The sequence below is a fragment of the Sphaeramia orbicularis genome, chromosome 3 (assembly GCF_902148855.1).
Source record: "Sphaeramia orbicularis chromosome 3, fSphaOr1.1, whole genome shotgun sequence".
Lineage (NCBI taxonomy): Eukaryota > Metazoa > Chordata > Actinopteri > Kurtiformes > Apogonidae > Sphaeramia > Sphaeramia orbicularis.
The window spans coordinates 4,161,718-4,305,896 of NC_043959.1; the positions used below are offsets into that span (position 1 = coordinate 4,161,718).

A 144,179-nucleotide genomic window follows, 5' to 3' on the forward strand; every position below is an offset into this window, starting at 1 on the left:
GACCAAAATGGCAAGCATTTTTTTCCTCCCTTTGCATGCGTTAAGTGTTGTTAGTGGCAGACAAAAAAGTTACTGCATGAATTTATGTTTATTAATGTTTAAAGTCTTTGTCCTGGGAACAGAGGTACCACTAAATACTAACTTCTCTACAGAAGCTTTTCGATAACGTCTCTAACACTGAGGACAATGTAATGTTTTCTTGTTACATCTAAACAGACTGACAAATGCAACTCATTGCAACGCTGTGAAAACAGCAAAGCAATAGGTGACCTAAGGTACTCTTGACTGTAGAATAAGCTGTAAACTTGTAGAAAGGCTCATTTATTAAGCAGTAAACGCAATGAAAACTTCCAGGTGTTTAAAAAATATACAATTTTTACTGCCCAGCACTATGATGCTTATTTGGAAAGATGGAGCTCTGTCACATTTGTAACTGCACAAATTGTATTTCTCAGGGTGTGGTTTAAGTCGAATGCCACTCTTCATTCAGGGTGGACCCCCAGCCTCTCAAGCTGTATCTAAGCCAAAAGAATGGTATTTAATTTCTCAGCCAGAAACACCATCTTTTGAAGCGCCTTCATCTTGTCATTATCATTTGAGTGCCAGCAGCTGATTCATGCTGCATTGCTGCTGCAGCACTGCAGTACTATATATATATTTTTTTTTTAACCTCAAGAGTGAGATTTGCCAAGATTTAGGCTCAGCATAGTGCCTGCATCACTTCCTTGAAATTTTAATTTCCTTAAGTCTCAGTGTTACTGCAGTCAGATAAAGTTGTACTAGAAGGGTTTTGCTCAGCTCCACATAACCAGGGGCACAAAACAAACTGCAAAGTGAGTTGGTGATAGAGGAGTAAACTAGATCGAAATAAAAAACTGAGCTAAACTTGTGGCCTCGCTGCCCTGTACACCCCAGCTTGGTGTTGCTGAATCAGGGCTGGAAGCTTTCCAGGCCTGGGGAGGGAAGGGAGGAGCTGGTGGTGCAAATCGCTCAGTCCTCAACATCTGATCAGTCAGCTGCTTCTGATACAGCAAGGCACTGTCGCTCTCTCCACATGGCGTGTTTTTGTGTTTGTGTATATATATTTTTAAAAAAAGGAAATCAGAACAGAGTGCCTGAATTATTTAACTTTAATTCCCCATTGAGTTATTGAGCATCCTCTAGTTTGGAGTACTTTAGTTCAAGTCTGCTGAGTCATTCACTCAATTCTCCCATGCTGCCTCCCACCACTAGCTCTGCCCTGACTCCCCCCTCCTTCCCTGCCCGCCCCTCGCCTCTGTCGGCTCACTGAGGAAACAAGGCTAGACACAGTGTAAGCAGCAGCGGCAGGAGCAACGGCTGTCTTCCTCTAACTCAGACGTGCTGTGCCTACTAGAGAGGGAGTCCTTCTATCAACAAGCCAATAGCTCCGACAGGAATTTTTCATTACACAGTTGTTAGGCAAGAAGGCAGGGAGGTGGGGGAAAGCTGATGTCATTAGCAGGGGTGTGCGAGTGCATCAGCAGCCATGTCACATGCTGCTAGGTGGGTCAGTGATGCGGACGGAGATGCATGGCAGTTGCACCGGGCACAGAGGCAGCAGGTTAGCTCCATCAGCCAGGGCGAGGGGCGACACGATGACTAGTTTTTTAATGAAATTCTCTTTTCAGAAACTGTCTGACTCTCTTGTTATAGCTTAACATACTGTAACAACGGAGTTCACAGCAGACGTCTAATACTTCTCTCCTTTTTTTTTTTTGTCTCTACTTTGGATTTTGGGCCGAGCAGAGGCAGAGCTGGCTGCAGTGGGCAGCAGGAGGATGCTCTTCCCCAACTGTGGTGGCATGCCTGAGTCCCAGGATCTGCCATCATCCAGGGGCCAACAAAGTGTCACAGACCTGGGACTGGGCCTCCAGTCGCTTCGTTTGTCTGGCTGGGACAGACCCTGGAGCAACCAGGACACCGATTCACACTCTTCTCCATCCCAGGTCCAGACCAGCTCGCCCTCCAGTGAGTAACAGACCCACTTCATTTTAATAATTCTGTTTTGTTTTCAACCACATCATGCCCTGGTTTGAGTGGTGCTAGCAGTTTCCCAAGAGCAGCTCTCATAATTCTTATTCATACAGAGCAGCACACATTTGTGGCCTTTATCTAGGCAATGCTTATTTATCATGAAATGTGTGATAGTTGGATATTAACAGAGGTGACTGTGGGAACAGATTGTAACGTCACGAGGGAGGATGATGTGGCAGTTCTGCTTTGCTGCATCTCAAGGAGGCTGGCAGGCACACAAACACAATTTTAGCCAACTTTTCTTTTCCTCAGAGTGTGATGGGTTTCCAGATTTTCCAGGTTTTACATTTGCTTTATTAACTTAAGTTACTTTGATATTGAAGAGTGTTGCGTTGACCAAAGTGCTGAAACTCAAACATGGTTTAGATACAAAATGAAACGGTGGGGGTGCCAGCTAATGAACTCAAAATGTATCAGCTAAGATGAGGTAACATTTCAGCTGTCAGTTGTGTTTTTAAAGCTGGGCCACAACGGTGGTGATGCCCCATTTTGTCTTGACCCATTTGTACTGCTGTATGTCCAAACTGACCTGGCATAACTTCATTTTAGAGCTTTCTAAACTGGGCCTGAAACAAATTGGGACAGAGCTGTGAATGCGGCCTACAGCTGAATAATCCCCCTGGAGCCTTGTGTTCAGTACAGTTAAAGGCCATGCAGTAATACAGAAGTATCTTTCACATTGCCAGCTGACTCACTTGGTTATCAAAAGGCAGACTGTGCTAATACTTGAAGAATTGCTGTGTGGCAGTGACTTGACTCTGAAGAAATGAGTCCAACGCTTACTAATTGTTAAGGATTATAGCTTTTGTGACATGTACACAGTCATAATTTCATTTAACATTAAAGAATGTATCACCTGGATCCTGTCGTTGGCAGCCAGCTTGCATCAGGTGGAATGTTTCTGGATCTATACATTGAAAATACTACTACTACTAATACTAATACTAATACTACTACTACTACTACTAATACTACTACTAATACTACTACTACTACTACTACTACTACTACTACTACTAATAATAATAATAATAATAATAATAATAATAATAATAATAATAATAATAATAATAATATGTAGCGCTTCTCAATGAACGCATACTCAAAGTGCGTTGTGCAATATCCTTTCAGTCTGTACTATTCCAGTTGAAAAACAAATGCCCATAAATGAAAGGGGAAAAACATATTTTAAAGAGTTTAATTTGCAGGGTGTCTTTAGACAAATCGATGTTGTGCTGTAGATTCGGCACACATCCTATTTTCATCAGTCTGCTCATCTAGCAAAATGGATTACGTCAAACAAGCAAAGGGTTTATATCTCCGTGGCTGCTCGTTCAACCCCTGACATTGCCATGACTCATCTGAAAACCTGCAAATGCTGCAATTGTCCTTTTCTCAGTGCTAGGTATACTGAACAGCCCCTTCAGTAGCATCCTTGGGAAGCCCCCAGGCTACCTGCCCCCTGAGTCCATGAGCATGACTGCTGACTTCCTGGAGAAGTTCCCCCGCACAGCGACTAGACTGGACTCCCAGTCTTTCCTGGACTCGCGCTCCAGCAGTCCTGAAGACTCGGAAACCAGTGGCTTCAGCTCTGGCTCGGACCACATCTGTGACATGCTGGTAATGGTTACTTTTGATTATTTGGCCCCAGTCAGGTGGGGAAAATTTGTCTGAAACCTTCACATGAACCATCTCCTGCAAGTCCATTTGGTTCTATATTTTGTATTAAGCTGCTGTTAGAAATGTGACTTTGTTTCAAAAATCTGCAGAAAGCCTTTGACAGACAAATCTATAAATGTGAAAGCCCTAATAACTACTAATCCCCCAGGGGCCATTTAACTGCATTAAGAGTAAGTAGTTCTGTATTGTCACCAAATCAAAAATGCATTTTAAAGGCTCTGTTGTGTGTGTGTGTATATAGTGTAGTCCCTCTACAACAGGACTAGTAGGGTGTATACTGTAAGACTGCACAATGTGGTGAAAATTTATCTTTTAATGCCATTTCCAAATGCTTTAAAAATGGTAACTTTCATTTTGCATTATTGAAATGCTACCCCTCTGCAGGTTTGGGCTCTCTTGCATTGGGCAAATAATGGACCTTAAATTGCAGACACCTTTTTTTTATATAATTGCAATAGACTGACATCAAACCACACCTGAGATTTGATTAAATGTGGATCTCTAAACCGTATGCTCGTAGAACCTGTTCAAACATGATACATTCATTGCTTTTCTATCATTTGGACTCGTCACTAAACTGTATTCATTCGTTTCCAGTCCACTCTGCGGATCTCCCCTCCCCTGCCTTATCTCACGTCAAACATGCAGAAGGACATGTTCCGACTGGGCTCCCGTCTGGACCCTCAGGACACCACCTCTCCTCTGACGCCTCCACCCAGTGCCAGCCCTGCCTCTGCGATCACCCGTCGCTGGCGTTCTGGTTCTCCATGGCCCGGTGCAGATGTGCTCGACCAGTCGGATGCATTCAGCATTGAAAGAGAGGCCCGTCTGCACCGGCAGGCTGCAGGTAAATCTGAAACTCTGTCACCCAGTCTGCCTCTCACTACCACACATTAACCTTTAATTTTTTGTGTATCTTGTAAATGGGTAAGCCTGTTTAAGCCTTTCTTTTGAAATCATCAGCTGTGAATGAAGCCACATTCACCTGGAGTGGTCAGCTCCCCCCCAGGAACAACAAGGATCCCCTATACTCCTGCAAGGTGTTTCTTGGCGGCGTGCCCTGGGATATTACTGAGGGTAATTTCCTCAAATGATTTTAGCTGTATTTCCTACTAATGTATACAAGTGGTCAAGGAATAAGAAACTGTTATATTGTTCAGTACAGTGATATAATTTGTTCCTACTGTGAAATTCAGTTTTTGCTGACGAGCAAAATAAAAATATCATTTTTGGGAGGAAAAAAGTTTTCTTTATGCACAAAACGCATACAGAAACCGTGGCCCAAAAACCGAGATACGGACTGTACCGTGGGCTACCTGTACTGTTGCACCCCTAGTATTTATGTACTACTGAAAGCTGTTTGTTAGCTGAAACTCTAGCATGAACAAGGAGCTCCAGGTCATATTAACCACTTTAAAGGTGCTGGAGACTTTTGTCACCAATTTTTCATTAAATCTGTAAAACCTGTCACAGCCTAAGTATCATGAATCTAAGTCTTTCTGTGATTACTCACCTGAATCTCTTGCATTACGGTGAAAAATTTCAAAGTGCCATCCACTATAAACAAACCATGTGTTTACAAACCGACCCGGGAGGTCACTCGGGCATCTTCGGAATTTTGTTGCGATGTGCATTGTGGGAAACGGAGGTTCACGCAGCCACCTGGCAGTGCGACCATATGGTATTACGAGGGGCGATTGAGAAGTTTTGAGCCTAACATGGAAAGGATTAAGATATGAAGACCAAATTTGGTCCATGAAATCTTTCACATATCTTAATCCTATCCACTAAATTTCTTGGTCATAGCAATCTTTTTCCTTGTTTTACAGGTCCCTGAACTTTCTGTATCAAGTGTTTCCTGAAAAATGGACGTACCTGAGTATTGGGCTGATTTGTGACTATGGGTGAGACTTGGGTCCATCACTATCAGCCTGAGACCAAGGAACAGTCAAAACAATGGAAACATCCCATGTCACCAACCCCAAAGAAGGCAAAGGTCGTACATGTACTTGATGACAGCCCAATACTCAAGTTCGGCCATTTTTCAGGAAACACTTGATACAGAAAGTTCAGGGACCTGTAAAACAAGGACAAAGACTGATCTGACCAAGAAATTTAGTGGATAGGATTAAGATATGTGAAAGATTTCATGGACCAAATTTGGCCTTCATATCTTAATCCTTTCCATGTTAGGCTCAAAACTTTTCAATCGCCCCTCGTATATGGATGAAACAAACATGTGGAAACGGCTGGAGGAATATGCATAGAGGGAAGGGAATTCCTGCCCTTTCCGATCGTGTCTGTTCCAGCTGCCGCTGTAAGGCGGCTGCGCGAGCCTTCGCTTCCCACAATGCACGTTGCGACAAAATTCCGAAGATGCCAGAGTGACCTCCCGGCTCGTTTGTAAACACATGGTCTGTTTATGGTGGATGGCACTTCAAAATTGTTCACCGTGATGCAAGAGATTCAGGTGAGTAATCACAGAAAGACTTGCAGATTCATGATACTGAGGATATGACTGAGGTTTTACAGATTTGATGAAAAATTGGTCACGAAAGTCTCCCGCACCTTTAAGCAGGTCATGACTTTTATTAACTCGACCACTAATCTGCCAGGGGTCTTTGAGTCTAAACCTCTTTATCACAAATAAAACTATTTGCCTTTTTTAAGCTGTTTGTCATATAAAGTCAGATGGCTATTTTGATGCTTTTTTAGCATGAGAAATGCAGCTATATCTGATTTCAAGTGGCTTAATGCTTCCCACTTAGCTAATAGATTTGTCAAACTAATGTAATGTATAGGTATAACTATGTAGGAATGGTTATAGTTTCAGTGTTTTGTTAAGTTATATGGTGTGACATCTACATGCTGTTATTTTTTTTTTTTTTTTGGTCCAGGAATCTAAACTGATTGTGGACACTTGAACAAAGGCATGCTGTTTTTATAGAATGCAGAATTATTTGAAAAACTGGTGGTTCCATGTGGAAATGCATCAACTTTACCAGGCTCAGCAATATCAAATAGATATTGGGTTTTCAAGATAAATGTATTAAAGATAATAAAGATATTAAGTATTTTCGATATACAGTACCTGCTTATATTACATGCATTTCTCATGGATGGATGGACTAGTTGGCCTGTGACTAGTTAAACAGCAAATGGGACTCCTGTATGAAAGTAGTTCCTATTTTCAGGATGTAGAAATATACCACATGATGGAAGGGTAGGTTTTCAGACAGGGAGAGAAATGATTGACAGCCATAATTCTGTTTGCTGATCAGTTTCAGTGTCAGTCTACAGAATACAACAGTGAAGTAGTTCTCGTTTCTGCAACTGAAACTGTATTGAGTCATTTCTTTTAGATTTAGTCTTTTGACTTGGACGGAGAGGAAAGGACTGGATTTTCAAAGTTTATTGATTTTTGGTTCCTGCAGCTCTAAGAGGCTTTGATAAGATGTTTGTATCTGCAGATATTGGGCTTTAAACTGGAAATGCTGACTTGAAAGGGAAAATGAAGAATCTTTTTTTTTTTCCTCCTTTACCAACAACATATTTTTTTACTGTTATGCTGGTTTCAAATATGCATCATTTATTTTCAGAGTAAAAATATTTCGGCTCCTCCTCTCTCTCTCATTCATGTTATAAGACTGAGTCAGATGTAACCAATATTCAGTGCATCTAACGGAGCTTGGCTGTTTAAAAAGCCACATGAAACTGTAGTTGTAGTTTAACATGATTGTTTACTTAAAGTTGTCATCACTGATTTCAGCTGGTCTGATCAACACCTTCAGCGGTTATGGCCCTCTGACTGTGGAGTGGCCAGGTAAGGATGGAAAACACCCCCGCTGCCCCCCCAAAGGTAATGTGGCCAAAGGTAATGACAAGCTGGTAGGCTAATCTTTTTTTTTTTGTCTTGAATGGTGTCAGCACTGTGGTGAACTCATGGCATGATGGTGAGTTTTACTGTCAGCCATGATGGGTATAGGAAGTGTCTCTCACACTATTAACTCTGAGTTTAGACCAATTTGTGGAGGCTTGTAATGGTTGGGTTTATTGACTTTGGAGGTGATGAATATGGTTCTCACCATATTTGAGTGTAATTTACTCCCACAATCATTACTTTTCACTAATGTAGTTCTGTTTAAGAAATGTCTTTGATTTGAGACCTTCCTTTGTTTTGGACAGTGACAGTTGGCTCATTACCCAGTTACCTATAGGTGTTGCCTTGATAAATAACTGTAGTAATTTGATACACTCTTCAGGGTCTCGGGATGCACAAATAGAAATGTAGCTGATATAAGTTAATGAACTTACTCATCTCAAACCTTATTGAATCTGTTTTTTTGTACATGTGCTTTTAGAGGGTGTCTTGGCAATGTTCAGTTAGTGACTGCTTCAGATTAAACTCAGGCACATCCGCAGACTTCATACTGTTGCATGTCCTGAAATTTTCTGTAGGTTATGTTTACCTGGTGTTTGAGAATGAGAAGTCAGTGAGGGCGTTGCTCCGTGCCTGCTCTCAGGACCCCTTTCACCCAGAGGATAACCGAGAGTACTACTTCAAGATGTCCAGTCGCAGAATGCGATGCAAGGATGTGAGTAGAAACTACACCTGCATGGCCTGACACGTGAATTTACTAAAAACTGTTATGCGGAGTATATTGTGCTGTCCTTTTTTTTTTTTTGAACCCTCAATGACTTTAAACTTCTTGTAAATGTAACCCTTTTTTACTGGTTTAACCACACTGTGTAGACAGAACAAACCTGAACACAACAAATCATTTTGTATATCATTATATACAGGGTTCCTACGCAAGTATGGAATTTGATTTTAGAAATTTCCAGGTCTGGAAAAGTGTGGAAAATGGAAACAAATGTATGGAAAAATATTCATGTTTCCAAGACTGTTACCAGTGTTCTATTTTCTAAAACATAACATTTTGAATATCTAAAAAAGGAAAGGGATTGATCTGTTTTTTTATGTTAGTTTTTTTAAAGGGGTCATATTTTGCTAAACCCACTTTTATTAGTCTTTGGTACATTTATTTATGCATTTGTGGACCCAAATAGTTTGAATTTGAACCCTCTAGGTGCTGCAAAGCTTTCTTTGTTCATTTTGGCAAAAATCAAGTGGCGTTCTACAACCCGTTTTAATTCCAGCTTAGTTTATGTCTAACTATTTGCATCAAGACATTTGCACATATAAGGTCCAGACTTGTGATGAATATTTCTCAGAGTACACCATAATTGTTTGTTGGCAGCAGCAGTTTGTAGTCCATATTGCTAATATGTCCAAACTCCGAGCAGATTACCTAAAATGTTCAGTTGGTTGAACAGGACAGTGGCACAGCCAACAGCCTTGAGGGGGTGGGGAGTGAAGTGGCTCATGTGCATTTAAAGGGCCAGCGCTCAAAACAACCTTTCTGGTGTCATTATTCAGAAATAGGGGTTGAAGATGGACCTGTGGAGTTGAATTAATCAAGAGTTCAGACCCAAGCAGAGCATTTACAGTTTATGTAGACCACTGGGAAATGTTTGCAAATGTATATGTCCTTTTTTAAAAAAAAGGCAAAATATCACTCCTTTAAGGCACTTGCTAGTGCAGCTAAAATGTTTGTGTGAGAGCACATACACATCCCAGAAAGCATTTGGGCAGATTGAATGCCCAGCCTTCTGCCCTTATCGTTCTCCAACCCATTTTAGGTGTCAAGTTTACTGCTGCTTCAATGGACAGGTGATGTCCACACACTGTTCGTGAGTGAGCTATTCAACATGCCTTGTATGATTGTTGGCAGAACTCATAATGGGTAGATGTAAATTCTCTGACTCATAAATCCCAAATGTAAAGGCTGGTTGGAATTTTTTTACCAAGACATCTGGAAAGTATGGAATTTTGAAATTTCAAATGTGTAGGAACCCTGTATATAATAGTCAGTGATATGCGGCCTCCCCTATAATCATGAGAAGAGGAAAAAACATAAAAGAAATGTTAATTTGCCGCAGATCTGTACTATAAACATTTTCTGTGCGATTCTAATAATTCTGATAATTTTTCAGTTCAAAATTGCAAAATTTCCCATTCAAATATAGGGAAGAGATGCAGTGCAGCAGCCGGCTAAGCCTCCCTTTGGATCATGTAATCCTCACAAACTGCTGGCATCCTGTGCATTTAGTGTGTTGCTGTCTCTGTATCACCAATAAAATGGCTTCAAACACTTTGATTATATGCTCTGACTTTCGATAGTCTGGATAATGTGTAAAACGTATGTGTAACTTGTTCAGTCTACAGCGGTGTCCAAATCCAGTCCTTGAGGGCCGTTATGCTACATGTTTTAGATACTTACCTTTTCCAGCACACCTGGTTCAACTGATGATCAGCTCAAGTTCTGCAGAAGCCTGATAATGGTAAAATGGCTTCCAAGTGTGTTGGAAGAGGGAAATATCTAAAACATGCAGGATACCGGCCTCCTTGAATACACCTGGTCTAGCAGATCATCACAAAACCACATCATAAAAAGCTCTCGGTGAGGCAGCCAGTACTCCCACGTCATAGCAGAGGGTGCTCCTGAACACACAGGTTCCTTTTGCTACTGGATGAGTCAAGTGCAGCGATTCATTAATTTTTCCTTCTCATCCCCCGCATCAATATAAAAATGGAAGATTACATATCAACATAATTTGAAAATAAAACTTTGACCTTAGATGAAATGTGCATCTCGTATGCATGTGTAAAGAATGCTGATATCAAACATACATAGCCTGTTAACAGTTGCCAATCAAATGGTGAATGGCATACACTTTGGGGTTCATATATTTATAGATCTGACTCTAAAAGTCAGTGCCTCACCAGCCATGAAGCTCACTGCAGGCCCCTGATAGGTGAAATTTGGTGAGTGTATAGCATGAGGGGAAATTTGGTCGTATAGCCGAATAAAAGAAAGGAAAAGTCATATTTTTTGGTTTTCACATAACATGCCTAATTGACAACTTGGTGACAACTTGTTTGGAGTTGGGATTTAATTTTGTCGGTATCTGACACCACAGACACTTGTAGTGAGAAACTTGATGTTGAGTCGCCATTTTCCTAGTCTTGTGTCAAATTTCAACATTAAAGTAATTTTCAATTTTAAGTGTACAGGGGTGGGACAAAATAATGGAAACACCTTCACCTCAAGATGATAATGCCCCAGTCCATACAACTAGAATTGTTAAAGAATGGCATGAGGAACATTCTAATGAAGTTGAGCATCTCGTATGGCCGGCACAGTCCCCAGACCTCAACATTACTGAGCATTTATGGTCAGTTTTAGAGATTCAAGTAAGACGTCGATTTCCACCGCCATCGTCTCTACAAGAGTTGGAGGGTATTCTAACTGAAGAATGGCTTAAAATTCCTTTGGAAACAATTCACAAGTTGTATGAATCAATACGTCGGAGAATTGAGGCTATAATTGCCGCAAAAGGTGGGCCTACACCATATTAAATTATATTTTGTTGATGTTTTAAGGTGTTTCCATTATTTTGTCCAACCCCTGTAGAAAGCATACTGATGCATGCTTTTAGAGTCACAAGTCAAACTATGACTGAAATGCATCATCTTTCATGTTAAAACTTAAAATCAGTTCCTATGTTGAAACATGCAAAACCAGTGATGAGTGACTCATTTTCCTGGATAACTTTACCAAAACTACTTCACTATGGGGCAACTTTAGTGTCTTATCACAATTAAGGGTCAAACTGATATTCATGTTGTGGTTCTATTTGGTCTTTGGTGTCGTCCCCACCCCCCTTGTGCTTCAGTGTTTCAGGGCTGACAAGATGAAGTGGTGAGAGTATTCTAAATATAGTGTTTAGTTCTTAAGCTCTAATTTTTGACATGGGCTCTTTCGCTGCTGCTCCTGTTATTGCTCAGCATAGATGAGTTTCAGTTTTATTTTGTCTTGCCTGGCAATGCACCCCTCCCCACCCCCCTGTCGCCACCAATAATTGGCACTTCTCAAAATCCTCCAGTGGGTGATGTTTTTAGCAAACATGTTGTAGTTGCATCCTTATATTAATAAAAGTTAAAATGGATTCCTAGAAAAAGCGTAAACGGATAATGCTGTCAGAATGTATTGAGTGATATTCAATTGTTGAACGTGAGCTCAGTTGATTCTTGAGTTGTCTGTTGCTGTGACGACCGTCCCTCAGGTGCAGGTAATTCCATGGGTGATCTCTGACAGTAACTACGTTCGCTGCCCTGCCCAACGTCTGGACCCCAGCAAGACGGTGTTTGTGGGAGCGTTGCATGGCATGCTCAACGCTGAGGCTCTGGCTAGCATCATGAATGACCTGTTTGGAGGTGTTATGTATGCTGGCATTGACACCGACAAACACAAGTACCCCATAGGTAAGATGGAAACCAGGTGAACCACTTGGATCCTGCAGGGATTTTAAAGGTGAAACATAACCTTGTGCATAGTTTTTTACCCAGCTCTTGATTGCAACAGGCTCTGGACGTGTCACATTCAACAATCAGCACAGTTATTTGAAGGCTGTGTGTGCCGCGTTTGTGGAGATCAAAACCCCCAAGTTTACAAAAAAGGTAGGAAGACTGCTTTGTAAGATTGCAAAATGTATGAGGCAGTTAATAGTCTGGGACTTGGATTGTAATTTGTCTGAAAATGTTGTGAACTTTCTCCTTAGGTCCAGATCGACCCCTACCTGGAAGACTCAATGTGTCAAGTTTGCCTTCGCCAACCTGGACCTTTCTTCTGCAGAGACCAGGTCAGTGGAAATGTTCACCAACTCTTTTAGTAGATTTAAAGGACCACAGTGAAGAGGCATTCAGAGTACAAGAAAGAACAGATTATAAAATGCAATAAGAGTACTGTATTGTGGCAGCTGAGGTTCAATAAGGTGGTCACTAACAGAGTAGCGTGTAAGACCTGGTGATGTTTTGGGCAAGGACTGGTGTGTTAATGCACAGGCATTAACAAGAGCTTTCATGTTTCTATGGTGTTTTCAAAAGTATAAAATATGACATCTAGTCATATTAAACCTCTGCCATTTTCCTTTTTATGGTCAAGGTTTAATTCAAAGTGTTACAGCTTCAGTTGCAGGATTTTAGGAAATATTGACAAGCATTTTTTTATTTTTATTTTTTGTATGGGAAGGACAAAACTAACATGAGTCTGACATGTGATCAACATTTAAATGCACTGGTACATGTCAAGTATTGACTCATAGTTTACTTACAGAGAGGAGTTGACTTTTACCCACATTTACCTCTAGTCAAGACTTGGAGTACTAGTGCAGTACTAGCCTCAAGTCTGTCTGCATTAAACTGATCTGTGGGTCGGTTCAGTACAGTGGGGAAAATGCCCTTGTTGCTCTGTCCTCCACATGCAGGCCTGCTTCAAGTATTACTGCCGCTCCTGCTGGCACTGGCAACACTCCATGGACATCCTGAGCAACCACCGGCCCCTCATGCGCAACCAGAAGAACAGAGATTCGAGCTAGAGCTGAGGCATCCGGACCTGCAGAAGGGCCAGAGGAGGAGCCCCAGCGTACGGGGCCACGCTGCCCGCCAAGGAGAGCACGAGTGCCAGACGTCCCTCAGTCTGAGGGCACCATGGCACTGCACCAGGCACTGGGATATCACTGTAGAAAATGTTCACTTTTTGCACTTGCTACATTTTTGCTGTTCAGTGGCACTATGCACAGTGACCTTGTTGGGAGAGACAAGGGGCCCTTCACACTTATGCATTTTCCCAGACTTGTGGCCAGACAGAAAGATGGGAGTCAGCCTAAAGTTGAGTGGATGAAAATGCCTTTTCTTTTTTTTGTTTACATGTGTTGCATAGTGAAGAGCAATCACGCAAGTCTCATTGCCGTTCATTGGCAAATGCCATACAGTGCCTTTACATTTTTATTTTCCCCTTCCCCGCCTCAGTTGGCATCACTTAGGTTTTTTTTCTCCGTGCAAGCCAACTGGTGTTTCTTACTTTTGGGAGTTGAATGTTGGGCTTCATTTAACCAGTCGCATTTCAGACATTTTTACGCAGTTTTATACTAATTTGTACACAAACGGTTTTAAGTCATGACATGAAAATTTTGAACAGAATTCTACCAGGCGGCTGTTTATGGGAAAACCCCCTTTTAGTTTCCTTTGACTCATTCATTGGTTTTCTGTGGCCATTTACTTTTTAATTTGCCCTCTCAAACTTCAGCTGAATGGGCACAAAGTGTTGGAAGTACTACTTTAACTTTGTTGGTCCAGTTATATTAAGTGTGTAACAATAGTACTGGATACACTACAACTGGTTATCATCATTTTAAAATCAACTGTTGGATCTTGTTGAGACTAGAGTGAATCAATGTTTAGATTGTACATAGTTAGATTTTTTGCACTTTTTAATTTGCACTTGTGGAGAGGTGGCAGTGGTTTTTAATCACTTTTGTACATCAGCAGGGGGACATGCCTACGTTAGAACTGCTGCTTGTTTCCTGTTGAATGTAAGAACTTCCACTTTGCTGATAAATTAATCTATCCAGAGCTTGAGTAGACCCCACTACACGATTCCACGCTTTCTTACCCCGTTTTGCCTTCCTGTTCCGGTTGGACATTAATGCATAATATAATAAGCTGTGTGCCAAAGACAAAATGTCTTCTTTATCCATTTGGTTTGTCATGCTGAGCTTGTTGTCCCTTAGCCCAGCTGCTTTTTAGAGTTTTGAAAGTCTACCTCATCGTGGTCTGCCAAGTTTGCTGCTACTTACAGTTGTGGAGTATGTTCTGATTGGGCACAATAAAGGTGTTTAAGCATTACCTCCATGTCTGGACTTGAGTCTTATTGTTTCTGTGGTTTTCTTTACCAGGGCTGTTCTGAAATATGACTCTGATCTGCAGTTCAACCTGTGTCAAGGAGTGATGTTATGGTGACATTTCAGCAACTTTTTTTTTGCACTTAGGTCTATCTTTAAATAGTTTGGCTTGTCACATTTGAAAGCAATGAGATTTATACTTAACATATTACACTTAGATGCTCTTAAAAGGAAAGACAAACTTGCACTTTTCTACCAGCAACTTGAAGATCACAGTAACAAAATGGCCATGAACAAGTACCAAGAGTACAAATGACTGAATAATGCTTAAACTGTGGTCCTAAATACTTTGTGCCATTTAAAAATCTGCTCAAAAGCTTTTGAAATCTGTTTTGACAGGCACTTGAGTGATTTCATAAATGGGCTTGTGAAAAAAATCCTTATTTGTACAGTAATTTTTCACCCTTAACAATCTTATGTGGCTCAAGTATCTGCTCTTCTTGGAAATGAATTCAACTGTAATTCTGTGAATGCTAGATGCAGTAACCCAGAGGCCAGAGCTTGTGCTCTTGATAATTTGTAAAATCATTATTTCCTAAAATTAGGTTTGATGAAGGACTAGTTAACTGAAGCTGAAATACATTGGTCTTATCAAATTACCCCTAATGCAGGTCAGTTACCCATTCCGCCTGGTTAATGTGTAGCCTTATAAACATTAAATTTTCCTTTCTCAGACGTGACAAAGTTTTATTCCACATTTAACCAAGAACATCTGAAATGTACTGATTTGTAACCACAGAGGACAGGCCATTCTTTAAGATGATTTATTTGGAGGAATATTGTACATGATTTCAAAGTCCTCGTGGTGTCTTGAAGTTCATGCCGACAGTTGGCTGAGTCACCTGAAGGTTTGAGAGGCCTCCAAAATCCTGAAGGAAAAACACGTCAGAGTTAAGTCTGAAGAAAAGCTTCAGATCTACAAATTATCTACAGTTTATTCATGAACAAATCAAAGTTGCAGTGGACATGCAAGTGAAGTAACCGATTTGGCCTTAAACATTTTGGGTCAGTAGATGGTTGTGGGTGTTTGGGTCTGAGGGTTAAATACTTGTTGATCCACTAATCCTATCAATACATGTAAATAATTGGTGTAAAATGCAGTTTATCATGGTCATCAGATATGACCCATTTAGATGTTAAAATGCTCCATAGTGAATGTGAAAACTGTCATCTTCTGCAACACATTCACTGGTAAAACTCATGGCGTTTGCTAAATGACAGTGGAGACAGTTTTTTATGTTAAGTTGATATATTTTACTGAAAATGTTACTTTTTCTTTAGTTTTCTGTTTTTGACATAATCCTCAACTTTAATCTGAGCTTTAATGAACTACATGATCAATAAATTAAATATAGAAAAAATGCCTGATTTTCACTGAAAAATTCAAAAGACAATAATATAAATGGTCAAATCACTTCATGATTAAATGGAGCAAAAAATTCATTTGGGAGCTGCCACTAAAGTAGGGCTGAGTCTTTATGGGTTAACTAAGGAAATGCTCTTAAGTCAGTCTGAATGTAATAAGTGACGCTGTTGTGTGCAGAAATGAGAACATGTTTGGGTATACAGCAAATGATCCTTCACTCACCAGCATCTTGAGCATCTCCTTCGTGTCTGGATCCACCTCGATGAGCTCCTGGTCCAGAGCTGAGATCTGGGGAACGAGACAGTATGTTAGTGTTTTCTTCACCCTGTCAGACTGGAGTTTGATTTTCCAGAGTTAAAGCGGAGGACAGACCTCTGGGACGTAGTTGTCCCTCCTCTCTCTCTCCTCCTCCTGAAGTTTGATGGAGATTCCTCTGACTGGACCACGCTGGATCCGCTTCATCAGGTGGGTTACATACCTGAAAGACCAACGGTTCGAGGGTTTAGAGTGGATCCACAAGTTACAGCGCTGCTTTCATCCACATTTACCTGAATTTCAGAAAATCTCAAATGGTGAACTTGGATCTCCATGGTTTCTCCATTTGGTTGTTTTTCCACCATAATAGTTTGAAGTATTTCATATAATAACGTACTACTTAAGGTGCTGATTGGCAAACCATTAGAGTTTAGCTGACGCAGACAGATGAGGTTCAAGCTTTTATTTAAGGTACATCTTGAAAGGGAAATAAGACCGCAATATTAACAAAAATGTATCTGCAAAGTGGTGGCAAAATCATAACATGCAAACTGTTAAAAAAAAAGGACAAATATGTTTTAGTGTCTTATTTCAACTGTATCCTGCTGTTGTGTCCTTCTGCTTTGTCTGTCAAAGCACTTTGTAAACTCAGTTTTTAAAGGTGCTATATAAATAAAGTTATTACAATATTGTCACTCATGACATTTGCATCTTGCATGTGGTCCGTTAACAACAATTACACTGTGCGACAACAGCATTAACAGAATGACTAGAGATGTAACGATATGAAAATTTCATTAGTGCTGCCACTAACTACGAATCTTTCGACTAATCTAATCGACTAATAAAAAAAATCAAATGTTATTTTGTTGTGTCCATTTCATTTTGAATCCTAAGAGTGGGGGTGGAGGTGGAGAATGAATGAGGGACGCATGGATCCGAGGACCGGGGGATGAAATTTAAGACTCTTATAAGACGGGGGTTTCTCTTTCTCTCTCATACTGAGGTATGGTCGCACAGCTACAGGTGCCAATGCCGCAATGGATTGCCCATGTGCCGCGGCATACTTATAGCTTGTCTATGGCAGCAGTCGCAGGGAGATTCCATTCCTACCATGTTTGAGATGGGAGGGAGACAGTCAATCGTAAACAACACGTTGACTAAAAAAAAAATTGCCGTCGACTAATTTTCATGGTTGATTACATTGACAGCAGCACTAAATTTCATATCACGGTTACTGTGACCAAAATTATCACGGTTATCATTATTATCACGGTGTTGATGAAATGTGCTCAAAATGTTGAAAAAGTACTGAAAAAATTTAACCAAGTTGTATTTTTGAAAAAAACTAATAAAATAAAATGCACAATGCACTTTATGTTGGCAGAAATATTAACGTAAACATAAAAATGTGCATTAAAGATGGCACCTCATGGCCATAAGAGATAACTGCACTAGGGGTGGGAATGGATAGGGTTTCATTAAAATCAATGCCATTGTCGATTCTGCTTACCAATCCAATTCCTTATCAATTCTCCTCTCGATTCCTGAGTGGTATTTTGAGTGGGGGAAAAAAGTAGTTGGACAGGTCAGAGTGGTGCTTGTTTGACCATTTTCCATCTCAAATCATTTATAATGTCACAATGAGAGAGAGAGATGTATGGGATGGAGGTGCGCTCGGCCCTGGTCCATGTGGGAGCCCGCTATCCCTGGATCTCTGGAGCGCTGTCTGTACAGGTGCCTTCAGCCATGTTTTCAGAGGCCACACATTGCAAACTGCACATCCGCGCCTGGAGTGCTGCTGCTTCTTGAGGAAATGAGCAGTATCACTGTGAGTTTTCAAAGTGCGGTAATTGAACACCATTTTCATGATGACAATTTCAACAGTAATACTGACTGTCGGGAATTATACCACGGTTTATCATTATACCGGTAATCATTACATCCCTAAGAATGACTATGACTTACTGCATAACATTTTGGGATATCAAGACAAGGACACTTTTTAAATGCAACACAAAACCACCGATACCACAGAAATCTAATTATACAGCCTATGATGGAAAACCGTCATTGATGTCCACTCATGTCTGCAAAACACAAACCTGATCCAGATCTGTGAAAACACAACACTGAAGCTCAAACCACACGTATGAAGGTGATCAACTCTGGTGACTGAAACACACCCACAACAGCAGCACTGCAGAAACTGTCTCTACAGCTCAAACAGTGAGCCCGTTGACTTCCACACTAATTCTCTGATCACCATCCAATTCCTGGGGTTATCAGATTATTCAAGTGATCATGTAAACAGTAGAATCTGATATGTTTTACCAGTACCCCAATACTCTGTCTTCCTGCATGTTTACAGGTTAATCTGAGTTATGTAGTTATTTTATGTCTGCACATGTGTAAACAATTAAAATCGTCGAAAACGGAAGTGATGTAGTCAAACGTGAGTTTAAGACAACAAGAAGTTTGATTGTACCATCAATGTGAAAGAAATCTGATGATGGACAGGAGTGTCTAAACCAGGATTTATGATCATCGCATTTCATTAAGTGCATGTAAATGCCATCCATCCATCCATCCATCCGGTCAGGTCGCAGAGGCAACAGTCTAAGCAGGGATGCCCAGACTTCCCTCTCCGGGTCATTCCATATGAAATCAACAGATTCTAAGAAAATTTCCCACCTGACCCTCTCAGATTTTTCTAAATTTTTACATACTTCTATTACATTATATATGATGGAAAAATCCAAAATTTCAAGGCTTAATTGTAAATAGTTCCAAAGTTATGACCATTTGAAGTAGGTAGGGGGTACCCTAAAATTGCGACCAAAATTAAGACTTTAAATTTTTGGCTTTTTTCAGGCTTCTATAACTTCTGAACAAGAGCTAGAGGTCTGAAATTTTCAGAATCATTTCACAGGAATCTATAGTCCTGAGAAATGTGAAAATATTTACTTAAAATTTATAATTGCATGTTACAGAAAATGACAAATTTGAGATTTTATCCATTGCGAACTTCTAAAATGCTACATTTGGCCACTCATTACACAAAAACTAATCATCATATTCATTAGAAATGTTATGTGCTATATCTTGGCTACCTAGGGAATGGATCTGTGTAAAATGAAAGTGCTATGTTATGTTATATATGATATATGAACAGCTTAAAATCAAAAATACCTGTCCGACCTTCGGATTCCAAGGTCATTATCAGCATGTGGAATAGGTAGTATCACAAAATAAAAGACACCATGTGAAAGTACAGGAATTGCCCTAAATTTTGACACCAAGCACAACTTGCCTCTATAAATCCTTCTATGTTAAATGTTCAAATTAAATATGGACGTTTTCACCCTCATATTTTAGCATCTATATAACAATATAATGTATAATAGTGATAATAGTTCACAACATTGTTTTAACATTGTTTTACTGAAATACCCACATTATAACCACATTAGATCTTTATAACCACAAAGTTCTTGGAAAACCACACAATGCCAGCATCAGCATTCAGTAACATTTACATTTTTTAGTTCTTAGTCATAGACTGTCAGATAGAACAGCATGCATATTTACAGTTTGAATTTATACAATTCTTTAGTGCCACATATGTGCAGTATAATTAAAGTGTTAGCGCTGTTGAGAAATAAAGCCTAAATCTAACATGGCCAGCAAACTTGCATCATGTCCAGTTGGACAGCACATGTCTGATGAGTCAGAATGTCACAAGAAAACTTATTGCAGGAGTGATAATCTTAAAATATCTGAATTATTTCTAGAAGAAAAGAACCTGCTCTTTGCGAGATGTGGACTTATGGACACAACAGTAACCTCAAGTATGACTGTGTCTTCACCGCAAGAAACTTTATCTTGACAAATATGAACACTTGCAAAAATTATGCTGTTATCCTTTCTCCCTTCACACTAAGTCTGTGAAAGGGGCCTTGCATGTAGTGGATATTATAACAGCAAATAAGGCGAGTTCTAAAATGGGAAAGGACATAAAACCTGGTCAAAAGCTTTGTCCAAAATGTCTAGCCAGAGTTAAAGCCAGTGAAACTGATACTGAGAGTACTGAAGAAGATCCATCTTATGAACCAAGTGAAGATATATTTCCTGAACTAAATAAAAGAAACTTCTTGACTCTGCAATACATACATTTGAATCACTAAATTCTCTGTTATATGGCTAAAATATGGGGGCAAAACATCCACATTTAATTTGAAGATTTAAAATAGAAGGATTTATAGAAGCAAGTTGTGCTTGGTGTCAAAATTTAGGGCAATTCCTGTACTTTCACATTTATTTTGTGATACTACCTATCCCACATACGGATATTGACCTTTGAATCCGAAGATCGGACAGATATTTTTGATTTTCAGCTGTTCATATATCATATATAACATAACATAGGACCTTCATTTTACACAGATCCATTCCCTAAGTAGCCAAGATATAGCACATAAAATTTCTAATGAATATGATGATTAGTTTTTGTGTAATGAGTGGCCAAATGTAGCATTTTAGAAGTTCGCGATGGATAAAATCTCAACTTTGTCATTCTCTGTAACATGCAATTATAAATTTTAAGTAAATATTTTCACATTTCTTAGGACAACATATTCCTGTGAAATGATTCTGAAATTTCAGACCTCTAGCTCTTGTTGTTTAGAAGTTACAGAAGCGTGAAAATAGCTGAAAATTTCAAGTCTTATTTTTGGTCGCAGTTTTAGGGTACCCCCTACCTACTTCAAATGGTCATAAGTTTGGAACTATTTACAATTAAGCCTTGAAATTTTGGATTTTTCCATCATATATAATGTACTAGAAGTATATAAAAATTTAGAAAAATCTGAGAGGGTCAGGTGGGGACCACTTGATGAAATTATATGGAATGACCCCACCTCAGACACCTCCTCTAGCTCTTCCAGGAAGATCCCAAGGCGTTCCCAGGCCAGCCGAGAGACATAGTCTCTCCAGCGTGTCCTAGGTTCTCCCCAAGGTCTCCTCCCAGCGGGACATGCCCGGAACACCTCCCCAGGGAGGCGTCCAGGAGGCATCTGAAACAGATGCCCAAGCCACCTCAGCTGGCCCCTCTCAATGTGTCAGATCTAATTATAACAATTATCTAATTACTAACAGTTACCAGATTGTTATGGTCATGTAAATGGGCTCACTGTCTAAAGACAGAATCTGGACAAAAAGCCTCCAGTCGACCAGAATATCCAGAATGTTCGATGACAAACAATGTCCTTGAACAACAAGAGGTGGACACTGCCTTTGACTCAAGAATACGACCAAAGAAAGGTTCACATTCAGTTCACAAAATACAAGCAACAGCTGCTAAAATCTAAATACCCGCTTTATGGAAAAGCTGGCCTTTACAGATCCAATAACCTCTAGACGTGTTCTTTCATAATGTTTAAAACTAGGTGTGTTTCTCCTTATGGCCACATATGAGGTTTTCACAGAGGCGGAATTCCCCAGGCTTTGGTTATCTACACTGAATAATAATAATAAATAATAATAATTAGCTGAATGTGTGGAAGACCCTGGGGTTGTTACTTATGGCAACATCAGACTTGAGTGTTAACACTGCTTTCTATCTTTGTAAAATAAAATGTAACAAAAAAATAATTATGGACCATCTCTCTGATCAAAAACCATAGTTGCATATAGGGATGTAACAATTACCAGTATAACGATAAACTGCGGTAAAATTTCCTGATGGTTAGGATTACCGTTTAAATTCTAAATATCCTGATAACCGTGTTTAATTATTGCACTTTGAAAGACAAAGTGAGAGAGAGAGAGAGACTATCTATGAAAAAGAAACTAAAACAACTTAAACTTGATATGGAAAATGGTCAAACAATGGCCATAAGGTACCATCTCTAATGCACATTTGTATGTTTGATGTTTTCATATTAAAATTTGAATGTTTCTGCCAAGAGAGAGTACATTGTGCCTATTTTATTAGTTTTTTTTTTGTTTTTTTTTTTCAAAATACTATGTGGTTAAATTAATTCAGTGTGTGTGTAAGTACATTTTGAGCACATTTCAACAATACCATGATAATAATGATAACCATGATAATTTTAGTCACAATAACTGTGAAATGAAATTTTCATATTGTTCCATCCATAGTTGCATACATGGCCGTCTCTGTTGGAACATCACAGAAACCTGATCCACCTACTCGTGTTAGTTGAAGATGGATGTCAGATCACAGCATCCATCACTACCAGAGAGGATCTTTGTCTCTAGTCCAGCTGACCATCAGAAGCCGCAAGTAACATGCATATTCCACATATGTCCACAGAATGAATAAAAGCACATCCCACATATCTGACCAGGACAATGCTCCATTAGAAACAAGTGAAAAAGTAAGTGGAGCTTACTAATACCCTTGGCTGGTCGCACAACACTTTTGTATTAAAAAAAAAAAAAAAGCCTTATTCAGACACACAGTGCTGTTTACATGACGTCTGGCAAATTGGCAATGATGGAAATGTACACAGACAATGTACAGATCATGTCCAGTGAAATCTTTAACACCAGTGTAACAGCTGGGGCGGCTCAGTGCTCTCCAGCTGAACTGAATCCAGTCACTCACCCTGCGATTTTGTTGCGCAGTGGTTTGCTGGGGATGATGGCGATCTCCTCACACACCCTCTTGTTGGTGTGGAAGTCATTGCCCAGACGGGTGTAATACTTCTCGATGATGACCCTGGCGGCCTTCTTCACCGTCTTGGTCCTGACGCGTCCCTGAACACAAACAAAGACACAGACCATTTAGTATTCACACACTCAGAACCATCAGAAAACCATGACAAGCACAAGATCACAGCATCTGGAGTCTCATATGTCAGCCACATAATGACGAAACAAAGTGGATGTTTGGTTTCAGTATTATCATCAATTATTTCATGTAATAATTCACTGTAAAAAAAATGGAGACATTATCATTCGCAATTTTCCCATTTTAGACCTTTTCCCTTACAAACATTTTAAATATACCTTATTTATCAAAATTGTGCCTATTTTAATCACTTTACTATTCTGTAATTCTTATAATAACCACGTTTATATCTTTACAAAAAATTATCCATGCAGATCCATTTCATCCAGTAAGAAAATTTTAAAACCAGCTTTAAAACGGTCCCTTTACAAATTTCTCAGAAAAATGGTAATCATAAGCTTTTTTTTTTTTTTTACACTACACATTAAACCACAAAGTCTCATTAATTTACCTAAACATTTAATTATAATACTGATGACAAATTTACTTCCAATTTTATTTTTGAAATAAAGCAAAATGTTTGCATTTAGTATTTGTAACGATACCGTGAATCTGCCGCTCTTTACCTGGAATATAATGTATAAACTAGTGTACCTCTGAGGAGTAATTTCAGGAAGAAACAGCTGTTAAACATTGAGTCAACTTTAAAAATGGGTTAATATTAATTTCTGAAGAATGTAAACAGTATTCAGATGTATGGAGATGCACAACTTTCAGTTATCGTTGAGGACAAAGTTAACGCTGAGTCTGAGGGAATCATTAAAAATCCATAAATGAAGACAAATGTCTTCAGTAATTAGCTCCAGAACAGAGTGAGATTTACAAATAACAGAAGTGAACCAAAGTAAATGCATGTGTTAGACTGATATGGTCGCTGTGTTTTGAACGGAGGAGCTAACAGTCCGTTCGCATTTAACTGCTTTTCTTTACTGTATGTCATCACAACTACATGGACATAAGTCTTTGTGCCGTTTGGGATCAGACTGATGCTTGTTCACACCCGGCGGACAAACACACGGACAGGATTGGAACGGATAGTGAGGACTGTTGGAGCAGACACTCTCCAGATACCCACCATGTTAACTCGGACCGCTGGAAGAGAAGCAACGACCTTTCAACCCGGAAGATAATAGACTACGACCCGAGCCGGAGCAGAGGCCCGGACCACAGCGCCGACCAGCGGCGGGAGGAGCGAACTGCACAGCAGGACGGAGGAAGGGAGGAGGAAACCTCGCGAGAAGGGGAATGTAATATAGAAAGAGAAATAAACACAGAATTTCATCTGTGGGAAATTTACTAATTTCGTTCTGAAATTAATAATGATGTAGGATCATTTAAGAAAATGAAACAGAAGCCTGTCATTACATCAAATATTTGATGAAAACAGTAGCAACAGTAAGTCTTCCGGTAATTATGACTGCTCTACTAATATTAAGTCGCATGAAATAACTATGTCTTTATTCTCCCGATATTGAAACTTTCAATTTTATTAACAAAATTTTAAGAATTTATCTCAATATTATTTATATGATGCAATATATCTTTGTTATAGAAAAGCCACACTGAGGGGGAATAAATCTGAGGGTAAAACCCTTTTATAATGAGGGAAAAAAAAAATCCATATTACAAGAAAAACACTTAGGTAGAATTAAAGTAATGTGTAATACTCCATAATAACACGTCAGTGTCATATAATAATGTACACTTTTATAATTAACATTTCCACGTTTAACATTTTAAGGACGTTTTAATAAAACAAGTCCAGGTTGTGGTGTAAAAGACAACTGTCCCATCTTCCATTTATTAGTACCTAACAAGTGCATTTGCCTCTGGAAAACTACGGACATCTTTTAGATGCTATATACTTTAAGATGTATGATGCAGCTGTAAGGAAATGGAAAATCTTTTAATTACCAACCATAAAACCAATAGTGAAATGCCTAAATTTTGCCAAATAAATCCAATTGTAAGTATGATTTTAATGTCTAATATCTGACCCTCCTTTATAACTTTACTGTGTTTAGGTATTTTTTATTCATTGTTCTTTTCCTTTCATGCGATGCCAAGTCAGCGATGTCAGTTTTTCAATACAAATCAGTTCTGATGAGAAGATAAAGGAGTCGTACTCAAATCTAACAGGCATTAAAGTGAGAACAAAACCTTTTCTGGTTGAACTCAAGTGTTACCTCAACTGTATTTGCATATCGGTGTAGATCTACTGCATCATTTCCATGAACTGGCTCATTATGCATGTGCAACTCTAATCGACTCAAACAGAACAAAAGCATTCCACACAAACCATTCCTGCAAGGTGGAGAGTTCTTTTATTTTACATAAAAAAGGGTGCAAACTGGAGTTTCCCTTTAGGTGTGGAGGGAATAAAAAGTGATTTTATAAGGTTCATGTGTGACACTGTATTATATGAATCCAAAGAGGAAAAAAAACAGACATCTCAGATAAAAAGGACCTTTACCTTTCTGCAAATTAAAAATATGAAACCAGTAAAAGAGGAAATGTGGGTCCTTCATTCTTGAAGCCCTTGACTAACTCATTCAAATACATTTTTGAAGTGACATTCATATTTCAACACAATAATATTTATATACAGTTTAAGATTTCTCTTAATCATAGCTCTGGAAAAAAAAAACCAACGCTGAGGGGAGGATAAACTCTTGGAGCTGTACAAACTGATTTCTTCCACACTCTTGAGGGAAAAAGAAAATCAAAGAAAAAATCTTTTATATGAATGAATCCCAACAGAAAGAATAAAGACTACAATTGTGAACTCTGTACAATTTACAATTTTCAAATAATCATCACAATATTGCAGTAATATCACTAAACTTCTCCCCCCAAAGAAAAATATACAGTAAATCCAAGACAATTCTACAGTACAGCAACAAGGAAAAGTGCCAGAGAACCCAAAAAGACCTAAAGCCATTCAGTCACACTTGAACTGTCCTTTGCTTTGATTACACAGCTTTGACACAGGAATGACTCGCACACGATCCAACAGTCGACACGAAAAAGGCAAAGTCTGACAAGAACTTAGTCAGAAATGATGCGAACCCAAGTGGAATGTGCTGTGAGGAGATGTGGAAAAGTTTTTTTTTTTTTTTTTTTTTACATGAGGACCGGAAGCCAAAGCTTCTCTCCGACCTGAATGGGATGAGAAAATTCACCAGAGACGTGTGTCGTCTCCACAGAAGCCATGCAGATACAAAACCTACAGAGCACTCGTATGCAGCTCTGTACACGAGGCCTGGACAGTAAAAAAAAAAAAAAAAAAAAAAGAAATATTTCATAGTAATATATCTATTATCTACTAGTTCAGCCATGAGCTTAAAAGCCAGGCAACCCACAGTTTAAGGAAGAAGCAAAGCAGACTGCCCACACCTGTTATTGGTTGTTAAAAAAAAGATCTAATAAAACACTTTTTCCGACACTGGGACATCTCCAACACTTCCTGGTACTGAATTGAGCCATGCTGCTCCGTGTGTTTTTTTGTTTTTAAATGATGATGACACAGTTTATGTCAAGGACACAAGGTGGAATGGTTGAAACATTCATGTTCACATCTTCCTGGCACAGGTAAAGGCATGGGCTAGTAGTCTCAGGAATGGCACTGAGGGAGGGGGCTTCAGAGGGGATGTCCAAGGCTATATAGTCTTGATATCCATCTCACTACACTACACAATACTTTCAGATTTCTTTTCGGTAGTAATGGTCCGGGTGCTGCCGATGCTTTATGGGGAGACTCAAAAAGTAGATGTTTCAGGTTTTAGTGTGTGAAACCATTTTTATTTTTTTACCTCCAACTCAACAGGCCTGACTGCGTCCGGTCATTTACACTGGCCAGCATCGAACACCACAAGTGACGAACACACAAACCTCACAATGAAGAAGAGGCACTGAAATGAACATCTGTCATTCGAATAGCCTTTAGTCCCATTCACCCCCTCCAATCCTATGTGTGACTACGATCATGACTGAAATATCTAAAAAAACAAACAAACAAAAAAAACCAGAAAAGGTCCCATAGAATTTCATATTCAAGTACTTTCAATAACACAATAACTTAGACCCCGGAGTAACTGGCATGAGTAATGAGGACTAAGAAAACCAAAAGCTTTACAGTGTAAATACACGCAACGAGCAGGTTAAACATACGGATTCACTGAGAAAAGTCAGCAACATTTACAACATGGTACTGAGACGAACAACGGAGCAAGTCCACCACACGGTCAATCCCACTGTGTCTCAAATTAGATGCTTCTGTACATGTGTTCCCACTGTCCATTAACGCACATGTACCAGGATGTTGGACTCCAAAAGGTCAACAAGACATTTCATTTCTCAAAGAGGAATCACTGAAATTGTGAAAATAAAAACAGAGCAAACTAGTTCACTGTGAACTGGTCGAGGTAATGCTAAGTTACTGAACCCACTGACCCACACTCTTAGTGTTACGCCACCAAGTACTTCAGCTACTTAACACATTCAGTTGTGTTTGGTAACTGTAACGTCAACTTTGCTAACATATGAATATTAATTAGCTCACGGATCATAATGATGTGAATATGAGCTGTGCAACAGGCCAGGCTGTGATTTAGTATTGGCAATCTTTAAAGAAAAAACATCTGTAATAAAACCCTTTGGAATAATTTAGATTAAAATGTGAAAGACTGTTGTCATCAACATCTCCAGAAGGGGCATGAGGGCCGTGTTGATTTGAGATGACATATTTGTTAATCCTCAAGTAAAATAGTTTCCGCCGTAGACGTAGGGCAGCCATATTGGTCTGTAAATATATCAACATAAATGGGGAGTTTTTCTAGATGTAAAGGAATGATGTTTACATTTGTCAAAGATCAGAGTGACTTTCTAATCATCTGTGTGGGTGGAAAAAAAAGTAGCCCGTTTTGTTTCTGAAATGTTTTTACCTCACAAAGACAATGAAACAGAAACATGCACACAAGAACAGTTCACTGAAATTATACGGTTTAAATCCAGAAAAACTGCAGCTCTCATTTATAGATTTGTTTATACAGACCAGTTCAATATGACAGGTGTGACGTCTATATTTATGAGGTCAGGAGATGTCCTACAGATATTCTAAAGTCCTGGCCAAAAGGTTTGCGCGACAAATTTTTGCAAGTTCTGCTGCCTCAGTTTCTTTCCTGTGTGTTTCTGAGGTATACTGAAGAAAAATTATCAGCATTTTCTAAGTTTCAAAGACTATTATTGTCAATCACAATTATGCAAAAAGTCAATTGCATCACTGCTAAACCCTCTGGCCTCGAGTGTAGAGGGTGGGAACTGTATCCAAATGTTGGGATTATCGAATCTATCCGGTACAAAAAGGTCATGTTTGATTTGATACAACACTACCCTGTTGAAATTCACACAGTGGAAGTGGTCAGTGCCAAGGTACAAACGCAAGGATCTGATTTGAGACACAGTATGAGCCCATTCCCCCGGACTTGCATGTGTCTATGTATGTACAGAGAAAGCAGGAGGAAGCGTGTCATGGCACAAAAGAAAATAGAATTAAGAAATGGGCTGTGGTAAAAGTCAATTTAAAGTGTATTCCCTGCACCCTATAGGGAAGGCCTAGAACATGAGGCAGCTACAATTAAAGTAAGAGAAACACGTTTAAGTACAGTATCAAGAAGGCAGGGTCTCGTCAGGGAAAGCCGGGGTCAACAAATGTAGTGCAGTCATGGTCTCGAGCTTTTTTGTTACCCTCTCTTTCCCCATAAAACCATGGCTATTTGGAATGGAACACAAAAATTTGCATTCAAAAATTCACATTAGCAAGATTTAAAATAAAAAAATAAAACACCTATATGTAGTTCACTCTGTAAGGAGGATAGGCAAGGTGACCAGGATATTGTTTCAAGGCAGTCCTCCATGACATGAAGTTAAAATTTAAAAAAAAAAAAAAAAAAAGGAGAAAAAATGGTATGGACATGTTCATGTATCGCCCTCATGCTAACATCACTTTCAACAACAATGAACACTGCTGTGCAGCACGGGCTCCTTAGAGGGGCAGGGTTTAACGTTTAACACCTTTACAGATTATTACACCAAACCCAACATTTGGCATCTCTTTCTCGGGAATACATCTTCAGTGTTACAGTTGTATTTATACTTATACTAACGGGTAACACAACTTTGGGTTTTATTATTTCTACACATGACCCCAAAGCTGCGCTGCAAATTTCTCAACCATCATGCTTCCACTTTGCGACTGGTGACGTGATGTGGAGGACAGTCGGATTATTTGGGGTTAAGGCATTGGACAGTAGCAACGAGAGGCTGTGATTCAATCTCCAAAGCATCATCACGCCAGTTTCTCTCTTGTTGCTCCGTAGCAACATCCCCCAAAGTCCACGATTTACCATCACATTATTAGAACATATTCAAACATCCCCCACCCCCAAATCTGCTTTGATTTGGTCTCTCATTTCCTTTTTAAACATTGGTGTTGCTTTTTTAACTTCAATTTCCTTCCTGTGACAGAGTATATAAATGCTCCAGAGTCATTTACTTTTCTGTCCATACATTCAGTGTGTATGTTTTAGTAAGAAAACTGGTGCCAACAAAAGAGATAAATAGCATAAATAGCATTTTTTTTCTTTTTTCTTTTTTTGAACCCCACTTACATGTGTCAAGTTGCTGCTCATCACAAAGCCAAAAAACTGCATGAGTAAAGAAGTACTGTAGTGTGTTTTGACACCAGCGTGGGTAAAGTTAAGGGGAGTGCTTCGACCGAGCAGTGTGAGCAGAAATGATCGTCGGAGATCACACAGTGCAGGAGGCGTCTCTGGTCGTCTGCTCTCTCTCACACCTACTGGAATTGACCTCTTTGGGAGCAAAAAGTGCAGATCTTTGCTCTTCATGTTACACTCTGGGCTCCTCGTGTGTTCAGGTTTACATTCAGTTCGGAGTCAGGAATAACCAGAAGGGCTTTGTGTTGAGATGAATTAGCAACCTCACAAGGGGAAAAACCACTTGTCACGTGGGACTTGACACATGGGGAAACGGAAATATGATTTTGCGTCTAACAAAGAGCTGAAGAAATTGTCAACAGGTGAGTTTGAGGCTGTGAGTTTCCACAGGAGAATATGTCTCTTCCTTAGCACAGAAGAGAAAAAAAAACAGCCAAAAACGAGGAAAATATAAACACAGGGCAAATGTGTACTGGGAAAAAAAAAATCTTCTGAAAAATTCCAACTAAACAGTTCCCCGTTGGGCCTACTGGCCTGCAAAACATTCCCACACATGTTGAAAGAGGAAAAAAAGAACAAATTTAAAAAGGACTCCCATTAAAAGACACGAGCGTCTTGTACATTGTAACGACCGTTCTCACTGGCCCCTCCAGAGAACTATTTAATCAAGATCTTTCAGTTGTCTCCGTCTTTTACTCTGAATGGGACCTTATTGATTTCTGAAATCACAATTGACTGAGCCGGATCATTTCAGGCTGTTAGATGATCATTTGTGCCGCGGCGTGTTCTTCTTCCGTTTTCGCTTGAAGAAGCAGCAGCACCTGCAGATAGAGACCAACAGAAACCCGTAAGCAGATAGAAAAAACAGAAAGAACAAAAACAGACTGATTCACTACATTAGTGTGTTAAATATCACAAATGCTAATTGTAAGTCTTACAAATAAGGTATTTTTAATGATAAAATAGCCAGAATTACAGTTGGTTGAAGTTTAGAACTAAGATATTAATATCAAGTACAAGATGGATGTTCTGTAGTCCATCTAGTGTTGGCAGGCAGATACATGTCCCACCAGTTTTTTTTGTGTCATTACCTTGGTTATAACAAAATGACAGAGCTCAGCTACAGTGACTGAAAGCAATACTTGTCCTACGTGAAAAATGAAGCATGAGGAGCACAGGACACGGTGAGCCTGAATGGTCAGTAAAAACGGACAAAGATGAGAAAAACAGCTGTGGATCAAGACGTAGGACAGCAACTACAAACACTTAGATTAACTCAGTAATAACAGATCATGGTTCACCAGTATGCAATAGGTGTTTAAAGAATCCAAAGCCAAATGGTTCTCCAAAAAAGAAACGTTTGGTCATATGTGACTCAGGTTTTATAGATGTGTTGTGCCGATAGTGCACACAGCCTTTTTTCATTTTCTTGAATACTGCTGCTGTTAAGCCCAACGCTATGACACCCAGACTCACTGAACTCCACTTCTCAACAGCTTATACAGATGGTTATCGATGTATTCCAGTGATGATTGCAAGTATTACCAGTAAGTTCCTGCTTTTGGCATTTTGTCGTAACCAAAGGTGACCATATTTGGAGAAGAGGGTGGAGGAAAAGTAACAGGTGCACCTCTCTAACTGAAAACACCTACCACACTGATAATATAGAATGTTATATATAATAGTCTCATAACTTCAGCTATTTGTTAAATAGTGATGCATGAAGGTTATAACCATACTGCCAGTTTCACATGCTATACACAATTGCAGTTGCATTTAAGTTTAACTTCACTTTTGTGCAGTAAAACACTTTCAGAGTCTTAGCGTAACTTTTAACACAACCACAGGAAAGGGAATCAGGGTCAGGAAAGGGAATCAAAACTAAATTATTTTATTCAATAAACTGTGTGCTGTCATTTAAAGCCTTCCATTAGCTCATATTTTACCCAAGAACCTCCAATGCTCCCACTAGAGGGTCTGAAAAAAACAAATGACTGTTGGAAAGAATATTATTTCTCATGTGAGTCAACTGGAGTCGGTATCTAATTTCTGTTAGTGATTTTAAATTTTAATATACCTCTGCATTGGCTTTAGTTTTAAGGACTGGTTGTTGAATTTTAATGTCATACCTTGTTAATGTGGAATCAATTTCAGATACTTTGTATAGTATAGCCCTGAGTAGAGGTTGCTGAATGGATGATATAACAACAGTTTGAAGCAGGAAAAAGCAGACCGCATTTAACTGACCAATATCCTCCTCACCCCTCAGACAAAATATTATACATTGTGAGTTCTATCACTTAATTAGAAACTGTACAAATGCTGTTCTAAACATCTACCTCAAAACTATTCATCCATAAATGTGGAATTCAACAAATTATGAAAAAAAAATCTTGGTGGGAGGGAGTTTTTATATGTTCTTTTCTTTTTTTTTTTTTTAAGTTTATGACTTTCCCTATTTCCCAGTTTACAATAGTCACCATCAGACAGTATCAGAATCAGACAGAAAGTTGATAAAATGTGTTACCAACCAGCTAAACTAATTAATCACTGGGTCCAACTGGATAGATTAGTCATATGGTACTGCACAATATCATGTAACAACTGTCCAGTAAATGCAGTATATTTCCTTTGACACTGAATGTAGGACCAGTATTAGGCAAAATAAACTAGAAACACATTCAGTTACATTCCATTTGTGAATATAAATAAATTAACATCATACTGGGAGCTAGGTGGCTAACAATGTAATGCTGGTTTGTTTTTCATTTAAATGTTTTTCATTCCTGACTCAAAACAATACTGATATATAGATGTGCATCAGAGGGGCAGGAGTTAAAGTCATGGTCAGTAGGGTTTGTCTTCTCAATATGGACACAGTGTACGTTTTTATGTCTAACGCGGCAGGCACAGCACCGCGAGCACCTGCACATTCAGGGTAAAATCCTTCTCTGATCATAACTGAATATCTTAATAAAGGTCGGTATGTACTGGTGAGTGACAGAATCACTGAGTGTTGTACAGATCTGAAATGAATGAGTTAAATGCAGTCTGACAGTAGTATAAGGCTGTTTCAATCGCAGCAGGGTTTGTTCATGAATCAACACTTGACATCTGTTATTTTTCCACATCGGGTGACGGTGGAGAAACTTAATCGAAGGCCAGAGACTTGATGGTAAAGCTAAAGTAGCTCAGTTTCCTCAGAGGTATATGGTATTGAATATTGTACCAGTGAGAGTCTAGTTAAAACTGTATGACTATGCCAACTTCACTGGCCCCAGCCTAGGCCGGTCCACTCCCTGTCCCATGAGTCTGAGGTGGACTAGCAGAGAGGGACTCACCACAGGTTGAGCATTTTCACGCAGCTACAGAAGAAGAGGGGAAAGAGTGTAAAGAGAAAAGAAAGATAGATTAATACAGCAAGACCGACATGATGGGACTGCTGGCCACATGCCACACAAACATGCACACAAACACACACAACAGGAAACAGGTGGACACACATGGGGGGGGGGGGGTTGAGACAAATTACACAAATTTCTGTCCAGAATATTTAGTTTTTGCCACTTCCTGAAAAAACTTTATCAGCTTAATTTATAAAATTTCACTTTTGTAGTAATTGTTTTATATTTTCAAATGCTGAATGCCTTACCTTATATTAGTATAAGTAAAAAAACAAAAAAATTAAACAAGAAATTAAGTAAAGATATTTTTAAAATGTGTAAAAGATGCTTCAAAATAAATCAACCCAAAAAACATGAAACACACATGGTAGTACATTTTGTACTGAAAAATGTGCAAAAAAAAAAAAAATTGCAATCGTGTTACGATCAACAAAGAAGAGAGGCAGAAAATAGTAAATAATATAATTTAAAAAGTTGACATTTAAAAATTATAAATACATAAATTATAAATAACTATTAGGGCATCGTAGGATCAGTGGCAGAAAATCTTCAAAATCAGGCAATTATTAGTGCTATTGTTTGTCAGTCAGATGCTTATTTTGTTCCATGAATGCAAATAGAAAGATGAAAGGGTCAATTCACATAAAACGCACCAGTGAAATCTGATATTCCCTCAAAGGCAAAACATTATTTTAATAGCATTGGGGGCATGATTTGCATTAATTACTAAGGTTCTCCTATCAAACATCAACCTGTTAGACGGGCTATCAAGAGCCTGCCAAAAACATGGCAATCATCATATCAAACAATAGTGTTATTAGAGGACAGGAGGCCGGCCTGTCATCTGTGCAGAAAAGGAAATGGATTCAGGTGAATGAAGCTCAGGGACATTCAGAGATGACCACAAGCACAGATTCTCTATTGTTAAACTTTAATTCTAGTGGAAAATATAGGACAGCACAGCAATATGCATCACAATCAGAAGAGGCGGTTTGACCTGCAGCTGAAATCATGAATACATATTTACTATTATAGCATATGAGATGTCCTGGGCTACGCAGTGTAATGAAATATAATATAACCATGAACAATAGTCTCATTTCTGCTAGAGGACTGAAACATTTTAACACAACATCATTTAAAGTTAGTTGTTGACAAATAACTTGAAACATTAAAAAACACCTTTGTTGGTGTTGTATTTCAGTGTTGAAGGTGCTAATTTACATTTTAATGTTTGTTTTTTTTTTGTATTTTTGCTGCTGTAAACAGTGCAGTGATCTCCCTACGGTGGGATGAATAAAGTCATATCTTATCTTAGTCAAGTACAGAACAGCAACTCATCTGCATCGTAGGAAACCTGAACAATGTTAAATGTTATTCAAAAGGTTTAGGTGTCTTATACAAAGTTACTGTCACATAACGACTTGTAGAACGCTGAAAAAGTAAATGGGTAGGATTACAACCAGACCATAAATCAGCATCTCTCAATATCTGAACAACACAAATGGAGTTTGTTTGAGAACTTCTTTTAGAGGTAAACTTAATTCCTATACTTATGGACAAGTCTCCACGCAGAGAACAAATAACCTTCACACAGAGGAACCTTCTATTGTGAGTTGGAAGTGCAAACCACTACCCCACAGCGCCATCTCGATCCATAGATAATTGTATATTTGAGATGCTGACATTTAACAGTGTTTTTCTGAAGACTCTAAAGCTCAGCTATGCTGTGCCTTTATGCCAGATTCACTTCCAGTGCCACTTCACATAAAGGAATAACCAGCGCTGGTGTCAAATGTTGAGGTGCTTCCTAATCGCACCACTGACTGGATTCAAGTTTTTCTCAGGCAGTTGAAATGTTGCTTTAATACAGTAAATATGGTTTTGCAGATGACTTGAGACAAATGCTATTTTATGTTATGTTATTCCACATCCATACATTCAAACTGTGAAATGTTCATTATCTGTCCTAAGGTATCTTTTGTCTTTGAGTGCTGTCTCTCACAGTTCTTCACAGTCAGCTGAACATGTGATATTGAGCCAGCAGTGCAGTTTTCCTCTAGTGGGCGGTCAGCCATGCAGCATGGCATCGTTCCAGCCTTGGTGCTGAAGACTAGCTGACTACAACTGCTGCTGCTACAAGCACTGACAAACTGAGCAGAACCAGTGCCAATGACATCAGCTTCACAGGTTTTTCTCCAGGTTTGTCAGTGGGGGAGGAGGCAGGTGGGTGAAGTTATCATGTACGATGACATACGTGGGATGACGATTTAAACATGTGACTAACACCGTGGCGTAAATCGACCACAATAACTGACAATCTGCTGTTTATTGATTATTAGTGCACAGTGAAACAAATTAGGTTCTGACTGAGGCCGATAAAAATTCAACTGACATCTTTGGCTTTCAGTGTAGCATAGTTAATTTTACACCTGGGACACTGTGTGTTGTGTGTGTGTGTGTGTGTGTGTGTGTGTGTTCACACCAGCTGTATATTACTACTGCAGCGCTACTGCTGGCAGCCCTACTTTTACAAAGACTTTCACACTGACAATTGATATGCTACCAATATAAGTTAAATTCACCATTAATTTAAATAGTAAGAAAAGTGAAGACTTCAAGCTGTCAAATAATTGTAATTTAACCTTAGAGCAGCAGAGAGAGAAGAAAGGAGGCATGCCAATACATTAAATAAATCATGGTCTAGACACTGAAATGATGTCAATTAAAATATTAATAAACATTTTCTTTGTATTTTAGCAGCGAGTTGCTTGGCTCAAGCGTAAAAAATAGGCATCGCTTCTACTTTATAAATGATTTTCCTTTCAGCAACACCTGACATGTCCTTCATGCAGCTGGTGTGGCCACTCTTACTCTATTAACATAGATGTTGAGGTAATGTGATGGCGATATAAGGAAAACATCAACGGTGTGTTCTGGGCCTTTGTGGTAGTCAGCTGAAGTTGTGAGACATTAATCAATAACTATATTAAAAAATCTAAGAGGAAAACATGGAGACAGGCAGCAGTTCAGATAAAGATCTGATACAACACATTATTCTGTTATCCAGTCATTCTGGAAATGTCTTTTGCTGCTTCAAGAAAAGAACGTACTAGTTTATATTATAATACAATTCTAATACATAACTGTGTACTTTTGCAAACCCGTTTTGAGTACTTCCTAATATCATGAACTTAGTGCCTGAATCGATTTTTGTAAAAGTTAAAAAAAAAAGGGAAACTATAAAATTGGGATTTTGTTCTTTCCTTCCTTCCTTGACAAAATGTATTCTAGATTTCTAAATGTACCTTACACTGCTATAAAAAAATCAGTTCAAATCTAACTGTACAGCAAGATGTCAGGCATAAAATCTAAAACCATATCACAAAATATGCAAAAACCAACATAATTTACCATTGATGTATTACAGGATCTGACAGAAACTGTCTAACTCTGTCCAGTTTATTTGTGTGATTTATAATTATAATTGTCACAGTAAACAACATTAGGCTATGTTTTATGCTACTAAAAAATGAAGTCTTCTCAGTGTAGCCAAGATAGGATTATTGGTAGTTATAAAAAAGTTAATTTCTACCTACTCAAAAAATAAAACTGAGGAGACCAAGAAACAGACAGCAGTCTATAGCCACTTTTCCACCGCAGGAACTTATGGAAGAACACTGAAAAACCTAAGTTCGTTTCCACTGAAATTACATGGGTAAAAAAAACTCTCTTTCAACCACAAATTTTCGCTGAAAAAAAGTCCCGAGTAATGGGGTGGGACTTTACAGATTCCCCAGAATTCCTGGGGGTGGGGCTGCATGCTGAAAATCGCTGATTGGTGGAACGCACTTGCACAGTGCCACACTTATGTTCACCGACTTTAGCCAGTGTGCGACTGGAAATTTGGTTATTTAATTTCTACAAGAAAGAAGAGAAGCTGCGAAAATGCAGCCGGACATTGAGGCCCATTTGCCGAATGCATGCTTTTCAGTGTTCAAAGTTTCTATTTGAGCGTATTTGGTTTAAGCCAAGCGCACCTGCCTTGTTCCTATGAGTGCATTGCAGGAATCTGTCTGTCCACCTGAATATGATCTGAAAAATAAGGCTGAACTTGTCGAACGCATTTGCTCAAGACGATCTTTTTTTGCTCCATTTTCCAAATGAATACACTCTCAGCCTATAAGGCTGGAACCAAGCCGAGCCCACCGTATTCATCTCGCTCCTACAAGTGCATTGTAACCATCTGTCTGTTCATTCAAATATGCAAAAGAGTGTTTTCAGCAAATAGGCTCAAAACAGCCTGGACCTCATTGAATGCTCAAATGACTTAACTCGAAAACACGACTCAGAAAAGACTGAGCCTCGTTTGAAAAAATTTTAAGGAACTTTGCGAAGCGGTGGAAACATAGAGCACTCAGATTACCAAGAATTCTTTTACCAAGGTAAATAAGTTCCTGGTAATAAAAGTTCCAGGGAATCTGGTGGAAAAGGGGCTCATATGAAAGAGGTACACAATCAGACAGAAGATAAGAGGAGGATGCCAGCTGGGGTGGGGGCTGTCACACTTCCACAGCATAGCAAAAAGGTGATAGAGAGAGATAGAGAGCAGGAAAGGAGAGGAAGCGACAGATGGACATGGAGAGATGTGGCGGGTACATGGCACATACTTGGCCTCGTCGACCACTTCCACCTCTGCCTGAGCTGTAATGGGAGCGTTGGAATGAGCTGCCAGGGGGTCGTCTGCGTTCAGCTCCCCGTTGGTTGAGCTGACCACCTGTGGCACAGACGGATGTTATTCACAGACACTTTGATGTTTACATTCAGCTGTTTCATGTGAGCGTGTCACCCCAAATCAGTGCGAAAAACAGGCTTTGCTGTGACGAAAAGTTGTCTCTGGTGAGAAGCAACTGCACCTATCGGGTCCATAAGAGGAGTTGGTGGAATCAGTTTAGAGATGTTAACTTAAAGGCCTGTGTGATTTTAAAACAGCACTGTGCTGCCACATTGAATTCATCACAAACACCCCAGAGTGAACAGGCTTCATTTCTATATGCCTTACTCCAGGGGTCACCGACAGTGGTTCTCGAGATCTACTATCCTGCATGTTTTAGATGTATACCTCTTCCGGCACACCTGACGGTCATTGTCAAGCTTCCGCAGAGCTTGATGCTAGGCTTATCATTTGAATCAGGTGTGTTGGAAGAGGGATGCATCTAAACCATGCAGGATAGTAAATCTTGAGGACGAGGGTTGGTGAGCCCTGCCTTCGACTATATAAAGGGCTGTCCATACCATCATCAATAACTATAACTAAGTATTCTCCACACAGAATTATTACAACAGTGGTGAATGATATCACCAAGATCACTTTCAAAGTGAAGTGATGAACCTTACGAACACCACAAATATTGACAGCCAGTCAGTATATCTGAACTTAATGGATGTCATTTTAGCATTGCATATCCCTAACACAAAGGATTAAGTGCAGTCAGGAGCAGGGTCAGTTTTCAAATCCAGGTGTGGATCATTTTTTTTAAGTAACCAGCAACATTTTGTGTTGAAACATTGTCTATAACATGTTTAGTATTGTATAAGCCAAAGTAGAAGACCAACCCCTCCTTTTTTTGCATTTTCCACAGTGTGTACTTTGTGAATAACAAATACAAAGACATGCTGACTCTAAGTTTGCATCTGCACCTAGTTTGTATCCCACAACAGGATTTCATGTGTTTAGTGACACCGTTTATGCAGAGTTAATGTTAATCGATCTGCATGGATGCTACCAATGTTAACATTATTGCATAGTTACAGTCCTAGCTTTTGGTGTGGACAGCCCTCAACAGTCAAATACTTTGTGTCTTTCTTTGCATACACTACAGATCAAATGTTTTCGAACACCTCCAACGACAGACCTATACGTTTAAGGGGTATTAATGGAAGTCTGTGTTGGTTTGTTGCTTTCCTTTCTCCACACATTATAACTACAATATATTCTGTACTTTCAACAGTGACATTTGGTACAAGTAATGCTTCAGAGGGTTTAATAATAACACAGTGTCTGAACACAACTTTTACAGAGACAAAGGTCTTGTAAACACTCAAAAGTCAGGAGACCTTAAGGAACTGCTTGCATCACCTTTAAAGGCTTCATTTACTTCCTCTGCTGCAGAAAAGCTGTAAGTTGATGAGTCATTGCTTAATCTCTAACAGGGGCCATTTTTACTTGTAGAATTGTAATGTTTTAGTACATGTAACAACTTACCTTTGTTCCATTTCAGGCTATTCACTACTTTTAAGTGCTTACATTAAAAAAGGAGAAAAAAAGGGGGGGGGGAAGGGAAATCAGGAGGTAATCTAAACCTTTGGGCAGTAGTGCATCAACTTTTCTGGCACTTGGTGTCCATAACAGCTGACAAGGTGAAGGCCAAGGGGTACAACTGTAGATAAAACTTCAGGTGGACCTTATTTATAACTAATATTTTCAAGGTCAAGAATGAAGTAGTTGTTTGTTATCAGTGTGTATCACTGCATGCTGTCATTGTCTGGGTTATGATGATACCTCTGGGGTGTTATTGCAGCATTTAACTGCCACAAAACTTCATTTCCCTTTGCCTGTATAAAAAGTTTTAACCTATATTTTAAACAAATTGATTTTTATATGTGTAGGAAGTTGATTTTTACCATATACTGTATATAAAGATGGACAAACAGACAAACAGCTGGCCACTGGTGGTTAGCCGTGTGCTAAATGTTTTATACATATTCTGATTTCAGTCTTTTTTTTTTCTCCTAGATTTAAAGACTGATTTTTGTTCAACACGACTTATTTCTGATAAATTTTTTTTAAATGTTATTTGATAATGTAAAAAAACAGATTACAGCTCTGCACCAAAATGCATCATAGAGGTAGTATCGCTTCTAAAACCATGATAATTTGGCTTTGTATTTTCACAACACATTATCCATCTTTATATAAAGGTTATGATATTGACCCATTATTAGTCTTAAATCCATTTGCTTTTTCAGGTCACTTTGACAATAATACACCTGTATAGCGGAAACACCTGAAAAAGAACACACTCCAACAATCAGACACAGATGAGCCATCAAACATGAAGTCTGGAAACAAACAAAACCACAGTCTGTTGACAAACAGTTACAATATATAAAGAGCAGTTACTGATGGATGTCCGATACACCTGCAGAAGAAATGACAACTTTGTGTGCATGGGGAAGTGTACATTTTGAGACTCATGTAAAGTTCTTTCTCTACTAATAATGCTCAATCCTTTTGAAAAACCCCCCAATACATATGGTTAAAATTACTTTTGCTACGCAACCCACTCAAGTTTGCAAAAACATCACGTCTGCTTCGCTTTGGAAAATTTTACTTTCTAGCACCAGTTGTACTGCCGCTCATGTGGTCCTCATTAATTCTCCTCATTACCATCATAGACATGTTTTGGTCTACAGAAAAAGAAACAAGGATCTAATGTACAATACAAGACCAACGGCAGTAAATGGTATTTGCTCAAATCAACCACGAGCTTAAATGTTACACACCCATGCAAACAAAGCTTTCTAGAGACAAATATAATATTGGGTGAAGACTGGAGTACAAATTACACCAGGATGTTCCCTCCGCAACTCAAACCCACATGCACTGAGCCTGATAAGCCAGGTCACCCCGCCATGCAAGAAAGAGGCTTCTTCATCTTGCAAGGAATGCCAGAGCACTGTGAAGAGTACGACCTGGGATTGAAATGCCACGACACTGTTAATGTTTCTCAAGCAAAACCACATTTTCACCATCTGGGGTGGGTTGCACCAGATGACATGCATATGGTGGTGCAGAAAAAAAACATTTCCCAGCCAGGGGTAAAGGGGTGGGAGGGGAATGGTTGTAGATCTGTCTCATACACAAATATAAAAATCCAAACAAATCCAATGATTACAAAAATAAAATATAACATTCAACATTAAACTAACATCTTCTTAGTTACTGGAGTCACTAACCGTGTTTCTATAACATGTCAAGTGACTCTGACGTGAATGAAGGCAGCTGAGGGGTCAGAAGGTGGCAGTAAAGGGTACGTTACACATAGCTGTAATTACCAGTAGAAGAAACAGAATGTTCTGTTGCTGTTTTGCATCTAAAAAGTGCAATTTTTTTCCATGGATGGCACTGAATATTTTAGTTTCCTCATCAGCCCATGCTACCTGTTGCAGCCAGTGCAATCGATTCACTGATGAGTATTGTTAAATATTCCCTCATTTGAAAAAAGCTGATTCCATCTCTCAGTAAATTAAAAAAAGGTTCACTGTGGAAGATTTGTATACTCGCGCCTACATAGTGTCTGTGTTAGTCTGTATTGTGCAAGGAGCTTGTTGATGTCTGTTTACTGTTACTGTTTATATATCTTTTTACTTATACAGTATATTTTTTTGGTCATCATTTCAGCTGGTTCTGGAATAAAGGACAGGTTGTCATTTTCAGACATGTCTGTTTCACTTGTTTTTTATTTTCATCCAATCAAATAAACATTTAATTGAACTGAATTGAAGAAAATAATTGATAGATTAATAAACTACAAAAATAATCAACAGCTGTAGCTCTAGCTATTAGTACAACACAGACTCCCATATTAACATCGGATAAGCATACGAGTATGTACATAATGTGACACAGAGAAATTTTAAGTCTCACAAAAAACATCTCAAATGAAATCTGCTTTGAAATCTGTGCAGAAAGACTTTGGCTTAAAGCCATTTAATGTAATTCTTGTTGTTTTGTTGTCATTTGCAGGACATTTAGTGACATGAGTGTTATGAGACAGATCTGAGCCCATACAAACTCTGTGGGGACACTGATCGGGTGAGGGGTGTATACCTGCACTGAGCCCCCGTGCCTGTCCGCTGCCAGGTGGGAGGTCAGATAGGAGGAGTTTGCTTGGCGAGTAGGCTGCACCTCCCATGCTCCTCGTCGATCAGAGGCTGCTGTCTGCTTAGGAGTTGGGGGAGGGGCACGTCGGTGACAGTGGAATTGAGGGGGTGCAATGGGAAGGGGAGGGGGTGGAGGGTGATGGAATATTTGTGTTAGGAAAGATGGTGTGCGAGGCCAGGTACCATGCAAAGCAGCATGAGAAATAAAGAAAGAAAAAAGGTAATAAAATAAAAACGTAAATCAAAATTAAAGCAAGGCTTCAGCCAGAAAACTGAATCAAAAAGTAATGTGCCTGAAGCCAAATGAAGGTAAGCTCATACATATTAAACTTTGGCCTCAATCTCATTCAAATATGCATATAAATAGTCATTAAATATTGAACAGATTTTCACTTTTTTGTTACCAAAAAACTACACAGTACACTGCTCTGTAACAAAAATCCACAACATTGCACAGCTAAAGTGTTGGAACAAACAATATAGATTGAAGTCAGTGTGAACTCTGGAGGGTTGGGTTGTTCCACAGCTTTGAAAACAAAAAGGATTTAGCACATAGTTTGGCCACATTTTGGAGTCATTTGATCTGTTGTATTAAAAAAAGAGATGCATTGTTTTCCTGGACAACTCCAATGTTCACAATACAGCTGCAATGAGTACTCGAATAATTCGAGTACAAAAAAATCCTCAAATATTTTTTTTTTGCCTAGAGTATTCATTTAATTATTAATTTCATTTAAATAGTCACTTGCGTTCCGCCCTATGGATCATGTTCTACATGTACTGTTAACAGCAGGCCTGTAACGGTACACAAAATTTTCGGTTCGGTATGTTTTCACTTTTGAAAGCCACGGTTCGTTTTTTTTCGGTTCGGTACGGGAAGAAAGAAAACCCCTCAAAATGTCTTTAATGCATTTATGAATTTTTGAACATTCTTCCACCGATTTTTGGGGACAATAGAATATAGAAAAACAGGAATAATATAATTCTGCTGCTATAAATCAAATAGAAAATAAAATATTACTAAATGTATTTTAAACATTAGTACTGCACTTCTCCCTGAAAGGGAGTTTTGAACAAACAAAAATCTAATCACATTTCTGTCAGTTCACATTCTGCTTTAAAATAACCAAAAAAAAAAAAATTTCACATGAAGTGCAACATTAACAAGAGAGCAAACTGGTAGTCTGTTAAAACAAACTGAAGAGCAAAACTGACAAATAAATTAACCTAACTATTTATTTTAGGACAGATAAACTGTTTAGGCCACTTTGTGTACTTGTGTGTGTGTGTGCGCGATTTGTCAAAAACAGAAGGGGGGATTTCTTTTTTTTTTTTTGTCGGGGGCGTTATATGTGGGGGTTCGGTCCATAACTAATGTAATAACTAACGCTGGCGGGAAACGAAAGTGAAACTTTACATCCTTTCAACTCCTTTACAACTTCCAACTCCCGGGTTCTATTCCTCTATTATACAGCGTGTGTGTGTGTGTGTGTGTGTGTGTGTGTGAGTATTAGTGAGGGAGGAAGAGAGAGAGAGCAAGAGAGAGAGCGAGCTAGTATCAGTGTTTTAGAACTACCATAGTTCTTAGGGGCCAAACAACATCCGTCTTATTAACGTCTCTTTCCTTGCTGTTGTCTTTCACCTGAATCCGTACTGATCCCAAACAGGACTGTAATGATGGTGGAGGGTCTTCAGTCTCTTCCCTTCAGGTTGACATCATATTTGTTGTTTCTTTTAACCTTATGGAAGCAGCTATTTCATATTTCAAGTCATTGTGTGCTAGTTCCATATGTCCATGTGGAACTTGCGCGGATTTAAAGTTCCGCATTGAACGACGCCTTTCGTTCCTTTTTCTTTTTCTCAACATGCCGTGCTGTTTCGGTACAGCTGTGTACCAAACCGAACAGGTGTGTACCGAAACGGTTCGGTACGTGTACCATTACAGGCTTAGTTAACAGTGATGCACGCAACGAAGGGAGCAAGGCGACCGTCTGCAAAAGGCAAAAGATGTCCAAAGTTTGGGATCACTTCAAACTTAAAAGAAAACAGAGAATCTCATGCAATGTGTGTACTGGAAACTTGAACTGGCCCACCACAACAGCTCTACATTGAGGCTTCAACATCTGACCAGAAAGCATCCATTTATGAACAAGACCAGCTCATCATCTGAAGGCAGCACAAGGTAAATACCTGTTTTCCACTCAACAGTAGCCTAACATTAGCCTATTTAATGTGATTGCTAACTGAGAAACACAGCAGCACTGATTAGAACGTAGGTGATGCGTTTGTTGTAGTCTCTAATAATGAGTCTTGATGATGGCTCGATGCAATAAATGAAAAAAGAAAAAAAAAAAAATCTGACTACTCGATTAATCACTGAAATATTCAGCAGAATACTCCACTTCAAAAAGAACTGATAGCTGCAGCCCTAGTTCAAAGTCTGATCTAGTGCCTCACATTTTGGTTCAAATGTTTTTTCAGAAAGAAGTTACTGACAGCAGGTAAAGCCTTTTGTAACTATTCTTCGATGCAAAACTATCATATAACAATAAAACTAGACCAGGTTGTAAGATGTTCTCTGAGTCTCTCTGAGACTAATCTGAAAATTAAGTGTTCCTGCTTAATGGACAGATCCAGTTTTGTACAAATGAAATCCAATTAAAATGAAGTGCCGTGTCCACATTATTACCTCCTCCAAGGACGGAGGTAATGTCATCACTTAATTTTGGATATCAGTTCTCAGCAGGATTTCACTGGAATTACTGTGTTTCATTTTGTAGGATAGTGTAGGAAGTATACAGCATAGGCCGAGGATCACTGGGTAAATTTCTAGATCAAATTAAAAGAGGATAGCAGTAGCTGATGAGTGATTCCTCAGTTACTCTAAGTCTAGCTACCTGGCTCCACTACAGAAAACCCTCATTTTATTCTTTGTGTGAAGATCTTCGACGATGGGTTCGCATCTGAGTTGTTGTGACGTTACTGTCTGAGTTGCCTGTCTGTGGGTGCGTGCTGTGGGGACTCATGTGACATGAATCATCATGAGGTTCTTGCATGTAAATTTGACCGGCACAGAATCGTATCACACATCTGACACTGATCAAGCTGAAAACTGGGTGATCCAGTCAACACAATGGGTGCATCTCCAATGAAAAATAAAAAATAAATAAAAAAAGTTTAGTTTCTGATCAAGCATACCTGATAGAGGAGATCGATTAAGTATCAAATAAAATCAAATAATTTTCTCATCTCCTCATAAATAATGTGTGGATTCTGTGAAACATTAACTATACTTCAGTTAATGGTGGGATCTTGACAATTCAAAAATCCTGGGTTATTCTAGTTACTGTAAGACGCTTTCCCCATTACTTATAGGGATGGCTCTTATATAAATTTACATTTAGTTTTAACACATTTATTTCATCATATTAATTAAAATAAACAGTGACACCATTAAATAAACTGTCATACCTGATTTCTTATGGGTGCGTGCTGTGAGGGCCGGTCTCTGTGGGCATGGCTTTCCCGTGTAACTGCAGATGCTCCAGAGTCTATATGGACAGACCCCACTGGTGTGGGCTGTGGACGACAACAACAACCAGTTCAATGTTAAGCTGTGACCTAATAATGCATTTACAGTTTGCATTACTTACTATCTGCCTGCCGACCCAGTCATAGGTGTAGTCGAAGGTGTATCCTTTTCTTTCGAATAGTTCAGTGAACAGAGTCCTCAGATATTCGTAGTCTGGTTTCTCAAAGAAGTCCAGCCGTCTCACATATCGTAGGTAGGTCGCCATCTCCTCTGAATTAGGCAAAAATCATTTAATTTCGTCGCAAAAGATTGACTGTGATAAATGATTTATCTTTTAGTCAGGTACAAACAATCGCTGAGATTATAAATATGTGAATTGATCTGATATTTAACGAGTATCAAGTATCACAAGTATTACAATTACATCAGTACTTTTTCTTTTTGTTTTCAAGGTTATTTTTTGTTTTTTTTGGCAGTGATGCAAAAAAAGTCTAAACAATCGGAATTTTTGTTTTTATACAGAACATACACAAAAAAAGAACACAAAACAAGCCACCTATCCCCATGTACAAATGCAACAGAGTTTGTAAAGCACAAACTTAACTTAAACATAGGTACAAAACATCACAAAGAAGAAAAAAAAGGAGATATTATACACACATATACACATATATATATACATATATATATATATACATATATATATATATATATATACATATATACACACATACAGGGTGGGGAAGCAAAATTTACAATATTTTGAGGCAGGGATTGAAAGACAGTGTATGACCAATTAGTTTATTGAAAGTCATGAGAATTTATTTGCCACAAGAAAATTTACATAATAGAAAATGTTTTTATTCTATGTGTCCTCCTTCTTTCTCAATAAATGCCTTCACACGCTTCCTGAAACTTGCGCAAGTGTTCCTCAAATATTGGGGTGACAACTTCTCCCATTCTTCTTTAATAGTATCTTCCAGACTTTCTGGTAATAGTTTTGCTCATAGTCATTCTCTTCTTTCCATTATAAACAGTCTTTATGGACACTCCAACTATTTTTGAAATCTCCTTTGGTGTGACGAGTGCATTCAGCAAATCACACACTCTTTGACATTTGCTTTCCTGATTACTCATATGGGCAAAAGTTTCTGAAAAGGTATGGATAATAGTGTTAGGTATGATTATGACATCAATATATGTTTGGTTTCAAAACAATTGACGTAGTGCCTGCTGAGAAAAAACAACTAAATGTTCATTGTAAATTTTGCTTCCCCACCCTGTGTGTGTATGTGTGTATGTATATATATATTTTTTTTTTTATTTATTTTTTTTCCCTCCCCCTATGGATTTACACAGCACTTTTTCTTTAAATATTATTTGTTTTCCCTGTATTTTAATGCACTATTGCTGATGATCTACATTGGGAAAAGTACCATTAAAGACCAAAGTAAATTACTACTATTAAAATACCTGGGAAGTTCTCACAGAGGACCTCAATAGGAGTGTTTCGCTTTGTGTCTCCAATCTTTTGGTATCGTTCTTTCAGGGTGTCAGCCTGCAGAAGAAAAATACATACTGCACATAAGAATCCTCCATGGGGACAAAGGGGAGATGTTGAAAACGTCTTCAAATGTCTTGAGTGACTTAAAACAGTCATCACATAAAGATAGACAAAACCCAGTTATCAAACTACTATCATGAATTAAACGTAGTGGAAAATTAACATGAATTTCTGAATTCCAGCTCTTCCCTGAAAACCTTGGTCTTTATATCATCTGACACTGGTTTTATGTACATTCTAAAATAGTTAACCCGAGCTAATAGCGCAGCAAAACAATTCACTCTGTATGGGTATCCGACTTTGCACATACATCAAATACTACCCGTATTTACTGGTGTTTAGAGTGAGTGACAGCTCAGTGTGTTTAACATACTTTTAGTCCCTGCCAAGGCAGACTCCCACGAAGAAAGTACATGAACATGTGCCCTAAGGCCTCCAGGTCATCTCGCCGGCTTTGCTCTACAACAATAGATTTGTAAGTATTTCACTAGTGTTCCAAGTCACATTATGTAAAGAGTAGCATTTCAGAACAACACACAAAACATGCTGTGATCAGGTGTCATCCTACCTTTGCCCAAGTGTGTGTTAATGGACATGTATCGGGCAGTGCCAGTCAAGCTCTTATGCTCCCGGTATGGAATGTGTTTTTTGGTCTCTGGGTCGATGTATTCTTTGGCCAGGCCAAAGTCAATGATGTGAATAATGTGTTCCTTTTTATTCCCTTGCCGTCCGATAAGAAAGTTTTCAGGCTTTACATCCCTATAGATGAGGTTTTTAGAGTGCACATACTCCATTCGAGAAATCTGTGAAAAGAGAGCAGAGTCAGCAGAGAACATCAAATTACACAATTGACTTAGGAATCTAAAATCTCAGTAAATTAAGCATCACAAAAACACAACTACATTTTAGGTTTATATTTGTACAGCAGAATGTGACTGCTTTAATAGTACTTAATAGTATTTCCAGATCCATGATATTAAAGTTAGAGATGAATTGACGGACAAAAGACAGAAATCATATTAGAATATTTCTGCAATAGTACAGAACAAGATCTCCAACTATTTTTTCCTCTCTAAAAAAACTGTATTAGATGTCAAATGCACATATGAAACATCAGTTGTCTCACACACACACCAAAGCACTAGAGATTTTTATGTATACGGAAGCCAATACCCAACAAGAGCCTTGTAAAAAAAGAAAAAGTGTTTGTGAAAGACTTAAACCTGCTGGAGGGAAGAAACTTGAACTCATATCTCTGAGAATTTTAAATTAAATTCACAGTTTAGTCTGCATTGCACCACAATACATCAGTCACGTATTATGTACATAATACTAGGGATGGGTATTGTTAAGATTTTACCAATACTATTACTCTTACTGGTACAGCTCAATCTGGTTACTTTAACACTATTTTTAATTTGTTCTTTTCATTGACTATTTTTGTACTTGTTTTCAGTTTGGCCACTAGTTTTAAGATATCCATTAGTTCTTTGAGGTTAGATACACTATATTGCCAAAAGTATTCACTCACACAATGCTTCAGCATACCAAGAGATTTTGGACAATTCCATGCTCCCAACTTTGTGGGAACAGTTTGGGGATGGCCCCTTCCTGTTCCAACATGACTGTGCATCAGTGCATAAAGCAAGGTCCATAAAGGCATGGATGACAGAATTTGGTGTGGATGAACTGGACTGGCCGGCACAGCGTCCTGACCTCAACCTGATAGAACACCTTTGGGATGAATTAGAGTGGAGACTGAGAGCCAGGCTTTCTTGTCCAACATCAGTGTGTGATTTCACAAATGTGCCTCTGGAGGAATGGTCAAAAATTCCCATGAACACACTCCTAAACCTTGTGGAAAGCCTTCCCAGAAGAGTTGAAGCCGTTATAGCTGTAAAGGGTGGATCAATGTCATTTTAAACCCTATTGATTAAGAATGGGGTGTCACTTAAGTTCATATGCGAGTCAAGGCAGGTGAGCAAATACTTTTGGCAATATAGTGTATTTTTCACTTGCTTTTTAAAATCTTGGTAAGTAAAATTTACCTGTTTTCCTAACAGACATCTGCTGATTTTAAGTACTATTTCTTGTTTTTGAAAGTGTACGCAAGGGACTCTGACAGTGATTGACAACTGTTCCTTCTCTCCATTACTATGTTGTACTGTTTTGTAGGTTTCCTTTCAAATTCGCAAAGCTATCGGTATTACCAGAGCACTGCAAAATTTGTGCTGACAGATTGAAATGGTAGAAATTTTGAAATCTCTGAGACAGCTAAAAAGACTGGGTCTAACCACTTTTCTGGGCTGCTCAGACTTAGTGAGATTCAGTGATGGCTTTGCGCTTTTGACAGCTTACCTGACTGACCAACAGAATGTGTGTCCTGACAGACTGCTCCTTTGCAGACTGGGTAATAAGAATCTGTGCTGCTCACCTCATCTCTTGACTGCTCTACTGGCTGACAGAACGGCCAAGAGACTACAGTTGTTTCATTCATATATTTACAAACCCTGAGACACTTCACTGCTTAGACAATTCCAGTAATGAAACTAGGAAACTTATTTTGTTGCTTTTTGTTAACTTTTTCATGTTGCTATTTTTGCCTTTTCCCTCCACATTTAATGTTAAAAGACATGCAGTGATTGAGGCATCAAGATCAGTTAAAAGGTTTTTTTGTGCAATGTGGTCACTTTCATTAGATTAGCAGATTAGCACCATGAGAGAATGGTAAGAGTAAGATGTTTTTTATTCACTCAGAGTGTTGAGTACATGTGACCAGAGGTCGCATTAACTGAAAATATTCCGTCATTGACGGATTTTTTTTTTAAATGACGGAAAATTCTGAAGGCCATCCGTCATTTTACAGATTAAAATACTGAGGGTAATCTACCAAAGAAAGTTTTCACACAACACTGTGAACAGAACCTGCTCACAGGATCGCTGGTCTGTCTCTCTCTTAACAAGGCATCAAACATTCCGTAACAGCATCCTACCTGTACATAACCCAACAGTGCCACTGTTCACTACTACGCTGAATACAACACTGGTACTTCAGTCAAGTGACTCACCGTTAGTTCACCTGTAGTAGACCCCCTGTCCAGTTGATGGAGAGTGTGCATATTAATCAGTCATTGTCAAGTCTTGTGTCATCGTGTAGCTAACTTTAGCCAAAATTAAATGCTGCTTTGCTGGCGCAAAATGTGAAGACAGCCGAGTCTCCTTAGTTATTTTAAAAACCCCAGTAAATGTGATGACATTGATAAACGCAGTGAAAAAAGAGGGACTGATGAGGTGAAGGATGATGGACAAGCAAGGAATACGCCAGTTCTTATGGCATTTGGTGTGCTATATGTATGCATTTTCCACCTTTCATGTGTTATTTGATGGCATGTCAATTTGTGCCAAGATCTCTGGTTCACATAACCTGAACCCTGACCCTCAGTGCATGGTATTTGACACTGCGTGAACATACACAAGGAAAGCTTATAATGTCTACAGATAACACACCAATTAAAAGCAGCGTATATAATCATGCAAGTCGGGATATCACGTTGGTTTATCAGCCAGCAGCAACTACAGTTGCTGCATCATTGAGATGTTTTTGAACATTAAATACAACTAAATATATCTCATTATCATTAAAAAACAAAAATTTGAAATGACAGATAATAATGTTATGACGGAATTTTTAAGACCCTGTCTGTCAAAAATGACAGACACTAAAAATATCTAGTGCAACCTCTGCACGTGACCACATTTTATTGATATAAATAGTATTCGCTACAACTTTACTTAAATACTATAAAAAAAATTTTTTTTCATTTCAATTTTGGTTTCTTTTCTTTTCTTGACCTGATGGACACCTTTTTCCCATGGGGATTTATAAATTTTATCTGTAACTGTAAACCTACAAATAACATGATATTTTTCGAACCTGTCCTTGATTTGTTGAAAGAAAATATGCACCCAGCTATTCTGTTGAAGTTCACTCCTGGAAATCTTAGTTCTGACTAGGGATGGGAATCAAGAACTGGTTCTTTTTGAGAACTGGTTGCCTGTAGCTCGATTCCTTGTAATTGCTTGCCTGCCCGCTTAACGATTCTGCTTATCAAATCCGCCTTCATTGCGCATGTGCGATTACGTCACACGCACGCTGCATTGTTTTGGTCAGAACGTAGCCAACATGGCGCTGAGGCAGAAACGGTCTAAACAGACGACACCAGGTTCACTTGTAAGCCTTGCAAAGCTTCCATGTCTTCAAAAGGGTGGAATCCCTCCAACATGTTCAAACATTTGTCCACACAGCACGCGATTCATTTACAGGAATGTCACGTATTTGATACGCTACTTAGCGACGCTTGTGAATGTGGCGGCAGAGTGAATGCCGGGCCCAGTTCCGGTTGCGGTGCGGGCAACAAATGTTATGCCCCTCAAATACAAGTTTCTGAAGGTAAGGGAAAGGAAATGAGGTGAACAACAGCGGGAGATGAGCCGAGTCAAACCGGTTCCACGTAGCAGAAATGCGGCAATACAAGAATTAGTAAAGCGTCTTTAGTTTCACTTTCACTGCACCCCCCACCCCGAACCGGGCCCGGTGTCATCTGTTATTATTATTTGTACATACTGTATATGTTATATTTTCTGTGCAGAGATGGAAATATAAAAAGACAGTTAATGCAAACACATCTGTTTGTACTCTTTCATTCCCTCACTCAATGAGAATCGATAAGGAATTGGATTGATAAGCAAAATCGATAATGGAATTGGAATCGTTGAATTCTTAATGATTCCCATCCCTAGTTCTGACCAAAGATTCCTAATACATCATTACAGAAAAGTTTTAGTTGCAGAAAACTGGTCTACAGACACCAATGTTGACATATCCTTAAGTGGCCCTTAGGGGGATAGATTAAAAAATGTCTACCTCCTACTGATGTATACTAAAATCATCTTTTCAGCTACTAAGCAGGAGTCATTCTGGTCTCATTCACTTAATCTAAAATATATGTACCAGTAGCCCTTTTGTAAATTACTCTATCAGAAGTAAAAGTTTACGACTAATAGAAGCTATGGATGTTTTTCTGCTGATGGTATCAGCTGGTCTCACTTTGACCTGTCAAAACTTACTTAGCTTTGTGAGGACAGGGACTACCAGATATCATGAGATACGATTTACAGGTTCACCTTCACCAAGGTCCCAAGCAAGCAAAAGTTTTTATAGAAATTCTAATTTTTGAAATTAAATAACAGTTTTAAGTTTCATCCTTGTCTCTCTCAGTTGCAGTCATGAAGATGTGACTGCAGTTTGATGTGGACTTTTAGAGATTCCGTTTATTGGATAAGAGTTATTTTCCCCTTTACAAACAACTACTGTAGTTGTCACACTAACAAGGTTGTCAAATGATTTTGTTACACAAATGTTTCAATAAAAAGGTCTGGTATCTAGGTTTTAATGGAATTTATGAAGGTCTATTTGGAGAAATGGACCATGATATTCACAAACTGTTTTTATTGGCAAATAATCACCTGAAAAAGTTACCTTAGACTGAGGTGCTTACATCTACAGAGGGAGTGGATAACTGTTCACGTAGACCACCATGTTTTTTACATTAGCTCAGAATGTTCTTATAATTTTTTCCATTTTATAGCATGAGGCACCCAGTGTTAAGATGCACTGCCGTCTCCTACTATAAGCTCAGAATATAAAAAGAAACACACACTGTAACATGATTTCTGTTGCCACAATAGGTGAGAGTGGGAGGGGGGATGTTCACGATCACACACTAAACCTTTGAGTTTAGTGTTAGCTCACCCCCTCACCCATCTGTCTGATTCTAATGTAACGAAAACACAAAGGCTCTTATTGTCGTTGAAAACATAATCATGCTAGATTTAATTTACACTACAACAGATCCTCCCAAATCCAGCTAGATCTTACATAGTGGGCCAGGATAACACCCAGAATTACCTCCATCTACAGGGCCTGAAAGGTCACCAGTAAAAATGGAAGTCAAGGGGGATATTGCAATGGGAACAATACATGATCTCATCTAGTTGCACTGGTATGACTTTCAGATCAGTTTGTCTTGTTAATGTTTAGTCTGAACTGAGATTGTTCCGTTTGGCTGCTGAGCTGATTTTCAACTCACCAACTGAATGGCAATCATTAAGACAGTCTTCAGTGAAAAGGTCCTGTCGCAAAGGTCAAAGAGGTCCTCTAGGCTTGGCCCAAGCAGCTCCAGAACCATGGCATTGTACTTCCCACAGGGGCCAAAGTAGAACACCTGGGGCACTCCTTCTGCTACAAATACAAAGAGTGAAAAAAAAAAAAAAAAAAAAAATCAGGCACACAAATCACTGAAACACCACAGCTTCACATTTAATCCTTATTTTAACCTGGTTAACAACATGTCTCAAAGGAACACAAATTAACTGATAACCATGCAAGGGATTTCTGAGCAAGCTGGGAGGCCAAAGTGTTTATTATTCTTGACATCTCCGATTAATGACATTTCTAATTTGGGTCCAAGGTGAACCATTAGAGGCTTTGCTTTGGTCGACAGGAGGAGGAGCACCACAAGGTTACTGGGGGACAGAGCTGAGAAGGCAACTAGGTAAATATTAACCTAGAGGTAAAAAAAAACAAAAAACAAAAAACAAAAGAGTGCCTGCACATGCAACTATGTCACTCTGGTGCAGAATAATCCTTTCACTGACTCAAATCACAACCTCCCAACGGAATAACATCGTCTATGCTCCACTCACTCCAATTTTGACCAAATCCCTTCCATCTGTCACATTGACTTTTATTTCACTTCTTGTCATTAGAACTCAATGTTGTGAAATCTTCAAACAGTTATAATGGAAGGACTGCAGGCTCACCATCCTACATTTTCATGTGAGCTGCTCATGATGTTTGGGCTCAAGCTCATTTTATTCCTCAATATATACAAGTGTGAATCTAACATCTAAAATTGTAATGTAAATGACGGACAATGTTGTTTATGGATTTGTCTGGGCTAAAACTGATTACTGGCAATCAAGGAAACCAGTAACTGATTTTTGGAACTCCTGTACTTATTACAGTGATTGTACTAAAAATGTAATCTTTATTGAACAGGAAATCAGGTCAGACTGTTAACTGCCTTTGGCTAAGCATGATTCAAAGTTTGCCTGAGCTTACTGCTAGTCAGACTCTTATTAAAAAGGTCTCCTCAAGAAACTTCAAAGAAATGCTGGAGCTTCAATCATACAGACCTTCCTCTATCAGACCGCAAAAGCTCAGTCCTCTGTGCTCAGTCCTCGGGAATGCAGAAAAGTTAAAAACATAGGGATGGTCTGATTGTTTCTTCTGTCCTCATTCCTTAAGCCAGTTTTTTCATATTGACAATTTGATGATACAAACACTGTGGGGATCTTTGTGGCACTGTATTACACAGAGTTTTTTTTGTTTTTGTTTGTATGTTTAAGTAATGGATATTTTTGTATATCCTCCTAAGACCCAGGAAATATCAGCAAAGTACAAGCTTTTTTTGTTTTTTTATCAATAAGTGCCTATATTGGAAATATCATGATGCAACAGTTTTATCAGATGCAGTTTTTAAAATTTTTATGGAATGTCCTTTGTGGTGGACAGTTTTTATTCCTTTTTTTGTACAAAGTTGTGAAACTCTTGTCCACAAATGTGGACAGAAAATCTATAGCTGGGTCTTAGGAGGATATAGGTGCATTTATTTGGACATGACCGTTTGAATAGGCAGTGTAATTAGTATGTGCAGGATTAAAACTGAATTTGCTATCTTCATGAAGCTACCTGGCAGTACATAAAGTATTAAAATAAAGCAATAGATAAAGTCTGCTCTGTTCATTCATGCTTTGCATGCCATTAAGAAGAACATAGGTCTAAGAAATTAAGCGGTACAATAAGAGTAGTGAAGGCATCTGTCTTTCCGCTTGCTACAGCAAGTAAATATGGCAGAAATCTAAGAACATAAAACTGAATATTAATATCCCTCCTGATCCACCACTTAGGCATATTCACTGCAAATATGTTCCTGAGGACTTTTGACTTGCCAGATGGGTATGGGAAATACATTGCAGCTTGAAAGGTGGCATGAATGCTGTCAGCTAGCATATTTGCATGTGGGAGTCACACTGAGCTTCATCCTGTGTTTCTGGACACCATTATCCAGTTCTGTGGGTTGTTAATTGTACCAGAGGAATGAGTGCCTTAAAACCCTGGGAGCCTGTGGGAGGCCTAAAAATGTGTCAGATTAGAGATGTACCAGCTTTCAATTGAAAACCAGGCTGCTGAGGCCTTTTACTAGCAGAGGCTACTCGGGTGGCAAATCATTATAATTTTCAGCAAAACGGTACTCCCGAGTTATTAAATCTTTGCAAGGTATCCAGCACAGAGTCAATTAACTGCATGTCAACAGTCTGAATTCAGTGGAAGCTACTAATTTTGTAGGTACAATTTTTGGCTTATCTGGCCCATTTTTTGTAAAACAAATCAGTGCAATGCTGGGAAGTCCTCCTGACCTCTCCCTGAAGATTTTTTTTTGCAAGACAGAGGCATAAGGAAAGAAGTCAACCTCAACCAGGCATGTGCTCATAACAGATTATCTTTTAGGATTTTCTTCATGTTGGAAATTAGGGGAAGCTTCTAAAGCTCCCCAGAAAAACACTTGTGTCCCCACAGATATAAAAAATATTCTAAAGGAAATCAAATGCTTAATGTATACTATAAATCTGAATTATGTGGGAAAAATAGGAATAGAAGATCCAACAGGAGTTGGGTTAAATAGACTGGAGCTACAAACATTCAAATGCAGTTTTTCACAAGTCTAAATGTTTCCTTTCAATACACTGTACACCTCTGCTACTTAATTTCTTGATGTAAAATTTTAAAGCAATAAAAATGCTGGTTTTCAGCTTTTCTATTTATGTTGATTAAATTACCCACAGTTCACAACTATACAGACAAGTACAAGCACACTGTATCTTTAAACAGGCTGGACCCTTCTGAGAACTGATGTCATAACTTTAGAGACTCATCGAGAGTCAGTTGTTTATGTTGACACTTGGTGTCTATTTTATATTTTTAAAAAAATTTAAAAGATGGTGCTACATGAGTGGCCGCAAATTGCAGCAGCTCTGTCTTAAGATTTCCTCATGCTTGTACTCGTTATCTTCCGCTTAACTGGATCCGGGTCGCGGGGGCAGCAGCCTCAGCAGAGGAGCCTAGACAGCCCTCTCCCCAGCCACCTCCACAAGCTCTTCCAGGGAATTCTGAGACATTCCCTGGCCAGCCGAGAGATACAATCCCTCCAGCGTGTCCTGGGTCAGCCACGAGGTCTTCTCCCAGATGGACATACCCGAACCACATCCCTTGCTCAAAGCAAGCCATGCACCATTTTTTTGGCCATGCTTTTAGAAAATTAACTGTGCAAATTGGGGGTGCATGGCTCACTGCCGAATACACTGCCTCCACCACCTGGCTGCACCTAGAAATTCTGTCCATAAAAGTTATGAACAGAACTGGTGACAAAGGGCAGTCTTGGTGAAGTCCAACCCTCACTGGGAACAGGTCTTACTTCCTACCAGCTATGCAGACCAGGCTCGCACTCCTTTGCTACAGGGACTGAATGGCTGCTAACATATGGCCATCCACCCCATACTCCCAGAGCACCCCCCACAGGATGCCCCTTGGGACACGGTCGTAAGCCTTCTCCAAATCCACAAAGCACATTTGGATTGGATGGGAAAACTCCCATGCCCCCTCCAGCCCCCTAGCAAGGATAAAGAGTTGGTCCACAGTTCCATGTCCGGGATGAAAACCAAATTGGTCCCACTTGATCTGAGGTTCAACTTTTGAATGTCCCATCTTCTCCAGTATCCTGGTGTAGACCTTACTGGGGAGGCTGAGGAATGTGATCCCCTATAGTTGGAACACACCCTCTGGTCCTCCTTCTTACAGATGGGGACAACCACTCCAGTTTGCCACTCTGAAGGCACTGCCCCCCATGTCCACACAGTGTTGCAAAGTTGTGTCAGTCAAGACAGCCCTACAACATCCAGAGCCTTGAGATACCCAGGGCGGATCTAATCAACCCCCCCGGGGCTCTGCCACCACGGAATAGTTTCACTACCTCTGCAACTTCCACCCAGGAGATTGGACCATCCACCTCCTGGTCTCTCGGCTCCGTTTCCTCCATGGAATGCATGTTGATGGGACTGAGGAACTCCTCAAAGTATTTCTTCCACCAACTATATCCTGAGTTGACGTCCACAACTCCCTGTCCCCAGTGTACACAGTGTGGGTGAGTTGCTGCCCCCCCCCCCCGAGGTGCCAGACGGTTTGCCAGAATGTCTTTGTAGCTGATCAGTAGTCTTCCTCCAAGTCCTCACCTAACTTTTTTTTGCCTCAGTGACCACTACTACCACTTGGCCCGCCGGTAGCTTCTGGAGACCCACAAGCCAGCCATGCCCTGTAGGCCTCCTTCTTCACCCTGATGACTGCCGCTATGACTGGTCCCAGCTCTCTCTCTCTCTCTGTGTCTGTCTGTCTGTCTGTCTAATATACATAACAAGTAACAAACTGATTCTTTTTTATATTTCCTGTTCATTCTTTAATGTTTCTGCACTTTGTTTTCTGTATTTTTGGTGCTGTAAACATTGAAATTTCCTCAAGATAGAATCAATAAAGTAATTTTTTATCCTTAGATACTTCTTTGTAAATTTGGGGAGCTCTAAAGTAATCAGCTAAGACTTCAGCAAATTTATAGACTTCCCCAAGTCTGTTTCCAGAGGTCTAAACAGACTACATTATTCTGTAAAAACAGTAAAAAAAAAAAAAACAAAACAACAAATAAATACACCAAAGGACCACATAGCCATCAAGTCATGAATTGACTTGCAGAGATGAATGCATTTTGGTGTGACAGGTTCAAAAGGATCTCAAGGTCCCAGTGGTTCAAGAACTGGATATGACGCTGGAGGTCCAGAGTAGTCTCTGTCTGTGGTAAAGAGTGGTGTATGGATAAGACCTGGAAGGCTGTTCCCTTAGGAAAGAATCTACTCCTCAAATAGAACAGCAAGACCAAAGTGTACTGAGATCTGACCTTGCAGAGGTATATTCTTTGGAGGAAAAAAGTAGAACTGTTTGGCCATAAGGATCAATGTTGTCTATGAAGAGGGAAAGGTGAGGCTTGTAGCTCAAACATCACCATACTGGATGTTTTGCTGCAGAGATGATTGGTGTTGAATCATGGTGGAGGACAATTCTTTGAGTATTCTGAAACTTAATCTGAATAGCCAGAAAATTAAAGCTTTGGAACAAATGGATCTTTGAACAGGACTGTGATCCAAAGCATTGACAACAAAGTTTCTGAGTGACCACCACAAAGCCTTAATGTTAATCCAGGGGTCACCAACCCTGGGCCTTGAGAGCTACTATCCTGCATGATTTAGATGTATCCCTCTTCCAACTAGGGTTGTAACGATGTCATGGTGTTATGATTAATTGCGATTTTAAACGTCACGGTTAATTAATCGTCAAGGCTGCCAAAAACCGTCTCATAAAGTACAGTAGATTAAGAGCGTAACAAAAGACATGCCAATATGCACTTCCCACACCGAACGAAAGCAACGTTACAGAAGCACTGCATTCAACATTCCACCAGTGAAAATGACAAATAAGAACAAGGTGACTCTCTGTCTCAGGGGGTGGACGTATTTCTGAATTGTCTTGTCTGTAAATATATTTTTGATGCGGGCTCACTTTTATTTCCATAGAGTTTGCATTCGCTACCATCACATACGCAGTGTCGGGCTACCATCGCACAACCCATTCACAACTGTCTGGCTTACACAACCGACCTGCCTCCTCAAATGAAAGTTAACGAAGTTTCACAACAGCGGGAGACAGAGGCATTAGTAATGTGTGTTAAGTTGTAAAGACCCCTTAAGTCATTACCTGTATTAATGATGTCTTTGAATATACATCACTTTAAGACGTCCAGCAGGGATGAAATAACTTATTTTCCAAACCTTTTGTAAAACTGTGTCACAGTGTTGATGTATTGTTTGTTATATTCTTTAAAAAGAATTTATAAAATGTACGCATGTTGTCAACATAAAAAGCTGAGGATATGACACACGGAGGAGAGGGATGTCATAAGCCAAGGTGGGAGCCTGCCAGAGTTTGAGATGCTGCAGAGATAACTTTGTACATTTCATACTTTCTGGATTAAATTTTGCCCATTGTTCAGTGGGTTATTGTCCTCTGTGGAGCTACTGAACCAATGTGGGCCAATCCTGTGGTGGCATTTGCTGGTGCCGTGAGTAAAGCCTGTGGCTACACTGCAACTGATCAATGGCATCGACTATTTGCGATCGTAAAAATGGTGACTAAAAGAGGAAAGACATTGGGGGGGGGGGGGGGGGGGGGGGGGTTGAGCTGCTTTATGTTTAATGATTTGTATTAAATGAGTTAATATTTTTGGTTGGTTCTGCTATGTGGTTGGTTCGTGGTTTATTTGTGTAATTTTGGGGTTTGTTTTGTCGGGGATGCGCTCGAGTGTGGGGGGTGTGTGCGCTGGCTGTACCTGTGGAGATTAAAAGGACAATATAGAGCCAAACGCACACTAAAGATGGTGGATGCTGATGGTTAATCCATTTGTGACCCTAAAGTGCGTTGTAGCGGGTCACTTTGGGAAAAAATAAGTGGACTGTTACAGGTTTCACTTTCACTTCTGCATGCAGCCATTTTAAGATATGCATGGCACAGACTGCACCCCCAAGTATAAACCCCTGCAAAATAATCGTAGTAATTGTGAAACCACGATTACTTCCTTGAGGATACTTGTAGCACCAAAATCTCTAATTGTTACATCCCTACTTCCAACACACCTGATTCAAATGATAAGCCTATCATCAAGCTCTGTAGAAGCCTGATAACGACCGTTAGGTGTGCTGGAAGAGGGAAACATGTAAAACATGCAGCTAGTAGTTCTTGAGGACCAGGGTTGGTGACCCCTCCCTTAATCCAACAGGTAATTTGTGGGCTGAACTGGAAAAGCATTTGTAAGCCAGAAGGCCCATAAACCTGACTGCATGAGTTCTGCAAAAGGAGAGTCAAGTAAACCTTGTAGAAGGTGCAACAACATTTTGATTAAAGACAAAGTTTGAAGGCACTACTAACAAATATATGCATGTAAAACTTTGGCCTTTTGACAGTGTGATTATTATTACCTCCACCAAGGAGGTTATGTTTTTGCCGGCGTTGGTTTGTCTGTCTGTCTGTCTGTCCGTGTGCAAGATAACTCAAAAAGTTATGGACGGATTTGGATGAAAATTTCAGGAAATGTTGATCCTGGCACAAGGAACAAATGATTAAATTTTGGTGGTGATCAGGGGGCGGGGGCTGATCTGCCTTGGTGGAGGTCTGCACTCTCCGAGTGCTTTCCTAGGTAGGCCCGAGCCGAGTAGCACAGGTCCCATTGAGTCTGCAGTGGGCGCATGGGGACGAAATCACCAGTGACGCCACTGTTACCACTTTCACACTCACGGCAGTGAGACCGTTCCAAATATGTACATGACATGTACAAAAACTGCATATTTATGCCTGCTTGGAATGAATGGGAGTCAATGGGCCACGCCCAGTCGGGGTCAGTCATGTGTGTGTAAGTGCACGACACGTGACATCCGACCCCATGGAAACATGGGGGGCCTCGAGAGCTTTCAAATAAACTCAAATATGTGGTTGCCACGGAAACGGCTATATTGTTCTTGTGCTCAGACTATTTTTTTTTTTCCCCTTTCTCCTGCGCTTTGAGCTCAAGCTTGATCCCCCTAAACATTTACAAAAATTCTCCAAATTTTGCCCAAAATTCACAAATGTGCAAAATTGAATTTACATATAGGCTTCGTAGATGCTGGTAAAAAAATGCTGCGGCAGCACCCCCTTGAAAAGTGGAAATACATTACGCCAATGGGACCACATCCAATGTAAAGTTTGTCGTAGAGCCACGAAAATCGGTACATAGATTCATCGTCAGGAGACAAACAAAAAATATGATTATGGCCACGCCCCTAAACCAACCCTTAGTCGGCCATATTGGATTGAAATTTCCAAAATGCTGAGTTAGCGTTTTTGCTGACGTATTTTAACTATCTCCTCCTTGGCTGTTTGACCAAATGAGCTCAAAATTGGTGTACAGTATCTAGAGAAGTGGGGCATCAGATGTTAGCCAAATTTGTGGGATCGGTGCCACCCTTTTTTGTGTCACAACGTCGCAAACTTTCTTGCAAAGTTTCTTCAAAAATTTACCATTACAAAAATTGCTTCAGCTCAGACCTACAAACACCAATTTGGCTCAAATTTGAATCAGATGTCTATCTCCCAGGCCTACACCCATTTATTGAAAGAAATTGAAATGTTGCACTATAGCGCCCCCTACAAATGTACATTTACAAAAATGACATCAGTTCGGACATACGAACACTGATTTGGCTGAAATTTGACTCGGACGTCTATCTCTCAGGCCTACACCTATTTGTCAAAAGAAATTGAAATTTTGCACTATAGCGCCCCCTACAAGTTTATTTTTATGAAAATTGCTTCAGTTTGGACATAAGAACACCGATTTGGCTAAAATTTTACTCAGACATCAATCTCCCAGGCCTACGCCCATTTATCAGAAAAATTTGACATTTGGAGCTATAGTGCCCCTACAACTTTACCTTTAAGAAAATTGCTTCAGTTCAGACATACAAACACCGATTTGCCTCAAATCTGAATCAGTTGTCAATCTCCAAGGCCTACAACCATTTATCAAAAGAAATTGCCATTGTGCTCAATAGTGCCCCCTACAAATTTACCTTTACAAAAATTGCATCAGTTCGGACATATGAACACCAATTTGGCTCAAATTTGACTCAGTGGTACATCTCACAGGCCTACACCCATTCAATGGAAGAAATTGAATTTTGGCTCCATAGTGCCCCCTACAGAATTACTTATACAAAAATTTGTTCAGTTTGGACATACGAACACAGATTTGCCTCAAATTTGAGTCAATTGTCAATCTCACAGGCCTACACCCATTCATCAGGAGACATAAAATTTGGTGCTACACCGCCACCTGCTGAATGATGACATACTTTTACTGGACATGCCCATGGTGAGGGGCCTTTCAATGCTACTTGCGGCTTTAATTGTTGTTATTATTATTATTATTATCATTATCATTATTATTAACATCATCAAAGTGAAATGGCTGGTCTACCTGAATCAACAGAGTGAATATCTAAATGAAAATGTTCAGAATTATGAAAAACTGAGTCTGAATGTGTACTATATGGAGACTATTTTATAGAACACCAGGTTTGTGATAAGATTTTTATACCAATGTGTAATTTTTTTCTCAACTACAAATGGCTCGACACAGACTCACAAATATATAAGTTCTGTCAGCCTCTGAATCAAAGCTCTCCCTGTGTGGAGGCACAAAAGAATACATTTCCCTTTGCATTACTGTAATCTAATACAGGTGCTGGCTGCACTCCTTTACAACAGAAGGGAATCGAGATGAATGTGTGATGAATAACTGTTGTGGATGTAAGCCAAGCTGAAAGGCACACTCCTAAAGGTCCACCAATTGTTTGGATTGTTAACTCTCCAATCACAAACCCTATATTTTAATGGGGTTAGAAGGTTAATTTGGTCATCTGAAGACTGTTTTGCAATTGATCAATATAACAAAGTCAAAAGTCTCACATTCACATTTTTATCTGCTACATTTGATTAATTTTGTTTCTCAGAGCCTATTTTACATTCTGTAGTACAGCATGCTTAGTGAATTTAATGTTAGGTGAAGATTAAAAATTGTGCCTTCTGTATAATTTCTATTTTTTCCAAGACGAATAATAACTAGATTTTTTCCGTGTGGACTTTGCATGTTCTCCTCGTGACCATGTGGGTTTCCTCCCACTGTCCAAACACATGCAGGTTAGTGAAAATCGTGACTCTAAATTGACTGTAGGTGTGAATTTGTTTTTATTATATATAGTAGAGTGTACCCCACTGTGCAGTCCATCTCCCCAAAAAACTTTACAGGAGATGCCGTTCAGAGAATGGATAGCTGGATGGATTTCTACAATCACTCTTCAGTGTATGCTTTGTTTCTTATGCTCTAATCCAAATGAAGTTTGTGCATTCTGGCCATTTATTTTGATTGGCTGATCAGTTTAGATTTCAGGCAGAAATATTTACTGGCTCATTTCATTTCAGTGGCTGATCATGTGGCCTATCCAGAGGAAACCAATGCCGTGTTTCCACTACATGGTATCGGCTCAACTCGACTCAGCCTTTTTGCGTTTCCATTATGAAAAAGGGCCTGGAATCTGGTACCCGGTTCAGACATAAAAATTCAGCGTGAGCTTGACGAGACAACACACAACGAGCAAGTTTATCAGCAACTCTCTGAGCAGACAACATGGATATATGTATAATACATATGTATAATACATGACGGTGGTGGGTTTTTTTTGTATGAAATGTTTGGTGTGGTGGCATGGATAAACCTTACCAGCAGAAACGCTGTACTTATGGTCCCGGTTGCGAAGTGGCGTCAGCTGATCTGTGAAAGTTTGCAGTGCAAAAAAACTTCCCAGCTGGCACAATGGAACATTTCTAATATAAAATTTTTAGAGAGGGTGAGACTTTTGATTCTTGGTTAAAGGCCGAGTTATCCTCACTGGCAAAGAAAAGAAAAGGAGACTAAGAACAGCAGCGCAGGAGACAGAGAAGTGAAAATGAAAACACACTTGGATCTGGACGACAGAAAAGACAGAGATGAGATTAACACAGCCGAATGTGAACCTTAATTGGGCACGAGTTCAGGTGGGTGACTCTCACCACTACCACAAGGGTTTTCATCCATTTCACTGTCTTTACTGCAGATGTTCCTCTGCTGTAATTCACTCTTTCTTCACTCAACTGCAGCCGACAGCAGCAGGCTCATGTGTTGCAAAAACGCTTTACCATTGGTTGAGGGAAGAGGCGGCGGCAGTTCTGCATTTGTGGGCAGTTATTTGTAATGCAGCTGGGAAATAAAATGCTTAAAAATCATCTGTGTTTAGAAATGAGATTGCATACATGTGTGAATCGAGATCGCGATCTTTTAACGATTAATTGCACAGCCCTAGTTCCCAGTTGTTTATTAGCATAGGGAACATTTCCCATATACTATATAAGAAAGGTGTTGTACCATGTGCAAAAGATGCAGACATGCTGTTTAAAAAAAAAAAAAAAAGATTTCATACGTCTACTTATTATGGATCTCCTCCTCCAGTTGTTACCACGGAGCACTTGTCTTGAGCGATGCACTTTTTTTTCCCGGTCCATGCTCACGCCAAATCTCATCAAATTTCATTTTTCTTTTTACTATGTGCCCCTCTGCTGACATGACATTTATGGGATCAAACATTTTCCATTGCCGTTTTTTCCTGTAATATCAGTCATGACTTAATACCAGTTACTGAATCAACAGAAACACACACATGCAATATCATACAAACACTTTTATAGCCTGAATTGGCATCAGTGGACCAGTAGTAGTATTTAATAATCCAATCATTATGTTTACTCTAAAACATTATACACTAAATTTGATTAGAGGTGATATCTATGTTTTGTTTTTTTTTTTTATTTCTCCAAAGTAAAACAGATTTTTACTGTTCCAACAACTTGTGCTGTACGAAAATTTTTGTTTTTTCCCTTTATTTTGTAAGACTGCACTTGACCACTTCCAAATTTACTAAAGAGAGGAGCTGAGAGATTTAAACTGGAAAAATAGCAAGTTGAAAATTTAAAGAATAAAAAAGACAGAATTAGCTTGTATAGCATTTCTTGCAGGAGGCACAGTGTCTAGAATCTATGGGTGTAAATATCCTTGGTTCCTCTTCGGCTTGACTGAATAAAGTTGATCTATGTTTTGTGAAGTGACATCAGATATCCAGGACATAACATTCAGTCTTGGCTGAGTAAGTTTTTAAAATCTAGTACGTTAGGTCACAATGAGGCATGTTTACTCCTTGGGAGTGTAATGATTACTGTGCTGGTGTAGAGTTTCATGATGAGGTCTGTCTGCAAATACCTATAACAGCTCAATAGTGTCCACCCACCCTTGAACAAAATCTCTTGATCCTCAGAACTGTTTTGTCCTTGGCAAAGTAATGCTTCACAGTCTGCAGAGCTGAAACAGCAATGCTACTGTTATCGACTGAAGTGACAAGAAATCTTACTAAATGTCCGGAAGGAGATGTCCCATTCCTATTGGAAAAACTGCCGCTAATCTTCGCTGACAGCTGTTTATGCCTAGATAACCACACCTGATTAGGCAACTGAGTTAAACCACATTAATGCATAAAGAGCCCATCACACAGACACTATGACAACCATATTGGCGGAGAGGAATGTGGCACAGCACACAGCCAAGAAGAAATGAGGTCACGTTATCCCATCTGGAGGAGAGGACAGAGGCAGGTTAGTACTAAGAGAGGCAGACCCACTCTCTAAATATTTAATGAGTTTCCGCACAGTTGGCCTTTTCCAGCCCTTGCCTTGCAAAACATTGGCCATTAAACTCCTTGTCTGGTTATTATATACAGTTTGCACACAGAGCTCAAAAATGCACATCAAAGACCACACATCACATATTTTATTTTCAAAGACAAACTATGACTGACAATATGAAACGATTCCCATCATAAGATCATAAGGTTACTCATCAGCTCTCATTTAGGTGTATCCATCAGACTACTACCAGATGGAGGAAAACGATGTTCCTTTAGCTGCTTCATTAAAACACCTGCTGCTTTTAAGGGTTGTTCTATTGTTTTTAGTATTCCCAGCCATTTCGTCCGTTGTCTGTCTTTAATGTAATTCTCTCTAGTAGTCATTTAATTCTCACAAGATTGTCAGTGATGTGTCAGCAGACCTTGACTAATCTTCTGTGACAAATTGAGAAATTCCCAGAGAGCCAGAGGGGAAAAAATTCAAATTTCACAGTGTTTCATATTTAAAACCTGACAAATAAATTAATCTTAAATAGAAATGTAAAGCGATAAATCTCAGAACAATGATTATAATGACCATTTTATAGAAAATAGGATTCACAGACAGGCTGAACTGAGAGACAGAGACAGTATGACAATGTGTTAAAAGAAACCCCCTACTATGACCAAAGTCATATGAAACTTTGTCTTTTTCACTTCTGTTTTGAAGCATATCAACTCTTTCCCCGCCATTGACAAGATATTCCGTCAATGTTAAGGGGCAACACAGAGAAAATCACAGACAGGAGGAAGATATGACAGACATTTATAGTGGACATTCAAGGAGAAGCCAGACAACCAGACGTGGGCCAAGACAAAGGACACCTAATCTTCATCTTTTAGACAGTGTGAGTTCCGATTATGACTGTGGATACGGAGCAGATTCAGCACAGGTGTGGTTCAGCTCCATAATGTCAGTGGTGACACAGGTAAGACACTGTTTTATTTGGCTTTTGTATGAAATAAATAAATACATATATTCATAAACAGATAAATAACTAGATGTCTATATAATTATTTACAGATCAAACACAGCAGGTGGTCCAACAGGAGGATGTGGCGCAGCCAAGCAAAGCCCAGAAATCTACAGTACTTGGTGCATGTTTCTTTTTTTTTCTTGAAAATTAGGAATATGGAAGTGTTTATATCAAAAAGCTAAACTAATATGTGAAAGACTCATAACTGATGTATGTAAATGTGCAAAGTTTATAAGGAACCCGGTGCATTTTGTGGAATGTTGGGATATCTTAATAATAATAATGGATTAGATTTATATAGCGCTTTTCTATGAACGCATACTCAAAGCGCGTACAGAGGATCCATTATTCATTCGCTCTCACATTCCCCCTCTGGTGGTGGTAAACTACATTTGTATCCACAGCTGCCCTGGGGCAGACTGACGGAAGCGTGGCTGCCAATCTGCGCCTTCCGACCACCACCAAACATTCATACGCATTCATACACCAGTGTGAGTAGCAGCACTGGAGGCAAGGAGGGTGAAGTGTCTTGCCCAAGGACACAACAGCACATGGACAGAGCGGGATTCGAACTGCCAACCCTTCGGTTATTGGACGACCTGTTCTACCATCTGAGCCATTGCTTAGAGCTGTTTGTTATTACTATTGTTGTTTTTATTTTATTTTGTGATTTTGAATACAGTGTTATAAGTAAATAAGAAAGAGTCAAAAATGTCAATAGGAAATCAGTTTTATCTTGAAAATCAATAGCTTTGAAAAAAATGCAATTTTCTCAGTTTTTTGCTCAAAATTTAGTTTTTTCCTGAAACTTGCCAATATTCAAATGTTTATACCTCATGAACAAATGAAGATAGAATAAAATAGTTTTTTGTGTTTAAAAGTTGAAGTTCTGTTCTTTCTTTTGTATTCATGTATTCAATGTTCACATGGACCTAACATAACATTTTCAGTGGGCCTTCAAAGATTAGTGAATATGACCAAAAAGGCTGGCACTGGCTAGCAACTCACTGTAAAATGCTCTGGCGGGGAAAGAGTTAATTAGAGTATTAGTACTAATCACTGCAGTGAATGCAAATTAAACATTGCATGATTGCTAACGATCACAGAAATTGAAGATGTGCCTTTAATAAGTGATTTCACTTGCTTCAATGTTAAAGTCATCATTATACTCCAAATTAGTGATCAAACAATGTGGGTTAGAGACTGATACATGTACAATGATGATAGTTTACAACAGGAACAAGCAGAAAGCCAGTTAAATGACTGATATCATTTGCTTGTTAGGAATGAACTATTTTTCACTTACATGGAAACTAGATAGCTGCTACATTTACATCAAACTGATAAATACCTAAATCAATAAATTAATACAGTAAAATTGGGGCTGGACATCAAATTAACTGTAAAGAATAAGCAAGTCTACTTATCTTCATTTTTGAGCAATAATTTTCCCACAAAGTTAGTTATGCCTTTCAAGAATCCTGATATTTGTCGTTGGCCACTGTTGTGGCTAAATACCATTGTAACAATCCTATCTACACCAATTAATTAGTCAAACCATGATCTACCTCTATTCCAAATACAGCTCTGTGTGTTCGCAAATTAATGTTTTCTGGTCAAGCAAATGGGTTTGGTACGGCCAAACCACATGGCACATTTTCTTAAAAAGCAAGGATTGTTAAGACCATTAATTATTTATATTTGAAAAGCCACTTAGCTGTTTTACTATGTACATAGAAAAAAATGTTGTGTCTCCTTCAGACTGTTCCTCTCAGACAGTGAATGAGGTCTGCAACACCTCCTGCACACTGCCTTGATAACAACTGGAATGTGTTCAGTGGAGCAGAAAAGGGATAAGCTGCTTCATCTGGTTTGTATGTTTATAAGAGGACTTATATCAACTGCTTTCATCACATTAAACAGAACCCTTGTAAGTGTATTTTCAAGCAAGGTCACCATTCGATAAGCTCTCTGTGCACATAGGCATTCGAGCACACAAAACCCAAGAGATTAAAATAAGTTGCTGACCCAGCTTAATATCAATACGTAACCTGAATTAAATAATCACTTGTTTGGGAAATGATGCAATCTTTCACACTAATCTACCAAAACAGTCGAATCATTGTCATGCAGTCACACAAACACAGCAGACTGAGCAGCAGACTGATCTCTATCCTTACCTGTGGTTCCCAGTGTTTTGTAGAACCGGTACTCTAAATGCAGTTGTGGTGCCCTCGATTTTACCGGTTCCTACAAGGAAGACATTTAAATCAGTTAATGACAGAATAAATTATCTAAGAGGAAAAAAACACTTCAAACTGAAGAGTCAAAGAGCTAAAAAACTGATTTTTGGTTTCAACTCTTGTGAATTTTAAATTATAAACAGTTTTCGAAATGGAGATCACACCAAAACGGACCAAATGTAATAAGAGAAACCCTTACTTTTTTGTGAAACTAGAAGCTTTACCAAACTAAAAAAACTGCAGCAGTTCTGGCATGATCGCAAATTTGTTAGGTGTCAGTTTGAACCATTATCATCAGAAGCTCTTTCTATTACTGAAAAACTCTATCATAAAAGCTATATCTTGTCATCCCAAATCAAAAATATCATCTTCGTCCTCCCACTGTAACACTGTAAGTAGACATGAATGATTCTCATCTTGAAGAATGACATTTTTTGTTCCTTCTGAAATTTTTTTTCATGTATCTTTCTAGAGAATGTCTTAAGTTTTAAACACATTAGACTGAGATAAGGCTAAAACATATTTCTGTTGTTTTATTCTCAATCAAAATAACAAAAAGACACAGGTGTTGATTTGTGAAATTGCTTAAATTGCATGTTTACAGATGAGATGAGTTATATCCAGTTGGTGAATTATGACATGTATTCTCATTATGTCAATTCATTGTAATAAAATAGCTAATAAACAGTGGTGCAGAAATTGCTTGATTCTAGCATGCATTGTGATCTATATTTCTGCAGTGATGCAATAAATTGGTAATTGAGAGTGTGCATCTTAAAGGTGCGGATGACTTTCGTGACCAGTTTTTCATCAAATCTGTAAAACCTCAGTCATATCCTCAGTATCATGAATCTGTAAGTCTTTCTGAGATTACTCACCTGAATCTCTTGCATTACGGTGAATAATTTCGAAGTGCCATCCACCATAAACAAACTATGTGTTTACAAACAGAGCCGGGAGGTCACTCGGGCATCTTCGGAATTTTGTCGTGACGTGCATTATGGGAAAGGGAGGTTTGCGCAGCCACCTGGCAGCGGCAGCTGCTACAGACATGACGCGGAAACGGCAGGAGCTCCCTTCCCTCTATGCATATTCCTCCAGCGGTTTCCGTATCATGTTTGTGTCATCCATATAATATCATATGGTTGTGCTGCCGCTGTCAGGTGGCGGCACAAGCCTTCGCTTCCCACAATGCACATCGCGACAAAACTCCGAAGATGCCCGAGTGACCTCCTGGCTCTGTTTGTAAACACATGGTTTGTTTATGGTGGATGGCACTAAGAAATTGTTCACCGTAATGCAAGAGATTCAGGTGAGTAATCACAAAAAGACTTACAGATTCATGATACTTAGGCTTAGACTGAGGTTTTACAGATTTGATGAAAAATTGGTCACGAAAGTCTCCTGCACCTTTAAACAAAAATATACCATACTAATGCTCATTATTGGTTTTTCAGCCTCAGCGCAGACAATAAAGTTGTAAAACTATGGTAATCATGTTGTATTGTGGGTCAACTTGTGACATTATGAGCGAAATGGTAAAATTATTGTATTTTACTATTTGAGAATTTAGAATTTTGCACAGGCACAGTAAGTCACAGCGTCTCTGTTACCATGGTAATCAAGTTTCATTTCCACCTGCGCTGTTGTGAAGCTCTGCTTCATCTCATGGATGTATTCTGTTGAGTAATTGTTGACTTTTTGCTGTGCCAAGTTCTCAGCACTCAGAATATTTTACTACTCATGAGACAGATGTTCAGTGCAGAGTTACATTGCTGTAGTGAAAATCTGACCAGAGCAGACCAGTTTAGGTAACTTAGACATGCACAGAGCACTTGCAGGTTGCAGAACTTATGGCCATTAACATTTCTTGTCATCACTGAGTTGGGTTAATTTCTCAGTGCAGCAGCAACTCTCCCTGCTTCAGAGGCTGCTGGTTCTGGGTTTGGTTTGGTTGTGTGTTTTGTGCCGAGGGGTACACACGTGTGTTGAGTAAAATGGAGTTTGTGCTCCAAAATTCTTTTAGAGTGTTAGCAACATGGTTAAGTGAAATTTTTTTCACCACAATATTTTCATTTCATTGTAAGACCATAGTGGGACAAAATGAACGATGGTGGTGTGCCAAAGTCTGTATGATTAATGGGAAACATTGAGTAACAGAATGTAGTTTGTCATGTTTATTTCAGCAAGTGACATGGCCTTTGTTAGAGCAGAAATGTAAAAAACAAACTATTTTTGTAAATTCCATCTTATAATGCACTGTCTTCATATGAATTTGGGTTTTGTTCTGTCATTGCGACAGATTGAGGTTACTCACACAGACACTACTATGGGAAAATGAAGCTGTTTATATCACACACTGCTGTAGTCTGATTTCTTTTTTAAACCCATTGTTAATAAGGGGGAGTTAAGATTTACCTGTTTGAAGACTGTATAACTGAAGGAAAAGTAAATATGCAGTATTATAGAAAACTGAGGATGTGACCACGCATCAGGAAACCAAATGATATTTGCCATTATATTGAATAAATCTGAGGATTTCTCAGAAACCACTGGTTAACAATATACATATTTAATAGATCCCAAATCATTGTAATGTGAAAAATTCAGTGTCTGAAAACCATTCAGTAACACGAGCAGCCCGTCTGGTGAGCTAAATACTCTTAATACTGTGGCTATTTACTTCTCTCTAGTGAGCAATAATAGTCATGAGTCAGGAATGATGAGTTCTAGTCCAGTAGCTGCTGGAAAGGCACACAGAGCTAAATGACTACATCTTATTTGCACTTTTTTTTAAAGACCAGAAAAGCGCAATATAATAACCAGCCTCCTGTGACACATGTACTCCTTGGCTCCTTGATGTAATACTGTGATAGTGAACACTGCCACCTGCTCAGATCACACTTCTGGAGATCAACACTGTGTATACAGAAGGCTGTAAAAACACACAACCGGCTGAGGTTTACTCATACATTAATATACTGGTACATCTTCTCAAAAAAATTAGAATACCATGAAAAAGTTCAATATTTTTTGTCACTTATTTCAGAAAGTGAAACCCACATATTATTAGGGATATAACGATATGACAATTTCATATCACGGCTATTGTGACCAAAATTATCACAGTTATTATTATCGCAGTATTGTTGAAATGTGCTCAAAATGTTCAAAAAGTACTTATACACACAATGACATAATATAACGAAGTTGTATTTTGAAAAAAACTAATAAAGTAACATGCACAATGTACTTTCTGTTGCAGAAACATTCAAGTAGTAACATGTAAACAACAAACATACAAATGTGCATTAAAGTTGGCAACTTATGGACACAAGAGATATCTGCACCAGGGGTGGAACTGATAGGATTTGATCAATATTAATGCCATTATCAGTTCTGCTATCAATCCAATTCCTTATCAATTCTCCTATTGATTCCTGAGGTGTTTTTGAGTGTGAAAAAAGTAGTTGGACAGGTCATAGTGGAGTCTGTTTGAACATTTTCCAGATCAAATCATTCACAGTGTCACACATATACACTAGGCTTCTCACTGGTTTTAGCAGACAACATCATATCACTCCCATCCTCGCATCCCTCCACTGGCTCCCTGTTTGTTTTAGAATTGATTTTAAGATTTTACTGATCACTTTTAAAGCTTGAATGGGCCTGGCCCCAAGTTATATAGAAGAAATGCTAGTTGACTACGAGCGAGCACGCAGCCTTAGATCCTCGGGCAGAGGGCTCCTGGCTGTTCCAAAGTCGAGGCTTAAATCAAAAGGTGACCGGGCATTCTCCATCAGGGCCCCTCGACTTTGGAACGGCCTGCCCGAGGAGATAAGGCTTGCGGAATCAGTAACATCTTTTAAATCACTTCTTAAAACACATTTTTATAGACTTGCTTTTATGTGATGTCTGTCCCCTTTTTAACCTTAATTTTTAATTTTAATTTTTTAATTTGATCCTGTTTGATAATTAACTTGTTCATACATCTCTCTAATTGTGTTGCTTCTGTTTTAGTGTTTTTACTTGCTTCGTGTATCCTGCTGTTGTGCCCTCTGTCAAAGCACTTTGTAAACTTTGTTTTTAAAGGTGCTATACAAATAAAGTTATTATTATTATTATTATTATTATTATTATTATTATTATTATTATCATCATCATTATTATTGTACACACACAAACAGAAAGTGAAACATAGTCATATTTTCGTGATCTACTTAATGAACAAATGTAAATATTCTGAAAGAATGAGGATTTTAAAACATGTTAGGCTGATCTGATCCAGACTGGTCAGTGGTTCACTCCTGGTGAGAGACAGACCAACCAGAACAGTGTTATGTGGTCCAGTTACTTTGGAGGTCAGACACTGGATTTACTATTGAATGTCCTTCAGTTCATAAAGCCTCCTATCCTTTGGTTTTTACACACATCATTTGTCTTTGTACAGTTGAAGCTCACTCATTTGGGTTCATTTTAACTGACTTGAGTTTGTCCTGAGCATCTATATTCAGAAGGTTTCAATTAGGGCTGCACAATTTTGGCAAAAAAAAAAAAAAAAATCCCGATTTTTTCCTCTAAAAACTCGATTTTGATTTCGATTTTTGGGTAAAACTACAAAAGACAACAGAAGTCAGCATGTCGTTTTCGTGAGCAGCCAACAATGCAAGGCACTGCTCTGACCTCAAATCTGTGATGGTATCACGAGATGAACCCACAGAAGTTTTTTTCTTAATTAAATCTTTATTGAATGAAGTAGAGTATACAAACAATGTATACAACAAGAAAATAACATAAGTTTGCCAGGGGGAATACACTATAATACAATGTCCAAATCAGAGCAAATACTTATGTTTTTTATACCTTTTTTATACCTGGCTTTTTGTTTCCAGATTTATCTAACAGCTTTAAATAAAGTTCAACATCTTTCAAAAAATAAATAATATTTGGTTTTGTGTTACAGAACTTACATTTGTGAATGAAAAATTTAGCAAGTAAGAGGACTAAATTAATAATTTTATATATATATATATATATATATATATATATTTCTTTTTTTTTTCTCTGGGTATCTGGGCCCACAGAAGAGATACCAGTGTAAGTCAGTGACAGGCATCAGTCGTGCGTGCGTGCGTGGACCATGTTAATATGAGTGATCCACATGTGGTTCTATTTAAACTGGGGGATCCTTGTGTGGAACAGACCGACCCAGGACACGCTGGAGGGATTCTATCTGTGGAGCTGGTGGATGTGTGTGGGCACAGGGCTGTGTGGGCTCCTCTGCTGAGGCTGATGACCCGAGACCCGGACCCGGTTCGGAAGAAGACAGTACGGTACAGATCCGGGACAATGTAAGATGAGTGATCCGCATGCAGTTCTATTTCAGTTGCGGGATCCGTGCGTGAAGCCACGGCTTACATTGCTATAAGTACTGCGGGCTCATTAGCACATTTAAAGTCCGGTCATTACACGGACTTCTGTGACAGACCGCTGTCACTGATAGGAGGAGGAGCCCACGGGAGCCCGCAAGCGCGCGGCCCGGAGGCACGAGAGAGATGAAATCGATTTTACGATTTCCCTTTTTTAACAATCGTCCTAATTAAAAAATCCGATTTCGATTTAAAATCGATTAATCGTGCAGCCCTAGTTTCAATGTTGGGTGAGGATCAGTGGGGGCCAGGGAGGAGTTAACACTAGTGCGGACCAGGTCTGTGCGCTCGCTTGCTAGGACAGACCGAGTCTGTGCGCGTGCTTGTTTGGACCGACCCACAGTCGGATGGACTGGGTCCGTGCGCGCGCTCCGACAGACCAGGTCCGTGCGGGAGCCGCTATCCCCAAATCTCTGGAGCTCTGTCCGTGCAGGTGCCTTCCGCCATGTTTTCAGAGGCCAAACATTACAAACTGCGCATGCATGCCTGGAGTGCTGCTTCTTCTTCAGGAAATGAACAGTACCATGAGTTTTCTAGGTGTGGTAATCAAACAGTTATCATAATGATTAGAATTTAAACAGTAATACTAACCGTCGGAAATTTTACCACGGTTTATCATTATACCGGTTATCGTTACATCCCTACATATTATATAGACTTATTAGATATAGAGTGAAATATTTCAAGCCTCATTTCTTGAAATTCTGATGATTATGGCTTACAGAGAATGAAAACCCAAAATTCAGTGTCTCAGAAAATTTGAGTATTGCATAAAATCAATAAATAACAGATATTTGAAACACAAATGTCAGGCTTGTGTAAAGTATATTCATTTCTATGAACTCAATACTTGATTGGACCTCCTTTTACATGAATTACTGCATCAATGTGGTGTGTCATGGAGGTGATCAGCCTGTGGCACTGCTCAAGTAGGATGGAAGCCCAGGTTGGTGTGATAGTGTCCTTCAGTTCATCTGCATTGTTGGATCTGGTGTCTTTCATCTTCCTCTGGACAATACTCCATAGATTCTCTATGGGGTTCAAGTCAGGTGAGTTTTCTGGCCAATCAAGCACAAGAACAAAATGGCACTGACTGTGGAAACTTCATACTGGACCTCAAGCAATGTGGATTCTGTGCCTCTCTACTCTTCCTCCAGAATCTGGGACCTTGATTTCCAAATGACATGTAAAATTGACTTTCATCTGAAAAGAAGAGTTTGGACTTTCCACAGTCAGTGATGATTTGGGCTGCCATGGCATCTGTTGGTGTTGGTCCACTGTGTTTTCTGAAATCCACAGTCAATGCAGCCATCTACCAGGACATTTTAGAGCACCCGATGCTTCCTTCTGCTGACAAGCTTTATGGAGATGCTGATTTCATTTTCCAGCAGGACTTGACACCTGCCCACACTGCCAAAGGTACCAAAAGCTGGTTCAATGACCATGGCGTTACTGTGCTTGACTGGCCAGAAAACTCACCTGACTTGAACCCCATAGAGAAGCTATGGAGTATTATCAAGAGGAAGATGCGAGACACCGGATCCAACAATGCAGATGACTTGAAGGCTGCTATCAAACCAACCTGGGCTTCCAATCCACCTGAGCAGTGCCACAGGCTGATCACCTCGATGCCATGACACATTGATGCAGTAATTTGTGTAAAAGGGAGCCCAACCAAGTCTTGAGTTCATAGAAATGAACATACTTCTCAAAAACCTGACATTTCTGTTTAAAATATCCATTTTTTATTAATTTCATGCAATACTGTAATTTTCTGAAACACAGAATTTTGGGTTTTCATTCTCTGTAAGCCATAATCATCAAAATTTCAAGAAATAAGGCTTGAAATATTTCACTCTATGTCTAATGAGTCTGTATAATATATGGGTTTCACTTTCTGAAATGAGTGACAATAAATGTTGAACTTTTTCATGATATTCAAATTTTTTGAGATGTACCTGTACATAAATTGTGATTGTCATAAATTGTGTTTGTGATAAATAGTAATTTCCACATTCCCCACCATCACTACAGGGTGGGGAAGCAAAATTTACAATGAACATTTAGTTGTTTTTACTCAGCAGGCACTATGTCAATTGTTTTGAAACCAAACATATATTGATGTCATAATCATACCTAACACTATTATCCATACCTTTTCAGAAACTTTTGCCCATATGAGTAATCAGGAAAGCAAACGTCAAAGAGTGTGTGATTTGCTGAATGCACTCGTCACACCAAAGGAGATTTCAAAAATAGTTGGAGTGCCCATAAAGACTGTTTATAATAGAAAGAAGAGAATGACTATGAGCAAAACTATTACGAGAAAGTCTGGAAGATACTATTAAAGAAGAATGGGAGAAGTTGTCACCTGAATATTTGAGGAACACTTGCGCAAGTTTCAGGAAGCATGTGAAGGCAGTTATTGAGAAAGGAGGAGGACACATAGAATAAAAACATTTTCTATTATGTCAATTTTCTTGTGGCAAATAAATTCTCATGACTTTCAATAAACTAATTGGTCATACACTGTCTTTCAGTCCCTGCCTCAAAATATTGTAAATTTTGCTTCCCCACCCTGTATAAGTTTAGTATTTCCTGTCATTTTACATTTTGGAGTCATTTTTAATATCAATTTGCTTTCTTTTAGGTTTCCATTGGATTTTACATCATTTTGCTTTCTTTTAGGATTTCATCCAAAGTATGAAAACGTGCACTTACCAGTTTAATGGCTACATACTCATTGGTGTAGAGGTTTTTACCTGAAATAAAACAGAATCAAAACAGCAAGTGTTGAAATATATTAAATATTTTAAATTAATTGCAGCATGCAGAGTTTTGGAACAAAGGAGAAACATGGAACTTTACAGGAGACGACAATTTTTTTTAGCCATTGTACTGACTAGACCAGGGGTCAGCAACCCTTGTCCTAGAGAGCCACTATCCTGCATGTTTTAGATGTATCCCTCTTCCAGCACACCTGATTCAAATGATAAGCCTATCATCAAGCTCTGCAGAAGCCCAGTAACGACCATCAGGTGTGTTGGAAGAAGGAAACATCTAAAACATGCAGTATAGTGGCTCTCTAGGACCAGGGTTGCTGACCCCTGGACTAGACAGCGAGAATCCTTTGGACAGTATCTGTATTTTAATTATTGCCTCAACTATTAAACTTAAATAATTTGTCAAACTGTATTTCCTGAATTACTGTCAGTTTTAATTTATTGTTATGACCTATCTTTTGAACTTGTATTTATCATGGCGTGTGCTGCTGACCTCTTGGCCAGCTCACACTTGTAAAAGAGATCATCTAGTTTCCATCTTCCAAGGAAATTCCATGTAGACTACATAAACAGGATTTCTGACTGCTAGTGTAAGGCTGAAAACTGAGTCTCTAAGAATTACTGACTGGAAATGTTACTCATCCCACTGAGCCTTTAACCAGTTAACACAAAATTTAGACTTGACTCACCAAGCTTCAATTCACCAAAGTTCCCACAGCCGATTTTCTTGCCCACACGAAAATTAGGCCCAACCATGAGAACCCCAGAGGAGCTGGAGGAGCCTGACGGTCGGGATGGATGTCCGCTACGACTCCCCTGGGAAACCTTAGTGCTCCTGGCTGGCCGCTCCCCATATTTATCTCTCTGTTGATCCATGGTGTGGGCAGCGCAGGTCAGCGGGATGTTTGGAAAGGCCACCTGGGCCGGGCCCACCACAGCCCTGGTCACTGGGAGCGCCTGGACGGCACAGTCACGGAGCTCATGGGACAAAGGCTGCTACTGCTAATGGGTAGCACTTAGTATCGTCAATCTGGCACCTCTAATACAACTTGGACAGGCTGATCTGTGGCCTAAACATCTGTCACAGGAAAGAGGAAGGTGTAAGACCTAAAAAAACAAACAAAACAGACAACAGAACACAGAGATAAGACATTCACTCCATGTGGTGCCTCAAAAACTAGTCCACCATTTCAATCTTTAATTGCTGTTAATATCAAGTGAAATAAACTTTCTATGGGTACCATATGAAGCTGTAACATTTTTATCAGCTCTTTTTATACACCTGCAGGTCTTTACAGATCAAGGGTGAATAAATGACACAAACATACAAATGCTTGTGATGCCTGTGAATACTTCACATCAAACTGTTTCAGACACAACATAAACTGGGAACACTACTTCAATAAAAGTTCTGAATAGGTTCATGCCAGCTCATTCAAAATCAATGATGGATTCGACACCATCTGGAGCACTAATAAAGTCTACATGTGCACCAATATATCTGCTGTTACACTAACTCCTGCACCTGATTAGTTATATCTATCAGGTTAAAAATATTACGATATTTTAACCTTATAGTCTAGGCAGTTTGGTGATGCTACCCCAGACACTGTGATTCAATTTAGTGTTTTATGTTTTTTTGCCATATAATGCAGGAAACCTGAAAACTCCAGAGACATAAGAAAAATCCACTACTTCCAAAATTGTTCAATCAGCCCTATATTCCAAAAAAGGTAAAGAAATCCCTTTAAAGGTGCTGAACAGACTTTCTGCGTGATCTTGAAAAAGTCTCATTTTTATATATATGCCTGATCATAGTCTGCAATTTAAAATGAGATTATCAGCACCAAAATAGGTTATTTCCAAATGCTATTTCCAGTGTCCCTGGCCAGGTTGGACAAGACTGGACTGCTTTATGGCAGACTTACGTCACTATGACAATAACACAACGACCGGTAGAGTTGAGTAGTGAAAAGTAAGCTGAACGAGTGAGGAGTAAGATCTGTCCTTCTTCCTACAGAAAGGGATTTCTTGGATTTATTTTGTTGTAATGGTGGACACCAGAACTGGAGCTGGATTGGCAGAAAGAAAAAAGAAAAAAAAAGCTGAATGGGACAGTGATACAGCACCAACTAAAACAACTGTAAACCTCTTCATTGAACAGATGGAGAGAACTAAGGGAGTTAAAGGAATGAAAACAGACCCGGAGTTGGCCCTCTTCCTTCTACACAAGTATAGAATGTGTCTGTTCTTTACACATATGCATTGGAACATTGTATTTGACTATAGTGGCTGTTGGTAGCTCAGTCAAACACTTAGTAAACACTTCTGTGTTAGCAACAGCTCTGTGACTTGGGTAATCTGTTTTATTTGGAGCATTGTTTCAGTCCCAAACTAAAGGCTTTGGAAGGTGAGCCTGAAATGGTTCTGTCTGGAGTTTAATGTTCATGCCGGGGCCTGGATACTAAACTGTCCTTCAGGAACAAAACAATTATAAAAGTAATACTGTGAATGGAGAAGGCTGAAGCAGCTAGCGTTGAACTGCCAATGCAGAGTGATGAGGATGTTGAATGACTGAAGTCATTTATGAAAATGACTGAATACTTTGTGGAAAAGCTAGTGCAAATATATATTATTGGAACATGTCTTAAAACACCAGTCTGTGAGTAATACTCCGGAGCTGCAGAGGAAAAGAGACATAGAGGCAGGAGTCGGACTTCCAGTTTGGTTTCACTTTCGTTTTCACTCCAGTTACTAAACTACGCTACAAACAGACTTTATGAAGTTTGCTTGTTGTCTCATTTCAAACGTCACTTTGCACCTGCAAGTTACTGTCTGGAAGAAAGAAATGCAGAGTTGTAAAGAGGATCCGCTCCTCATTCATTAGCTTCAAACGCATGCCTTGGCCAGAGTTATGCCCTTACGACAATAGGTACTAGTGCTCATGGGAAGCGGAGTCGTTGTCCCTTAAAAACACCATAGAGTCCGGCCGAAAGTGTGGCTGCAGTCCACTTTAAACGAATTCTCTGTTTAGGAACTTTAAGTGAGAAGTCAAATTTTTATGAATGCTCATCAACATCTACATTATGCAATCACTACAACAGCTTTTCATAATAATAATAATTTATTTTTGCCGTTAAGAAAACACATTATAGTAAGTCATATTTGTTATAAAAAATATTTTTCAATGTTAGACTGTGCTGATTTGTCTGAGACTGGTTTACTGTCGGTACAGTGCACTGCTGAGTTTACTGATACTGATCACATCACCGTGGTCACAAAACACAGCAACAGTTTGAGCATCAACATTGACCTTAAGTCATAGTTTATGATCATGAAGGCATCTCTGAGGACTTTTCACCACCAACAGCTAAAGCCTTCCTGATAATGTCAGCAGGGAACATTATGTAAACAATTATATAAAGCTACATCTGCTCCCAAGGACACCAAAGCTTAACCTGATGGACAGGGGTCTGATTTTGGAAATCATTCATCAAACAAGTTTTGCACCAAAGTTCATCTTACTGTTTCTGTTTTAATTGCTTTAATGCAAATATTAAACTGTGATAATCTAAAATCTTGTCTGGTATGGGATTAAGCAACCACTGATACAAGACACATGATATTTATCAACTGCAGGCCTCTCCTGGGGCTTCCGACATCATCAACTAGTTGGGTGTAAATTTGGCAGATTATCCATTCTTCCGTTACCTGAAAAGAAGATTTTTTAAAAAATAAATAAATACACAAAACATGCTCAATGTTTAATTCCTTAAAGAAGAACTCTATTTGAGCCTTCAATAAAACAACTATTAGGCCTAATGATTTCATTTAAGAGATCATGACAATGCTGTAATTCCCGAGCAGGGAAAGGCTGCTGCTGAAAAATATTTGTGTGTGGGCTTCCGGATGACTCATGCTCAGTGTTGCCTGCACAGATCTCAGCATCAAAGACAGCGAGTTTGCTCTCAAGGGCAACTGTGTAGTGTTGCTATTACATAAAATGAGGAACAGAACAGGATGGCTATAAAACGGGTTTGCAGTAAAGATTCAAGTTGAGCCGTCATCGTTTCCATTGTGCAAATAATCATTTGTAGTCCACTCTAATCCAGTGTAACACATTGTAAAGATGCGCTCCTCTAGCTTTGTCTTCCACTTCCACACAAAACAATACTAAGCACAGGTTAATTTGAACTGTGCCGATCCGTATTGGGCCCAGTCATACCAGACTGCTGTCAATGACTATTCCCTGGTGGTCTCTGTTCACATGTGAACACAGATTGGAACTGGGGTTTTATACACACCATGAATAAACATCACATAACCCTGTAATACTGCTAAACAGAAGTGTCACTCTGAATTCATGAAATGCTTTTGTTGCAAAAAATGACTATAGGGTCCAGATAAAGCTGTTTATGTGTATAATTCTGTTCACCAAAATATGCATCAAATACATGTAGCCAACAAACACTGTAGACAGGATTCAAATGTTGTTATTCAGTGTTATTTGACACTGAATTTAATTTATATGATAATAGTAAGTCTATTACGCATGTCCATGCTTCTACTACTTACGCTGCACAAGACAATGCTTAGAAAGACATCATCAATTTAATTCGTACAATGTGTTTTTAGGGTATACACATAGGCAATTTGCCTAGTTTGAGTGTTTGGGTTTTTCCAGTTCTGCAATCACACAATAACAGCCACACTGTGTTTGTGACATGTTCAGACATGCCCGACATAAGGGCCAGGGCTGAAATAATACACATTACTAAAGGACAACAACTTCATAAACATAAAAAAACCAACTAAAGGTAAATATTTACAATAACAAGGCTTGGCCTACCATAGGCACAAATGTTCCTTCTATATCATTTTGGTGATGTTAGATATGTTCTTCACATAAGGGTGGACAATCTGAATATCTTATTATGATCAGACTCAGAGGTCCAGTGTCCACAATTTTTCTTCCAGTGAATCCTGCATACAGTGTCATTTGGTTGTCCTTTTGTTTCCAAAATTCTCTACTGACTACAGCTGTGTAGTCTAATACACACCTCTTCCCTCATGTTATGTTCATGTAAACAATGTAAAGTGAGCAGCAGTGTGGGGGATGAAGACCTGCTGCAAAACAGTCAAAGAGTGGAAGTAAAGCAGACAAAGAAAAGGCAGAGTAAGCAGGAGCGAGGTGACTGGAGTGGTCACATTTTATTGAAGACAAAGTGGTAGAGAATGTGGGGTTTGATGGGCTAATGTGACTGCAGACCTGTGATATGACACGCCGACATGCACATATTTCCAATCCTTTCCTTCCCCACCTTTATGCTGAGTGCTGACATAAAAAACTGCAGGACAAATGTCTGATAAAGTGCATGCTGGCCAGTCATTCTTAAATACTTCAATCTTTAATGGTTTATTTTAGATTTACTTTAATTATTCACCATCAGTTACAAGTTTTTAATCAACACCATGTTTTAATTATCCAGCAAACTCAGGTGACAATCCTACAGGGTGGGGAAGCAAAATTTACAATGAACATTTAGTTGTTTTTTCTCAGCAGGCACTACGTCAATTGTTTTGAAACCAAACATATATTGATGTCATAATCATACCTAACACTATTATCCATACCTTTTCAGAAACTTTTGCCCATATGAGTAATCAGGAAAGCAAACGTCAAAGAGTGTGTGATTTGCTGAATGCACTCGTCACACCAAAGGAGATTTCAAAAATAGTTGGAGTGTCCATAAAGACTGTTTATAATGGAAAGAAGAGAATGACTATGAGCAAAACTATTACGAGAAAGTCTGGAAGTGGAGGAAGCAACTAAAAACGTACCAAAGCTTTTATTAAAGCTCTCAAATCCAAAATCCTAAAGGATCCAACCAAATCCATGAGAAAAATGGCAACTGAACTTGAGGTAGACAACAAGACCGTTAGAAATGCAGTAAAATATGATTTGAAGTTAAAATCTTACACAAGAACACCAAAACACTTGTTGACAACAGCAACAAATCCAACTTTAGCAATTTTTGGGAATCATGTTTATGGCTGCCTTCTAGCCCAGATCTAAACCCTCTGGATTATGCTATTTGGGGCGTTTTAGAACATGCTACCAATAGAACATCACACAGCAATGTCGACTTTTTTAAAGATACTATTAAAGAAGAATGGGAGAAGTTGTCACCTGAATATTTGAGGAACACTTGCGCAAGTTTCAGGAAGCATGTGAAGGCAGTTATTGAGAAAGAAGGAGGACACATAGAATAAAAACTTTTTCTATTATGTCAATTTTCTTGTGGCAAATAAATTCTCATGACTTTCAATAAACTAATTGGTCATACACTGTCTTTCATTCCCTGCCTCAAAATATTGTAAATTTTGCTTCCCCACCCTGTAATTTTAACAACAAAATAGTGAATTATATTGGGAACAGTGCTGCCTTTAATCACATAGTGTTTTAATTGCACATAGAGAAATTCTCTGGCTAAATCTTAAGCACTGATGAGGATTTTACCGCATTGACTTTGCAAGGTCACAAACTTGGAATGGAAACCAGGGTATGATAACAAAGAGCACACACAATACATATATGCCGCAATGAAACAATGTTAAGTTTTAGGTGATCAGATTTATATACATCATAGAGTCTTTATATTCAGTATCCTCTGTACAAAATAAAACAACTCTATTGCATTAAACTGCTTTTAATAATACTGATGCATTAATTATACATTACAATTATTTGACTCCAAGTTGTCTGCATCATAAAAAAGGAAACAAAACAAATTCAAGTAATCCAGTGGACTGTTGCTGTTGAATAGAAGGTGATCTGTGGTTTATCCACTCAGCTCTGTGGGTTTTGAAGTGCAGTAGGGAATCCCTCGCCTCAGCCTTTGCAAAGATGCTATGTCTACACAGAGATTATTTTTTGAGGATACACACCTTTTGGCACACTTTGAAAGTTATCAACATTACATACATTTCAATCCAACTGTATATGTCTTAAGATTACCGATTAACATGTTTATAAGAACTGAATTGCATGTAATAACCAAAAATCTTTTCATGCTTCTTTCAAGGTTTTTGTCAATACAGTGCATTTTGCATCATACAAATTCGTAAAATGTGTGCATGAGGTCAAACTGAATTAAACTGAGGTCAAGGTACAGCTATACTTCAACTACTGAATTCTGATTTAAAAATACTTTTAACCCATAAAGACCCAGTGCTACTTTTGTTCCCAAATTGGTTTTCTCTCTATTGAATCTTTCTTAAGTGATTTTTCACTATTTATTACATTATCCTCTGTATTGACTATTTTTCAATGAAAATCAGGTATTTTCCTATATTTAATTTACTCATCATGTAGATGTTCACTCAAGCTCAGAGTAAAGTTGAGGGTTATATCACATAACAGACAAAAGTGAAGAAAAAGGGAATTTTTCAGCGAAGATGTCAATAACTGAACATAACGACAAGTGTCTCCATCCACTGTCATTTATCAGACTCCATGGGTTTTACTGCTGAATCAATGTTGTAGAAGATGACGGTGGTTCCATGTTCACTATGGAGCTTCTGAACGCCCAAATGGGTCATATCTGATGACCATGAAAAGGTGACAATCTGGATTTTACACCAATTATTTACATGCATTGATGGGATTAGAGTTTCATCAGTTATTGAACATTTTAGATCAGGAGATGCTTTTGGTTGAATCTTTGGGTCTTCAAGGGCTAAAATAAATGCAATCATTGTGCTTTCAGTAAGTTTCAGAAATAATCTGTAGGCATTCTATCACACCTCAAGCACATCTCACATAAAAAGGGGAACTGATAACAGAGCTCAACATAGGAATTAAAATAAATTACTCATACAACCTTTCACCTGCTGTGAATGTAGTCCATAATATCAGGATAAACTACAGAACCTGTTCAACAGCTGCAACAGAACCACCAACAACAGAATTGGTTGCAATTCAGTACCAGCTGAATTAACAATCGATAGGCTGGGAATCGACCCACCAGGGAAGGATACATACTACATAGGGATGCAACAACGAGTTGACAAATAGTTAATGTAGGGCTGCGCGATTAATCAACTTTAAATCGAAATCAGATTTTTAAATTTAGGATGATTTTTAAAATAGGGAAATCGCCAAATTGATTTTATCTCTCTCGTGCCTCCAGGAAGCGCCTCCGGACTACCTTAGCAATCCCTCCAGGAATTTGTGATGTTGCGATTGCAACTATTAACGCAAATTCAACCAATCACCGCAAATTCTGCGCGGCACTGCAATTTCATCCAATCCCCGCGAATTTTCCGCAAATTTGACCAATGACCTTAGCCCCCTATCTCCCACCCCCCTCTACGTGACATGTACGTCATCACATTCACTTCCTTGTTGACGTTTGAGAAGATGAAGACATGTGCGATTCAAAACACTCACATTTACTGACAAATATCACTGCCAAAGTTCATGCAAGTCAGTTTCCAGATGTGTTACACAAAAGTGGAGGTAAACTGTTCTGTGGTGGAACACAAACAAAAGTCTCTGCTCCACAGACTCTTTTCAACCGCAAAACATGCAAGGAGAACGGCTGAAACTGGAAGAGGACAGATGAGATAAGTCACAGTGACAGAGGCTGTTGGATCCAGAACAATAGCAGGAGCTGAAAGGGTCAAGGTTAGCACGGATATACTCTATAAGGCAATAGAAGAGAAAAATAAAGAACCTGTGGAGGCATGCTTTCCTTTTTCTGTATTTTGTGCGTGCGTGCGTGTGGGAGTGCGAGCACAAGTCTGTGTGTGGAGTTAAAAAACAAGCTCACAAACAAAAATAGTCGTTAAACTTGGTGTTAATATTAGGGCTGGGTATCATGGCCAATTTCCATAATCGATTCGATTTCGATTCATAAGGTTCTGAATCGATTAATCACGATTCGATTCGATTCAATATCGATTCGATTCAGTATTAACTGACTGATTCAGAGTAATTTAGTGATACCAAGGTACAATTTTGAGTTGTAACCTGATTATTTGAGTACTGCAGTCATGCAACACATCAATACTGGTATCAATATTGATATTAGAAAGGAAATAAATATGACATTTCAGCAGTAAATTGCTGAATGTGCTCTTAAATAATGAACAGGACAGAAACATTCCCATGTTTTTACAGTAGCTCAGAATGGACTGAGTCATCTTTATTCTGTTTTATGGCTGGAGGCTTCTACTCACTGGGGGGTGGGGGGTGCGCTCCGTGATTGTTGGTCGGAATGGAGTGGGGATGGGGGGTGTGCGCTCCTGGGTGTTGGTTGGGGTGGGGTGGGGGGGGGTAGTGCAGCAGTCGGACATTGTCGCTCTCCTCTTCCTCTAACTCCATACTCAGCCATAGGTGATGGTATGGATCCAAGTTATTATTCCAAGAACGACCGGCTTCTGCGACTCGCCGGATGGCCAGTTCCTTCACACTGCGGGTTTGAGTTTGAGGCCGGAGGACCTCCAACGGAGGGGGTTTCCCCACTGCATCTTTTCCGTGTCTTTTTCACGAGCGAAACCAAGTCTTCCCCAGGGGTTCGCAAGACAGAGCCGCCCGCCGTTCCGCGTACTCCCGGTCCTGCTCTGAAAAATCGATCTCATCCACTATTAATCGATTACGCAAAATTAAAATGAGATCGATCTAAGATCGATTAAATACATTTTTTTTACCCAGCCCTAGTCAATATTAATGTTTACTCTAATGTGTTAAAAAGCAACCCAAGTTTGGCTGCCCTGTGTGCCTGTCTGTCTGTGTGTGTATGTGTGGGCATGTAACCCATCTAACCTTAACCCTAAATATACTACTATATCATTAAGGAAGCAAAAGTCATGTGTTGTGTTGTACAAATGTGAGATGGGGGTGGGATTTAATAAGTTTTCTTCTTCCCACTCCTTTTTGAACAGTACATATTGAATTAATTTTGTTATTACCAGTGTACAGGGTGGGGAAGCAAAATTTACAATGAACATTTAGTTGTTTTTTTCTCAGCAGGCACTACGTCAGTTGTTTTGAAACCAAACATATATTGATGTCATAATCATACCTAACACTATTATCCATACCTTTTCAGAAACTTTTGCCCATATGAGTAATCAGGAAAGCAAACGTCAAAGAGTGTGTGATTTGCTGAATGCACTCGTCACACCAAAGGAGATTTCAAAAATAGTTGGAGTGTCCATAAAGACTGTTTATAATGGAAAGAAGAGAATGACTATGAGCAAAACTATTACCAGAAAGTCTGGAAGATACTATTAAAGAAGAATGGGAGAAGTTGTCACCCCAATATTTGAGGAACACTTGCGCAAGTTTCAGGAAGCGTGTGAAGGCAGTTATTGAGAAAGAAGGAGGACACATAGAATAAAAACATTTTCTATTATGTCAATTTTCTTGTGGTAAATAAATTCTCATGACTTTCAATAAACTAATTGGTCATACACTGTCTTTCAATCCCTGCCTCAAAATACTGTAAATTTTGCTTCCCCACCCTGTACATGGCAATTGATATTTTGTCTTGATCACCTTTATTTATTAATATATTTGCCCTGATATTAATTCCTTGTACACAAAAAACGTTTAATTTTTTTCTTCTGCTCAAAACAAATAAATGAATGAATGAAAAAAAGCCTGTTTTGTTTAAAATCATTGCTTCCTGGTGCTTTTTAAGGCTAAAAACACAAAAAAGACTGTTCTAGGTAATTTGTAAATGCCCATGTTCCAATGACTTTAATAAAAGAAGCCTCAAATCATCACAACTTTCATCGCAATTTTTTGGAAAAGCTGCCGCAAAATCAGGCATTTTAGGCTGCAACAATCACAAAAAAAGCCCACAAAATCCTGGAGGTTCTGCCTTAGGCTCCTCCTCCTAACTGTGAGAGCTGTCTTTCACATAAGTTCATGTAATGACCATAGACCTTAAATTTGTGATGGGCCGTAATGTAACCAATGTATGTAAGGCGTGGTTTCAGGCATGGATCCCCCAATTCAAATATAACTGCATGGGGATCACTCATCTTATGTTGTCCCGCTCGGACCCAGGTCACAGGGGCAGCAGGCTCAGCAGAGTAGCCCAGATAGCCCTCTCTGCTTGCTTAACAAACTTTGTTAGGCACTGGAATTGTTATGTACAAAATGCACTTATGTTTAAGAGAAAAGGATATTTTATTGCTGCTGCCATATTTGTTGAATTGTGAATAGAATATTTGTTTAACAAGCTTTGTTCTGCATTCTAATTGTTGTGCACCAAATGATCTTGTTAAAAGGGGGAAAAAAAATTATTGCTTCAATAAATATAAATAAAAGTCATTGTTTTAGTCATGACAGTAGTCAATGACTAGTTGACCACTGAAATAGTCATTAGTTACAGCCCTAATACGTAGGGACTGATGAGACTGAATCAGGCAGCAACCATGGATGTATGAGTCACCGTGTCTAAAAGTCTCTGTTTCTGTCCATCTACATTACAACACAACCCCAGGACTAAAACGGTATGCAGTTTTTCAGAAACTCTCTTTTCTGGAGGTGTAGGTGTAAATGTAGAAAATGTTGTGAGTTTAAAACAAAAACACCCAATGACAGACTATTAACAGTCCAAGAGTCAAATGAATGGAAGAAACAAGACATTTAAAAAATGTGAATGAGCGATGATCATTTTTCATCCTTAAATCTGGCATCCTACTGTATAAAGGGCCATATTGAAAATCCATGAGGTACATGTGTCCATATTTGTTTCTCAGTGCATACTGTCTGAATATCAGACTAGATGTAAAGTATGTCTCTCTGCCTGTTTTATAGAGTTACAGGTTTATAAACACTCAGCCTAATGCTGCCGTCGTGCTTCTTTCAATAGTGGCTGTGGCATTTAATTTAATTCTGCCTTGACGTGTAAAAGTGTTCCAGGAATACTAAGGTCATCGTCTGAGTGCTGAGTAACTGAGTATTCACCATTTAATAAAAGAAACATACAAATATTTTGTCTCCATCCAGTATACATCCTCATTATGTACCAATCTTTAAAAAAAAAGAAAGAACACCTCTGCCATGCTCTACCTTATTGATATCCATCACTATCACACACTGTATCAACAGGAAATGTGTCAGTTTCTCAATAAACTGCTCTCAAAACAGAAACACTGTGATTTCAGACAATGTTTCTGACTGTCTGTGACACCAATACTCTGTCCACTCTAAATATACGTCAGACAGAGATATTTGACTTCCAGGCAGAACTAGACATGATGAACCAGGAAATTGATGTTGAAAAAGATAAACCTTTACAATAGTTTTATTTCCACAATACAGAGCAAGAGAAGTGGTAGTGTTATACTATTAGAACTGCGATACTGTGATAGCAGCCATATAAATATACCAGGAACACTGAAACTGTGGAAAAGGTGCTTAATAAATATCTTCAGTGGCTTTAACAGCACACTAAAGCAGCAGTGTAAACAGGTTAAGAGCCACCATGCACTATTTACTGTTCTTCCAGTGACAAAGATGCCATAGAATATGCATTTAAGACCACAAAAACATAACTACAATTGCACATTTGTTTGCTAAAATATCCGTCTTAAGTTTATTGGTCCCTTTTAAGAAAAGACTGTTGACATGTTTTCATTTTAACAGAAACATAAAGGCTCTGAGTGGAGTGATTAACCTTCAGTGGAAAGATCAGCCTGAAGGGGAGTCTGCCAATATTGCAGACTCCTACTGTGGCAGCTGCCATTCGCCTTCTTGAAGCCAGCTCTTATCAACTGTAACTAGTGGGAATTCTGATTATCCCAATAATTCAGTCAAATCATAGAGAACACGCACACATATCTTTTTTTAAACACAGCACACATCATCGATAGAAGCAATCACAATTTACATTCCATTTAAATCAAACAAAGGTAACCTACATCAGTCTATTCTATTTTCCTCTGGATTTGGGTCAGGAAGCAGCAGCCGGAGAAGAGAAGCCCACACCTCCCTCTTTCTGTTCACCTCCTCCAGCTGACAGATAACACCCCTGAGGTCTTTTCCCAGTCAGACATGCCCAAAACCCCTCGTTCAAGAGGCATCCTTACCAGATGAACCACCTCAACTGGCTCCGGTCTTTGTAGAGAAGTAGTGGATGTACTCTACTGAGTTCCTCATCTTATCTCTATGGGAGAGCCCAGTCACTCTTCATTTCTGTTCTTTTGATGACCGTAAGTGAGAGTATGAGTGTAAGTTGCCTGTTCAACCCTTTTCACTACAACAGACTGATACAAAGTCTACATCACTGATCCACCTGTCAACCTTATCCTCTATTGTTCCCTACTCATAAGAAAGACCATGCGACATCCGGTTCACCTAGGAGCCTACATTTGATCGCCACCAATCCAAAATGCACTGGACCCCTACAGCCGCCCCTGTTTTAATGGGCCCGTTTGGCCTCTCTGGCCTGAGCCAGAGCACAAGGGTGAAGGCCTATCCACAAAGTGCTTGCTGATGAATTCCTTTCCAATATCACAGCTCATAGGGTTGTTCACCTGCTCAACCCCTCCCACACGTAAAGGTGGCAAGTCAAGTAAGGGATCTAGATTATAATGCATTCATTTATCATGGATCCATAAATGGCAGGCAAGCAATAAATAACAGCTGAGTCATTGATCTTCTTTAAGATCCCTTCACTTATCAAAATGATTTTATGAGAGCATTTTCTGAGTTTATTTTAACTTTCAATTTCTTGAATTGTTCTTTGTCTCCTTTTAATGAGCTTTTACAAACCAACTTGTCTATTATCAGCTTTCTCTTAAAAGTGAAATTTACAATTTCAGTTCTATTTATTCCCTTCTGCGGCTTCTTAACTTGGGTTTTGAGAAATGTTCTATGTGTACATATAGTTATTCATGTTTTGGTACTACAGGTACTGTGTTCTTCAAAATACAACGCTGACAACTAAGTCCAAATTAAAATAAATAGAAGAAAACACTCATTCTGTTTCATTAGTTAAAGTAAAAATAAAAGATCCATTGCTTCAGGAAACATGCACTATCATCCAAGTGAGAGGGATATTCCCACTGAGATATTAAATATTTGTATGCTACCTGTGAGCAGTAAATCTGTTCACTTGGAGATTCAATTGGACTTGACTGCTCATCTAAACTGGGCGAAATTTAACGAGCTTCCACTCGACCAGACTAAAGATGTGTCTTGGAGTAAATTGTCTGTCAGCCTGTTTTTGCCTTGGACTAAGAAGCAGCAAATGCCCGGTAATAACTAACATATGACAAAAGGTGTTAGGAAAGGACAGCTGAGGGCAACTTAAAGATGCTGTTATCTAAAAACAGGCCTCCGGTTGTATCAAAACAGGGACGCAAGCTGGCAGTTGTACGCCATCCTCTCGTGAACAAAGCCAGCCTTGGCAATCTGCACTAGTGATGGTCACATCGATTAGTGAGCCAACTAACCATTAGCCAAGTTAGCATTGCAGCTTGCCAGCATAAAACCTGACTGACCAGCCACAAAGCTAACGCTAGCCAAACAGTACTTAGCTTTGGTGGCTGGGTTAGCTTACAATGCATCCTGTGAAAAATCGCGATACTGACATTTCATGATTAAAACCCAACACAGAGTAAGTTTAAAGAGAAAAAACACAGAAAGCAAACCCAGTGGCTGGTGTTAACGCCTCAGCTAGTGCCTACTGACTGGTTAGGTGACAGCCGGAGCGAGCGCAACAAGGAAATTAGCTACGTTAGCAATGAAAATATTAGCTACCAATCAAGCTTACTACCAGGAGCTGGACTGCTAGCTCATCTCAAACAAACACAACAGGCTCACCTCCGCCGCGAAGAAACCAGACGACCACGGCACCGTTCGTGTAGTCGTCACGCCAACTGGACACGAATGGCTGGGGCGCGTTGGGAGTTTTTTTTTTCGGTGTTTCTTGCTTGTTGTTACTGGTGTTTCACGCTAACGACGGAGTAGCAGTTCTGTCCATTCTTCGGTGCTCTCCTGCCTTCGCTGCTGCTCCTGAAAGGTTCGAATACACCGGATGTAGAAACACGGCACCGCCCGCTTCTCAACGCACACTTCCAGGTCAAATCAGACAGGATAATTAACTATTTGAGCAGGGGTCCAAACTTTAGCAGCTTAAGTCCAGGAGACAGATCTGGAATATCTTCTGGACTCGAACATATAAAATAATATAATAAAAGACCAGAGAAACTCTATTCTCTAAACGGCATCTGGGGTGAAGTGACAGGAACAGGACTGTATTATAATGTGAAATGGAACAAGTATCCACTTTTTTACTTGAGTAAAGGGAGAAATTTCAGTCATTAAATATTCCATTTCAAGAATCCCGAAATCATGTTGCGTAAGGAATTTTAAAGCATCGAAATCAATGGCAGAATGTACTCATTATATAGAATCGCTCTTCAACGTCTAATCTTATAAAATATTGTTGTAACTTATATTCATCACTAACCTATATATACATATTTAGAACCTGTAAGTGGAGTTTAATGTTTGCCAACATGGAGTCAGTGCTAAATCATTTTTTACAAATTAATGTTATCCCTATTATCATTAGACTAATCAGGAATTGGTCATCAGTTTTTTCTTTAGATTAGCCTATATAATCATTTTCATCCCCCAATAACCTAAAATATGAATATATTTCATGCTATAGTTATGGCTGATACACCTATTTAAGGCAAATTTGTGGATATTGATCACATCAGGTCACTACTTTTACACTCTTCTTTTTATTAAGTGTGAAAATACTACTTTAACCAGTAGCAGCTTTAAGCCACAGTTCACCTGCAAAATGTCAACGAAAAGGGAACAAAAAAATTTGAAGTGACAGTGATTTCCACAGTAGTGCGACTTGCTGCATAGTCACATAAAATATTTTAAGAAACTCAGATAGAGGCAGAATTGTCATAGCAACTCAGCACAGAAAATGCAAAATGATAAATAAAAGCCATTTAAAACAAAGTCCCGGTAAAAACAATGTCCAGAATACATGAGTCACAAAGTTTAACCAATCATATTTATTTTGTACATCTACCTGTATAGCACTTCCAGGGAAACGTGTGTGCCAATGCAAAGTGGTTACAAAAATAAAGCACATTCTTACGGAAATATGACATGACAGAAAAACTACTCTTACAAATGTCGAATAAGAAAAATCAGGGGCAGTATTACTTCAATGTCTGACCTTCTGTCATGGCTAAACTGAAATGACAAACTTGGATGATTACCAATAATACTTAACAGTAGTTGCATGGTTCAGTTCAAGTACTGTACATGTGTACATACAAGTCAGGAGTCATTTACATGGACAGTAAACAATCTGCAGCACTTCCAAAGGAATTCCTCTGGGCCTTAACATGAGAGATTAAGTCATGGCTGATAGCATCTGTCTCAAATACAAAAAGTACTTAAGACTGTTATGAAAGAAATGGATCGTTATCATAAAGATGTTCATAACAAGTAAATCGTCATAGAAAATACCAGTGAGTGCATTGTTAGAGTTTGCTCTCACTGTAACTTCACTTTATTTTGTAAGTTCTGTCACCTTGAATACTTTTTGTTTCAGTAAGACTTATATAGTATGGATTGTTTAGTATACAGTAACAATGTGCTAATACTCCTGGTAAATGACCTCAGCCATCAATAGTGGTACTTCATTTAAAAACCTGCTTATTCAACTGTACAATGCATTTTAGTGCATGAAAACATTATCCTACATGCATCCATCAACAGAAGCCGTTAGAGTTTGGAATGACTTACATACTTCTAATGTAAACTATAGACAATGTTAATCTAGGGCAGTACCTCAGTGTTAACACTTTATTATACTATTTTAAGCAAAGCAACATAAATATATCTCCCACTAACAGACAGCAGGGTTTACAAATACTACAGTCAGGTTAATCTCTGCCAGATTCCTGTTTTATAACATTTTGAAGTCACATAAACAAGGAATTTTGCCAAAGAAATAAAGCTGAAATGGGGCAGCTTATTATATCAAAGAGCAAAGTACAAGATAAAAGAATACACTATGATTAAAAAGACTGAAGCAAAAATGGATGGAAGTTTGTTGTGTTTCAAAATTGTCCTCTCAGTTCCAGGTCAAGAGGTAAAGTGTTCAAAAAAAGGCAGTTCAGGTCTTAAAACGAAGTCTCCCTCTTCATTAAGCTATTGCCTTTGCCTCAGGTAGGAATGCCTCCCAAAACTTTATAAGCTGCAATGAGAAAATTAAGTAGCAGGTTAGAAAGAACAATGATGCTTCACGTTTTCATCATGTCAATAATGATACCCAATATTCACATATTTTTAAGGTCGACAGGGGACAAATTAGAGGAAAAGCAATATCAGCAGTCTTAGTAAATAAAGCCTTGGATCTACACAAGCTAGTTTCAGAAAGGTGTTGTAGAATAGTACTGTGACAAAACATATACTGTACATCAAGTATTACGATATTATGTTTTGTGTTGTAATCTTCACCATTGGACTCAACTCTTCAAAATAAACATAAACTGAAACAAGAATCAGCATAAGCACGCACAGCTTACTATACATAACAAAAGTCATTTAGTTTAAAATTCTGATTTCATGCATATGATGTATTGTTTATACAAAACCTGTCCAAAGTAAGTCACCACTTGTATTTAACAAAGCAAACAGGTCAGCACCTTCCATTCTCGTTTCTGAAACAACTGTCCGTGTGATAGAGAGCATACAAACTGAACAATTGCAGGATTCACTGGACTCAAATTGTGGAAGAGCAGTTCAAGAGCCCGACCTGAAACTTGATGAGAATCTTTGGGATGTGATGGAGATTTTACGTACAGTCTGATTCTCACATCATCAATACAACATCAGGGACATTAACGCAACTCTGTGTGTGGGACCATTTTTGTATTTATTATTGTTATTGTTGTTATTATTAACAAGATTAATAAATATTCTGCAATATGTAACCTTGAATCAAACTCCTGTTTTATAATTAGTATCATATGGTTACATTCATCCCCAATACATAAAATGTAAATCATAATTATCATAATAATAATAATCATGACAAAAAATGAGAGACGAGAGGATGCTTTTAGAAAGTCCAATAACCTAATGGAAGTATAAAGTGATCAGGTTCACATTATGAAAGTTAGAATTGCTAAGCCCTGCTGCATTCCATTTTTGAAATACTTAAATTTGTACCGGAATTTTGGCATTTAAGTATCTTGAAAAACTATGTGAGCTGAGTTGTCTGAAGTGGTGACACAACAGGGTTTTCCCTTCCCAATGCCCAATGCCCAATACCCAAGCCATTCTGGGAACCACTTAAGCCAAACTACTGTAAAATCAATATGAAGCACATTACAAGTATTTGCTTAGTTTCAAGGAAAACTGAACAATTTTTGAGAATTTTGAAATGTGTTTTTTCTAATTCAAACATACAAGCTCCTATTAAAAAAAAAAACAATAAGGGGCAAGATAGTTCAGTCCGACTAAAAATATGTAAAAAAAAAAAGTGAAATATCACCACTGATACACTGGACCTTTATCTTGCAGCCATTTAGAAATACATTATTTCACAGATACATTTAGATATATACCTGAAGACCGAACATGAGTTACATCTTAGTCTTAGTGAAGACTCTGAAACAGACGCCTGATTTTATCTTGAGTCACCCATCTGGAATATAGTACACCCTTTGCCAAGACTCAGGAGAAAAACCTTCAACTCCTGAATAAAACACATAAACATATGCCTTTGAATGTGAGTGAATCATTACCCGTTGTTCAGACTGTAGCATCGACTCCAAATATTTGATTATCTGGCTCTTGAAGTCCTTGGCTTTTTCTTTCTGTAAAGTCAGAAAGTGTTGTCACATCTCAAGATCTTTGCTTAAGATGAACCTAAACAAACTACAAGACCAAATCCAAGTCCACATCCATACCTCAAACCTGAGAACCTCCTTGCGTACAGTCATGCCAATCCTATCGAAGTCTCTCTCGTACTGGGTGACTCTGGCCTCCCACTGAGGGAACACAAGGATAAGAACATAATCAGGAATCTGTTTAGGATTTTTTTTTATCAGAAGGAAATCATTCTGTCTGCAGTCACAATCAAACACCTGGAGAAAAAAAACATTGAACCGTGTGAAGACAAACACATCAGAGGAAGAACCAGAACCATAGACTAAAACAACTTCACAAACATTTTCAAACTGGTCTATTTATCAGGATATGTGTGATGCATTTCAGACCATGGTGTGTTGGATTTCCTTACCTCTGTGATCTCCTCTTTGGCTTGCTGCAGTTTGTCGGGCTTGTTGGCCCACAGCAGCTTGGCCTCGGCTTCTCTCTTCTTCTGCAGCGTGCTCTGAGCCTCCTGCCACCGCTGCCACGCCCGCATACGCTGGTCGAAGCAGCCCTGTAGACGTGCATCTCACATTAAGCAGATCCTCTCAGGCTGAAGAGTCGCAACACAATACTTCACAAATGTGACTTAGCACTAGGGAGGCTGAGCTGCTGTTCTGTTACTAAGACTCCTGTTCTCAAACACAACTTAGTTTATCAGTTCTCTCAGGTACAACACTTAAATAAACTGAACTGAATAAAAAATATTACATGGATAATGGAGCCTGATGGGGTAGCATTCAAAAATATTTTTCAAACAACTATTAACACGTTTGACAACCATTAGGTAGAGCTGAAAGGGTTAATCGACTCAAATCAATTAAAAAAAATTATTTAATTACAATTTTCCTGAATCAAAGCTTCCTTTCCTTAATTTCGCTGCCGTTGAACTTTGGTTCCTCTGTTGCGTTTCCTACACATGCTTATTGTGATGCACATGATGCTAGGATCAGCACAAACAACATGGAGTGTAGCTCAGAAGAGATTAAAACAAAAAGGCAGAAAATGTCTATATGCTCACATTTCTATATTGGAACCATCACTTACTGCTTTAACATTACAATCATTTGTCGTTATTTGTTTTCAGTTGTATGTTAGTTCCATCTTAAGTTGTTAGTAAGTTGGATCCAAATGTGTTGAAGACTGCGGTGCACATATTGCTTGTAGATGTCATTTGACTTGTTGTTTATATCTATAGATATTTTTATGTATACTTTTATACTTATTGTTGTTATTTCTGTATAGATATTTTTTATATATCCTTTTACTTGGTTATTGTTTCAGCTGGTTCTCGAATAAAGGACAAGTTATTTGTCATTTTCAGACATGTCTGTGTCACATTTTTACATTTTTTTCCCTATTCAAATCAAAGAAAATAATCTATAAATTATTCAGTAACAAAACTAATCAATAGCTGCAGCTCTACAATTAGGGCCACGATGATGACAAAAAGTAATGTAAAAACCTATTACTACCATAATAATGAAGGAGTTTTACAGGCATAAAAGAGCAGAAGGGTCAAAAACTCCTTAAAAATGCCCATGATGGGGCCCCGATACCCTGACATAATTTGGACCTTCTTTACTTTTCCAGGCTTCTGCGGCTTCTTCTTGAAGTTACATTTACCTCCTCTACAGCTAGCGCTCTGCAGCTGTGAGCTTACCCGCACAGCGCCCAGCATCCGGATGTAATCAGCCAGCAGCTCTGCAAAGATGAAGAAGTCGCTGGCCGCCTGCTCCTGATGCAGCTGCTCCATCTTGTCCTCCACCTCGGCCAGCTGGGACAGGGCCCGCGACAGAGCCGTGTTATCCTCTGAGTTGCCCAGCATCGCCATACTTTTGGCAAATACTGCCGTGTTCATACAAAGCTCTGGTGTCAAGGGGAGGAAAAAGAGGGGAAAAAAGGATTATGTGGCTTTGTTTTGGTGTGAAAAAGGCAGCTAGACTCAGGCAGATATTACATTAGAGGTAGCTCACCCTTCCTGTGATTGACCAGGGAGTCCACCACAGCATGGAGTTTCCTAAGCTGCTGTTCCTCATTCTCCACCTCCTGGAACTTGTCCTCAAACCACTGAGAGACACAGAAAAAAAACAGGAAAATATCAAGACAACATACAACCACACATCACCATTATGTGTGGCTGTAACAGTTTAGTGCATTCACAGCTAATGAAAGATGTTTTACAGGCTTTATGTAAGTTTCAGCAAAATAAATCTAAGATTTTTAAAGACTATGAATATCTTTTTTTGTTTCTATTTTCCAATTATTATCTTTTAGTTCTATTTATTATCATTATTAATATTGCAATTTTTTCTTTTCACTTCCTTTCTTTTATTCTCTCTTCATGGTCATGATGATGTTATCAATTGTTTATTATTGTCTGTTTTTTGTGTCTCTCTCTTTGTTGCTGCTTGATTACTTCACTATGGTGTCACACACTTAGAAAAAAAACACAAAACATAAAAACATTATAATCAAGATCAGTTATATTAATCATAAGTTGCATAATTGTTTTAACATAGATTTTTAAAAAAAAATTAAAAATTAGACTAAATCTGCTTATGAATAATAGATAAAATTCACTCTCATAAAGTCTAAATCACTTTGCAGCAGTGATGGCAGTTTAGGGAACTTCCTGATGAATTTGGTGTCTTAATACACCAAATCTAGTGACAAATTCACAGACTTTTTGGGCAGATTCACACTCCCTTAATGAATGAAAGAGAAGGATCTCAGTAAATGTGTCAGACTCTCTTGCACTGACTGTGTTCAATGATAGTAGAAGAGCAGCAGCAGCTCATTTGGTCAAAAAAAACAAAACAAAAAAAAAACAGGAGCAAAAAAGACACGTGAACAAGCGGTGAATGGATCTACAACGGTCAATCACTGATTATCTTTGGCTGTTGGAAAAATCCCTCTGCTTTTGTTCTAAACTACCGGTCTCATAGCCAGACCTGTCTCCACACTAGGGAAAAAAACATTTGGTTTTACTGGCTAGTTTAGCTTATAATAAATCACACTTGTCTTTGGCTATAGAACACAGTGTCAGTGTGTCTGCAAATATTCTCAGGGAGAACTTGTTTTGGTAGAATATATACATACGGGAAAGTGAGTTATGGTATATATATAAAAAAAAAGGCATTGCATAAAATAATAGTGACATTGTAATTGTGAATTAGGGATGTAACGCTTACAGATTTTGGTTATATGATTATCGTCAGAGAAATAATCGGGGTTTCACAATTACTATGATTATTTTGCAGCAGCTTGAAGCTGCACAGATGATGGTAGTGAATGCAAACTGTATGGAAACGAAAGTGAGCCTGCATCAAAAATATATCTACGGTCTGAATTTCTCAGCTTGTTCCTTCTCTGTCATTTTCACTTGTGGAATGTTGAATGTAGTGCTTCTGTAACATTGCTTTCATTCCGTGTGGGAAGTGCATATTGGCGTGTCTTTGATTCTGCTCTTAATCTACCATACTTTATGAGACTATTTTTAGCAGCTGTGATGATTAATTAATGTTTAAAATCGTGATTAATTGTAACACCATGATATTGTTACAACCTTTCGTGCATTGCCCTGTTTTACACTTGATCGTCTCCACATGCACAGCACATTGACAGTAGTATACAGAAAACCAGATAACAATGCATCGAATGTGGAGGCTCCTTACAGTGTCCGACTCGTTCATCTTGATGGTCATCTTGTTGACAGCGTCTGAAGCCTTGTTGATCATTTTGAGGAAGCCGGCTCCACTCAGGGCCTGGGTGTTCACTGCTCTGGGAAGCTGCACACACACAGAAAAAGTGCCAATATTTAGATAACTTGTGTATTTCCACACAAATACTACTGACTGATCTGAGTATTTTTTAATGAAGCTGAAGTGAGGATTTGCTCAAAGGGACTGTTTTCAGTGTGGGTGTGTGGTGTACTTTTCCATAGTGTATTACCTGCAGCAAATGGTTGTTAACACAACTCCTGTTTTGTGAAGTAGAGACTGGAGTTCTAACACAGAAGCTAAGCAATATAATCAGCTTTAAATCATTAATCACTTCCATGTTATAAACCATCAAAATATGGCCCATTATAACTAAAGACAAATTTTTAATATTTCAAAAATGTGTGTCAAAAATCTAAATATCTCAAAACTGTGAACAAATTTTGAATACATTATCCCAAGGAAGCTACATATAAAATGTGAAATGAATTTGACTGGTAGTTTCGTCAGAGAAGATGTTTGAAGAAATTGCTAATGAAGACGACGACGAAGAAGAAGACACAGTGCCTGTCGGCCAGTTAACTAAAAAGAAAACTAATCCTTTTAGTCTAAAAAATGGAAGAACATCATAAAACACTTACATCTTCTCTCTCCAAGAACTCACGGACGTCGGGATCTTGCAGTAACGATGGATGAGACACGACCCTTTGAAGATACCTGAAAAACACAAAGACAGCAATAACGTAACACACAACAAATCAGAAATCAGGTTTTCTAAAACATCTGAACAAAGTGTGACACGAATATACACTACTGGTCAAAAGTTTTAGAACACCTCAATTTTTCCAGAATTTCATTGAAAATTATGCAGTTTAATGTCTCAGTGTACTCTGAAATTAAAGCATAGAACAAATAGACAATTGAAGTTGAAAAAGAAATCATGGAATCAATTTAGAAACCAAAATGTATTCTAAACTTTTGACTCACCGAAGTAGCCACCTTTTGGCAGATATAACAGTTGAACACACTTGTGGCATTCCTTCTACAATGGAAATCAAATATTCTTCAGAAAGTTCTTCCCAACTCTGTTGCAGAAGTTCCCCTAAATGTGTAGCACTTGTAGGTTGCTTTGCTTTCACTCTTCTGTCCAGTTCACCCCAAACCAGCTCGATGGGGTTTAAGTCTGGAGACTGCGCTGGCCACTCCATGTTTTCAAGCGTACCATCTTGTTCTTTTTTCTTATGGTAGTTCTGGCAGAGCTTGGACTTATGTTTTGGGTCATTATCTTGCTGTAGGATGAACCCCTGACCAACTAGGTGCATCCCAGAGGGTAGTGCATGGCATAGCTGCAGAATGCTGTGGTAGCCGTTTGTGTTCAGGGTGCCTTTCACTCTGTACAAGTCACTGACCCTAGATCCAGCAAAACAGCCCCAGACCATCACACTTCCTCCTCCATGTTTGACAGTTGATGTCACACACTGGGGAACCATCCTTTCACCTACTCGACGGCGTACAGAAGTCCTGCAGGATGAACCGAAGATTTCAAATTTGGATTCCTCAGTCCATAGCCCCTTCTTCCAGTCTTCAGTAGTCTACTGGCAGTGTTTCATGGCCCAGCCAAGCCTCATTTTCTTATCCTGAAGTCTCACCAATGGCTTTCTTGCTGCAACTCGACCCATCAAACTTGCAACTGGAAGTCTTCTCTTCACAGTGTAAACTGAGACTTGCTTACTACCACCACTACTGAGCTGTGCTTGAAGCTGTTGTCCTGTGAGTTGCTTGTCACACAAGCTGTTGACTCTCAGAAACTTGTCTTCTGATTCTGTTGTGGCTTTGGGTCTGCCAGACCTCTCCCTGTCAGCATTTCCCCCAGTTTCTGAGTGCCTTTGGATGGTGAAGGAAACTGGACTTACTGACACCTTGACTTTCTTGGCAATTTCTCTGTAGGAAAGACCTACATTTTGAAGTGTTATGATGGTCTGTCTCTCTTCTATCGTTAATTGCCTTTCCCTCTATTCCATTTTTATGGTAACACACTACTTTCTGCAGTACAATACTGTTCAAATAATGCTCCCAACAGTATGGTACCAAAGTGTGTTCCAGCACTACTTTTATGGAGACAGAGGGGGTTGTAAATAATTAAGAAACGTTGGGACACCTGTAGGAATTGGTAGCACCAACTTTGGTGCTTGATCAACCTCCACTGCTGCAAAACTGCTTTAAGTTGTTAACCCATTTCTTGTTCGCTGAAAAAGGCCTTTTTATATAATTCTGAAATGTACATTATTTTTCAGTTTTGTTTAACCTTACCTTTTTTTTTTACCTCTGGCAGTTCACCGCTTACCTTTGTACCATTTCAAGCGGTTCACTGGACTTGAACTGCTTGAATTTCAATACAAAAGTGGAAAAATCAGGGTGTTCTAAAACTTTTGACTGGTAGTCTATATGAAAGTGAATGTATATTTATTATGTTGGTCAGAACCATATACAGATGCTCACCTCTCCAGAGCTGCTCTTCTTCTTTCCACAAATTCTACTGAGGACGGGTCATCCATTCCTACCTTCACTTTGGTCATTCCTGTTGGTTAAAACAATAAGTAAGCAAAGGGATGTAGAAGCTAACTAACTAAATATACATATGCAGACATAAAGAAAAGATGGGCAGACCCACCTACAACACTTTTCTCTGGTGGTGGAGGAACAATGCAGCCATGCAGTGACTGTTTGACCGAGAGCTTCTCATAGAGACCCAGGAAGTCACTGAAACGCCTCCTGACAAAGAAGGTTTTACTCCTGAACATGTTCAAGGACGTCTAATGGGTTGGACATAAACAGTTTGAGAAAACTGACATCAACGAGTACTTTGAACAGATACACTAATACAAAACATAAGTCATGTCATCTCACCCAGGATTCAACTGTTCCCAGTTCATATCATGTCATGAATTTTCTCTTTTTCGTCTTTGTTCACCTCGTTGCAAATTTAAGAAATTCTCTGCCTTTCAGTCTTTGCAATGAATATTAACACTTGGCCTTTGAAAAGTCTTGAGAAAATTCCAAAGTTTCAAAGAAAAATCCAATAATTCATAAATAAGAAAGATTCTGGGGCAGAACTTTAGGGTGCTTCATTTACGTTTTTACATTACTTCTTGAGGAAATTCCATGATATGAACTGGGATGTTGCAGATGAGTTGGGATGAAATATGACTGTTAAGTGAAAGTAGTTGGTTTGTCTACAGACCCTGGTAGACACTTTGTAGGCCACATATGCATTCATCCCATCACCTAAGACACAAAGATGAGACACACACAAACAACATGAGAATGTTTCAGTTAAATGCTTATTTTTAGACTTGTTCCTATTACAATTTTTAGGGCCTGATTTCCGTTTTGGACGGTGCTTGGATGGCTGATACCAATTTCGGCCAATTCTGAAGTCATTTTTTCCAAACACAACACACAAGACACTGCAATGTAACTTTCCAATTAGAACATTTATTTTAAAAATAGAAGAAAATTGTGCAAAAAGGTGTCAGGTTTTCTGTATGAAAACAAATGCATTGATTCAAACGCCTGGGTTTTAGTGAGTCCCATATCATACCAGAAGTTGAAAATTATCATATTTGAAGGAAAATGATCATACACACCCAATTTTTATTCTGACGTGGCTCACACCATCTGCTTTTTAACACATTATCATAGACTGTACATATTACACGCTGCAACCCAGTTTTACTTTTAAATAATCTAACAGAACCTTGGAAAAAAGTAAGCGTCTCTACTAGGGCTGCACGATTTTGGCAAAAAAAAAAAAAAAATCCCGATTTTTTCCTCTAAAAACTTGATTTTTGATTTCGATTTTTGGGTATAACTAGAAAAGGCAACAGAAGTCAGCATGTTGTTTTCGTGAGCAGCCCACAATGCAAGCCACTGCTCTGACCTCAAAGCTGTGATGGGATCACGTGATGAACCTACAGTTTTGTTTTGTTTTTTCTCTTCATTAAATCTTTGAAATAAAGTAGAGTATACAAACAATGTATACTACAAGAAAATAACATAAGTTTGTCAGGGGGAATACACTACAATAAAATGTCCAAATCAGAGCAAATACTGATGGTTGTTACAGCCTTTTTGTTTCCACATTTATCTAACAGCTTTAAATAAAGTTCAACATCTTACAAAACATAAATAATATTTGGTTTTGTGTTACAGAACTTACATTTGTGAATGAAAAATTTAGCAAGTAAGAGGACTAAATTAATTATTAAAAAAAATAATAATAATACATTTTTTTTCCTTTCTTTTCTGGGTATCTGGCCCACAGAAGTGATACCAGTGTAAGTCAGTGACAAGCATCTGTTGTGCGTGCGTGGACTAGGTTAATATGAGTGATCCCCATGCGGTTCTATTTAAACTGGAGGATCTGTCCGTGGAACAGACCGACCCAGGACACACTGGAGGGATTCTATCCCTGGAGCTGGTGGATGTGTGTGGGCAGAGGGCTGTGTGGGCTCCTCTGCTGAGGCTGATGACCCCGAGACCCGGACCAGTTCGGAAGAAGACAGTACGGTACGGATCCGGGACAACGTAAGATGAATGATCCGCATGCAGTTATATTTCAATTGCGGGATCCGTGCGTGAAGCCACGGCTTATATTGCTATAAGTACTGCGGGTTCATGAACAGATTTAACGTCCGGTCATTACACAGACTTCTGTGACAGACCACTGTCACAGAGCCTACGGTAGCCCGCGGGCACGCGGAGGCACGCGGACCGGAGGCACGAGAGAGATGAAATCGATTTTACGATTTCCCTTTTTTAAAAATTGTCCTGATTTAAAAATCCGATTTCGATTTAAAATCGATGAATCGTGCAGCCCTAGTCTCTACATATGTGGAGCACAGGATGAACTCCTGCACTGAATGGACCAGAATACCATTTATAAATTCCCACCTTCTACATGCTTTGGGCTGAATCAAGATCCTGCCTCATGAGTAGAGAGGCACGTGAGACGATGAATAAAAACTAGTGCAGCACTGTGCAAAGGATCCGTATCCTATTTGTGTTTGGTAATTAATTAATTTAGTTGTGTAATAAGGGGTCAAATTATCGTACGCTATGTGATTAGTGGTCAATGCCCCCTTAAACAAATGTCCTGCCCCCTCAAATGAAAGTTTCTGAAGGTAGGGAAAAGGAAAATGAGGTGCATAATAGTGGGAGACTTAGACGAATTAGTAAAGCTCCATAAGTTTCACTTTCACTTTGTACGGTTGTATTGTGTGCGCACACTCAGTGTGAGGTACATACAGCATGGTACACCCCCCCACATACACACGTGTAATCCCACCCCCCCATCGCCACCTCTGTCGGCAACATGTGTCCCCTTCTCATTCCAGATTGCTGCCTCATTTATGACTATCTGGAACTGGCCTCGGGTCTGGCTATGCGGTGCAGCAGGAATTTGACCTGCGCTCAAAATCGGTCAATTTCAGACTGACCCGCCGGTCGCAGGTCATGGCCGATCACGTGAAAAAATTAATCAGTACAAGTCTGCTTATTTACATACATTTAATTCAAATCTGCATAGCAAATTCAGAAAACCATACACCCACCATGAAAATGATCTAAATACTAAGGAATTCAATAGGTAAATTACCGAATACTTGTCTGATTATTATGTTGTGTTAAAGATATAACTTAGGTGAGACTCACCAATTTTTTCAGGGCTGGTGACAGAGACATCCACATCAAAACTGTCCTTGGCCTCTTCCTCCTCCAGCTGTTGGAAACAGTAATATAGTAATCCACATTTTAACTCCAGTGGCGGAAGAACAAAATATCCTTTACTAATACCACTGTGAAAACAGTCCACTGCAGCCAACAGTTCTGCATTCATAGCCTCACTGAAGTAAAAGTATGTGAGCATAATCAGCATAAATGAACTTGAAATATGAAAACTCAAAGTATTCATTGTGCAGTAAAGTGGTTGAGGTCAGTGTTTTAATATCGCATCTGATTTCTTGATAAATCCCAGCTGCATTTATGTGTATGTTACATTTTTACTGTTGTTCATGTTTAAGGTTGTGCTCATCTGAACAACTTTCTCTATTGCTGATTGTTTAATCTACAGCAATACATTACATTCTGTAAAATCATCACTTTTGTAACATTCTTGTCCTGTGAGAACATTTCTCTAAAAGGTCAACTCTTAATGAGCTCACTAAAACAGGCCTGTTATCAGCTTTGTGACAATGTATTGTACAGTGCATCCAAGAGGGTGTGGAAGAGTTTACTCAACTTAAGGAGGAGGAGAATTTAGAACTAAACCTACACAGGAACACTTTTCCTTTAGGTCATCACAAACAATAAAATATTATGTGGATATGTGGTTTTTACTAGATAGGAAGATAATCAAAAACTAATCTGAAAGAGGCAGCACGGTAAAGAGTATAATACAGTAAAAAGCTCCAAAAAATGAAAATACTTCAGTAAAGGTACATGAAATGTATGCTGAAGTACTGTAGTTGAATAAAAGTACTCAAGCACATTCTATCATTATTCCATGGTGATGCTTTCAACACCGTCCTGTCACAGATGACTAGATAATTACAGTCTAGGCATTTCAGACCCTGCGTTAAATGGATTCTGCCCAGACTCATGTTCTGTACCTGCTCCAAGGAGGTGGGCTGGCGGGCTGCAGGGCTCTGGGTGAAGGAGGAGGTGGGACGAGGACCGGAGGAGGATGGGTCTTTGTGGGCAGAGCTGCCGCACTCATCTGCACTGAGCTCCACATGTGCCTCTAAGGAAAAGACAATCATCAACAAATACCTCTATCAATCTGGACCTAAATAAAAATGAAAATAGATAAATAAGGAACAATAAATGAGATAATTCTCCTGAGTGCACTAGGGTTTATTGTTTCACAAAGTCTGTGGTGAAGTTGTGTAGGCACATTATGAACACAGTCTGTATACTTTATTGTGTGACTGAAGCACAGAAAGGCCATGTCTGTATTCTTCATTTCCAAGCTGTTGGTAACATATCTAGCTATTTAGGGACTTAATTTACCTTTTCCTCTTTTATTCACACATTTCATGTGGTAACTGCGGAAAAATCATGACATTATTCTGTTACGAAAACACTCATTAGTTTCTATTCCAAACCAATGCTGACATGACATTATCACGGTTATTTTCCCCACACTTGACAAGACTCCTCAGGGCCACACATACACTAAACTAATTATACAGACTTGGCTGTGCTTCCAATGACTAACAGACCAAGCAGAATGTGTAAAATCATAGGAATGCTGTATTTAAAATCAGCGTTAAATGTGCTTTCTGTGACTTGGTCTTAAAGTAACCCATCTTGCAAAGCACTGTACCTCGAAAAACCCAAACTGAGTGCAATGGATCTGTAAAGTGCTGACTAGTATTCAATCTGCAGTCTCTCACCTGCAAACAGGTCGTTCTCATCATCTGAGTGAACTCCATTAGACTTGGCAGTGGTGCTCAGGGTGGGAGCTGTGCTAATGGCCTCTTCCTCACTGAACAGGTCTGGGGGCTCCTCACTGACCTGATCAGGCTGAGAAACCCCTCGACTCACAGCCACAGGGGTACTCTGCACAAAGGAAGGACACAACTAACATGATTTTTAAAACACTCCGGGGAAATGCACTTGTTGCAGTACTACAAAATGCAAGGTAAACTGAATGAACAGTGAAAAACCAATCAAACACACCCAGTATCTTTGCATCATAAATTGTTAGTGACAGACTTTTTGTTTTAGCCACCTTGAACTTTAATATTTGGCTACCACAATCTTTTCAGTTCAGCCTCGAGTCCCAGAAAGCATTTATGTCACATTTTGTCAAGCCATCCTGCAATATCACAGTGCAGACATAATGGGAACCAACCACTGAGTGGGCAGCTCATCTTATGGAGATGGGCTGCTTTCCATCTTTAACAAAACAAACCTTAACGCATGAGAACATTGAATTTGAAAGCATGTGAAGTATTAAATTTAACATTATGAACACATACAGTGCATGCCTTTGCACTATAAACAGAGGTGGGAACCACAATATGACAGTATCACAACACATTGCTTTTGACTACAACGGTATCCTGGTGCAGTGATTCTAGGATACTTTATCAGATAGACATCACCACTCCATCATGATGTTTGTGTAACTGCAGAAGAAAAAACACTCCTGAAGTCTAAAAAGCAGGAATTATGTATTTATATCACTGCTGCACTGTGGTGTAAATTTCACAGAATTTGAGGCGAGTACAATATAAGCAGAGTCCTTCTGACACAGAGTGCATCATTCCAAAAAGTAGTGAATCAGGTGAGTCATGTTATATATCAGGTCCACAGGACAATACTATATCAAACATTCTTCTGTATTAAATACCATCTATACCTAACTGAAAATACTGCACTTACAGTTGAAAAAAAAAGTACTTAACCCTTTCATGTATGAATTATGAGAACCTTAGTTGAGTTTTTGGGAGGGGGGGGGGTTTGAGTGTTTTTATCCCTCCTCAGGCATGAAAAAAAAACCCAATACAATTGAGTTGTTTTTTTTTACGAATTTACAAAAATGTACACTCAGCTACACCATGCATTATATTCTTGAAGCAAAGAAACAAGTACTTAAAACCCAATACCAGAAAATAATATGAAAACAATGAAATAAAAACATGTTTAATGCAGCTAATCTGATATTTTCTCACATTTTACCATATTCTAATACTAGTTATTACTCACTTCATAGAGATAATGTGCAAAAAATACAACAACAACAAAAAACTTTCTGTTAAAAAAAACAAAAACAAGACTGTTAATTACGGTCTAGCAATTAACAATTTATTTACACTCACATGTTACTGCAGATCAGATTTATCAAGAACAACAAAGTTACATTAATGGTATGAATTACAGTGTATGAGATGATGCATAAATGTCCACTGTGTTATCCGACATGAAACTAAAATAACAAAATATAAAAATATAATATATATATAAAATATACATAAAATAAAATATACTGAGAACAGCTGCAGAATAGTTGCCCACTGTAGTGACCACTATGCATGAAAGGGTTAATATAATGCAGAGGTGAAACTATAGGATCAAATATGACAGTGAGATCATTAAGTAGCTGTGGTGATATTAGAGGTGAAGGTGGAGGCAGAGAACTAATATGGCATTGACCTCAGTTAGCTGCAGATGAACACCTCAAACACTAGATTGTACATCTCATTACTTTCACTGAAAATATATCATATCCAGGCCAGTATGAAGAGGAGACCTAGTGACAGCAAACCCAGCAACCCTTGTTTTACCTCGCAAACTGGAATATAGTTCTTGTTTCATGATACAATTTTGTGGCATTAATGGGAAAGCTGAAATGGAATAAATGAAAACATGGACTGAACTGCTGTTCATGAGCTGACAGTCATAACGGTTTACAGACTGAGATAAGCACGAAAAAGGAGGCGGCCGGGTGGGGTCATGAGTACAGCCACAAACCCTAACAAAATACAAAGAGATGTTAAAATAATCTGCATTTGCCGAAATGAAAGTAGTTCAACCCGACATCTAAACAGAAGCATATTCAAGTCAACCGAAATGCAGAAAACTTAGCCAGAACTGATGAAAACAGCCCTGTTTACGCACTACTCACCGCCTTTAACTTATTTAATTAACACCCGTCGTTGTTTTTTAACTAAATCTGACAACACGTCGCCCTCCAGTCAGTGGTTTTAGTTATTTTGGATGCCATGAATGCAGGTCACCTCAGATAAAGGGGCTAGCTCCCTTTCTCGTTCACGAGAAGAAAAAATAAGCTAGTAAGTTACTAATAATAAAAGAAAGGCTCGTAAACGTACGTTGTTGACAAAGATATCCTCTCCTTCATCGCTGTCTCCATCTGCCATGTCACAAAGACCGGTTTCTGGTTCCTCTGAAGCGGGGAAAGGAGGGGGATTCCGATCCGAGCTGGCCGCCATATTCCGTGTTGTGAGGGTAGACTTACGTAGGCGGAAGTGAAGGAGCGTGGGGGGGAAAAAAAAAAAAAAAAAAAAAGGAAGATGGCGACAGCGTCCCCTTCTGGTCAAAGACTGGGATAACTGCAGTAGAAACAGATTTAACCTGTAGTATTTAATCAGGGAAAAACAGTATCAATCATGTAGATCAGGGCTCTCAAACTCATTTTCTTTTAGGGGCCACATTCAGCCCGATGTGATCCCAAGCGGGCCGGACCAGTAAAATAACTGCATAATAACCTATAAATAACAACAACTCCAAATTTTTGTCTTTGATTTAGTGAAAACAAAACCCATTAAATTATGAAAATACTTACTTTTATAAACTATCCAAACAAATAAGATGTGAATAACCTGAAAAAAATGACATTTCTTGAGAAAAATAAGTGCAATTTTAACAATATTGTGCCTCAACTTATCATTTATACATGTGCATTATGGATCTGATCTACAAAGACACTGTTGTTTGTCCATCAGTCTGAATGACGACTTTGACTTCAGTTTTTGAGGGTCCTGCAGTGGCTTGCCAACCCTAATTTTTGCCCTGAAGTATCTGCCACAAAGGCACTAAACACTAACAGGCCGAAAACTGTTAAAACTGTGTTTAATTTTCTTCAGACATTTTAGGTTGTTCATATTTGTTCAGGTTATTCACATTTTATTGTTACAGGATAGTTTGTAAATGTAAGTATTTTCATACTTGAATGTTATTTTTTGCAGTAAAACAAAGAAAAAAATTTGAAGTTGTCATTATTTATAGACATAGTGTAATATTTTTTTCACATCAAACCAAGAAGAAAAAATGTAGTCATTTTTTTTTTTGGTAGGTTATTATGCTGTTATTATTTTACTGTAGATCATATTGGTCTGTATGTGGAACCTGAACTAAAATGAGTTCCACAGCCTTGACTGTAGAATTTTTTGCACTTTGCAAATTCATCCCACAGGCCGGATTGGAACCTTTGGTGGGCCGCATTTGGCCCCCGGGCCATATGTTTGAGACCCTGATCTAGACTTTACCACACTTTCCATTTGAGTTTCACCATTATAAGTAAAAGTATATTAATGTTTAGATTCAGTAGAAGCACATGATGAAACAAAGTTATTAAAATCATGTGTCCTTTACCTCTTACAATATTCGCAACAAGTCATCAAACACATTATTGATGCAACAGATGTTATTTAAAAGCAACAATAATTCAAATTTGTTTCAGATAAATATGATAGGTGAAGCAACGACTTAAAAGAAGTGCCACCCGAACTTTAAGCCACGTGGCTTGTTGATATCCTACTTCTGGAGTACAATAAAGACTGTAGCACTGTAAATAAGTAAAAGTGTATAGGTCTATGTTCGATGATGAATCATACATTAAAAAAAAAAACAACAACAATTAATATGTTATTTTTTCAGCTATGAAACTTGGCTCCTAGCAGAAAAGGACTAGTTTGAGTTTATTATCCATTTATTTTCTCTCTCAGATTGATCTCTGTCTAAACTTGTCCCCCTACCAGTGTTGTGTAGCTCATGCTGTTATGTTTTAATACATGCATTTCTGAATCTATCAAAGTTTGACAGTCTTTCATCAGAGTTCATGTAGACACTGACTACATCTATGAAATATTAAAGGGGTCATATTGTGCTAAACCCACTTTTATTTGGCACATTTATTTGTGAATTTGGGGACCCTAATAGTTAAAATAGTTTGAATTTGAACCCTCCAGGTGCTGCAAAGCTATCGATTTTCTATTTGGCAAAAATCCAGTGGATTTCTACAACCTGTTTTAATTCCTGCTTAATTTGTTACATCTATAACCAGTTACATCATGACGTTTGCACATATAAGGTCAAGACTTCCGATAAACATTTCTCTGAGTACACCATAATTGTTTGTCAGAAGCAGTGGTTGTAGTCCATACTGAAAATATGTCCAACCTTGAAGCCAGTTACCTAAAATGTTCAGTTGTTGGTTGAACGGGACAGAGCACCACAGTCAACAACCTGGAGGGGCTGATGCGTAAAGTGGCTCATGTGTATTTAAAGGGCCAGCGCTCCAAACCACCTTTCTGGTGTCATTACTCAGAAATAGGGTTGAAGATGGACCTGTGGAGTTGAATGAATGAAGAATTCAGACCCAAGCAGAGCATTTACAGTTTATGTCAGTGTTTTTCAACCTTGGGGTCAGGACCCCACGTGGGGTCGCCTGGAATTCAAATGGGGTCGCCTGAAATTTCTAGTAATTGATTAAAAAAAGGAAAAAAAAAAACCCCCAAACTTACTAATAACAAATATATGGTGATTTGAGAGAGACAATCCCAATACATAAAAGACATGACAAACTGTGAAGCTGAAACTGAAGCACTGTGGTTCTGTTTAGCTGTCAAATGTTCATTGTGATCGGTTTCAGATACTGCAGCTCTTTCATAATTCATAGTTTGAGTTCTTGTTTGTTTAGTATTAATTGTCAGCCTTGTAAATCCAAGCTGGACTGACTGTACATATCCTGACCAAGGAAAATAAAATTCTCCCTTTGTGCAGTAATCTACACCTGGCTTTTCAGCTTCCATGCATAATAATATACATTATATAGACTAAATGTCATCTAAAATTAACCTTTATTTTCAACATAGTATAGCAAACTATTACATGATCAAAAACAAATTAATTTTAGCCAAAAAAAAAAACTCTCCGTTTTGAATGTCTGGGGTCGACAGAAATTTGTGATGTTAAAATTGGGTCACGAGACAAAAAAAGTTGGGAACCACTGGTTTACGTAGACCACAGGGAAATGTTATAAAATGCATAATTCCATTTAAAAAAGCAAAATATCAATCCTTTAATAGAATTATACTGAATTATTAGCATTTAAACAGTTCAGGACTTAGCATATTTTACACCGAATTCTTTCATCAATTTTGTGAGAACAATGCATCTCAGAAACTAATTTTAACCATTAACTTGTAGCAGATGTGTTTGCCGCAGGCATGAAAACCTGATCATTCTGACTCAGATGTTCTATTTTTAATAATTTATTCAAAACTAAAATGTGTTCGATTGTGCATCATCCTCCCCGACATTTTATGGAAAAAAAAAATTCAAGCAACAACATAATATATTCAAGGAATGCAGGACAAAAAAAAAAAAAAAAAAAAAAAAATTAATGGGGCATTTTTCTGAAGTGAAAGCCACATGTTTCTAGGCTCAGTGCTATAAAACCAGGAGTTAATGTGTAATTATTCACTACATTTTCCTAATACAGACATTTTAAGTTTTTTGGTTTAATGACCACAGTCAGCAGTCTGCTAATTGAAGATAAAGAGACAGGATTGAGAATAAGAAATTCATCATATTTATCTCAGATGAATGCCATTGTTTCATGTAAAAGGATATATAATGTTTGATGACTGGCTGCAAATATGAAGATATAACACCTAATTTGTAATGAACATGTCATCAGCGTGAAGTTATACACAACAGATTTCTTTATAGAAACATATCAAGGATCCACAACCGTCTCTAAGACTAAAATGGCTGTTTTCAAACATTTACCTGCTGGAGGAGCTGGTTTCAGTGTTTCTTAAAAGTTCATTTCTGGTGATTAATATATATAAAAGTGATATAATGTATTGATGTAGGTGTGTTGATGGTTATATGGAAGGCTTACATAAACTTTTGCCTGTGTTTCATTACTGGTGTTTGAATCTTTTTTTTTTTTTTTTTTTTTTACCCCATTTACCAAACAGATTACAAATCCAACAAATGAAAAAAAAACCCATCTGATTACACTTCCCTCACCTTCACTCATGACTCATCTGAAGACACCTGGAAAAACATATCTTCTCTCTCCTCTCAATCCACAGCTGCACCCATTTCAGGTTGATGCAACTGTATTACATGCTTTATATATATACTGCATGAATTATTTTGTGTATTGTGCCATTTGTCCATATGTCATCCAATACTAATTGATGTTAGCGTGGTGGCTCAGTGAATATCAGCAATCGCCGACCAACTGGATATATTCACTCAATACATTTTTATATCAGTCAAAATAGTAAGAGGAAATATTTTATCAAACCCTCTGTTTTCTTTAAGACAGCACATGATTTTTGTAAAATAACACGTACTGTCAGTTTTTATGAGGATTCATTTTTAAAGTACATTGATCTTTGCTTAGCCATACAGTCACATGTCAGCTTTTCGAGTTGGAATTATTTATCTCAATTCCTTCTAGCAGCACAAATACAAGTGCATGTTTTGCTGCATTGTTAAGGTGACTTAAACAACCTTTATTGGTTGAATGCCATCATTTCTGTCAGCATCAATACTGGGCATGATAATAAGAACTGGACTGAAAATCTGATGGACCACACAGACTAATCCTTATCTTTATGATCCAGTGTATGAATAAACATATTCTGAGAAACACATTACAAAGCAGAAACAGATGTGTGTGGGGTGAATGTGCTCCAGCTGAAAAAAGGGTTTCACATCATATAAATCCCTGAAGGTATTATTTATCTTCACACACACATCCCAGCTTCATTAAACAGAAGTCAAAAGTCTTTAGGTCTGTGTCTGAAAAATTCAAAGAACTTGTATTCAATATTGTGAATAATCATTGAATCCAACCCTTGTCAAGAATCTTTTAAAACTTGTTTTAAAGCAAGGTTTGTTTATATGCACATTTTGCATTAATGTTGGTTTCATATAGTTTAAAGTGGCATTTGCACCACTTTTTAATCAAAAGCACAACTGAATTAATCTGAAAATAATACTTAATCTAGTGAAACTGCAAAAGAATGAGTACTATTTCACCATCTTGGCTTAGTTTTGTTAAGTATTAAATACATCTAATGTAGGATTACTTAAAATCAGACAGGGTGTTTTAGTGGATCTTTACCTTTTTAAGAAGGTTTCACGCTGAACTAGGAATGACAGCATCAGACTTAATAGAACACCTGAAAGTAATTTTGTTTAAAGTTTATTTAGAAATTTGTATCCTTATAAATGTAACTAATCCACAATGACACAAAAATATCTTATCACTGAACCTTAAATGAATAAAATATGTTGAATGTAAGAGAATACTGAAGGAAAAAATGAACACATTTAGTTTTTAATTAGACTGTTTGGATACAAAAACAGCCCAACATCTCACGTGATCATTTAGTAATGATCAAGACGTTGGAACCGAACAATTTTCTCAAAAATTTCCAAATTCCTTCTAGCAGTTTTATTTTTGTGACCATGTTATGTTTGCACACCATGACTTCCTATGGTTCAATAATTTAATGAAGGTTTAACCGACGGTCTTTCCTAGGACAAATTTCACTGCCTGTGTGTTTTAGTGATCGATAAATACCAAGTTTTGACGGATCTAAACTGTTTGTGTTTGATGAAAAGAAGACAAGCACAAACATTTACTTTGTTAGTATTCATAATAGTTTGTATACACAATGTATAGGAGCACCAATAAAAAAAACATATTTTTTTTCCAAAACATTTTTCCAACATTTTTTAAAAAGCCACAGATGTTTTTTTCTACAGAAAGCAAAGAAAGCTCTGTACATGAACAAGCAACAACAGAATTCCTCATCATGAACCGCAAAGTCGAACACTTGGCAGCTCATAATCATATCATCTCTGAAGCATAAAATAAACATAAAAACAAGACCAGCTGCCTGCCGCTTACCTAGGACACTACGTTACACAAACAGCTTTTGATATTTAAAACACAAGATATGTAAGAAATGTACTTTTCAAAAAACTGTGAAAAAGTGCAATACAGGTTCAACTGTTTACAACTCAATAGATTATTTCTCAAATGGAGTCCGGTCCTTTTTCTCCCCCCTTTTTGTTTCAATTATTTTTTTCCCAAAAAAAGTTGTTCCTCGTTTGTATCCATAGTTAAATCTCTTACAGTTATACTGACATTCATGACGATGTACATTTATGAGAAACATGATTTTCACAAAAGTAGAGCAAATTACTGTGATTGCAAATGACAAACTTCTTTGGGTAAGAGGGTATAATGAAAAACTAGTTTCTCAGATGAACATTTTTTTTCCTTTTTTCAACATCAGAACTGTGTATAGTTTTTTTTCTTCATACAAAAAAACCACCATGTTTAAAAAAAAACAAACAAAAAAAAAAAACTAAACAAACCTGGGAGTCCCATTCAAAAGGCCAACATTATAGGATTCATAGAAGAACCAGGATGTCGCAGTTGATGAAGCAGGAAAAACAGCAAACACACTCCGCTGTGGTTCAGCAGCACAGACACATGAAACCAAATATTGGTTTTTGGAAACAACACACACATTCGATCAAAGTATAAAAGATAACTGTCAAGTGACTGACTGGGTATCGTGTGCAGGGTTTTTTTTTTTTTTTTTTTTTTTTTTTTTTTAAGTCTTTTATGTGTTTTTGTTGCTGAGAGGTGGGGGTCAGTGCCCTGAGTCCTAGGTACCCCTGACCTGTGAGGATTTACTGCCAAAGTCCCACAGAAATGGTGGAGAAACTGGTGTGGCAAGTGACGGTGTGACTCTGAGCAGGAGCCGTCAGAGGGGCTGAGTTGTCTAAGACCATCCAACACACAAACATGTTGGTAAGGCTTTTAAAACAGAGCTCCCACAAAAAACAACAGACTGAAAAAAGAACAGTTTAATGTACAAAGAGGCTGACAGCGCCAGAGAATCCAGTCAAAACATACTGTAGAAACATCAGGCTTTTCTCCCCTGTTGAAATGAGTAAGATTCAGCACTCGTTTGTAATCCCACTTTCATCCCAAATAACAACGAAACCATGGGTAAAAGAATGAGGCAGCTTAAAAAAAAACATATGTACATGTTTATAAGGTTATGTGTGTAAAAAAATAATACAATAACATAGAAAATAATAAAAAGTCATGGCACAATATATGACACAAGGGGTAAAACAGAAAATGATGTATGAATAATGTAAGGTTGTAAAAGGGGGCTGATATCCAATGTTCACTTCACTGAAACGGCCCAATAGATATACAAAATGCACAAAGAAACACGAATCAAACAAACACTGTGTGTAGACTGCGCTGCATGAGCACCAACATCAAAACCAGCATTTTTTGGACTTTCTCCTTTTGACTCGACACTGAACAGACTCATTGAGTGAGCGGTCTTCTGTCACACGCCACAGAAAAAAACATTTTTGCTGAGGAAAAAAATTCACAATCTTTCAGTTTGAACGTGACCGATGTTCAAAAGTTCATTTGTCTCTGAGAATGGTTCTTCATAAAAAGATGAAACAAAGCCTCTCACTTGTTCTTCCCTCTCATGGCAATCTCCTTCCTGAGACTGAGCAAGGTAAGCCGAAAAAAGTTCCTAAGGTATCAGTCCAGAGGGTTTTTTCTCTGCGAAAGGGGGATGTGAGAGTTTCTTGGGCACAGGAAGTAATTTTGTGTCCACAAACTTCTGGCTCCCAAGGTTTGAGTTTGGGCTGTTTTATTTTGGAGCTTTTCTGGTTCTGTATGAATGTGTGGTTTTTCTACCTGTGTGGATGACAGAGACAGTGTGTGTCGGTAGGTGTGTGTGTGCATGCTCATGGCGCTGTGGTGATGGCGTTCAGGTCCTTCATCAGGCCCTCGAGGTGGGCCATCTCCTCGGTCAGCTCGTCGGGCTCGTAGCTCTGGGGGAGAGGAACAGGGTTACTGCGGGGGGCGGGGGAGGGGCAGGGAGGGAGGGAGGCAAGCACCTGGAGGGAGGACGAGAAAGAAGAGGAAAGAAAGAGGAGGAAAGGAGGAGAGGGTCAGTCAGGGATCTTCGACAGGAGAACGGGGAGTCGTATGGGTGGGGTGAGGAGAGGTCAAGGAAGGGGGGGGGGGGGGGGGGGGGGGGGGGGTGTTGATGGGTCAATGGGACTGAAGCGTCGGAAAAACAGAATGTGGAAGCAGACGGAAGCAAACGTCCAGAACAAAAGAGCCAACAGCCAACCAAAGGATTAGGACATGGAGTTAAAGATTCAATGGTAAAAAAAATCAAAAAGTCATTCCAGTTATGGGATTTTGTTATTCATTAAATTAAATATTAAATGAATTGACCAAACGGCAGCCAACAATGCCACAAAAAATGGTAAGATTGAAGTTGGACAGAACAAAAAGAGAGAAAGAACAACAGAAAATCTGGTTACAACCAGCTGAAAAGTAACTGTACAGTATAGTGACCAAACAGTGCTCAAAGAAAAACTTAACATGGATTTGGAAGAATGTGTGGTTTTCACGACATTTTAACATAACATTTAATTAAAGCATCGTATCATAGTATTGTTTGGAGCTGGGCCAGACTGTGAAAACAGCGCAGGGATCTTTACTCACGCTGTCTACATCCTCCAGCATTTTGCTGGTTTCTGGTACGTCAGGAGCGTTGGGGACATTGACAATCATTGGTGTTCGTGTCCGTCCTAGTGTCCCAATGGAGGCTGTTTTAACGACATGGGGGTGGGTCGGCGGTCCTGAGTTGAAAGAGGAAAAAACGGAAAAAAACAAAAAACAGTTTCACAGTTTGTCATTAGCATTTTATCACCATAGTCTTTCAAATTCATCTAAAATATCTTTATATGTATAATATTTAATAATGTTAAGATACCGCATTTCCTCAAGTAAAAACAATGAGTCAGTTACAGGAATGGTCTCTAAAAACAACTGAGGTCAAATTAACAAACAAACAATTAAAGGCCTTAAATACAGGCTGGGGTAAATTAATATGGATAAACTTCTGGTGCATGTCATGTAATGTGTTGACTGTTAAACACAATGTTCATTCCTATAAGTTTAATGTAATGCATTCAACAATTGTAATGTTGTTTTCACACTTTGTTGTTCCTAATCATCATCTGAAACGTCATTGTCCAGTTTCAGTCACTGCAGGTGTGTGAAACTAATTTGTAGAAACTTATAAGCGTCACTGTAAGACAATTTTTACACAACAAAAGCTCTGTTAAACACTGAATGGTTTTTGTCCACTGAAATGCTAGAAGGCTTTTATTTTGAAATGGTTAAGGTGTTGTTTGTTTAAAAGTGCCCTGCAGTGTGTACAGCGCTACAAAAGTCAGTGGATCCAAACAAGGTTTTACACTAAATCAGACCATTTCTACTTATTACATAAAGACCCAGGAGTATTTTTTGTGGTGACTTCCAAATGAACCTTTCTCTTCATTTAACCATTAAAAAGTGGTTTATCACCACTTATTACAATATCATCCTTTGTATTTTTGATGTGAAAAACAGATATTCTCCTATTTTTAATTTACTGACCATGTAGAGTTAATTCAAAATTTGCATTGAAACAGAGAAAAAGGAACTAACCATGGTATTTTCGGCAAAATATATAAGTAATTCTACTTAACAAAAGTGTCAACAACCAGTCATTTATCAAACTACACAGGTTTTATTGATGAACCAATGTTGCCAAAGGCAATGTCTCCATGCTCACTACAGAGACGATGGATGCCTCTGAAAAAGACATCCGATGGGGTTGCATTTTACCCGAATTATTTCATTGTATTGACAGGATTAGCAGTTCAAAGGTTATTAAACATTTTAGATCAGCAAAGGCTTGATTCTAATAAAAATCTCTTTCAAATAAAGGCCTGGTACCTTTTTCAGCTTAAGGAAATAAAAGTCTGGACACTATTTGAGGAAATACAGTAATATCAGGTAGACACATTCTTAACTAGAATTGTGTATCATAGGTTGTTTGGATGTGAGTGTGTTTGTGCTGACCAGTCTGAGCGAGCAGAGGAGTACTGGGAAGTGCAGGTGACTCATATGACGGATGGCTGGTGGCGGGGATGGCAGGTACAGCGAAGCTCTTGAGTGGGTGGGCGTGGGCGTGGGGGTGCGCAGAGCGGTGGGGGGGTAGGTTGCTGCTGTAGCTGGGCTCCTCCTCCGTGGTGGTGGAGCCGTGGTAACTGCCCTCAGGGTCCGCCAGGATCTCAGAGGGGCAAGAGGCCTGGGACGAGGTGGTGGCTGGAGGGAGGGGCTCGGAGCTGGGGGTATTCCTCACAGACTCTGCAGGAAAATGGGGTGGGGGGGTAGGACAGTGAGCAGGTGAGTTTACAGACCAGGTAGCATCTCAAGACAGATTTTCAACCAGCTGTTGAATTTCCAAAGATGTAGATGCAGTGAAAAACTGTTGGAGGACAGGAAACTGTGAACACTGAATGTTTTTAAAGCTGCATAAAGATGCAGTGGATTCACCTCTACTACACATACGAAACCTTACCTTTAGTAAGTACAAATATGGAAGTATAATTAGTAAAATGTACTTAATGTATGAAGATTAAAAGTGTTGACAAATGATGTCTATTAGTGTTCTACATAGAGCTGCAGCTATCAATAATTTTTGTAATCGCTGACTCTATCGATTGTTTTCTTCAGTTCAATTTGATTAACCAATTGTTTGAACAGGCAAAAAATAGTCAAAATGACAAACAACTTATCCTCAAAATCAGCTGAAACAACCATAAAAAGTACCAAAGTAAAAGGATATATAAAACTTAATTATATAGGAATAACAACAATAACAACACTATAAAAGTATAAAATATCTATAGATATAAACAACAAAACAAGTCAAATGACATCTACAAACAATATGTGCACTGCAGTCCAACACATTTGCGTCCAGCTCACTAACTTACAAACAACTTAAGATGGAACTAACACACAGCTGAAAAAAATAGACAAAGATTTGTAACGTTTGTATGAAAGCTTAAGGGTTTGAAGGAGTAAGTGATGGTTCCAGTGAAGAAAAGTGAGCATACAGACGTTTCCTGCCTTTTTGTCCTTGTCTCTTCTGAGCTATGCTCCATGTTGTTTGTGCTGATCATGGCATCATGAGCATCACAATAAGCGTCCATGTGAAACACAACGTTTAGCAGCAGCAAAATTAAGAAAATGAATCTTTGATTCAGGAAAACTATGACTGAGTAATTGTTTTAATCAACTCGAGTCAAATAATCATTTCAGTTCCAGTTCTACAATTACATCTGACATCTGTTGATTTTTCTGTTCTGTTCATGTGTATGTTGCATTTTGATGCTACACCTATAAGTCTGGGTTCATTTAAAGTACTTTATAAACTGTCATAAAATATGTGAGTGATCCACTTCATCTCATTGGTAAATATTGTACTTTTTACTTCATTACATTTTTCTGACAATTTTTCCTCCTCTTCCATCCAGTACAAAACATGCATCTCCAAATGTGTCATCTTTGAATGTCTGTGATAAACTGAAAGATGATGTGTTTTCTTCTTGGCTTGAGCTTCAACCTAACCTAACCATTTGCTGGAAAATGAATCATCACAAAGCTGAACCAGGCCTGTTTTTCAGAGCTCATGAAAGCCCAACTTTAGATGTAAATTGTTGTCACATCTGTGACACTACAGACATATGATAATCTTATAGAATATGATGCATTATGAGGGATTAAACTACTAACAGTTGGTTTAAATGAGCTCAACCTGAGTCATGTACAGCAATAAAATGAATCAAAAATAGCACAGTAAAATGCTGAGAGACCATTTTTCTTCAGCTTATCGGCTCACTTTACTGATAATCCTTACATACTTTGATGTGAGTATAGTTCTAAATGCAGAATCTTTACTTCTAGTGCAGTATTTTCACTTGCACTTCAGTAAAGGATCTGAATTATTCTTCTAAAACCAGTACCATCTACCCACAGAAAATTTAAAGAAGTGATAAACCAATGATAAAAGCAGTCATTAATACTTGTTGATGTTTCACTGATAACTTCACCATTACACTGACAGTAAACTAGAGCAGAAAAACACTGAAATACACACAATGATAAACTCTTAACCCATAGACCCACAGCTATTTTTTGTCACAACTTCCAAAAATTTTTTTAAGTCATTTATCACCATTTATTATAATATTTTCCTCTGCATTTTGTATGTTTCAGTGTAAATCATGTATTTTCCTAGATTTAATACACTGATCATGTAGATGTTCATAAAAGCTCAGAGTAAATTCAAAGGGTATTGGATCAAATTAGAAAAAAACGAAGAAAAAGTGACTTTTTCCATCAAAGATATCAATAACTGAATGTAAAAACAAGTGTCTCCATCTACTGTCATTTATCAAACATGGGTTTTCCTGGTCAATGTTGTAGAAGATGATAGTGTTTCTACATTCGCTACGGAGCCTCTGAACGTCCAAATAACAGATCATATCTGATGACCATAAAAAGATGACAGACTGCATGTTACACCAATTATTTACATTTATTGATAGGATTAGTGGATCAAAAGGAATTAAACATTTTAGATCAGTAGATGCCTTTGGCTGGTGGTGGACATTTGGGTCTTTATGGGTCAATATTGAGGTGATTTAAGGAGAATAAAATGTCTTTGTAAAGGCAAAGAGAGGAGGAAAAAGAGGTTAGTATCACACAGGAAAAATAAAATATACCCCAACATGATGATACACAAATGAATAGTGAATGACACATCAATGAATGGGTGAACAGACATAATGGCACTTCTGTGTCCAGCAGATGGCAGTGTCTCACCTGTAGAGTCCACCCTGTCTAGATGGGAGATTGGGGTGGCACAGGCATGTGGGTGTGAGTGCCCACTGCCCTGGTGGTAGAGGTAGCTGCGTGTCGGAGATGCCAGGCTGCCCATGTGATAATGATGGTGATGGTTATCGAGGGAATGGATGGGATGAGCACTAATCACAGCTGCGAATGGAAATGGATATGGATACACACACAAACAGAGATGGTGTTTAACCAACTGAAATAATGATGATGGATGTAAAGGTACTGCTGGTCAGATACACACACATGCATGGCACTGTAAACACTCAAATAACCTCGCCTTCGCACATAAATACAAACAATAATAAAAGTGAACATTTTATGAGAAGGCCTGAAATGGACTCATATTCTTTGTGCTGCAGTTTTTTTCCCCTAATTATCTTTAAGACTTTCCAGAATACACACACCACTCATAAACACACACTTACGCTGAGGCGGCTGCGCATCAAAAGGCATCATCATTTTAGGCCTCATCCCTCGTCGGCCTGCTAGTGTAGACATGCTGTCCTCTGATTCGTGGCCTAAAAGGTATGGTGGAGACCGGCCAATCAGAAAGAGCTGGTAGTTTTTATTCTTTTGTGTGAATGATCCACAGGAGAAGGAAGGCTACACTCACACTACATACTGTCTGACATATTGCAGTTCTACTTCTTATGTAAATATGTATATAGCCTATAGAGTTTTATTACTACTGATATTTTTGTATTGTTCATTTGATCATTTTTTGCATTATCTTTATGCTGCCCATTTTCTTGCAATTTATCCTGTTGCTGCCTTGACCAGAGAATTTCCCTATTGTGGGATCAATAAAGTTTCTAATCTTATCTAAACCAGCATTTCAGGATCCCTAAAACAGAAGCTTATGGAAACACTGCCCTGTTATGGTTTGTAAAAATGAGGACAGAGACATTTGGAAGTGGCGACGGAGACACTCAGATCAGCTGAACAGGTTTCATCACTTGGTCTCACTGTTTTTCACAAAGTCAACACTTCAGCCTTGAGTAGCAGCTGTTAATTCACCATGGATACATAATTTCTGATGTTGCTGTCCTTGTCGTTTCTCTTAGGAGCTTTTCTGCAAATAGTTCTGCATTTTCTCTTGACACTACTGACAGCAGATGAGCTGTTTACAAGGAATTTGACAAAATTCCCAAGTTATTATCTCCCTGGGCCAGAATGGAGATTATTTTGAAGGTTTTAATTTAATATAGCATGCTAAAATATTAATATTAGTGTGGTGGTAGGCTCAGCTTTTTAGTAAATAAGTCTGATTAAAAGCAATAACTTATTCCAAGAGGCATTTTCATTTTCAGGCTTCATCAGCTTCTAATGATTTGGATTTACTTGTAAGGCTGGAGCAGCGATGGTAGGCGATTGAACTGTAACATGACAAGTAATGGGCATTGTGTATGAGAAGCATGAAATGGAAATCAAATAGAAAACAAAAGCAGACAGCAATTCTCCAATCATGACGATGGAGTTAAAATCAAGCAAAAAAACCCAACTATTTTCTTTGTCATCTTTCAAAGTGTACTTTCCACTTTGCCAGGCTCACACTCAGAGTTCACCCTGTGTTAGTATGCATGTAAGCTCCGGCAGAAGGGACAGTTTCACTTTGATCTCATTCCCATAATGTCATTCTGATTCTTCCCTGTGGGGTGGACTGACCGCGGTAGGAGTTGCGTCTCTGCTGCAGGTGTGGGTTGCTGTCAAGGGCACTGTCAGCCGGTGTGATGTCCTGGGATGTGCGGGGGATGGGCGTTTCGGTCATGACAGGGTTCGGTTCTGGAGACTTGTCCATAGGTTTGAGCTCCAGCCTCTCGTGGTGGATCCACAGGTCGGGGGGCTTCAGGTCTTTGGAGTTTCCTTTGTATTTGTGGGAGCCGTTGGAAGATTTCGAGGCCGCCCGCTTTCTGCAAGAGACACAGAACAGGAATGACAATGGAACCGACTTCTTTTATTTTAAGAAGGAAGGTGGGAGATGACAAGAGAAAAAAGCAAGAGGAAAAGCAGCACTACAGATCAGAGACAACAGTGATAAAAGAACTCTTGTTTCTGAAAGTTAAGGAAGCACATGCATTTTGGGAGATGGAGTACTAAGACCATATTAAGGCTGTTTCTTCACAGCAACAGTTTCTTTTTTACATAAGTAATGTTGAGAATAAAGTCAAAATGTCAAGAGTGAAGTTGAAATATGACTGGGAATAAAGCAAAAAAGATGAAACGAGTTGAAATACGATTGACAGTAGGTCGAAAGGTCCAGAATATACTTGAAATGTGATTTAAGTTGAGACACAATTGAGAATAAGGTGAAAATGTCAAGAATAAAGTTGAAATTGTGATGGAGAAAATAGTTGAAATGCTAAGAATGAAGTCAAAATGTTGGGAATAAAGGTGCAATACCGAAGAATAAAGGAAAATTAACTTGCAAATGAAGATGACGTTAAAATCTTGAGAATAAAGTGGAAATTTTGTGAATGAATGTGAAATGTTGAAAATAAAGCTGAACAAGTGAAAAAGTAAGTGGAGCTTACTAATACCCCTGCACAACACTTTCCCCCTCCTGCTCACTGACATCCAGCCTACCCAAGGATTCATTTTAAGTCTTAACTTTCAATCTTTGAAAAAAAAAAAAAAAAAGCAAAAATTGAGAGAAAGGCACATGTAAAGATCATGTGTGTAAAAGTTGAAAAGAATTGGGTGAATAATGTCAGAGAAATGGGTTGAACAAATTGTCGATGTAAAAATTTTAAAAAATTTATTTAAAAAAAATCCCAAATTGAAATTCAGCCATCAAACTGGGCAATGCACCTCTCCTAGTGGTAAAGAACATGTATGTGTGTGTGTGAAATTGGAAAAGAATCGGGTGAATAGTGTCCGGGATGGGCAAAATTATTGGACAGGCGGATGGACAGAAGAACAGATGGAATTCCTGGTATGTCTATATAAATATGACTGTTAATGAAGGGAAAATGCCAAGAGTAAGGTTGGGAGTAAAGTTGAAACATGAATGAGAACAAATAAGAAGAAGAATAAAATTTAAATACAATTGAGAATAACATCAAAGAGTTGTGAATCAAGTTAGAATATTCTTTTAAATGTTTTCTAATGCTTGGAACTCATTCTGTTTCTTCCATAATATGGCTGATGTCATTTTTGCACAGAGACTAAACCACTGAAATTGTGTGTCTGAGCCTCGTACTTCTTCTGATGGGATGACGTTCGCCTCGTGCACAGAAAGGCTCCGACTACGACCACGATGATGGTGAAGGCTCCAACTGAGATGATGACAATGACCAAGAGGTGATTCTCGTTACTTGGAACCCCTGCATTACCAAGAAAAAAAGAGTTCATCGACTGTGACTTAACCATCAGAGACAATAAAAAAGTTATTTTTGTACAGTGAGTATCTTACTGATGCCATGACAAGTGAAGTTTGTCTGACAAATGTCTTACCCATTGTGCTGCCTGGTGTGTTTGGGTTGTTTACAGGACCCGTCTTCACTGGAGGATTTAAGGCTGTTATTGAACACAGAGTCTGAATTAAAACGGAACATCTCTTAAAATGATTTCATAGCTTCTTCTACATTTATGCCTCTATCAAATTAGTACTTAATTAGCTACAGCAAAATCTGACAAAAACCTCCACAGGCAAGAACTCATTTTGCAAGTCATGCAGCCCGGAAGATAGAAATCTACAGAAAAAGAGAGAGATCCACTGATGGGGTGCAGAGTGAGCAGTGAGAGGTAAAGTGTGGAGGGGAGTTTACCTTGGTCATTAGCCATTTTGTCAGAGGACTCAGCTTAACAGGCCAAAGGAGAGCACGTAGGGAGAGACAATAAAAGCAAAAAACTGGTTAGCTGAAAAGAGCAGCGAGGGAGACAGAAACAGAGCTGGGGGGTGTTTGTGAGAATGAGGGAAAGGGGCAAAACTAGAAGAATGACAGTGAGAAAACCAAGAAATTACAAGAAACAGCCTGAGTGTAGAACACAAACAGCCACACTGACATTAAGAGCAAAGCATCATTCACGTATCATTTCCATTAAACAAAGTAACCCTTAACGTTTCATACAAAGCCCAAACAGATATTTCCAGCTTCACCAAAATGCAGACAGTGTTTTCATGATCACAGTCATCCCCTATCAATTAACAAAGGCTTGGGAAACATTGTGGTCTCAGCTCTCTGGAAACTTTCTCACAGCCTGATCAGGAGGATGTGTCTGATGTGTTAAATGGAAAACATGTTTAAGTCAGGTCTGGCGCATTCGATTTCCTCAGTGTTAAGAAGGAAACCATCCTTGTAGACCGACCAGACTGTTAGACATCATAAATCTAGGATTTGTGACTGGATCAAAGTGTGATGGAACATTTTAATCATTCTGCCACTTTGCCAGATTATTACTCGTGCATATTCAGCAGCTTCGTTGTGCTTCAGAAAATGAAATCTCACAGGTGCATTAATTGACTTTTGGCAAGAAGAGTAAGTTGACAACAAACACACATCTCTGATATATTATACCATGTAAAGTTCCAATTACTGATGTTTTAGCAAGTAGCCATCTACTGCCAGTCCCTTCTAATTTCACTTGTAATCACTAATTTTGTTCCTGGTCTCCTAACATACAAACAACATGATCTCCTACTCATGATCCTACTCCAAATTTATTCAGTTTTTACTCTTAACTCGCGGGAAAAATTTGCCTTGTGAACTTTATACGACTGACTTTCTTCACCAGTTTGTCACTCGCTCAAAAAATAGAAAAATAGATCTGAGAATCTTTTGTTTTTAACCTGGCAATAGGGAGCATGTACCAAATCCTTGGTCAAGCTTACATTTTGGAGTGCGGAAATGTACAGCCTCAGACATGGGGCCCATGCCCTTGGAGTTTCGAGCCTGGATCTTGAAGTAGTAGGTGGTGTCCAGCGTCAGCTCCTGGATCTGGTGGGTCAGACGGTTTCCCACCACTGGTTCAATGACCCAATCGTGAACCTCTGCATTCACATCAGTGCTGTAGTAAATTATATAACCTGCAGGGGAAGCAAAAAAAAAAAGACAATATATTATGTATCTGTAACAAATACATGCAGTTCAATTCATTAGAACTGCTTCAACTGACAACGGTGAAGACTAATCAGCTGGAGATGATGGTGTTTCTGATCAGTTCTTCATTCAGTCTAAAAACGAATAGGAAACTATGGTTAAAAATGAAAGTGTTTTCATTTTAACTGAGGCAAATCACTGCTTAAATGAGAATTCATTAGTGTTAAGTTGTTCCAAAGGGGTTTAAATCTAAATCAGTCATAAATACCAGAGTGCTTTGCTTCAAAGAAAAACATAGCAGAGTGGAAGCTATCGATTATTTCTGTAATCAATTAAACTATCAATTCTTTTCTTCGATTTGATTATAGGATTATTCAATAGTTTAAATGTGAAAAAATAGTAAAAATGTGAAAAAAGAAAATGACAACATGTCCCTAAAAGTATAAAAGTAAAAGGATATATAAAAAGTATCTATATAGAAATAACAACAACAGTACAAAATTATATGTAAAAATATGTATAGAAATAAAGAACAAACAAGTAAAATGACATCGACAAACAATACGTGCACTGCCATCTTATCACATTTGATTCCAACTTCCTAATAACTAAAGATGGAACTAACATACAACTGAAAAAATAGACAAATATTTATAATGTTTATGTGAAAGCTTAAAAGTTTAAAGGAGTAAGTGATGGTTCCAATGAAGAAAAGTGAGCGTATAGACATTCTCTGCATTTTTGTTGTCTCTTCTGAGCTACACTCCTGTTGCTTGTGTTCAGTGGAACCAATGTTTAGGGGCAGCGAAATTAAGGAAACAAAGCTTTGATTCAGGAAAACTGTAACCGAGTAATTAATTTTAATTGATTCAATTCGATTAATCATTTCAGCTCTAAAACATAGCTCTGTTGTGACTGTCAGAGAGTGCAAAACCCACCTGTGATCTTGCCGTTGGCCTCAGACGGAGGCTGCCAGTTGACGATGATGGTACGAGGTTTGTTCTCTTTGCTCACCACAGTCACATCTTTAGGAGAGGAGCTGGGAACTGAAGAGAATAACAGAATATTTGTTGTGTTTTTGATGGTGTCAGACAAAAGGTTCCTGTCAAAAGTGACGATTAATAATTCATCAGTTGATTGTACGTATTTATGACCTTGGTGGGTCTCATCCACCTTTGCGATCCTGGAGCAAACCCCAGGCTGGGCTCAACTGAAAAGTGCCTACGCTTCCTGTTTATTTTGTTTTTTAAAATCAGGTTTATTGTACTTCCAGCTCAGCAATTACACCTTGAAATAAAGTATAAGCACTGACACTTTCTCAGCTGCAAATTTTAATATCTATTATGTTTCACAGCACTGCAGGACTCCCACTCAGGGGATGATGTAATCACAAAACAGAACTGCTGAAGGATGTAAAAGGATTATATATTGCTCTGATGACGGTACTTCTGATGACGGTACTAATAGTAATTTTATTACAGACAAAGTAAATTTGCATGATTTGGTCCTAGTTGACACAGATGAGACAGAGATTGTGTACTGTAAACCCCCCCAGAGTTTATGGCAAGATTAAGGTAGCAAGCTGTGCCCATGCAGACTGAGCTGAGGATTCAACAAAGGGATAATAGACAGAAATAGCACAGGGTTTGCAAACTGAAACTCGAAACTAATGCGTCAATAAATAGTGAATGTGACCTTTATTCACCTCAGATGGACAAGGTAACATGCCTTATTGAGTCCTAATTCCTTTCGTTTGATAAGTGTATTCCGTCTCATTTTTGTACAAAGCCCCGTTTTTTCCTGCACAGGACAGAACTTCTTCATTTATTTATTCATTTTAATTTAATTTCATCTCATTTTATTCACTTTGTTTTTTATTTCATTTGTTGTTGCCCTTGTTTTGTACGGTGCATTATCCAAGTTTTTCTTATCATTTACCTCGATCGATCCTGATCTGTGATAACGTCTCACTGATTGATGTGTGCACTGCTGTATTATTTACTGATTTTCCTGTTTCACTATTATTAGTGTTTCTTTTGTGATTGTGATGACACCTTCCTGGGGAGCTAAAAGCTGGTCAACCAGCTAAACTGGCATGCTTACAGAAATGTTAACCTACAGCTGTACTCTACTCTTGACTATTAGTTTTTATGTGATGAAACACAGTACATTATTGATATTGTTATTTTCTTAAGGCTTTTGTCTCCTGCAGTTTGGGCTGCACAAAATGAAATCTTACTCTCAGCCAGGGGCTTGGTCCACTGCAGCCGTGCTGATTTTATGGCCTCATGATTATTACATTCTGTGACTTTGTCTGGTTGTACATGGAGTGTGTGTGTGTTTGTGTGCTTGTGCTCCTACTGGTTTCAAAGGTGGTGCCCTGTGCGGTCATGCTCCATGTGCTGGTGCGGCGGCCTTTGGTCACCATGACAGAGAACTCATACAGCGTGTTGGGCTTCAGTCCGGTCACCATGTGGCTCAGGCTGGTGGTGTTGGCCATCTGGAAAACACAAACACAGGGTTTGATTAGACCCTCACAAGGTGACATTATACACACATTCATATCCACACATAACCATAGAAACACTAGGCCACATACAGGCTTCTATGAACGCAGATTACAGTTACAAAGGCTTTAGGTTGAGCGATAGTGGATCTTTAAATGCTGATGTCATGTTACATTTTTATAGGACTTGTGGTCTTTTATTTCATTTCTGGATTATTTCTGTTTTTAAGATGCCTTTTAACATTAGACCAGGGACCATAGATAAAAACTAATCCTGCTGGTTAACTCTGGCTCATTTACCAGTTTTTATGTTTCTGTTGATTAAAGCTGAAGGAGTCGAAATAAGGTATAAATGCCACAGTTACATAATGTGCACTGTCCTTGTGGTTCTTCTCCTCTTGGTCCAAATAAAGACTATATCTAAATCTAAATAACTGGATGGACCCGTTTCAAGCTTCAGATACAACACCTGAACTGACAATTACAGCTGTCAGCCAGGTATTCAACCCCAAACCTGTGAAAACACCCGTGATAAGACAAAAATGTGCATAACAAAGTAGATTTTTTACAGGCAAGGAGTTGATGCAGAAGTGTCATGTCCTTGAATTACACTGAAAGGTCAGTAGGGAGTTGTTGCTCAGTGATGCTAAAAAACTATTTAACACTGGAGCTACAATGAGCCGTGTCCCTATGAAGTAAACCAATAAATGAATAAAGCACATAGCTGATCAATCAGCCAATATCATCCTTAACATTCCAAAACATTTGTGTGCAACTTCACACACACATGCCTGAATGACCGCATTAAGCTCCTCACACTGACAGTACGATGTATGACATCTGAAAAAATCGATGTCTTTGCTGCTTATATTGTATTTTTGACTCACTTCATGAATCAAAATTGAAAACTGTTAAACAGAATTGCCCATTGTGGGATAAAAAAGTTATCTATCCATCTTGAAGAAATTAAAACGTTTCACTTCATCAGAAACTGAATAAGAGCTGGAATGAATGTCTCAGTTGAAGTAAAAGGATACCTTAATAAATACAGAACATCAAAATAGATGTGATGAGTGAAAAAGTAAGCAGAGCTTACCAATACCCCCACCCTGTTGCACAACGCTTTCACTTCCTTCTCACTGATACCCTGCCTACCCAGGGATTAATGTTGAGTCTTCAATTTCAATCTTTTGAAAAACTTTTCAAAAATTTGTAAAAAAAAAAAAAAGAAAAAAAAAGAAAAAAAAAAAGAAAAAAATGAAGAAAAATTGAGGGAAAGGCACATGTAAAAACAGTGTGAGAAATTTGACATGAATCAGATGAATAGTGTCTGAGAAATCAATAGGACAGATTTTCTAAGTTGTAATGTTAAAAAATTGATAAAAAAAAAAAAAAAAAAATCAAAAAATTGAAACTGAGCCATCAAACTATGCACTGCACCTCTCCTTGTGGTAAAGAACATGTGTCAAATTTGAAAAGAATTGGGTGTATGGTGTCGGCGAAATTGGTTTAGACAAAAATCACGGACAGACAGAATTCCTGGCATATCTATACATTTAATATCTATATCTTATTTATTATTATATTATATACTATTACACGCCCTGTGGGGTGGGTGGGGGTATAATAATTAATCAATAAATGTGCGACTGAACAATAAATTAACATATATTTGATTCTTTTGAGCTACCTGCTCATACAGGTAGTTTGTAAAATGTCTTATCTTTGCTTATCTCTGCTTCAGGTATAATTTTTCATCTGCCAGAACACATTTCACTTTTAAAACACTCAAAACCACAATGAACATGTGAGTAGCACAAACACCAGTCTGAATGTTCAGTAGAGTTTAGAAACCTTAAACACAATGCCCAGAACCTTTAACATTGTTATATATCCTGTCGTGTGTTTTATTTTGCAATACACAGTGTCCATATTCTTTCTACAGTGTAAGAAACCTCCTGATAAGTCATGGCTGGAGCTGACAGGAGCCAAAAACACACAGCTTTAACTGTCTGAGGTCACAGCAGCAGTGAGTCGGGTTAGCTGCTCTCTAACCGTCCTATCTATAATGTTGCGTGATACGACAAAAGTGCACTTCTCCTACTGGGGCTGTCAAACAGAGGGCAGTGGGATAGGAAAAGAAAAACACTCAGTTCTTAGGAAACATGCAGCCAGTTTAGAGAGCAGTCATCTCTTCAATAATGTACAACCTTGTCTGGCTAAACTCGCTCTTAAAGAGAAAAAAGGATATAAAAGAGAGCAGCTCTAAGGTGAACGTTTCACTGCTGCTTAAACTGATCTGTAACACAGCTTTGATATGTTTAACATGTTTTCTGAGCAAAATATCCACATTAAAATAATAAAAAAGACCTCTCTAATAGACTTGTTAATATATTGGATTGAGTTAATGGGACAGAAACATAATGAGCCCATGGAGCTCTTTAATTACTGTCACAGTGTGAGAAGCAAACTAATTTGAACATCTACTCACAGCAGCTGATCTGTACACCATGTAGCTGCGGTGCTGTTTTAGTTAAATATTTTAGCAATAAACACAAGCCTGTATCTGAGTTCTTCTCACTAACAGATTCACTGCAGGAAGTGAATCAAATCAATATCAAATATCATAAAATAAATCAATCTTCTAACATGGAAAGCTATAAGTTAGATACTTTGTTAACAGGACACTGTAACATGTCACCGTGATTTTATGACTAGGTTTCAGTATTTTACTGCTTGGAGCTAGAATTACTACAACTGTAAAGCAGTTTGACTGACATAGAGAAAACAAAACTGTTTTGCTGAAGTAAAAATTCCCAGCTTCAAGAATCATTTCTTTTTCATCTCTTCACATATTAAGAAGAGACTAATGGAAGTCATTGTTTGTCTTAAACCACAGCACAACAGCCATGTATTCAAACTGACAAACTACAGTAAAAGAGAGATGCTTTATTTCCCTAAACACCGATAAAATATTCCCTGTTTTCTTTGTGTATTTTCCAATGTACTTGTTTTTTATCTGGTGCATTATTTTTATGATATCAGTGGGTTCTATGAAAGGTGGTATTTTTAACCTTGGATTTTTTTGTTTTTGTAGATTTCCAAGTTCTGTTTGCTGATTTTAAGTCATCTTTCCCCCTTTTATTGCTTCTTTTCTTCTTTTTGAAGCTGTGTTTTTGCACTGCAGAATCGCATGCAGCCATGTGCATAGACACACACACTTTTGTAATCCGGCTTTTGGAGGCAAAATATGATTATAACTCGACTGCAGGTTTGGCTCTGCAGCTTTTCTGGCTCTGTTAAACACATTACACTGATGTACACGACATAATACATCGATATCTGCATCACTAATCGCAGAGACTACAAGTTAAATACCAGTGTTGAACTTAATCCTTACACCGCCTTAGCTGCAGACCTCAAAAAGATTTAACAAAGTTCACTTTAATGAATCCTTGACAGTTTAATTAAACCACTAAATCCAGTCAGAGATAGAAAAAGCTCACATCTTGAGTTGTACACTCAACTATGAGGAGAAAAGCAAAGGAAAACTGTATTACTGACTTGATTACTATACTTCTTTTTTTATGCTCTGTAATATGAATGAAATCTGATCATTCTGTTTTCTAAAAACTAAACTTATGCTGTTTCCACTGGGGACTTGCTGTGGGAAATTTTTATTATAAAACTGTCATGTGACAATAGTTCTCATTTTCAGAACATCGATAAATCTCAGTGGAGAGCACAGGGCTGAACAGAGCTCACTGCAACGTAAATACACAAAGACGGTCATGTACTGAAGGTACATCACCAAACTGTGATAAGGCTGAAGTGATTTCAGCAGCACTTAACTGAATTACACCAAGCTGTAAACAAGTTAGGTGATCTTAAAAGTGCTGAGCTTAACAGAAAAAGAGTTTCAGCAATAACTTTAAAAATGAAACTGAAGCTTATTTTCTCAGATAAATTGTCTTCAACTGAATTAACAGAAAAGACTTCAGTACATGATGAAAAAGACCCTTTAAACCAAATTACACAAATCTACTTCATAAACTGAACAGATTCCCATAAATGAGGCCTCGTCTTACCTTCACTTTGGTGTTGGCGGGGATGTTGGTCTTCCAGCGCACCGTGTAGTAACGGTTGTCTGTGATCTTCTGGTTCTTGGGCAGCGAATTGTCTGCCCAGGTCACCTTGATGGTGTCGTGACTCAGCACAGAAGCCTGAACGCCCACAGGTGGCATCATGGGGGAGGGATCTGGTACTGGGGTGTATGGAGCATGGAAGAGTTCGTACAGGTCAACATCAGGGTCTATGGGGTCTGCACATTAAGGCAGAAAACCCGCATGCATGAACACAAAATTAAAATGACCAAAATTAAGCGTGACGTGGAGAATCAGACAGCGGAGTTGGAATAAGATGCAGGGAAGGACAAACAGGAAGAAATCATGTTAATGAGTTAAAATGAAGGACGACAACAACAGACGAGGAAAGTAACAAACGTGCAAACAGGAGTGGGAGTGGGAAGGGTGAAGAGAAAAAAAGAGAGATTCTATTAGAAAACGTAGACACTGACCTCTACCAGAAGAAGCTACTGACTGATCGCTGAATAGAAATTGAATAAAAAGTGTGCGGTTTTCTATCAACAACTACTGAGAGAGAAACATTGTCTATTCATAAGAAAAGAGAAACAGTTAATGGAAAACTAGAGTGAAAGCACATTTCTACAATGCTAAACTCACAAAGCATCAACCCACTTCAGAGATGTTTACATTATGGAATTTTTCAAAAACATTTGAATGCAAAGTGGATAAACAGAAGGACATAAATACATGCCGCTGTTTCTCTCTTGAACATTGATGAGGGGAATTATGTCCTTGAAAACTGTAGGAAGCTTTAAGTAATGCAGCCTCCAGGCAGAGACGAGAGGAGAGGAGGGTCACGGACAAGTGGAGGCTGTTGGATATTTATGTGTCAACTGCCAAGTGCTGCTTATGTTCTGTGGCAGTGCTCAGCTTAGCCATTTTCCAGTGTTTCCAAAGTCACTGTAAAGTTACTGAAATGCATCGTTCCTAGTGTGAGGGGACGCATAATCTGGTTTCATGCAAGTGATTTATAACCACTGTTTTCTCTATTATTTTCCACCTTGTAAAGGATAATGAAAAGCGAGCTGCTCCTTCTTGCAAAACAAACCTACACAGGGTGATTTACTATGCAATAACGACATGTCATCAATATGGTCTATCTATTTTCTTTAGTTGAAACTAACTATAGCATAGCAATGACCAGTGAGAGTCCAGTATTCATCAAATCCAAGCCACAAATGTCAATAACAACTTCCTGAAGAGCAGAGGCCTATTTTCCATTGTACAATTAGGCAGTAAAATCTATAAACATTTGCTTTAGCTAAAAATCCATGATTTAAGGTAAAATAAGGCACTGACAGGACAATCCTCTAAACTGAGCCATAAAACTGTATTTCTGACTGAATGGAAGAAATATTAACCACATAACAACAATGTAGAGAGGGATGGTAGAATAGAGGTATTAAAACGATAGCTGTCACAGTAGAAATGGTACACAGTCTCTGACAACTTCCTAGCTTGTGTTTTTCTCTGAATGATGCCAAATACACTTTAAATAAACATAATTTAACTTGGGAATTTGGTGACATCCGTTACATTTCTAAGGTCACACCAAACAGTAATAACCACCTTTAAAACACAATATTCAGTTTTTTACCCTAATTCTGAAAAAGACAGTCTCATATTAAGGTGTTTACAATGACTAATGTAAATTAATCTTCTGCTAATATTCCTATTTACATGCAACCATGCATATTTTAATGTAAAATGTCCCCATAATGTACATCCTACAGCTCTGCCCTTTAAATATTCATTCCCATTTCATTAATTAAGTCACAATCTTGAAAAGGTCAGCAGTTTCACATTCACACCTCTCCAAACACCTGTTGATGTTCAAGTCACTCAGATGTTTAGAATGAGATGTGCTTGTCCTTCTGACCAAAAAGGTGGGCTTTTGTTTTGGCTGTGTATCCAAATGTACTCCAGCCTGAACTAATCCCAAATGGAGACACACATTCTGTCTGAACAATGCTCTTAAAACCCCCCCCAAAAAACCCCATGTGAAATAGGGCCAGATGTTTACATTACTTGAGTCTGATTCAGAATAATAGTGGGATATGACTGTGTCTATAATGTCCGTGTCTCCTCAAATACACCTGTACAACATATCACTGAAGCAAAATAAGTGCAGGAGATCAGCAAAAACTACATTTTCAGTGGTTTGGGTTCTTTAAGGGCCCCATTAAAATGTGCATTTCAGCACTTTATGCAGAAACAGCCTTATGTGTGTGTATGGGAAGGAAAGAGGGGCCCAAACAAACAGCAGACCGAAGACTAAATGCTTCAAGATGGCTTCCTGGCCAATGGTTTCTCTTTCTGGTTCTGTCCTCAATTTAGTTAGGATGGAGGGAAAAAAGCTTTGGTCAGTCACCCACGATGACACTCCTCCTCGACCACTTGTTGGTCCTCTCCTCTTCGCCTCGCTCCATTTGACACCTCTTTGTACAGCGCTGCCCTCATTATATTTCCTAGACTGAGTCAGTGTGTATAAATTTATATGTGTGTGTGTGTGTGAGTGTGCAGTGAAGATCCAAGCATTCATGTGGTTGTGGAGAGGCAATGAGGTTTTCTAGTGACATATAAGCAGCATTTCTTTACCCAGCCTGGAAGAATGTAGTCTCCACTATTTGAGCGTGCTGCAGCAGAAAGGCTGACTTACCTTTCAAACTTGTATTTTTTATAGATGGGCTGAAATCCCTCATTTCCTGGTTTTCAGTTAAGATGTCAAACTATTATAACACATTCAACCTAGCACTTTCTCAACCCAAGTTCACCAAGTTTCTCCGCAGTTTTTTTCAAAAAAGTAATATGTAGGTCAGCTCATCTTTTTAATCCCGACTTGAACAAACTGGCAGGAAGGGAACGCACCCCCGAGGATTCAGCAGTAGACGATGGTGGTGGGCTTTGGTTCTGCTTTGAGAGGAAGCGTTTGGATCTGACGAAGGGTTGCCAAAGCCACCACAGGGGGTCTGCGAGTGTGTGCGGCTGCGTTCGTGTGTGAGTATGTGAGAAAGAGCGAGCTTCACAGGAAGAAGTGTACAGTATAACATGCGCGGGTGTGTGCACACGCCAAGACTGCCACCCCCCCTCGAAGCGTGTTGACGTGATTCATGTCATCCTACACCCCACCCCTCTCAAGTCAGACTGCGCAATAAGAGTTGCAACGGAGACAAACTGGAGTGATCAAGGCTGAGCGGGGAGGTGGGGGGGCTGGATGGAAGGGGGGGGGGGGGGGGGGGGGGGCACACATTCTGGGCCTCACCAGGGAGCAGGGGCTGGCTGTCTGACACTGTCACAAACTGCACAAACTCTGCTCACACGCTGGCTTTCACACTTTAAGATTACTTGTCAAGCACACTGTATGGGCACTTAAGTTCGACTTCTAATTGTTAACAGCGCAGTGATCTGAGGATTAAAGAGTTATGGATCAACTGGCTGCCTGCCAGTATGGATAGTTCAATAGCTGAGGCAACAAAGAAATAGGACAAAGATAACTGCATCATATGCTACAGATCAAAATATTCTCCTGTAATATTTTTGGCTAACTGGAGGCAAAAAAGGCCGGGTTTTAACGTTTGATTAAAAAGAAACTTATGTGTACTGGAGGCCATGAAGATGAGAGTTAATGAGAGCAGAGAGACATCCTGATGACCCGTTATGTCCTTGGTAATTTGGAGTCCAGACGTGCTCTGTCTGGTAATGATCGCAGGTTACAAAGAGCAAAGATAAATGTCAGCTGAGATATTTGTCTAAGTGACTAGAGCTCTATAGTCATAGGAGTGTCCATTATTACATGATATTTAGATTCTGAGCTTGAAGGCTGCAGTTCTCCACCACACATAATTGATACAGAGAGTAAAAGCTGCAGCAATTCTAGTTAACTTTCAGTGACTACATTTACATGCACATTTCCCACAATTACTCCAAATATGACAATAATCTGACTTTGATTCAGGTGAACACAGCGCACTCTGTTTGGACATTCTGCACTATTCTGAATTAGGTCAGCACAATAAAAAAACAACATGCACAATATGAAATAATCTCATAATCAAGTTTCAGTTCTAAGATAACTAGTATTGATCAACAACATGTACGCTGACCACTGTGGCATCCAGTGTATTAAATTACATATCTTCTCATGCATTAATAGCCATTATAAGGCATTAAAGTTCAGGAAAGGATGACTTACAACAAAATGATTTTTCATCACACACATATATATATATATATATATATATATATTAAGTGTAGGAAAATCATTCTAAATTAATTTTTTTTTTCAAGTACAAGTGTTCAAGTCACCCAGTAAAAATTGCATGTATGTATTTTTCAGTATTGGAAACCTCAAATACAATGTTGTGATGTTAACTTTTCCCATTGGCATGCAGCCATATACTTAACGTAGCATCACTTTGGACATGTGTAATATCCTCCTGAGACCCCGTAAAGGAAAAGTTATGGCTTTTTTACATAAAATTTTTGCCTTGATTGGAAACAGCATAATGCAGCAGTTTTTTCAGTTTGTTTATTTATTCATTAATGCATGGTTTCTCAACCTTTTTTGAACCACACCCCACTAATGGCACCGAAGTCCTGGACCATATGCCCCCTGGGGAAATGTGCCAAGTGATTTATAATGTCATGATGTACAACAGTAGTTGCTAACGCACCCGCACGCACACACGACGATGTCAGTCCCCCCACCCCACCCCTGGGAGAGTGTCCGTGCCCCCTGCTCCCCTGGTTGAGAACCACTGCTGCATTAATGGAATGTCCTTTGCAGTTTTTTTTTATGTAAAGTTGTGAAACTCTTGACCCCTACAGAGGACAAAAATGCATTGCTGGGTGTCAAGTTAAATTAAGGCATCGTCATGTAAACCAGAATATTAGTGGGAGACAAGTAAAGAGCTTTGTATGAATATTGTCTGTTTTGGAATAAAGCAATAAAAGTTGTATTTTGTGGATGTAAATGTAGTCTGTGTAAATACTGAATTCCGACCGCACAGTGCAGAGTGAGCAGCCTCGTACCTGACTGTGGTCTGGTGATGGCGCTCTCGTACACAGGAATCCCCTCTCCTACGTTATTGAAGGCCTTCAGTGTGATCACGTAGTGAGAGCTGGGGTCTGGAAAGAGACGGAGAAAGTTAACACACAATGAGGTGATAGATGTGGGAAGAGTGAGATTAATTGATGCGCCCATGTAATCAAGGCAGAGGTCTCAAGACTCCTGACATATAATTGCAACATTAGCCAGAGAGCGTATATGAATACAGTCATTCTGACTGTGATATAATGAAGTCTTCAGTTACGCAAATAGATATTCTGAAACACAGCCCACAAATCCCTGTACTTTCTAACATCATTATCAACACATAATCTACTTCTAGACCTCTTCCTCAAGTTTTGATAAGTCGGATATTGTCAATATTGATTCATTATGCCAATAAGAAAAACAACCGTTAGAGTATGACCAACACAGTGAGCAAAATCTGGGTTTTTCTGCAACTGAAAATGACTGCTGATCTACGTACCTAAGTTTAGATCTACAGCTATGGTGTGAGTTAATTCTTAAAGACCCACAACAATTTTTGTCACAACATCCAAATGGTTTTTTGGTCTTTCCAAATCACCATTCATTACAATATTTTCCTCTACATTTTGTATTTCACAGTGAAAATCAGGTTTTCCCCTATATTCATTTCATTGATCATGTAGATGTTCATTCTTCCGAATTTTAAACACATTTAGAGTCATTTTGAGAATTTATTGGCACAAAATGACTAAAGGCAGTATTTTCAGACCCCGAATAATGAAAAGTGACAAGTTCACATTGATTTTTTAAACAACACAATACAAATACTTTAACTTTAGTGCAGTTTAGAAATCGATATTTGCTGGAATAACCCTTATTTTCAGGCAGAGCTTTCATGCATCCTCTCAGTCTTTCATAATGCTGTTTGGTGCTTTTGGAGTAGTTGGATTGCACTTCCCCTTTGATCATATTCCAGATGTTTTCAATGTGGTTAAAGTCAGGAGACGCGGGGTGGGCTCTATTTTTTCCACAGCTGTACATCTTTGCCTAAGTTTCTAACAGACTGAATGAAGAAATGATTTTAATGCAAAGTAGGACTGAATAAATTATTTTGTATGCGGAGGGCTTCATGTTTTCTTCACTTTAATGACAGCAAGCAGTACAACACCCCAAAAAAAGTTTGTTGTTATGTAAATATTTGTCCTTTAATTAAAGAGTACCCATTAGGCCAATCTTTATAATTAGTGTCCAATTCTCTGTGCACATGTAATGTGGTGGAGAATATCACATTAATTCTCTGAAGAACAGATGGATGCTTCAGTGAATGTGAGTTTGCTGAAAAGTGATATATATATATATATATATATATATATATATATATATATATATCTATATATATATACATACATACATACATACATACATACATACGTATATACACACACACACACACATACATATATATATATATATATTTTTTTTTTTATTTTATTTTTATTATTATTTTTTTTTTAAATAATGGTTTTAATTTAATAATAGTTTCATTGTCATCATGTGACATTTGTATTTTGTAAAACAGAAAACCACTGGCATCAGTTTTCAGGTCATAACAATAAATGTCTGGTGGCATTTACCAAATACAGCAAGATGGAACCCTTGGATCTAATAATGTCAATCACGAGTACAGTTCACACAAAATGAATAAAACAGAGACCCAGCATCAGAAACAGAGTTTTGGAAATTGTTGTTAGCAGTCTGTGGCAAAGTTGTGAAAGTCAACATTATGTGTAAACGTGACTCATAAAGCTGCGAGTCTAATGTCTGGGAACACAAAAAACAACAGAATACAAAAAAATATAGAAATAGAACGCCAAAAAAATTAATTTATTCAAGATCAGGATATATGTGTAACACATCTACAAAAAATAAATATTATATGAGACGAATATCAAAAGGTCAATTGAGTGACTATTTTATTGACTTTCTGTAGAAAATGACAGGTGGGTTAATAAATATTCCACAGAGTCACATAATTTAAGTCACAACTATTGAAAGACGTGACTTGACTTTCACTTGTGGCTCAGAAACACATTGACATTCACTGATCATGTGATTTTTAATGCAACGTGTCGTCATTGTAGAGCAGCTTCCAATCAAAATAAGATACTAACAGGGAACAAGGGGTGCCTATTAGCATACTTACATATGATTATTATTATTATTATTATTATTATTATTATTATTATTATTATTATTATTACCATCAATAATAGCAATAATTAAATAATTGCCACTTGCAATCGTTCAAATAAAAAAAAAAAAACTATCCAGATAATTTGCGCCATCTGGATAGAGTGAATTTGGCTGTGGTTGGATGAGAAGTATAAACATATACCATTCCGACACCCTATTGGTTGTATGCGATCCATCGCACCTGACTTTTTTCACCATTCCAATACTTAATAGTCATCACATCTTCCGCTCCATGAAACACATGTTAATGCTCATTAGTACACATATATGGTTCTTCAATACATTTGCATTGTACTAAATTACGTTCATTTTCAATGGGCACATATGCAGCTGAAACAGGGAGCCTAGTGCATCCCAATTTTTTCAACATTAACATTTTAATATAACATTATAGTCATCATGGCCTTTAGAAAAAATGTTTTTTGGGGAGGTGGAGTAGTGCACCATAGGCCCCTTTGGCATGGTCTAAGTTTTGTCCTAATGGCATTTTTTCCCCCTTACATTTACATTTTGTACTTTAAGTAGTTTTGAAACCAGTACTTTTATACTTTTACTTCAGTAAAAAGCTTGAGTTGATACTTTAACTTCTACAGAAGTCTTTTTAAACCCTAGTATCTATACTTCTGAGTAATGAATGTGAATACTTTTGACACCTCTGTTATTATTGTGTATTTTGTGACACTAGAACCTCTTGACTTGGCTCAACTGTTTATGTAGGACAGATGGTCATAAGATCATATAACTCAACTTGTCACTTCCAGTAGAGACTTATATGTCTGGTCCTGTTCTTACCAAGGTTCTCGATGGTGTAGTACCGCTGCTTGTAGTCCACTTTGATGGTCTGAGCGTGAGGACTGCCGATGCCATAGCCGATGGTGTATCCACGCACCACGATGTCCTGGTTCTCAGGTGGAGTCCAGCTAACGACGATGCTGTTCACCAGCGGCCGCACATGGAGGGAACTGGGCATGTCTGGCACACGGGATTCTGGGAAACAAATGTAGGACACGACTTAAGGTTAATATTCTAGATACAAGACTTGGATGATTATGCTGGTTAGGCAGTGTTATGGAAAGAGAAACTGGATATTGAAATCAGGGTAGTGATTTTCTTCTGGAAAAAGCTGCTTTCTGTTACTCTACATGTCTAATTACCTCCGCCAGGAGGTATTGTGATCACTTTGCTTTGTGTGTTTGTGTGTTTGTTTGTTAGCAACTTTACCGGAAAACTATTCCAACCACCTTTACCAAATCTTCCCCACAGATAGGCCTAGGCCCTGGGACCAACCCATTGCATTTTGGGCTAAGTAGGCCAAAGTTCAAGGTCACAGCAAGGTCACAACATCTACAATTTTCCTATCTCTCATCATTGAGCAATTTTTGAAAATTCATAAAAAATTCAAAACGACTCCGATTAGCCTCCAATTTGATCCACCCATAGCTTATAACAATGTCTTGTATCTGGCACAACATTGTCCACATCCACTGTGGAATGTGGACTCTGTGGACATTTACATTTAACACAGAAAATTCCATTTACGACACATTTTTCATTATAACTCAACAAATATTGATTGGAATTGAACATAATTTGACATACACATGACTGGTACCAAGCTTCAACTTGTTCTGCTGTATGGAACAACCTGGAAACTGTTTAATTTAAAAAGAAATAGTTGATCCACACATGGGTGCTTGGCGGAGGTTTGCGTTCTCTGAAGACTTGTTTGATTTGTTTTTACACATTTCCGGACGGTAACTCCTGGGTCAGATGTGCCTGTAGAAACTACCCAGGAAGCTGTCACTGTCAGTAATAAAATTACAAACTCAACATGGCTCCAATCAGTTATATGACTTCTGTTTGTTCTTTGTTTCATAAGATTAATTTCATGACCAATGTGGCTTCTAATTATTTTTATTCCATTGCAGCTGCTGGCTGATTTCACTGATTTTCTTCACTGTACACCTGGGGGCTGCAACAGCATACAAAGACTTCAAATGGCTTCTTTTTTAATTTGAAGTTGAATATTTACTTTAATTTAGTTTTTTTTATCCCTAGCTTTCTTGTTTTAGTTAATTTATTTACCTTCAATTTTACCTGTTTTCATTATTCTCAATATTTTTTACTATCTAACTGAACTGTCTTCTATTGATTTTATCAACATTTTAACCTTCTTTTTCCTCTTTTGATTTCTTGAATTAATCTTTAGGTTTAACTGAAAGTAGAGCTCACTAATACCTTTGCTGTTTAAAGGCTGAAATAAAAAAAATGAAAAATGAAAATTGGATATAGTTAATGCCCAGTGGATAGAGTAGAGCTGGTGCATTTACCATCCAGGTCGCTCTCAAACGTCTCGGCTGTGGTCCACTCGGTGGCCGGTCCTGTTCCATTCACTGTGATGGCCGACACCCGGAACGAGTACTCTGTTCCACGCTCCAGACCTGGACGAGCAAACAGACGGGTCACAATTAGTAGCCTAGACACACACACAGACTAGAATTTCTGGACTGTTTTGTATGTTTGAGATATACTTAAAGATGTTCCTTTATTGTTTGTGTGTGAAAGTTTGAACCTTGTTGCACAAAGTAAATTCTTTAAAAACCCTCT

The 144,179-nt window shown here is 38.6% G+C and overlaps 5 protein-coding genes across 11 annotated transcripts in view; 1 reads left to right on the forward strand and 4 right to left on the reverse strand.

Moving 5' to 3' along the window:
• The first annotated feature begins 1,284 nt into the window (after window positions 1-1,284).
• Window positions 1,285-14,545, forward strand: LOC115415034 (cytoplasmic polyadenylation element-binding protein 1). Of its 2 annotated transcripts, none has more exons than XM_030128444.1 (11): window positions 1,285-1,582; window positions 1,768-1,989; window positions 3,455-3,675; window positions 4,333-4,582; window positions 4,699-4,812; window positions 7,505-7,609; window positions 8,194-8,330; window positions 11,926-12,124; window positions 12,225-12,319; window positions 12,421-12,501; window positions 13,126-14,545. In XM_030128444.1, exons 1-11 carry the CDS (start codon window positions 1,552-1,554, stop codon window positions 13,234-13,236), a joined length of 1,566 nt encoding a protein of 521 aa, XP_029984304.1. In that variant the 5' UTR covers window positions 1,285-1,551; the 3' UTR covers window positions 13,237-14,545. The 2 variants fall into 2 exon arrangements, with proteins under 2 accessions (XP_029984304.1, XP_029984314.1); XM_030128454.1 differs by having other exon boundaries at window positions 7,505-7,594.
• A 797-nt stretch (window positions 14,546-15,342) lies between these two features.
• LOC115415162 (40S ribosomal protein S17-like) lies at window positions 15,343-24,226 on the reverse strand. Its single transcript, XM_030128649.1, has 5 exons — window positions 24,115-24,226; window positions 22,854-23,005; window positions 16,340-16,445; window positions 16,190-16,255; window positions 15,343-15,470 (listed from the first exon to the last, which is right to left on the reverse strand). Exons 1-5 carry the CDS (start codon window positions 24,115-24,117, stop codon window positions 15,393-15,395), a joined length of 405 nt encoding a protein of 134 aa, XP_029984509.1. The 5' UTR covers window positions 24,118-24,226; the 3' UTR covers window positions 15,343-15,392.
• Window positions 24,227-25,344: 1,118 nt separating this feature from the next.
• Window positions 25,345-92,317, reverse strand: csnk1g1 (casein kinase 1, gamma 1). Of its 6 annotated transcripts, none has more exons than XM_030128474.1 (14): window positions 92,121-92,317; window positions 77,962-78,379; window positions 77,211-77,251; window positions 68,998-69,067; window positions 53,369-53,520; window positions 47,788-48,022; window positions 47,593-47,678; window positions 47,129-47,213; window positions 45,777-45,925; window positions 45,595-45,702; window positions 42,071-42,181; window positions 37,848-37,954; window positions 33,115-33,138; window positions 25,345-30,594 (listed from the first exon to the last, which is right to left on the reverse strand). In XM_030128474.1, exons 2-14 carry the CDS (start codon window positions 78,146-78,148, stop codon window positions 30,540-30,542), a joined length of 1,410 nt encoding a protein of 469 aa, XP_029984334.1. In that variant the 5' UTR covers window positions 78,149-78,379; window positions 92,121-92,317; the 3' UTR covers window positions 25,345-30,539. The 6 variants fall into 6 exon arrangements, with proteins under 6 accessions (XP_029984334.1, XP_029984325.1, XP_029984360.1 ...); XM_030128465.1 differs by having other exon boundaries at window positions 42,071-42,184; XM_030128500.1 differs by lacking the exon at window positions 42,071-42,181.
• A 997-nt stretch (window positions 92,318-93,314) lies between these two features.
• On the reverse strand, window positions 93,315-109,964 carry LOC115415023 (sorting nexin-1-like). The gene is made up of 15 exons (XM_030128435.1): window positions 109,834-109,964; window positions 107,392-107,557; window positions 106,606-106,736; window positions 105,650-105,716; window positions 103,179-103,222; window positions 102,609-102,750; window positions 102,437-102,515; window positions 100,579-100,654; window positions 99,893-100,006; window positions 98,192-98,285; window positions 97,879-98,084; window positions 96,586-96,729; window positions 96,254-96,334; window positions 96,089-96,160; window positions 93,315-94,533 (listed from the first exon to the last, which is right to left on the reverse strand). Exons 1-15 carry the CDS (start codon window positions 109,951-109,953, stop codon window positions 94,483-94,485), a joined length of 1,587 nt encoding a protein of 528 aa, XP_029984295.1. The 5' UTR covers window positions 109,954-109,964; the 3' UTR covers window positions 93,315-94,482.
• Window positions 109,965-115,409: 5,445 nt separating this feature from the next.
• Window positions 115,410-144,179, reverse strand: part of neo1a (neogenin 1a) — a 244,433-nt gene continuing 215,663 nt past the window's right edge. The window contains 16 exon segments of the mRNA XM_030128363.1: window positions 115,410-117,655; window positions 118,341-118,477; window positions 119,748-120,035; window positions 122,562-122,732; window positions 123,020-123,112; window positions 124,260-124,504; window positions 125,794-125,917; window positions 126,048-126,110; window positions 126,362-126,394; window positions 127,426-127,620; window positions 128,572-128,679; window positions 129,995-130,133; window positions 134,228-134,460; window positions 139,316-139,411; window positions 142,365-142,559; window positions 143,903-144,013. Of these exon segments, the coding sequence (XP_029984223.1) occupies window positions 117,569-117,655; window positions 118,341-118,477; window positions 119,748-120,035; window positions 122,562-122,732; window positions 123,020-123,112; window positions 124,260-124,504; window positions 125,794-125,917; window positions 126,048-126,110; window positions 126,362-126,394; window positions 127,426-127,620; window positions 128,572-128,679; window positions 129,995-130,133; window positions 134,228-134,460; window positions 139,316-139,411; window positions 142,365-142,559; window positions 143,903-144,013 (2,318 nt within the window). The 3' untranslated portion in view covers window positions 115,410-117,568.

What these genes read in the sequence shown, in the direction of transcription:
- csnk1g1 (XM_030128465.1), bottom strand. Translation starts at nt 78,148, where the DNA reads ATGGATCAACAGAGAGATAAATATGGGGAGCGGCCAGCCAGGAGCACT. An exon ending in CTTTGGTGAATTGAAGCTTG is followed by an intron (nt 77,252 to 77,961) that starts GTGAGTCAAGTC and finishes GTTTTATTTCAG; the next exon opens with GTAAAAACCTCTACACCAAT. An exon ending in TAACACACACTTGGGCAAAG is followed by an intron (nt 47,679 to 47,787) that starts GTAGGATGACAC and finishes CTATTGTTGTAG; the next exon opens with AGCAAAGCCGGCGAGATGAC.
- LOC115415162 (XM_030128649.1), bottom strand. An exon ending in GGGACAACTACGTCCCAGAG is followed by an intron (nt 16,256 to 16,339) that starts GTCTGTCCTCCG and finishes CTCGTTCCCCAG; the next exon opens with ATCTCAGCTCTGGACCAGGA. An exon ending in AGGAGATGCTCAAGATGCTG is followed by an intron (nt 15,471 to 16,189) that starts GTGAGTGAAGGA and finishes TTTTTCCTTCAG; the next exon opens with GATTTTGGAGGCCTCTCAAA.
- LOC115415023 (XM_030128435.1), bottom strand. Translation starts at nt 109,953, where the DNA reads ATGGCGGCCAGCTCGGATCGGAATCCCCCTCCTTTCCCCGCTTCAGAG. An exon ending in AGCCCACCTCCTTGGAGCAG is followed by an intron (nt 105,717 to 106,605) that starts GTACAGAACATG and finishes TGTTTCCAACAG; the next exon opens with CTGGAGGAGGAAGAGGCCAA. An exon ending in ACCAGAGAAAAGTGTTGTAG is followed by an intron (nt 102,516 to 102,608) that starts GTGGGTCTGCCC and finishes TTTAACCAACAG; the next exon opens with GAATGACCAAAGTGAAGGTA.
- LOC115415034 (XM_030128444.1), top strand. Translation starts at nt 1,552, where the DNA reads ATGGCAGTTGCACCGGGCACAGAGGCAGCAG. An exon ending in CAAACACAAGTACCCCATAG is followed by an intron (nt 12,125 to 12,224) that starts GTAAGATGGAAA and finishes TGATTGCAACAG; the next exon opens with GCTCTGGACGTGTCACATTC. An exon ending in CTTTCTTCTGCAGAGACCAG is followed by an intron (nt 12,502 to 13,125) that starts GTCAGTGGAAAT and finishes CTCCACATGCAG; the next exon opens with GCCTGCTTCAAGTATTACTG.